The sequence below is a fragment of the Melanostigma gelatinosum genome (assembly GCF_949748355.1).
Source record: "Melanostigma gelatinosum genome assembly, chromosome: 1".
NCBI classification, from domain to species: domain Eukaryota; kingdom Metazoa; phylum Chordata; class Actinopteri; order Perciformes; family Zoarcidae; genus Melanostigma; species Melanostigma gelatinosum.
Window position 1 is genome coordinate 27,692,292 of NC_136634.1, and position 122,453 is coordinate 27,814,744.

Consider the following 122,453-nt stretch of genomic DNA (forward strand, 5'->3'; position numbering starts at 1 on the left):
CTGCCCTAATCTGATGGGTTTAAGCAAGCGTTACTTTCAGGGTTACTGTTATCTGTTCCTGTCGTACGAAAGGATGACGGAGTGCTCCTCTCGGCGTTTTAAACCTTCATACAGTGACCTCACAACTCCGCAATATAGCTTTACAAGTATAACGCATATTATTTAACAGTGTATGAATATATGTTATTTACAAATCTCCCTATATACCCCTGCTAGGTGTGAAATGCTATGTTTTAATTACACATGCAATGGATGTAACTAAATGTTTTATAAGGCCTCTAGTGTGCACCAAGCCCCCACCTTTTTAATTGTCTTCTCTCTGTCCTTGCAGTGGACACAAAGCAAGGCCGCATCTGTGTTTTTATCAGGAGTAGTCAAACCCTTCCTAATATTCCCAGCGCCAGTCTTGACTAAATGAATAGAAGTTTTGTAGCAGCTTTAAACCTTGTACATTCCTAATTTTTAGCGACTGTCTGGCTGTATGAATAGAAGCTGTGTATCAGCTTTAAAACTTTTTTTTTCTGGTTGCATGAGTGACTGCTGTGTTTCCGCATTGCACTTTGCTACCGATCCCTAGGGAACACAATTTTCCAATAAATTTAACTACGCCAGTAAAACTGACACTTATATTAACCCTCAGCTGTCTCTCAGCATATTCTAGTGATTTATGTGTGTGTGTGAATGCAACACCCGTGTATAATGTGTGTTTTTCCTGCTCTAGACACCAAACTTTGAAACAACGCACGAACATGTTGCCACACATCTCAAAACCTCAGCATATGATGTGATAAGCACACGGACATCTGAAACAACTCGACTGTAGCTTTCAGCTCTCTCTCTCTCATATGTACGCTTCAAACATTCACTTTCATTCAAACAAAATTGCAACACACTGCCATTTTTAAATGCGCACAGATCACAAATACGGTAAAGGAATATCTTTACAAATACAGTCAAACAAATAAACAAAAATTAAAACGTACAGCTCAGCGGCTCAGCTGTCAGCTCGCTCATGTATGCGCCAAATAGTTCCACTCATTCAAACAAACTTGAATCAATACTCTGCCGTCACAACACGGTCTCAGAAGGAAGTGAAGAGTTTTACAAACGCTGTTAAATGATGAACAAAAGTGAAAACGTACAGCTCAGCAAATAGTCACACGCATTCATACTAAATAATCAAAGTCACACGCTGCCGTCTCTTTAAGCATAAATCAGTCACAAGCTCTTTTTACACACTCATCACATTCCATCAGCAAGTTTCTTTTTTCTCAAACTAAACAAACAGACACCTCTTGGCCCCCTGCACAAATGACAACTGCTTCTCAGCAAACAAACACAGTCAAAATGATAAACACCAATTAAAACCAAATCTGAAATGCGCACAATTCACAAATACGGTCTAGAATGTAATTAATATCTTTACAAATGCAGTGAAACAATGAACACACATTAGAACATACACGGCTGTCTCTTTTTCCGCGTGGAAGTCCGCGGTGCTACCAACCACACCACCAACGCAATACATCAAACAACACAATTTAATACACTTTTAAGTAACCTAGGACTCTGCGGGTCCTTTTCGCTTTAGGTTACTTTATTACACAACGTCCGTTATCAACGACACATCAATTAACGTAAATTTTGTGCTCTCGCCCAGAAACTCCGTCGAGGATACTCTAAGCAGAGATATCATGGTTTTCCACTAAACGCCGCACACAAATCTAGATCCGGAGATTTGATGATCTCAATAAGGTAATTTTCTCTTGGTCCGCTATCAATGATACATCGGCTAACTTAAAACTTGTGCTCCCATGCAGAAACTTTCTAAGAGTTACTCTAAGCAGAGTTAACTTGGTTTTTACACCACACGTAACACACTCGATGCCTTGATACGAATATTTCACGGTCAATTCTCTCAATACAATTTACCAATTTATCAATGACATCAATGACATATACATATATCCCCGTCATGTTATGCAATTTCTTCGTAGCCCAAAACATCCCATAAGTACGTTAGAAATTACGCCTTTTGTAACATGAATTTGAGTGTTCAGCGTGAAGCGCGTGTCTGCGAGCAGATGCGTTACACGGCTCACAACACCTCACATCTACGCTATCACAAGTGCGTAATTTCTCGCCTTTATTTGACGTTTTCTGATGGGCTCATTCATACATATTCACAGACCCCCCAAATGCTGGGCTGAACAACCCTGCTGCTGTGTTTTTAATCTTTACAATACTTTTATGACTACGCAATACTTACAGTTCGGACAGTCGGATTTAATTTAGTTCATGTCTATAATACAATATGCAGAATTCAGTTAAATAGGCGTCTGCTCACCTTGAGATGTGCCGGCACAATCAGACTGTCTCCCGAACTGCAAGCTCGCTCCGATGGCACTTATCGGTTCCCAGCCTCAGGGGGAGAGATGCGCCGTTATCTGGAATCAAAAGGAGAGGTCTGTTAACATTCCAACCTGAAGCTCTGTATCATATAAATCACGTCGGGGTCACCAAATTGTTGTGAAAAAATGTTGTAGCTGTCTTTCACACTTAGAGCAGGTTTAAGAATGAAACAGAAGCTCTCAGAGGCGTATAGTTAAATCAAAGCAATAGATTTATTTATCAACAGAGTTACTCAGCCCAGCTATCAAAAACAAGCTTGGGTGCTAATGGATGAACTTCGCAGAGATTCACCATGAGACACGCTTCAACATATCAGCGTGAAACTTAATATAGGGGGTCCACCCCTTGCTACACATTGGCCAAAGTCAAAGATGCAGGCGTGGCACGTTTTTACGTTATGACACCTGGTTGGAGGCCGTGAATGTCCATTCACCTTGGCCCCTCCCAATAGGCGTTGGTTTCCATCAGTGTGAGTGAGGAGTTCCATGCGAGAGGTCCTAAGAAGGAGTGTGTGAAGAAGCCGGGCTCAGCTGGGGCGTTGGCCCTCGCTTGAATCTCACTGTCTATTGTGTCTTCCTTATCTTCTCTAAAGATGGCTGCCGGTTCCTTGTGACGCAGTTAAATAAGTAACCTTTCACCTGCTTCTCTCTGGCCTTAGTGTATGCTGTGAGCACTGTATAAGTGGTTAATAGAGCTGCATAAGCTAATGGTTATTTAAAACTACAAATATGCTAGTGATTAATTAAGCTGTATATAAGTCAATTGCTACTTAAAGCTGCATATAAGCTAGCTGTTAATTAAACTGTATATAAGCTAGTTGCTAAGCTGTATATAAGCTAATATAAGCTAATTTTATCAACAGAATCAAGGATTACAAACCAAAAGATAAAAGCAAGAAACGTTTGACGAAAAGAGAACTAGAACTAGAAACAATTAAATTGTTTAAGGTTGAAGGTCATCGCTACAGGAAAAATGTAAGAGACGGGTTCGTTGAACTGAAAGAAAGAAAAGCAAAAGCAGATCAAAAGGAACAGCTGCAGGACTTTTCGAAAACTGCAGGAATTTATCCATCAATTGCAGGAACTGTTAACATTAAAGGAGACTTCGAAGTTGAAAACAACAACAGATCTTTAATGACGCACCAAATTCCCCCACAGGGTGACCCGAGCAGTTCAACCAGCCCCAGACTCGATGCGACCCCAGCATCACAAATAGGAGATAAACCCCCAAAATACTGCAGCACTGGCCGAAAACAAAGAGAAGCGAAAGGATCAGAAATACTAGATTGCTATGCAGAACAAAATGAGACCGTAGGGAGAGACAGAGGAGAGTCTTACTGGCTGGGTATGGAACAACATGTAAGAGGAAGAGAGAGAGACTCGAGAGGCGATGTAATTCGGACCGTAATTCAAGAAATGGAGGAGGACGCGGAGCACTGTCGCAAACAGGCAAACGCCACGATTGGAGAACTAGAGAGAGAGATAGACAAAAGCCACAGGCTGATATGCGGGGAACAGGGGGAAGAAGAAGGAGTGGAAGGAGCGTTAAGAGGACAAGCAGAGTTAAACAAAAGGGGAGGGGTAACAAAGGACAGACCTTATGATCTGAGATACAGACCTGGCATACACCCACCAGACAGGTATGGGCAATGGCCAATTTTGATAAGAGGATCTCAGGGGCATTATACACCTTGGCAAACACTCGACCTTGCAGGACTGATTTCCAGGCTGCCTGACATTCATGAGGGGGCTGGTAAGTGGATCAAGGCTTTTGAGGAGGAAACAGTCGGTAAAATGTTAGCCTTGGGAGACATTAAGGCAGTGTGGGCACAAAGTCTTGGAGTATCCACGATGGAGAATATTTTGCGCAATAGCGGAAATACTTGGATGGCTAATCCGATGGCAGACGGAACTGAGCTCAATGCATACAGAGCTGAGTTATGGATGGCCCTGAGGGGGGAATACCCTACCAAAATAGATCCCAAATCATTAAAGGGGGAACCTCTGGCAGAGACTGAGAATGCAGCTGGATATATTAACAAACAGCTGAAGAGATGGAAGCAAGAGACAGAGGAGGAGGCTGAGAGCAGCCCTGTCCTAATGACTTTGTTCAGGAATGCAGTTATTGAAGCCCTGCCAACTCCGGTGCAGAGCAGACTGGAGGATGTGGTGGGACTGACTTCAATGCCTCACAGACAATTCCGTGACCACGTGGTACACGCGATTGAAAAATACAGAAAGGATGAGGAGAAAACTAAAGAACAAGAGAGGAATTTGCAGCGAAAGTTAACACAGCTGCAACTCACTGACTTGCAAAATAAAAGTAAAATAAAGACGCAAGCTCCAATGGTAAATGACACTACTAACCATCTAATGCCAACTGCACCTGAGGCACAACCATCACCTGTGCAGCCACCCGCTGTTGTCAATGTTTATTCACAACAGCCAAATCCACAACAACGAAATGGAGCAATGAGACCTCCGTTCACTTGCCCTCGCTGGGAAGGTCAAAGAGGACCACCTTCTTTCCAGAATGGACAACGACGTCCGCCACAGAGGGAGTGCTGGGGGTGTGGAGACACAGGCCATTTCCGAGCCAACTGTCCGAGACCACAGCCAGGCACAGAGTGGAGAGAGGGGGGTCGCGGGTCTCAGTCCATGCAACGTGGAGGTAGAGGTCCTGTCAATCCATGGGCAGGTCCGAAATATGGTTACTAGGGGTGCCCAGAGAATCCTAACGGGGAGGGTCAGCATCCAATTATCACCATAGGAGCTGATAAAGAACCCATGCTACAGGTTCAATTAGAAGGCAAGCCAACACCGATGATGGTTGACACTGGAGCTACTTATACATGTGTAAGTCCAGAATATGCCACACACCTCCCCTTGTCAGGAAAATTTGTTAAAACAGTAGGATTCTCGGGAATGACACAAATGATTCCAATAACAGCTCCAGTGAGATTAACAACTGAAGGTGGTGAAACTAAAATTCCAATTTTAGTATCTGATCAAACTCCAATCAACTTGTTAGGAAGGGATGCACTGTGTAAATTACAAATAAAAGTCTGGTGTTCACCTGATGGAGTATTTGTTGATAGATCCGGATTGGATTTTCAAATGTACACACAATCTGAATGTGCAAAAGTTTATTGGCTAGGTGATGTTATGGAACCTATAACAAAGATATTCAGCCAATGGGAAAAACTAATTCGAGCCCAAATCCCACAAGCAAAGCAACCATTATCTGACTATCATTGCACAATGTTCTATGATGCATCATGCAGTTCGGTATTTGAGAAGAAATGGGATGAGAAAACGAAAAATGTGACTGTTGAGTTGGTAACACAGGATATTGTAGTAGGCCAACAGGGAGCAGCACTGAGCGTGCAACCAAATTCATTCATTTCAGAGTGGTACGCTGTACCAGAGTCGGTTCCACATATCACCCTATTGGTGAATGAACCGTTTGAATCAAAAGACCTCGGTCCAATGATGCATGTTGCTACACAGATTGAGTGGCAAGAAACAGACAACCCACTCATTTTTTCATCACAAGATAAAAAGATGATCAAAATCCTTTGTGGAACATCAATGATGGCAAAACCGCAGGTAGTAACGATACCAACGCAAAAAATACTAAAAACAGCAACTAAAAGTGAAGAAAGCAGAAACACTTTTATGGAAGACATGTTGACGCACGTGCCAGATCAAGTGTGGTCAAAACATGACAGTGATGTAGGGTTGGTAAAGTCTGCCAATCCTGTAAAAATTGAATTAAAACCAAACGTGAAACTGCCGTATCGCCCACAATATCCTTTAAAGCCTGAAGCTGAAGAAGGTATAAGTAAGACAATTGAAGGTCTGATAAACGCAGGAGTGTTGGTTGAGACATACAGCAACTGCAACACTCCCATACTACCAGTGCCAAAAAACGACAAATCAAAATATCGACTTGTGCATGACTTGCGAGCAGTAAATGATGTAGTACAAGATTGGCCAGCAGAGGTGCCAAATCCACATACACTCCTCACGAATGTGCCACATAATGCTAAATGTTTTACAGTAATTGATTTGTGCTCAGCATTCTTCAGCATTCCATTGGCTGAAGACTCTCGACATCTGTTTGCCTTTACATACAGAGGACGAAAACTCAGTTACACACGTATTCCACAGGGCTTCAAGCATAGCCCTCACGTGTTTAATCAGATTTTGAGACAGGATCTTGAAAATATTGTTATTAATAGCACATTAATACAGTATGTTGATGATTTGTTGATCTGCTCATCTACAATCGATGATTGTCATCGAGACTCAATCAAAGTACTCCAGAGTTTAGCAGAAGGAGGACATAAAGCCTCTCAGACAAAACTACAGTACTGCCAACCGCAAGTAGAGTATCTGGGGAGAATGATCTCCCATGGAGCCATTGCAATGTCACCCTCCCAGCTAGAGGGAGTGAGTAAAGCGCCACGTCCTCGAACAGTGGGCCAGTTAATGACATTTCTAGGAATGACTGGATTTTGTTCCGAGTGGATTGAAAGCTATGCTGAAAAAACTGCTCCACTAAGGGAAATCATGAAGGAGGCAGGAACCCAGACGTTAAGAGCTCCGTTACAATGGACAGACAAGTCCTTGGTAGCATTTGAAACAATCAAACAAGAGATGCAGAGAGCTCCGGCTCTTGCAACACCTGATTATGACAAACCATTTCTGCTTTATGTATCTAATCGACAGGACATGTACGTTTCAGCAGTATTGATGCAGGAGACGTGTAGTGGTCGTCCAAAACAACCGATTGCATATTACAGTACAAAACTGGACAATGTAGCACAAGGGTGGCCTCCATGTTATCAAGGGCTGGCAGCAGTGCATTATGCATATGAGAAAGCAGCAACGGTAACGATGGGGTATCCTGTAGTCATACACACACATCACAAAATCACTGAGTTGATAAACCAAGGAAAGTTTGTGGTGACACAAGCAAGGTGTTTGCAGTACATGCCGCTCTTGACATATCCTGATGTGACAATAAAGAAATGTACAACTACAAATCCAGCAAATGTTATTCCATTTGAATTTGAAGGAGAGCCACATGAGTGTGTGGCAGAGACAATGAAGTATACCAAGTTGCGACCTGACCTAGAGTCTACTCCGTTAATAAACGCAGATGTGACGTACTTTGTGGATGGGTCCTGCTACAGGGACTACTTAGGTAATCATGCCGGATTTGCCGTGATTGAGCAAATAGGCAGTGATTTTGTGACAGTGAAAGCTGAAGGTTGTGATCAGCCATGTTCAGCACAGCTAGCCGAATTAAAAGCATTGACAGAGGCGTACAGACTCGCTAAAGGCAGAGTCGCAAACATTTACACTGACAGCCAGTATGCACTAGGCGTCACACAACTCTTTGGAGCATTGTGGAAACAGAGAGGTTTCAGAAAAACAGACGGAAGTCCAATACAGCATGAAAAACAGATAATGGACCTGATATCAGCAATGATGGGCCCGACAAGGCTTGCGATCATTAAATGTCAGGCACACCGGAAAGGGAATGATGACATTATAACAGGAAATAATGCTGCAGATGAGGCTGCAAAAGCAGCTTCCAAGTGTAAAGTAGCTATTCTATCACCAGTGGTGTCACTAGAGCCTGTAGTCACGCCCGAAGACATTATCCAGATACAACAAAAAGCAGACCAAAGTGAACATAACATGTGGATGCAAAGGGGGGCAACAATTGATGATAAGGGGTTGTGGAGAACACATCAAGGATTGTTGGTAGCACCTGTTGCATTGTTGACCATTCTCATTTCAGAATCGCACAGTGATGATCACTGTTCGAGGGGGGAAGTCCTGAAAAGATTGAGGAGACAAGGATATTGGTCACCATTTATGCAAGCAATGGTGGATGAAGTGTTGAACCAATGTGAAATCTGTGCCCAAAATAATGTGCGCAAAAGCATAAAAACACCTGTGGGACACATCCCTGTCCCAGAAGGGCCATTTAAACACTTAGTCATAGACTATGTGGACATGATAAAATCAGCATATGGAAAGAGATATATGCTAGTGGTAATTGACCGATTCAGTCGCTGGGTGGAAGCAACTCCATCAAAGAACCTAGGAGCTGACACAGTTATTAAATTTCTGACTAAGGAAGTCATACCACGATTTGGCATACCATCAGAAATAAGCTCAGATAATGGTTCAGCATTTGTGCAGAAAATAGCCAAGGGGATTTTACAACAGTTGAGAATCAAACAGAGATTGGGCGCCGTGTATCATCCACAAAGCCAAGGGTTAGTGGAACGGATTAACGGAACGCTAAAGGCAAAGTTGAATAAGATCTGTGCTAGTACTACGCTAAACTGGGTAGATGCATTGCCACTTGCGCTAATGAGCTATCGCATGCAAACTCACAGAAGCACGCACTTAACGCCGCATGAAATGCTAACAGGCAGACCTATGCCAGCACCTCAACTGAGGGGGCCCTACAAGGGGCCCCCACTTGAGCAACTGCAAATAGAGTTAAAGGACTATATGAAGCAACTAACTGCCATACATAGATCCATCTATTTACAGGAGAAAGGAAAGGAGCCGGGGGCTGACCAGAAACCAGAGAAACCAGTGGTTCCAGGGGACCACGTGTACATTAAAGTCTTCAGACGAAAGTGGCACGAGCCAAGACGAGAAGGTCCCTACAGAGTGGTGCGAGCGACGCCAACAGCTGTCCAAGTCGAGGGAAGTACAACGTGGTATCACCTGAGTCATTGCACGAAAGTCCAAGACAAAAATAAGGACGGTGTAAAGTCAGAAGAAAATGACAAACAAGGTGAGCCTGGAACAAATGTTGAAACTAATCAGCTTTCTGATATGGATGCTGTCGGGAAGCATGGGACAGGAGACGCTGACGATGGAGAAACCTGCGATGACGTCAAAGAGCATGCAGGACAGCGGCCAAATGATGACTCAGCCATCCTGGAAGAGAGCCAGATACCATGAATCAGTTGAGTACGATGCAACCACATATATTCCATCCCATGTTAGACCGAGACCTATGCCAGCATTGTCATTAAAGCTCAAACCAGCACATCAAGTGTTTAGACAGTTGCATGCTAAAATACGTAGAAAGAGACAACTTCACCCCATGTGGGAGTGGGAAGAGGTGATTGAAGACCAAAATGTAACTGCCAAATTGACAAATAAGGAAACAAAAGGTACAACTCCATCTGCTAAAATAACCAAAACCAGTCCAACAGTTATACCATTGATGAACCCTATCGACAATAATGATAACCATACAGTTACCCCCAAGCCAGTTAAGTCTGAGAGTGAGATAAAGGTAACAACCGTTATCACTACAACCTTAAGAGTTAATTTGAGCAGCGGTACAACCGCCGTTACAACTACTCCAAAACCATGGCCAATCAAAGTTCCAAGCACTCCTGTGCACGTGACAGTGCCAAGTGAGGTTAGCACAAAACCAAGCCATTCATTAGTAACAACAACTGGAAAACAAGTAGACACGATGAACACGACAGTAATTCCTAATGTAGTGGTAACGAACTCGACTATTGTTCCAACGGTAAAGAAAGCCGAAGGAGCTACAAAAATAGGTAAAAACATGAGTTATGATTATGATAATTATGACAGTCATGACCCAGAGGAGGGATGGAACAGAACGGTAGATGATGTAGAAGACTCAGGGAGAAAATTCAAGCCAATGCAGAGAAGTGTTAGAATAACAGAAGATGAAGACTGGGAGCATGCTAATCAGAATGGGTGGTATAGATGGGCATGGTACTCAGTAAAAGAGATGACCTCTATTGAATGCATAATGTGCTCAGAAGCTCCAACAACATTGCCTGTAGTAGTCGCAGAAAAGCATACTTTCAAAGAGTGCGCAAAGACACAACAGCATGAATGCAGAGAGGGAAGATTCATCCCAAGAGAAGGGTTGGCTTCAATCTTCAGACTTCCTATGTGTGGTGTTCAATGTAGACTCTTGTATGGATCCCAAAAGAAGCACAACTATTTAGATCTGTATCCTGAATATCAACTACGAAATGCATGTGCAGAATTTATGATTTCCACAACGCAGAACGAGCCTCCCACTAATTATAAAGTAGATCAATTACAAGAATATGAATGTTTTGCCAGTGGTGGATTTGCGTCAGACAAAAGAAGGGTTGACTTAGGTAATACTACCGTGTACTGTAAAGTAACTTGGGTGGTGTCCTGGTTCCCACAGGCTAATATGACTTCTTTGTTCATCAGGAGACCAGTATGGTATGAGAACCCAATACCACTTGACCAAAACTGTGATAACATAACTATGACCATTCCCACTCTTCATTTGTTGAGTGAACAGACAACAGGAATAGCCGACAGCTATTGGATGTGTGGTGAAAATGTTTTACTAAATATTCTGCCGCCCAGATGGGTAGGGCTGTGCGCGTTAGTTCGAATGAGATTACCGGTAGTGGTAATATATAACGGGGCAGGGGAAACAATTAAAATGATGGAAGTGCCCGACGAGAAGCGTAGGTATAAGAGACAATCCACGCTGGACCAAAGTATCCAGTTAGACGCTATAGGACAGCCTAAAGGGATTCCAAAGGAATTTAAAGCACAAGATGAGATTAAGGCAGGATTTGAATCTATATTACCCTGGATTACTATCTGTTGGAGCTATTTATGTGATATTGTATTTTGTTATTTCATTTATAAGTAGTATTGTTTAATTATTGTAGATGTTTCATATGTTAAGATTATTTTTCTCTTTAATAGTAATTTGTTTGTTTCTATTATTTTTTGGGTAATTACTGTGGGCACCTGTTGCTATTTAAACGAGTAGCAAGGTAGGACCAGCATGCACCGGGGTGGGCGTATAGTTTTTACCAGCTACACAGGACAGGAGAGACAGCACGACAGGAGTTTGTTAATTAGTTTGTTTCTTGTTTTATTTGCTTTATTTAATAAATACACCAAAATTGAATCCTGCTTGGACATTTGACTCTCTTCTGGCTGCGTAAAGATACCGACCACGGTGCATCAGTGGCGTTTGATTATTATTTGTTTAAGTTTGATTTAGCCGACAAATGGCCACTACATAAAGTAAAAACTACGCCCTTGGACTAAAGTAAAAGCTTAGCTCTTGGACTCAAAGGACCGATCCCACCACAGCCACAACTGGTTGGATCGTTTTTGGATTTTGTATGGATGATCAAAGAGGATTGTTTCATTCATCACTCTTGGATTCAATATCAGCGGGACAACTGCTTTGGACCGGATCAACACAGCGCTGAAACATCTCAGAAGAAACGGGTACGTGATACGACTGCCGTATAGGAAGACGGTGAAACGAGTGGAGTTTAAAAGTCTGTATTCACAGTGATGTACGTGCTTCTGGATGTTTAAGCCTGACTGCGTTGAAGCGCTACAAATGGACAGTGCGCAACACCCGCGCACCACTATCGGCGGCTTTCATTCATTAAAAAGCCCGACTGCAGTGTGTGTGTGTGGTGAATTGGAGGAGCGGCCTGTAAGCGCCTTTGCTGTTTTTTGCTGCACTTTACCTGCATTCACGTCCGACGGATTTGATTGATGTGTGACAAGCAGTTTGGAAGAAGTGTTCAAAATGTCTCACGTTCAGGCGACGGATGTTGAAAGGCCGTCAGCAAGAAGAGACATTAAAATGACTTCTAAAGGCTTGGAGTTCTACACGGAAATGTACCAGCAAAAGAGGACCACAAAATGCAAACAAGCCAAAAAGTGTTTGAGAAACATAAGTGATTTAATGACTTCCAATAAAAATGTAAATTCAGTGAATGCTGAGCTTTTTACATTCATCAAGTGTTACCAAGATGCAAATGACATGCATACATCTTTTGTGAGCTTACCTTTACCTCAAGATGAAGTTACAAGGCAAAATCTGTACTTCAAAGAAAAAATGACAATGTTCTATGACTTCACTGAAAAGGTAAAAGGCTGGCTGTCTGAAATGGGTCACCCATATGTGCAGCCATATAAAGATTCTCTCGACCACCAAGGTGTTGCAGATGAAATAAACCCTGAAGATAGTGCTTCTAATGTGTTAAGTGTAAAGATGAACTCTGTAAAGACACATTCCCAGCTATCACGGATTTCATCAACATCATCTGCACGCATCAGAGCTGAGGCTGACAAGGCAGCTCTGATGGAGCGCGTTGCTGCTCTAAAAAGGAAACATCTAATAGAAGCTCAGGAGGAAAAGTTGAAGAAAGAAAAGGAACAATTGGAACTTGAAACGGAATTGGCAGCTACAAGTGCAAAGCTTCATGTCTTGGAAATAAATTCATCCCAGCGTGGCTCAAAATGTTCAGACGGAATGAACTCTTATGTTGAAAGGAACAAGTTCAAAGAAGCAAGACTATTAAATCCCCATGCCTACACCTTTGTTCCTGTTGAAAAGGATGTTATTTCTGTGTCTGATCCCATAATGCAACCACAGGTTGTTAGGCCTAAACAAAGGTCAAACACACAAATTGATGAGATGCTCGTAAAGACTGATTCTCCAGGTCAAACGACACAAACTGTGAATGAAAGTCAAGCAGGACTTGTGCAACCTCAACCCCATCAGAATGACATTGTAAATGTGATGCAAAGACAAAATGACATCGCTGCTCTGCTGGTCCAGCAAAATCTGTGCTCTGTCCTGCCTGTAAGAAACATTCCTGTGTTTGATGGAGACCCTCTTCAGTACAGGTCTTTTATCAGGGCTTTTGAAAATGGAGTGGAGGAGAAGACAACTAATTGGAGTGACTGTTTGCACTTTCTCGAACAATACACCAGGGGGCAGCCAAGAGACTTGGTGTGCAGTTGTCAACATCTACCTTCAGATCAGGGATACCACAGAGCCAAAAGTCTTCTCGCAGAGCACTTTGGAAACGAATACAAAATTGCATCTACGTATATGGAAAAGCTTCTCAGCTGGACGCCTGTTAAAAGTGAAGATCTTAAAGCATTGCAATCATTTTCCCTGTTTCTTCGAGGATGCTCAAATCTAACAGAGCAAATGATGCATATGAAGGAACTGGACCTACCATCTAATATGAGGAGCATCATCTTGAAACTTCCTTATAAGTTAAGGGAACGGTGGAGAAATGTTGCTTGTGATCTGCAAGAGCGACGTGGCCGGAGAGCACTGTTTGAGGATCTTGTTGCTTTCATTGAAAAACAAGTCAGAATTGCCTCAGATCCACTTTTTGGCAACATTCAGGACTCACAACCTACCAACTTGAAGGTCTCCAACGTTAGTTACTTGAAGCAAAGGAAAAAAGGAAGCAGCTTTGCCACCAACGTTACTGCAGTGAAAGAAGGAGTCATCACTCAGTACACAGGAAACAAGACGTCTTCCTCTCTTCACAACTGTCTGTTTTGTAAACAAAGTCGTCACTCATTGGATAAATGCTCACAGTTTAAAGTTAAAGGACATCGTGATAAAATTAACTTTATCAAAGAACAGGGTATTTGTTTTGGTTGCCTGAAAGTAGGCCACACAAGCAAAGACTGCAGGAGTCGCTTGGATTGCAATGTGTGTCACCAAAGGCACCCAGGAGTCCTTCACATAGAGTGGCAAGACAAAAGAACAACCTTTCAACAAGCCCAACAGTCTGTGAGCCCTCCAAGTGTCTCAACCACCATGTCTCAAACCTGCGGCCATATCGGGGCTGGTTATGAAGATAATTCCATCTTTTCTATTGTCGCAGTCAAAGTCAAGAGCCAGAGAGGTAACAAAACGGTGCAGACATAGCCTTCTTGGATCCAGGGAGTTCCGGCACATTCTGTACAGAGGACTTGGCAAGAAAACTGAACTTGAAGGGTAAAAGGACTAGTATTCTGCTGAGAACAATGAATCAAAAGAAGATGATTTAGCCGACAAATGGCCACTACAGCCATAACAGACACAAAAATTCAATGCATCACATTATGTGGTTCAGATACAGCTGCCTGTGATTATACACTTGGCCAGTAGGTGGTATCGTGTGCACATGAAGCTTCGAGAAATGAACCCTTTCTCGAACCAATTGGCTGAAGTGGTTCGATGCCTCATGAGGCTTCATCTCGCCATCACTACTTCAGATGTCCCACCTGACAGTTTCCCCGATTTCAGCCAGTTTAGCATATTTAAATGAATGTTGCTGAATGCATGAAGTTCGCTGTTAGCTGACGCTAGCTGCACAAGCTAGGCTGGCTAGTGTGTACGACTGGCGGCAGGCGGCAAGACTGCCGGAAGGAGCTCAAGTGCATTTATTAAATTGTACGTTTTTAATTTTAAATCTTACAAAGGGGATTTTTATAATTCATGTTTTTATTTTGTGAAAAATCCCACTTTTTAAATTAAAATTACATTTATTTTTTATATTTAACATTATTACACCATCAGACACCATTACACTTTTCCTCTCGCGCACCCCCTAGAGCAGTGATTCTTAACCATAGGGCCGCGGCCCATGATAGGGCCGCGAGCGCCACCTAGAGGGCCGCGAAAAACTTTCAGTTTTGCACCTGTGGGCCGCGAGGGCCGCGGGACTGCATAGGTTATCAATTGAAGACACCAGAGATATTACTGTTATCCATGAGACGCTCAGTTACGATACAGCTTCCCACCACCTGGTGGCGGTAATGCGTCAGTCAGTTGTTTAACAAGCTGCAATAAGCAGAAGAAGACACTCAGCTAGCCGCTAGCCTGTAGCGAAAGTTATGGATAAGTTATTAAAAAGAAAAAATGAAGACGACAGTGGTGCCATACCCCCCAAAAGTCTAAATGTGTGCGCAAGTACAACCCTGACTTTCTTAAGTACGGCTTTGTGAACGGAGGCAACGAGGCAGAGCCGAGGGCTCAGTGTGTGGAGTGTGAGCTAATGCTATCAAACGAAGCACTGGAGCCTTCAGAAATAAAGCGACACGTAGCGACGAAACATCCAACGCTCGTGGGAAAGTCTGTTGGGCTTCTTGTTGTGTATGCAGGTTTACATACACATGATAATAAATGTCTGTGATCATCACATTCTATCATCTCATTTATTTAACAAGGGTTTTGCCTGTTCAACACCGGCATCCTCGATCCCCTCCCCTTCCGTTCCTACGGCTTGTTTGCGCAAATACGTCACAAAACATGTCCGTGTTTGGTGTCCCAGCATGCCCAAAATCCTCATCATTGCAAAGAAATCATAGATTTTCTTTCATTTCTTATGGTTTCTCCACAAAAGGAGCCCACACACACTGTCCAAAGTCGCCATAACCGCTGCAAGTCGTATCTTGCAGCATTTCGACGGAAAAAGACACATTACAGACCCGACAACGTGCTAGCGGATGTTACCATGGAGCTACTTCCTTCAGAAAACGCTAGTACTTATAGTACAAACCTTATCCTCCTCTTCCATAAGCCGTCAAACAACGTTTGCGTAACTGAGCTATTCTCATTCTCGTTCGTGCGCTCGGTTGCAGCCATTAAGCACAGCAAGTCCGCTACTCACACACCATGTCTTCGACCATATATACATCGTTTTTGCAATTTGTAAAGGCTAATAATAAAAGGAAAATAATATAATATCAAAATATAAAGGGAGAAACACCTTTAGTGTGTCAGAATATCATGTGGTTACCATGTGTCCATTTGGGTCTCCAAATGTCCTTTTAGAGCTCCGCCTGGATCTCTTCATGGAAGAAACACTGTAGAATGGTCATACTTTGTCCAATCTTCTTCAAATTTGAGGCAGTTGTTCACTGATAGTGTAGTTACAGCCCTATACTGTCCTTCAGCTGTACAGATACAGCCACCGGCAGTTATTTATACTGAAAGATACTTTTTTATTTTATGTGGACAAAATCTTAAATTTTTACTGACTCCAAAGGCCCACTGCTCTGTTTCTGTATGACCTACAGGTTGTCTGACACTTTTGATGCATATAGTCAGAGTGGGCCCCGGGATACTTTGTACTTGAAAAGTTGGGCCCCGAGGTCAAAAAGGTTAAGAACCCCTGACCTAGTGTACAGGACAAGGGCTTTGTGTACGGCTCACTAATTGGTATGGCTCCTGAGCCAATGGTCCCACAATACCTTCCACTCTTTTTGGGAGGGACAGGTAAAGCAGACATACGGAAACCTGAATGTGTGGCTGTTGAGTCAACTAACAATGTAACATTTGACCTTTTAATAGTTAACATAATCGGTGGTAACTTTCTAAACCCTTAATTTCTCATTCGAATACACATGGTATGTGGGGGTTAGCGGTGTTTGTCTAGTTTCTGATGTGTGTTATTAATGTACAAGGTTGTCTTAGTCAGAATCTAAAGTTTACTCACCCTCTGTGTTGTAGTGTGTGTGCGTCCAATGGTCCATCACTGGGGTCCGCCCCGCCGCCTGCTCCTCCCCTCCATCTGATTGTTCAGCCTCCCCACCAGTCTTTGTTCCATGGAGATCGGTGGCAGTCTCTTCTCTGTGTCCGGATTGGCCACATTGATGACACAAAGTTTTCAGCTGGTGTGTGTCTCAAAGTCTCTGCCCCTCTGTGTTCCTCTTCTGCCCCTGTTGTCTCTGTCCTTTCCTCCTCGCCGGTCATGGCCTGATTCCATTGTCAGCTGGGCATCCTCGGGTTTCACTGACAAACTCAGTCTTTGCTTGTTGTCTGTTGTTGTACTGCTCCTCAGTGTGTTGCAATATGGTTGCAGTATTCCATGTCACACAACTCTCTTAGGTGTGATATATCTCAGGCTCACGGATGACGTAAAAGCCTCTTTACAAAGTCCAGTCAGGGCTGTCACTGCATGGTTATACTCCATTGTCGTATACAACACACTGCAGGTCGATTACGGCTGGTGCGAATGCCGCAGATATTTTATAATAACGCACAAAGGAGGTCAAAGTTCTCTTGCATTCTGTGAATTTGCTCTTCGAACTCTCCACGAGTCATGGCTTCTTCTTCACGTCTTCTTTCTCCTCTTTGTATCGCGTTCAGATAATCCAAATACATGTTATGTTGTCATCAATGTTCATTGACGGGCTGTAGTTGTAAGCGTTGACTTGGTGCCCATAGATTTTGATGAGTCCTTCTTGTTCATCCTCGGAGTGCTGACTGGTGGGTTTTTGGCTGTAATGTTGTTTGTGCCTGGGGAGCATCCAGCAGCGGCGTTGCGGAGACTAGATCAGGATCCACTCGACCATGTGAACAAAAACAACAAAAACAACAAAACCAAAGTTCAGCAGTATATTTCCCTTTTCTATCAGTTGTATATGTTGTTGGGAACGTAGAGGAGCGTGTTTGGGTTATCAGCATCTAAGAAACGGAATTCTTGACATCAATGTAATTATTAATGTAAGTAACAATTATTAATGATTATTAATAACAACGGGGCACCACCCTGCGAACAGGGACCAATAACCAAACGATAAAACTAAGTCTCATAATTAGTGGCCACTCATAATGTCAATAGTCTACCAGTATGTTCCACCAGTATGTTGACTGCCCCACTTGGAACATTAAAACTCTGGACCTTCTGTATGCTAATGCTAAGGATGCATACAGTGCCATTGCCCTTCCCCCCCTTGGCAGGTCCGATCACAACCTGATCCTGTTGACACCCAGGTATGTTCCTCTGGTGCAGAGGCTGCCTGTGACCACTAGGGCTGTGAGGAGGTGGTCTCAGGAGGCTATCGATGCCCTGCAGGACTGCTCTGAGTCTACGGAATGGGATGTGCTTTGTGGACCACACAGGGAGGACCTCAACAGCATGACGGACTGTATCACTGAATACATTAAATTCTGCGAACAGACCGCCATTCCATCCCGGACTGTAAGCTGCTTTCCCAACAATAAACCTTGGATTACCAGTGACCTGAAAGTTCTTCTTAACAAGAAGAAGGCAGCTTTCAGGTCTGGGGACAGGGAGGAGCTCAGGACAGTCCAGCGTGACCTGAGGGTGAAGCTCAGGGAGTGCAAGGACACCTACAGGAGGAAGCTGTAGGCCAAACTCCAGCAGAACAACGTGAAGAGGTGTGGTCAGGGATGAAGCAGATAACCGGCTTCAAGGTGGGAGGCAGACAACCAGGGGGCTCCCTGGTGAGGGCCAATGAGCTAAACTGTCACTTCAATAGGTTTAGTTCACAGCCCTCATCTGTCTCCTCCACACACCTCCCCCTCTGTCCCCCCTGGTGAGCTGCATGGACTCAGAGCCCTCCACTTCAAAGGGCTCTGCCACCACCAACACTATGACCCCCCTCCCCCCCCTCTCTGTGACGACTGGCCAGGTGAGAAGACAGCTGGAGAGACTCCACCAAGGCAAGGCTGCTGGACCTGATGGCATCAGCCCCAGGGTCCTGAAGACCTGCGCCATCCAGCTGTCTAATGTCCTTCAACACCTCTTCAACCTGAGCCTGAAGCAGGAGGAAGTCCGGGTGCTGTGGAAGACGTCGTGCCTGGTTCCTGTACCGAAGAAGACGACACCATCTGGCCTCAATGACTACCGACCAGTTGCCCTCACATCCCATGTGATGAAGGTGCTGGAGAGGCTGGTCTTGGCCCGCCTCCGGCCGCAGGTGAAATCCTCACTGGACCCTCTGCAATTTGCATACCAGCCTCGTGTGGGGGTGGACGACGCCATCATCTACCTGCTGCAACGAGCTCAGTCGGACCTGGATGGATCCGGTGGCTCTGTGAGAATCACTTTCTTTGATTTCTCCAGTGCATTTAACACCATCCAACCAGTGCTGCTGAGTGAGAAGCTGCGGGTGGTGGGGGTGAACGCGTCCACCGAGACTTAACAAACTAGTTCAGAAGGCCGGCTCCATCATTGGCTGCAAACAAGACAATCTGGAAGAGGTGGTGGAGAGGAGGACACTGAAGAAACTATTATCCATGTTGGATAACCAGGACCCCCCTCTCCATCACCTCCTGCAGGGACAGCGGAGCACTTTCTCCAACAGACTGATCCAGCTCCGCTGTCACAAGGACAGATTCAGAAAAACATTCCTGCCCACTGCCATTAGACTTTATAATAAATCACCTCGGGCCAGATCGTCGCCCTTCACATGACTACAACGCTACACGGCTGTTGCTTGTTGTTGGTGATCCTGGCTCTACTGTCCAGGTTGTTTAGTTTAGTTTACTAGTTGCTAATTTTATTTAATTAATACCACTATATTCATGGTATATACTGTGCATTTCTATTTTCTATTCTATTCTAGCTTATTTATTTATTTTTATTAATCTATTCCTTCAAGTCAATATCTGCTCTGTTATTTTATTGTACTGTAGATATTGTGCATTCCATACGTTATATTTTACTCTGTAAATTGCTGCTGCTACAAACGAATTTCCCCCTGGGGATAAATAAAGTTTACATCTATCTATCTATCTAGTCGGCTGCGACTACACATTCAGAGTGACATTGAAGGTTTAAGTTCGTACACAAGCTACTGCATCCAGCTTTATTACACACATATGCACAAGTAATCACAGACGACTGCTCTTTAAAATATAACAGAGTTTAAGTAATATTGCAACCAACAAACACCATCATACACTTTTATATGTCTAATACCTAAAGTCAAATGAATAAAATGGGGAAGGATATATATGTGTGTGTGTGTGTGTGTGTGTGAGAATCTAAGTGTGTGTGAAGCGAGGGGGTGTAACCTATTCCATCAGTGATGAAAAGGGAGGGGCCTTAAGAACTACAGCCAAGAACTACAAACCAAGATGGCGGAGGTCGAGTGACCTAGACAAAATGGCGGAGGGGTGGCCGTGTGTAATCACGTGTGGCGGCGCAGCACATGTGTCGGGACAATAGGGACAACAGTCGTTTCACTCTAAAATGGGCATATGTCTGTGAGGGAGAAGCTGAATGATACTCAGTGGGAACATAAGCGATATAAAATGGTGCAAGCTTCTTGCTGGCTGAGATGTTGCAGCCGAGGTGCAGCTTTGCGCCAGAAGACGTGTTTCTCACCCTGTTACGACCCAGTTCACTAGGGGAAAGGGGAAGCATCATAAAACCAGTCGGACAGTTGTTTTATTTACAAGAAACTCGGATTAAGGCTAAACACACCTGCAAAGGCAAAGAAAAGGGTCGTTGGATGCTGTTTAGAACAAATAACTCAATACAACCAAAAGACCGCTCTTAAAGGAAGAGCTACAGCAATGGTCCTCGTGTTGTTAGACACATTCACTCTGTGCTGCTGTTGTCAGAGGATGTGGAATACAACAGGAAAACACCAAAACCGGCTCTGATTTCCAATCAAACCTCTGCGGCGTCCGCCGTCTCCGGCACAAAGTCCCATTCTTTAGGAGTGCACTGCATCTTTGCAGCTCTCTGCGAGGCTCACAAACCATTTCTGTGGCTCTGCAGAAGCTCGGCGCAAGCTTCTCTGCAGATATTCAAATTTGGCAATTTGCCCGCCCTTTAAAGGGAAGATTTAAAGCAGCAGGAATGCTCGACATTAAGTAGGTTTGAAAACATTAAGTGCAGCTTTTTACAAAACAAAATGACATTACATTAAATTTAGCAGACGCTTTTACCCAAAGCAACTTACAATAAGTGTAGTCAACATCGGTATTCAAGAGAACTACGAGTCAAATCAGGTCAAAATCAAGTCAAAATCAACCACCTAGTCAGATATTCCACACCCAAGATGACAGAGGTTCCTATCTTGTGTTCCAGCAATGAGACCGGCCTTGTTTTGCGTAATATGGAGCAGCTAACTTACTTAAACTTCTTAGTTTCACTCGTAGTGGAGAGTATTGGTGTTTCATTATGGTATGAAGAGGCTTCTCCAACATCACAACAACCGAATTTCAGGTAAAATTGTAAATACTTTGAAATTGAGTGGAAAGTGGAGTGATACTGTTGATATTCTACTTAGTTATACCACTCATAACTAAATAAATACCATTACTGCCAACCAATGCAAACATTCTGTTTGGTAAGATTCCAGTAAAATTCAAAACACTGTGCAGAGCAGTAGCATGTCACATGATCATGTGCAGACGTGGGACTTCTAACAATACGTAGCATCAGTCAATCTAGAGTGCATGCAGAGCTACTCTCATGAAGACAGTCTGTCGCAAGGTGGAGTGTTCTCTTGCACCGCCGTGCGCTGATCCACTACTAGTGTGGGTTCACATAACTAATAATGGTCATGGACGTTTTGACATGTACCATACAGCCACAGTGTGTTTCCCACATAAGATGGAAGGTGAGATGTCACAGACTGGTGGAAGATAAGAGGTCAGTTTTCAGAGGAGTCGGTCTCTTCCGTGGAACCATCGCTTTCCACCTCCATCTTCCTCCTGTGGTGGATGTTCCTCCTGGGGGAGGCCCTCCTCTGCACCTCCTTCAGCCCCCCCACCGCACTGCCGCTGCTGTTGCTGCCGGGACTCACTGAGATCTGGGCGATTCTGGACAGCACCGGAAAAAAGAACGAGTTATTAAGAGAAGAAAGGAAGATAGGAGAACAACACAGCAAAGAGGACAGGAAGTAAAGGCAAGACACAGGAAATGAGGACAACAAAATGAGAAAACAGCGAAAGGAAAGAACGAGAAAAGCATGTCTGTTAAACAAATGTGAGAAAAGCTAAACGTGTTTGCGTATTATGATACTGTCATCCTGTGCAGTGTACAGTACACTGTCTGCGTTCTCACAGTTTGTCCAGTTCCTGGTCCATCTCTGGATCAATGAGGAACTCTGCCATTGTAAGAAATTTGAGTAAAAAACTGTAGTTAGTAGATATAATAAAAGTGTTTAATAATTCATAATTAATAATTCATAGTTAGTCATAATCATAAGGGTTTTGAGAATGCATAATTAAGATAAACATAAACATAAACATGCAGAAGCATGAAACTTCTGCCAAGTTGCAGAAGTATAACTTTCATTTTGAAGGATTATTATAGAAGGGTTTAAAACGTAACTGACAGTCATTGAATGTGATAATAAACTCAGAGCCAGACAAGTGAATACGCTCCTGGAAGTTAGCCAATAGGAATCGGGATAAACGGAGGAGGAGGTGTTTCGAACAGATGTGGGAGGTTTAATTTAAAAGACTTTTTTCCTCGCTCTTGTTCGGTGATGGCCCCCGGACGACAGACGTGTTTACACCGGAGGAGCCGGGTGAGGTTTTTGCAAATGGGGTTTTATTGTTTTAATATGTCATAGGAGTATATACTCCAATGTGTAACTGTAATCGTGCTTACATCAGTGGAATTAAATTCCTTATAATTGTAAACCAGTTTTGGTAGCGTTATTATTGCAGCGTGTGTGTCGACGGCACAAGCCGGCCACATGGCTCCGGCCTTCTCTTTGTTATGAGGTAAAAACTTCTACCTTAACACCATGCTGGGTAATGCTCCTGTAGGAAGAGGGACGAAAGACAACGTTCAGCTTATTGTTGGAATGCTGTTAAGCATTCCAACAATCTTCCGTCACGCCTCTTCTTCTCCTTCATATTTTAAGCTACAGAAACCGTTCAACTATTAAAATATTCAGCTCTTTCACCAGAGGGGTGCTATGACTTTTCATATTTCTAACCTTTAAACTTTTTGAATTATTAAGCTTTTTATTTTCAATGGGATCTCTATGGAGAATATTTTCAAATGGCTTCAGGCACACAGGTGTTCGCGATTGAGCCAATTAGTGATGTTGATAAACACACAGACTCACGCGCACATACACTCCTCTCCCTCTATCTCTGTGTCTCTCTCATACAGACATTCAGGTCTTAGGAATCTTTAGAGGTCCCCCCCCCCCACACACACACACACAGTCATTTCAGGTCTTGGAGACTTTTAGAGGACCCCCCCCACACACGCACCCCATTTCAAAATAAAAGCCGCACACACATGATTTGTTGCAGCTGTTACGTGTTGCAGCTCGGCCAATCAGATATGAGGATTCTGATAAGTTTCCTGATTCGAGTGACATTTACACACACCGCGACACAAGAGGGAGAGACGAGGAAAGACATGGCAGAGCAGGACAATAGTCATGTAAGCTGTAAAAGATAAAACATCGGCCAATCGCCAAATGAGAAAGTTTGCCAGAGCTCTCTCTCTCTCTCTCTCTCTCTCTCTCTCTCTCTCTCTCTCTCTCTCTCTCTCTCTCTCTCTCTCTCTCTCTCTCTCTCTCTCTCTCTCTCTCGATTTAAAACATACATTGAAACAAAAAAAACAGTCATTAAAACACAAAATAGCGTGGGACTCCCTGAGACATTACGCTGTACGCAATCAACCATACACTGATGCAATTCTGCAACTACTCGCACACAAACCACGTCTGGAAAAGATCTCTGCCGATCTGCGTTTTATAGTGTACTCTTTGCACGAACTCGGTCCCGAAGGAAATGGCGATATATTGTGCAGTTCTTTTATATAGCGTGGGACTCTAACCCGGCCTCTCTGAGGTCTTAATCGATGTCTCCCTGAGACATTACGCTGTACGCAATCAACCATACACTGCCGCAATTCTGCAATTACTCGCACACAAACCACGTCTGGAAAAGATCTCTGCCTTTCTGCGTTTTATAGTGTACGCTTTGCACGAACTCGGTCCCGAAGGAAATGGCGATATATAGCGTGGGACTCCAACCCCGCCTCGGGACTCTAACCCGGCCTCTCTGAGGTCTTAATTCAAAGTGCTTCACATAAAACCATTACAAGCGTCAAAACATAAGGCAAAAGAAAAGGAGATTTAACAGCAATTAAGAACAGTGTAAGAAATAAAATACAGTAGTAAAATGCAGAAATGCAGGAAATTGATTAATATATTAATTGAATGTGGTTCAATTAAAGGCAGCAGCAAACAGAAAAGTCTTCAATCTTGATTTAAATGAGCTGAGGGTCTCAGCAGACCTGCAGCTTTCTGGGACTTTGTTCCAGATATGTGGAGCAGAAAAACTGAATGCTGCTTCTCCATGTTTAGTTCTGACTGGGAACAGAAAGTAGACCGGTCCCAGACGACCTAAGGCAGGGGTGTCAAACTCATTTCCACTCTGGGCCACATCAGCATCACGGTCGCCCTCAAAGGGCCGGTTGTAACTGTAAGACTGTAAAACTAACTTCTCCCTAACATATTGTTAAATAACTGTCTCTGCATTTGATTATTGTTTATTCAAGTGTAGAAATATTGTACATGCAGTTATATAACTGAAAAATGATATTTAAACATTTCTGTTATTATAACATAAATCATTTTAATTGAGGGTTAAGAAACCCATATGACTCTATCAAAGATCAAACTATTAAAGAAAAGAACAAAGACACATATCAAACACAAGTTATGACATTAACTTTGTTCAAAGCTATTTGTGTCACCTCTCTGCATCACTAATGTTCCTCCCTGTCGTCGTCCTGTGCATGGCAGCTACATCCAAGAGCTGCTCACTGAGAGTCAGGTCTGATGAACATGGATAGATGATGTATCCGTGTTGTCTGTGCTTTCATCAACAGTTAATTCGAAACACAAGTACCTGCTCATCTCTTAGCTAGCTGTGTTGTTAGATTGCTGCTAGTTCATGAACTCGGTCTGCGATGGTGTTTCTTCACAAACTGACATTTATAAAAGTCTGTATCTGGTCGGAGCACTGCTCACATACCTTCAGCATGCACTGGGCTGTAGCTGTGTAAATATATTCTGCTGTGATTGCAGTCTGCCTTTTAATTCTTGGACAATTTGATGTTTTTCTTGGAGGCTAAATTTAGCTCCGTGTTTGGTGTCAAAATGCCGACGTGAATTGTATCCTTCATCACCGACACGCCTCATAACACAGAAGACAGACCCGTTTTTCTCCTTGAAGCACAAACATGTATTCGCTTTCCCATCTTTCATTTCATTTTCTTCCCTCTGCATCAATTTTTCTCTTCGTGGACATTTTGGGATTATTTGTCGATCTTTTTCAATCGTTGGAAAACCTCTTTTCGGGCTGTTGCCTCTCCTGTCCACCTGTTGTGATAGTTAATGTCGGTACACAGACAACATGCTATCTCATAATTTCAACTTTCTATCTCATAATTTCGAACATGGGGATACTTTTATTTTCAAGTCAAACTTTTAATTATTTTTCCCCCCAAAAAAAAAGAAAAAAAAAATTATATTAAATTTTTTCTTTGCTGGCGGATTCGTGGGCCACATAAAATAATGCCGCATTCGGCCCGCGGGCCTTGAGTTTGACACATGTGACCTAAGGGGTCGGGATGGTTCATAAGGTAGCAGCAGATCAGAGATGTATTTTGGCCCTAAACCATTCAGTGCTTTGTAAACCAACAGCAGGATTTTAAAGTCAATTCTTTGTTGGACAGGAAGCCAGTGCAAAGACATCAGTACTCGGGTGATGTGATCCACCCTCCTGGTCTTAGTGAGGACTCGAGCTGCAGCGTTCTGAATCAGCTGCAGCTTTCTGACAGACTTTTTACAGAGACCTGTAAACACACCGTTACAGTAGTCCAGTCTGCTGAAGACTGTAGTAGAAGCAGAAGCAGAAGCAGTAGTAGCAGCAGAGGTAGTAATAAAAGTAGTAGTAGTAGCAGCAGAGGTAGTAGTAGTATAAGTAGAAGAGGCAGAAGCAGTAGTAGCAGCAGAGGTAGAAGAGGCAGAATCAGTAGTAGCAGCAGAGGTAGTAGTAGAAGTAGAAGAGGCAGAAGCAGTAGTAGCAGCAGAGGTAGTAGTAGAAGTAGACGAGGCAGAGCAGTAGTAGCAGCAGAGGTAGTAGTAGAAATAGAAGAGGCAGAAGCAGTAGTAGCAGCAGAGGTAGTAGTAGAAGTAGAAGAGGCAGAAGCAGTAGTAGCAGCAGAGGTAGTAGTAGAAGTAGTAGCAGCAGAGGTAGTAGTAGAAGTAGAAGAGGCAGTAGTAGTAGCAGCAGTAGGAGTAGGGGTAGTAGTAGAAGTTGCAGTAGTAGCAGTATAGGTAGTAGCAGAAGCAGTAGTAGCAGCAGTAATACTACGACTGTGTAATGTTAAACCTACCAATAGTCTGGTTGATGGTCTCGTGTTTAGCCAGGCTCATTAGGAAGCTGTAGTGAGAGACTTTGTTGGTCTGTTCAAGTACTTCCCTCATACAGGACCTGGGAGGATGACTTCACACAGGAACACAAACACGACAGGGTCAGATCAGTCTCAATATTAATGAATGCACACAGAAAGATTCACAAATGTATTTTGTGATTAATGACTCGCCACAAAAATATTTTTCAATGCACATAGAAATAGTTATCATTATATGTAAGTAAGTAAGTCAGTAAAATGTATTTATAAAGTGCTTTTCACAGACATAAGTCACAAAGTGCTTAACAGGAGAAGAATTACAAACAAAAAGCACAATGTGACCATATAAGGGCCAATCATTACATTAAAATGCACAGAAACAGAAACACGGTTTAAAAGCAGGCCTAGGACAGGAGTTGTTACCCAAACGCCAGTCTAAACAGGTGTGTCTTGAGCTGATTTCTGGATGAGTTCACAGAAACAGCAAAGCGTAGAGGTGCAGGCAGAGCATTCCACAGCTTTGGTGCTACTAGCTAGTCAGCTGTAGTTTAAAAGTAGTATAATGTTCTGTGCTCCCCAAATGGCAGGAAAACTGATTCTTCCAGACCACGGCGAGACCTCCACCGCGGCAAGGCCTCCACCGCGGCGAGACCTCCACCGCGGCCGGCCAAACGCGGTGTCCCAACATAAGAACAGTCCACAGGGCGGAGTCCGTTTAAATGGATGCATTCCATATTCCGTTGCCAGGTCTCGGGCAGAAATAAAAAAAGCCAAATTATGACTTGTGAACAAGTCATTTCAAATGTGTAAATGTCAAAAAAATCCACACAAAACATCTAATTCACAAATATATATCTGATGCACGCACAAATAGTTGTTTTAAATCAATACAATATAAATCTACAAATATAAAGTGTATCTAATCTCATTTTAAACTTTAACTAAAAGTTGTCTTATTTTATTTGAATCATGCTTAAACTATTTTGATGAAAACAAATACCAGTCAACAAGCTGCAGTACAGGTCCTTTCATCATATGTTTAGAAGTGTTGCAGAAATGGTTCAACCTGAATGCTCAACAGCCAATGGGAAGCAAGGACACTGACCTCTCTGAACATCCATGTCTTTTCTTGTAAACACGATGTACCCTGTAACATCAGAGTGTATTCTACACGCTGTGTGGTCCCAGTGAGTGAGGGCTGGACGTGTGTGTATGCTTTACCTGCGTTTGAACCGGTCACAGAGGGCATCAACACACTGAGCCAGAGTGGACGGTTCCACGCCGTCCTGCGGCTGCTTCTCCTTGTCGGTCTCCTCTGCAGCCACAGAGGGGAGCGGCTCGATGGAGGTGGATGTGGGGACGATGACGGTGTTAGGACTCTTCCCTGCTAACAGATCCTGGTAGATCACCAGCACGCTGTCCAGGAACTCTACAGACACGCGGATTAAATACTGTTTTATTCAGTTTTTGTATGGAAATGGGATTAGACTGTTAACACTGCACACATCATAACTTCGATATCAGATATACATTTGATGACTCTATATGGCTCACTTCTGATAAGATGATTCCTCACACACTAACGGTAGATAATATGTAGCTTTTATTATTTTCATATCAGATATCTGAACTTAGAAATCCTTCCAGTGGGCAAGAGTTTTATCTTTGTCAGACAGTTTTACCCTCTAACTAAACAACAATCAATCCATAATGAAAATATGAAACATTTGTATAACATACCTCTTACTATAGAGAATAAAACACAAAGATTATATTGAGTAAGAGTCTAAACAAATGCAAATCATTAAAGGGACAGTTCACCAACAAATAAAAAGGACATATTTTTCCTCTTACCTGAAAAAAACAAAAAAACGATCTAGACTGATAAATAGCACTATTTATCAGTCTAGATGGTTTTTTGTTGACCTCTACCCTTCCCAAAGCTGAGCTCTAACTGATGTCGTTTCATTTTCATCCGTCTCAGTGACGATTTTAAACACATGCAGGCAATACAGGCTGGAAGTGAAGCTGACGAGCAGACATCACCGAGCAGACATCAACGTATATTGAACGGCACGAGACTACAAGCAGTCCACTAGGTGAACCTCAAGCTGTTGATATAATCAAAGAACCAACTTGTTGAATAAAGACTTTAAAGTAACAACTAGATCATCCACTTCACCACGCCCCCCCTTCCCCCCCACACACACAAACAATGACGGCGATGAGATACGTAGGTCGTAATCTTGGCGTCGTGCAACATCTCTGCAACAGTTAGGACCTCAGTGACCTACACGGCCATGGTTCTGGTGTGAGATGCCAAGTGTTGGAGGTATCGTCCATAGAGACGTCTCCCTTCTCTCCCACATAATGCGACTCGTTGGCACTCGGCTGGTGGTGTTCAAAGCGCCAAAAAAGTACATTTACAACCTCAACAGCGATGTCACTTTCTAGAAATCATAACTCGTTGACTCAAGATAATCCTCAGACCTTGTGAGCAGTTTCGTCGGAGCTATAGTGCGCTGTTGGAGAGAGACGGAGAGTCTGGTGGACATTGGAGAGCAGGGAGACGTCTCTATGGATGATATCTCCAACACTTGGCATCTCACCAAATCTGTCGAGATAAATAGCACTACAGGTAAGAGGCAACATATGTAGTTTTTCATTTTGGGGTGAACTGTCCCTTTAACACACCCACGTTAGTAAAGGTTACAGCCAAACTGAGTGAAGTGAATGTATAAGCCTGGACATACTGAACACAGCCATATGAAACAGTAGCTTGTATTGTACCTGGGTAGTAGAACTGCAGCTGGAGGGCATAGAGGAAATCAGAAAAAGACATCAGAGAGTCGATGGCATCGTCCATCAGAACAATTCTACAGGACAAGAAAAGAAAAGCAGATAACAGTTCATACCAGATACGTCCAGGGGAGAACTGGTCCTTAAGGGACCCGACTAGCCCAGTAACACGTCAGTATGCAACACACTGAAATGCATTTAACAGAGAAGAGAAGGCTCCTCACCCAATGACTGATTGCATTATATCTTCTTGTTAGGTCTGTTGTAACATAAAGCATTCGCATGTGCAGTATACACAATCTACACTCAACAAAAAGAGAAACATCATAAAAGACGGATGTGACTAAAAGATGCATTTCTGTAGCAGCAGTCATGTCAAATCCATAGCTCAGAGAGCCTAATACATGTTTTATGAAGATAAAACTGCATATGCTACAGTGGCCTATTATTGGGACCAGCCCAAGTCACATCTGTGTAAAAATCAGCAACACAAAATCTGAGAGAAATAATCATTTTGCGGGTCTAGAAAAGGTCTTAGATCTTTCAGTTAAACTGACACTGCATTTATATTTTTGTTCAGTGTAACTACAAAATAACGACTACACTGTACTTTAATACAAATGTAGTGGCCATCCTCTTTACTCTACCGCATGTGCCTCATACTGATTGTTAGAGTAAACTGAAAAAGGCACATTTTCCCAGCATGCAACATTAGTGTTGTGGTAACCAAACAAACAAAGGTGTGACCTCTTGGGATCGGGGAACAACAGTACAAAGACATAAAACAATGTGCACGTGCTGTCTGAGGTGCGTCTGTGTACTGACCTGGCTGCACTCTGCACCATCGCCAAAGGGAAGTCTGGACACAACAAGTGCAGCAGCGACCTGTACTCCAGCACGGACAGAGAGTCTGGAATACAACTCAATGCAGTTACAGAAGAGACACAGTGATGCATTCATTCCAACGTTAAAGAGTCAAACCAACCAAGTCAGGTCTAGTGGGTTTTACACGTCAATGAATTATTCATATTTTAATACTTCCGCATGTAATAACATAAACGTAGCCTTATATAGAGAAAGGGGCAATTATTGAGTGACTATAACGATCAAACTACACCTCCAACAGAAGAAGTGTGTGGCTCTCACTCACCTCCGCTCTTGCCGATCTGTCTGTAGCATCTCCAGAAGACTCTGATGAAGGAGGCTCTGTTATGGGGAGTGGCCCTGATGTAGTTATACTCTCTGAAGAGGACGTGGTTACTGTTCTTTACACTGCTGAAACTACACACATGCACACACAGCAATTAAAACAAACAAGAAGAAGTCCACCTCAACATTCATGTAATCAGTTAGATCAAAAAGAAACACAAGAAGCACTAAATTGTGTTTCTTCCACCGACTCTCTAAGCGAGGGTGACAGTGTTGTAAAACAAAATGTGATCTAGTTCAGTAGACTTCTCACCGTTTAGATTACATACCACGCATAAACGCAAAACAGCGTGAAAGACGAGTATGCATCACATTTACAGTGTTTTAATGTACAAATGTATATTATTAATTAAACACATTATCATATTAGAACACTGGCTTAGTATACATTTCCTACAAAAGAAACCAGCAACTACAATGGCAATTGAATGATTGTGACTATACTGTACACCTAATAACAGATAAAAGGTACCGGGGAAGTTTGAAAATTGTAGTTCCAGTTTCCTTATATTCTGTAATTTTCCAATATTATCTTTGAGGAGATTCGCCCTCCCAAAGCCTACATCAGTCCAAACTATTGCCCAGGTCAGAGGAACTATTAGACTAACTGTGTGAGGAGTGTGACATACTATTCAGCAAAGTAGCGGATCACCCCAAACTGGAGAGACAGCGAGATCCTTCTTGTGGCACTGGCACCTCTGCGTCACTCAGCGTCAGTCTGTGGCACGCAGCGTCACACAGCGTCCCTCTCTGTCTCTCAGCGTCCCTCTCTGTCACTCAGCGTCCCTCTCTGTCACTCAGCGTCCCTCTCTGTCAGTTCAGCGGAAAGATTCAGCTGTGGCACGCGAGCATAGTTCGGCAATTGTCAAGAAGCTGCGGAGCTGAGGGGGCGGAGCCACATTTCCTGAGACATTTCCTGAGAACACCCGTTGTTGTTACGACAGATCAGCTTCCATAAATCATTTTTATGATTTTAGTTGAGTCACAGGAGCCCCCTGTTCTCTGTATGCATCCTTAGAGTAAGTACGTTGTACTTTTTTGTTTCTCATTCATTTTATTTCAGTATGATTTAGCTGGTTTTGCAACAAAATGGAACATAATACACTTTCTAAATTATTACTTTTATAGTCACTTACAACAATCTGCTACAATAATGAAAATAAATCATCCGTTTTAGAATCATTTAAAAGTATATATTAAAATTAAGACATAAAATGTCCAATCCAAAAATACATGTTTGAAAATATCTTCACTCTTCCTCTGCTTATATGTATATGTATGTCAGTAGGACATATGTTAACTGTTAACAGTTTACAGCATACTTAAATAAATATAAATAAATACAAAACACACGCACACTTTGTAAACACACTGCAGCAATTCTTTTGCAGGAATATGAGCATATTTTCCCCCTCTGGCGAAATACAACACGTCTCATGCCTTATTTTATTTTACCAGTTGGTGGCGGTAATGCGCCAATTCGTTTGCCAACCGCCAGTACACCAAAAGGGAGGAGAAGAAGAAGCTTTCCCGTGCCTGTGTTGTTGTGCTCATGAGCGACAGCGCTACGTACCCCGTTGTAATAATACTATGAGTGAGGAGCGGAGGACCCAGTCCTGCTGCCAGGACGGAGTCATCAGGGTAGTGTAAAAAAAGTATTTCAATCTGCGCAGGAAGACAGAGGGTTACGCAGAGTGACAGAGCGTGAAGCAGTGTGACGGAGCTTGAAGCAAGGTGACGGAGCGGGACGCAGGGTGACGGGTGACGGAGCGGGACGCAGGGTGACGGAGCGGGACGCAGGGTGACGGGTGACGGAGCGGGACGCAGGGTGACGGAGCGGAACGCAGGGTGACGGGTGACGGAGCGGGACGCAGGGTGACAGATATTTGATGTTGATGGTTAATTTGCAACCAAGTTGTATACATCATGTATTTACTTGTTATTTGTATGTAATAGAAAAGTGAGCATGTGTACTTCATGAAGCAATAAATAATGACAATTGAAAAATATAGAGAGATGTTTGGTTCATTCTTTTCAAACACTAAGCCTAATTTACCTGAGTCATTGATTTAATTGTCACACTTAAATCCTGAATTGACTGGTGAAACAGAAGAAGTTAAAGGCCAAGATGAGAAGATATAATGTTGGTCAAATACTGTGGTCCAAATTCAATTTATTCAGTTGTATTGGCATTGAGATATAGAAAGTTTGACTCTAGAATATTCAAACAATTCCGAATCTCACAAGACAAGAGCAAAAACAAGATGAATGTGTTCTCCTTTCTTCGTTGCTGTCATGTTAACTGTCTTGTGACCGCTAAGATTGATCTCTGGAGCTGTAGGTGGAGGCAGACTGTCAGAAGTCTTACTATTTTGAAAATGTATCACTGATTGTGTTACTATGGTAACTGAAGCAAGGTCCACTGGAGGCTGTTTAATAATAGAGTGCAGTGATGAGATTAACGTGTTATACATTCATAATATCAGCAATTTCCTGCCACGTTTTTAATATTTTGTGATCCTATATTGAACGTAATTTTCTTTTCTTTCTCGGAACTGAATCACGCCGCTCGTAGATGAAAAGCAATACGTGTTTGGGATCGTGTTATAAAACGTGTTAAAGGGAACGATCTACGTGGATAACCTGTGGATACGTATAGTAGGTCGAAGTAATCAGCATACTTTTAGGAGAAAGGAAGTTGATTGACTGACTTGTACGAAGGAAATGGATCAATAAAACACGTATTGCTTTTCATCTACGAGCGGCGTCGGTGTGAGATATGTGCAAAAGACAAGAAACACGCGTCAACTAAAGGTTTACTTACAGCTAAAGATTTGGACGCTACATGTGTTAAATGCCATTTCCTACTTGTGTTAAATAAACGTAGTTGAACTGTTATGGAAGTCATCACAATATATAGCACAACATATAAAAAGCAGATAAACATTGGCGCATTACCGCCACCAACTGGTAAAATAAAATAAGGCATGAGACGTGTTGTATTTCGCCAGAGGGGGAAAATATGCTCATATTCCTGCAAAAGAATTGCTGCAGTGTGTTTACAAAGTGTGCGTGTGTTTTGTATTTATTTATATTTATTTAAGTATGCTGTAAACTGTTAACAGTTAACATATGTCCTACTGACATACATATACATATAAGCAGAGGAAGAGTGAAGATATTTTCAAACATGTATTTTTGGATTGGACATTTTATGTCTTAATTTTAATATATACTTTTAAATGATTCTAAAACGGATGATTTATTTTCATTATTGTAGCCGATTGTTGTAAGTGACTATAAAAGTAATAATTTAGAAAGTGTATTATGTTCCATTTTGTTGCAAAACCAGCTAAATCATACTGAAATAAAATGAATGAGAAACAAAAAAGTACAACGTACTTACTCTAAGGATGCATACAGAGAACAGGGGGCTCCTGTGACTCAACTAAAATCATAAAAATGATTTATGGAAGCTGATCTGTCGTAACAACAACGGGTGTTCTCAGGAAATGTCTCAGGAAATGTGGCTCCGCCCCCTCAGCTCCGCAGCTTCTTGACAATTGCCGAACTATGCTCGCGTGCCACAGCTGAATCTTTCCGCTGAGTGACAGAGACGGACGCTGAGTGACGCTGCGTGCCACAGACTGACGCGTGCCACAAGAAGGATCTCGGCCCTGCTGCCAAACTGGGTGTACTCCTCTTTGTGTTCCAGCAGCTGGGTCACTGCATCACTCAGGTAGAACAGCACGTTACTGTCCGCTGAGAGGAAACAGACACAGAGCGACCATTAGACAGATCTAAAGTACACCAGCTAAAGAGCTCAGCTGTTAGCACTGCAAAGCTAACACACATCCTACCGAGGTACTCGTCATCTGGGACGGTGGAATTAAAGCGGTTCATTCTGCTCATGCTTTCAGGAGAGGACGTTGAAATGAACATGAATAGACTTGAGGTAAATGTACACAGTTAAAAGCAATGCGACCTCTGTAGCATCCATCATAGCACCATCTTAGCACCGACCATCCGTCGCGTGGATGTGACCCTAATATGGTGGGCTGGGGCTTCCATGGAAACAGCAGGATGTTGTCAGTTACATTCAGGAAATGCCCCCAAGCAACATAGCACACAAAGGTTCCATTGCTATTTTCGACATACTGTAATAATAATAATCGTCATCATTATTATTTATACTAGCAGTATTTTTAATATTATTACTCGCTATATTATCCATCGCCGTTTTACAGTTTTAATTGCACCTTTGCTGTACAAGGAAGTCCCAACATCCGATTACTGCTTTTCATATTATATTGATTATTTTTACATTATTATTCTTAGTTATATCTTTATACTTGTCAGAGTTCTCTTTTGTGTCATCATACTTGCCAATAAACCGTTTCTGATTATTTGTCTTCTTAAATTTGTGTTTCTATGGTTAGTACTCGATAACATGCCTTTTATACCGCCTATGTTGTATCCAATATTCCCATACTCAATATTTAGTCTAGTAGGGTTGTTTCTGGACTTCAGAGAGGATTAAATGAACGGTAATTGCATTACCAAGTGATTCCTCTCAAAGTGATTTAGGTTTGTTTGCAAGATTTTGTGTCTTTCTTAAGTATTGCAGTACTTGTCTTTGAAGCAAACCCATACTTGATTCTGTTTTTCAGGGAATGCCTGAGCAGCTCAACATGGAGTTCAATCCCCACTAACAGTAGGACACTGTTTGTCTCTGCATTCTGTCCTCACTGTCCCTTTTAGTGCTGTTCTCCTGCATGCTTACCACTCTACTTTAGTGACAGTGCTACAGTCCGTTGCTTTAAACAAAAAAACATCACAGAAACAACTTAAAACCATCATAACACATACAGTAAGAGACATTCGACATTGACAACACGGATGATTAGAGTGCTAAATGCCCAAGTGCTAAATGGCTTCTATATGTATTGCCTATTGCTCACAAATTATGTCAATGCAAAGGCAATGCATGAAATTAATGATGGCGAGATTTTCGTAGTTACAGGAAGGGCTTAATTTCAGAGCTACCAATCTAATTTTTACCAAGGATAAGGACGCGTGATGGGCCAATCAGCAAAGAGATGTTATACCTTGGGGGCGGGCCGTAATTCAAATGCAACCAATCAATGGCGTTGTCCAGTGACGAATAACACATCCGCTAATGACTAAACTGTATAAAACGTGAATCCAGCTTCATGTGGGGTGTACAAGGGTTTCCTATTCTGTGTTGTATTCTTCATGCAGTGAGACTGTATACAACATCTGGAATAAGGATTAATAAGGTGTGTTAGTGTTAGTCCGTCAGGGTGGTGTCCCTGTGTGGCGAAACGTGGACTAACTGTTTTATCAGCGCACAACAACGCCACCCTAGGAGTTGCACCTAGAGATTCACTTTCCCCTGATCTGTATCAGGGTACCAAAGACACTCAGGTTCATTATACAAATGAGCAGGAGACGTGGTTCCAATACAAAATTAACTTTATTCTGCTACACAATGCACTGTTTACAGTTTATACACGAAATCTAAGAGCGCCGTTATACATTTAAAAAGAGGAGGACTGCGGCTTACCAGTGGCGAGGTGGACCAGCGCAGGTGAGGATCCCAAAAGAGGAGGCACCCCGATCACCCGTGTACACAACACTCACACACACAACCACACGTGAGGGTCTCAACCCGGGGCACACCAAACGACACAGCACACAAAGGGAGACACCACCACCTGGAAGCACCAACCCCACCACCTTGGCTTAGCAGCTCCTACTCGGACAAAGAACACAATTATAAAAAGGCTCTGGTTCTTAAGAAAGGAAACGAAACAAAATAAGCAAAAAGGAAAACAACAATAGTTCGGGTTGGCTGATCAGCCACGGGGGGTGATCAGTAACCCAATCTATACACACTAAAAGCTAAAGTGGGCCTTCACATCCGTTGGTCAGAATACAAGAAGTGAATGGCTCAGGCTAAAAAGAGGTGGTTCATTAAAACAAGGGTGCTGCTAACAACAGCACAAGACAGGGGCGCAGTGCTGATAACAGCAGCGTCAGACTCTGTAGGCGACACAGCGCCGGTCAAAGTACACCAATCCCGTAGGCCAACGCAGTTAGTTGAATCAAGGCCATAGACAAAACACCGGTACACAAAACAGCAGCGTCCTTAATTTACGCAGGGTTAGCTGTAGCCGCAGCTCTGGCGGCGTTCCGCTTGAACCCAACCAAAAGTCCCCTGTAATACGGGATAGCAAAAAATGAATAAAAGGATAATTAACACAAAGTATATAAACTAACAGAATAAAATCACCTTACCGATCAGGCAATGTGCGTCGGCTCCAGAAGGGGGGGGAGGAGGGCATGTAGCGTAGCTACCGGCAGCTATACAAGCAAAGCACTGTCACTAGTGATGTTACGAGATGTGCCGACGCTTCGAAGCGTGTGTCGAGTAATGGAGGGGGCGTTTCCTTGAAGCGCGTATCGAGGCTTGCTTCATGTAGGGGAGGAGCCAAAAATGATGACGTCCGAAGCCTCGCTGCCCGGCTGTACCACGTGACTGCTTCGGGAAGTGGTTCAGAGTTTGCCGGGAGGTTCGACAGCAATATAAACCACTCAGGCTCCATTCAAAATGTGGGTTGTTGGTGGAGAGTTGCGGTCAGTTGAGAGTTTGGATAGTTTGGAGAGAGAGAGATAGTTTGGATAGCGTTTATATAGTTTGGAGAGTTTAGAGAGAGAGAGATAGTTTGGAGAGTTAGGAGAGTGAGGAGAGAAGGATAGGTGATGGAGCCAGCTAGGAAGAGGAGGATTTCCCCTGTGTGGGAACACTTTGATTTGATAACTCCTAATAAGGTAAGCTAAAGCTAACTCTATTTCAGACACATTAGGTTTGCTTATCAAGAACTGTATTTTTCACAGTTTCTTCTTTTATTCAAAGGTGAGGTGTTTATTGTGCTCCAAGGAGCTGGGGTACAATAACAACACCTCATCCATGCTAAGGCATTACCTTATGCATGAGAATAAGGAGGAAACTGGAGCTTCAGCCAGCCATTGTAAGTCATTACAATATTACAAATGCACCATCACAATTTTTCCCTGTTCACTTTTGTGTATTGTGCAAATTAAGCCAGGTAACAGACACTGTATTTATTCTCTTTTAACCAGCCACCAGAAAACAAGAGCTGGATGAAGCCCTCGTCTCCATGATAGTGAAGGACACACAGCCCTTCAGTATTGTGGATGATGTTGGATTCAGGGCATTTGTGTCCAAACTGGATCCTAATTATGTTATCCCTACAAGGCAGGTATGTATGGGTGCATGCATGAAAATGAGAAACTGTTATTTCTGAATAAAAATGAATAAAATGTCCCGTGTCCTGTACATCACTGTCCAAGTTCCACAAGCATATTCAGTCCCCTCTTCCTAGTTCCACAAGCACTTTCACTGTCCTCTGCCTGCTTAAGCCCATGCCATTTTCCTAAAGTGACATAATAACATCATTACACAACCTGCCATATCATATGATACTCCCATTTTGGGAAAATTCACACACAGAATACATTCAAAAAAAATATAAAAATATTTTATTATGCACATATGTGATCATTTATGTACAGAAATTATTTGGTCATACATTTTTGTAATTCAGTCATTCCCAACAGCCATAACAGACACAACAATTCAATGCATCACATTATGTGGTTCAGATACAGCTGCCTGTGATTATACACTTGGCCAGTAGGTGGTATCGTGTGCACATGAAGCATCGAGTAATGAACCCTTTCTCGAACCAATTGGCTGAAGTGTTGCGAGGCCTCATGAGGCTTCATCTCGCCATCACTAACTGTCACTAACAGAACACGAGTATATTTAAATCAGGACCCAATCGAGACTCACCGACAGCTCCGCAGGTGAATCACCTGTGCAGGACGAGGGGAGCCCCAGAGATAGTCTGCACAGCGGCGGATGTCCAGCAAACCGGAAGCGGGACACGCGTTTGACGTCAGGAGGGAGCAGAGGGGATCCCTGGCGCATTTATGCGATGCCCGCCCACTGCGATTGGCCCGGTAATTAAAGGGACACCGATGCTCCCTTCTGCTACACCTGTCTTCGCCCCTCTTCTGTCTCTCCGCCCGTGAAGGCGTTTCAAAAAACGACAACAAGTTGGACACAGGCAGCAGTGACTGCACCGGAAATTGGTGGTCATTTGCATTTAATATAAGAGTGTAAAATGTCTCAGTTGCACAGAAAGACATGATCAAATTAAACTATTTTCTGCTATTTTGATTTACGTCAGGCGTTTACTACTGCACAATATAGGTCAATTAATTAGGTACTCTGTATTGAGCAAGAAACGTTGTCTGTCAGTTTTATTTAGAACTGAAGTGATTTGTCTTCTGGGTGTGTTCTGCAGAGCTTGACTAGAGATATACCGACTCAACACATTTAAACCTGGGAGAACAAACAACCTGCAGCCACTGGGTCAAATTCTGAGAAAACACGTATTTTATTCTGCGCAGGTGCATCAGCTTAAATAGACAGTCACATGACACACTCACACCTGAAATGCATTGGCAATAATTGGGAGCACAATCAGTTGCTTCAATTAACAGGGCGGCACTGGCAAAGCTTATATAAAGCTCGGCTGGGCTTCTCTCCAGTGATACCATTATCACCGTCATCTAATTGGACAGCCAGCATCTCATTGTCCTCGAGAGACATAAACAGGTATGTCAGTGATGTGCGAATGTTTGCTTATTTTGGTTAAAACGTGGCTTTTGCTCTAAGCTAGAATGCTAGGCTGTTGTGTTCAGCATCTGTCGTTGTGAACTGCGTTGTTAGGCCTGGCTGTGTTGGCGCTTGTGGAAGGTTACCGCTAGCTCATAGCCTTGTTTCTAAACAAGTGCTAATGTAGCAACTGTCACAGTCGTTGCTAACTTCGCTAGTTAATGGCGCTCATATGACTTGCTCGTAGTATACGACAGCTAGCTAGATAATATGGGCACCACTCCTAGTCTGAGCAAGCTGAGAATATCGGGAACAGCCAGTTAATTGGTTGGCTAAATTAGATGATAGCCCAGTTTGCAAACGGCTGCTAGTCTAATTAATTATGACTGGCTGTATTTGATGGTCTAGTTTTGAAATGCCCGTCCTACTCAACCCCTGTGTTCATTCTAGTATGCACATTAAACTAGCAATGTTTTAATAGGGCTAGGTGCTGTTTCCATCCAGAGGTTTGCTATAATGTTTGTATCACACATTATTAGCCATTGTTGTGAACTTCTACGGATACCGGCTCAATATGCCCATACATTATGAACACAATGAATTGCTGAGCTTGCATTGCGTATGTGTAGGACTGGCTCCAAGCTGACAGTATTTACCGAGATGTTGATGATGTCTTTGGACTGTTTACCAGAATGGTTTGGATCAATATGAAATATGAACCCATAGCCCTCCCTGACTGTGCATTAGACCATTTCATTCTAATGCTTTCAAGTGGAAGTGAGTGCATATCAGGAGGTGGCATTGCAACTGAAGGCATTTCTGTGAGTCTGTTTTGTTGCCATGTGGATGATCTGTATTAAGCTACACCCCCTTGCAATTTGGAAATTGCAGTAATTGTAGGGCCAGTCGACTCTCACCACTATGGTCTAATTATTGGAGTGTAATAGCTTCTGTGCAGTCCTAATGTTGTTGAATATCCCAAGCAGAGGTGTGAGTGAGGCACCTTTTTCCTTTTTAAAGCTAATTTATCTGTTGAAAGTGGTGTTTTCGTTTTCAAGCGGTGGTCCGCTGTCACCAACATTGTGATACATTTTAGGGCTCACTTATTCCCCCAGCAGCAAGTCACAGATTAAGTACAACAAATGTAATTTTATTTCAATAATTCTGTTGTTTTCCAGTTGAGTACCTTTGGGGAAGCCCACCCCAGAGCGGCCGTCATGGGGGACGATAGCGAGTGGATGAAGCTTCCCACTGATCAGAAATGTGAACACAAGGTGAATGATTCACTGACTAATATTTGTCCTCAATGCAGTTAACTTCAATCTCATTCACTCATTTTATAGATGAATATCGTCAAATAATGACACAAGATGTTTTTCATATCTCACCCATATACTTTCCCCGTCAGTGATGAATACGAGCCATGCTTCTCTTTCTGCTTTTTAAGACAGAGGAATCTGTTCATGCACATCTGGGTTTGCCTTAAACTCCTGGCTGTTGTGTATGGCTGTTGTGTATACCCCTTTCTCTTTCCGGCCTTCACCTTCGCTCTGGCTTGCTCTTCTTCAGGTGTGGAAAGCTCGTCTGAGTGGTTATGAAGAAGCTCTGAAGTTGTTCCAGAAGATAACTGATGAGAAGAGTCCGGAGTGGGGGAAGTACCTGGGACTGATAAGGAAGTTTGTTACTGACTCGAATGCTGTGGCTCAGCTTAAAGGCCTGGAGGCTGCCTTGGCCTTCATTGAGAATGCCCATGTAGCTGGCAAGTAAGTGATGTTTGCCAAAGGAATCTCATCTGGGGTCTGCGTTGTTTAAGGGACTGGAGAGACAATCAAATACAGTACAGATGCATTAAAAGTAGTGGTGTAACGGACCACTGTTGATCAGTATGGGTCACCCCACGCGGTTCAGCACTCACGTGAACCGCCGATTAATCACAGTTTAGCGTTAATCACTGCAGTGTGAAATACAGTTTTACTGAGTCATTATCTGCCAATATTCAGTAAAATATGCGATCAGGACATCTGCATTTATTCTTCTCTAGTCGCTGAACTCTCATGATGTTACAATGTAAACGACTAATCTGTGTTTAAACTGACCGGAGGAGAGCGAAGGTTCTGTTCACTTACATTATGTGTTCAGGATGTTTTCACAACATGAATAGATATTAGAGATGAATTATGAGCTGTTTCCACTAGCTCTAAGTAGATTAGAATACATCATTAAACTACGAATGACGAGATCTGTTTTCGTCAATGAAAACACAATCTTGTGTGAAAAAACATTAGGTAAAGTAAAAGGATAGCCTTTTTAGAATAGTTGTTTAGTTTACAGATTTCAGAGTGATTAAAATAGTGTGGTTCCTTGTAACCCAGCTGCTGTCATCGATCAACAACATGGATCATCGATCAACAACATGGATCATCAACGATCGGCAATTAGTATCGGCAACGAAATAAAACACGATCAGGGATCTCTAAAAGTTAAATTTCGCTCCTTTTTCTTTTGTTCTGATTCCATCTTTAATCCCAACTGTGAGTGTTATGATCCATTGCACCACCAATTAACAGATTCTTTTTTTAAAGGCACCAAAACACTGCAGTTTGTAACAGACAGGAATTTACACCTCTGGGAAGTTCTCATGGCTTTAACTACTTTAACTTTTGGTGTGGCGACTGTGAGGTAAATGGTAGAAATGCGCTGTTCATTACAAATAATGATTCTATTCACAATTATGTTAGTTTGTCCAATAACCTTTGAGCCTCTGAACATGGACTGTGTAGAAGTGGCTGTAATTCCTAAACGGTTATTGTGATATTTTAGTTTTATCCATTGAATTAAAGCTGAAAGTCTTCACTTCAAACACATATTGACTGATTAGTTTCAAATCCATTAGAGTTGTGTGAAGAGGCAAAATTAGAGAAATTGTGTCTCAGTCCAAATACTTCGGACCCTGACTGTATATGTATGATGTGAGGCAACCTGTTGGTAAGAGTTTGTCCGGTGTGTTCTGATGCTGTTTTTATCAATGTGCTCTGTTTCAGGTCGTCGGGGGAGGTGGTGTTGGGCGTGGTGACCAAAGTGTTCAACCAGCCAAAGGCCCGCGCTAAGGAGCTCGGCACAGACATCTGTCTGATGTACATGGAGCTAGAGAAGGCAGAGGTGGTTCAGGACGAGCTGCTCAAAGGCCTGGACAACAAGAACCCCAAGGTAGTGGTGGCCTGCATCGAGACGCTCCGGAAGGCTCTCAGGTCAGTGTTGAACACGTCTCTTTATTTAACAGTCCTACGAGCAGTCTCTCATCTATAAAGCCACCATGGTACTTTATTCTCACTCTGTTATGTTATTCGTGCAACGTAATGCTCTGAATAGATGTTGTGGTAGCAGCAACTGGCCAAGCCAGTTAGCCGTAAATGCTATTCAGAGCTATGAGCAACGTAGACACGCTGCATGAGAAGATCAGCTTTTTCTCAAGTCTGCCAGTGGATCCTAACAGCGCGGAACAGTGTGAAAGAATCCACCATCACCAAGGGCTTCCGAAAGGCTGGGATACTATGAGATTAAGACGACAGCGCAATGAGGACAGGCAAGCTCAGGGATGGATTTGCCTCGGAGCAAAGTGACACTGAGGGTGCAGACGAAACACGGACTGCAAGCTCGAACGAAGCAATTCTGAGGCTGTTTAATTCCGACACTGAAGAAGAGGACTTCAATGGTTTTAGTGCACAGGAGGACGAAGGCGATGGCGATCCTGCGTGTTTTTGTGTGCGTGTTTTTGAGTGAGAAATAAATCATCTTGGTTCTGAGTTTGCATTTGGGTCCCGTTAGGACAGCGGCTCCCAAACTTTTTAGGCCGCGCACCCCCTTCTACATCCCGACCGGGTTCGCGCACCCCCCCCTTAATAATAATAAAAAAAAAAAAAGAAGCAGCAGAGCCTTTTAAGCCTTCATAGCCGCATAAGAATCGGACCAATGAGAGAACAGTTTGCAAGCGCGTGGCATTTGTTTACAAGATTTAGTCCGCTGTTAAATGTTGCAGTGTGAACACAAACCGAACAAAGGAGCAACTGCAACAAAGCAAATGAACTGAAGGTGTGAAAACGCCCTGAAACACTGCAACAAAGTTTCAATAACTTTCAGTGACACAAGGCGTCACTTTTAAAGAGCAATCAGGATGCGAGCACACACGCACAGGCTCAGAGGCAGATTATCACATTTCATTTACAATTAATGAGCGACTAATGTAGCCAGGATGTCTTCGGACAAAGCATCGATGCGGCGCGACACAGTGTTGTTGGACACCGGGATCATGTCCAACTTTTTTGCTTCTTTCTCCCCAATCATACATTCCACCATCTCTCTGGCAGCTGGCAAGCTCACGTCTTCGGCGATTGTGTGCGGTAGCCCCTTTCTCGCTATTCTGTAACCAGATATGAAGCCCGTAGTGCGTCATTTATAGACCCAACACATGAATGAGACTGCAGTTGTTTTTGGCTGTTTTGTAACTCCTCCAATTTCGATATTAAAATATGTAAGGGGCTTTTGACTTGCACTGGCATGCTTGGTGTTCAGGTGGCAACGTAAATAAGAGCTTCAGACTGTTAGCCAGAACCTCACTGCACACCACGCACTGTGGCTTTGGGCAATCTGCGTTGCCAATCCAAGTGAAGCCCAGACACAGATACTTTTCATCATATTTCCTCTTTTTTTCCCAGTCTGCGCCGTCTCATCTTGCTCTGACTCTGGCTCGATTTCTTTCCCCACTTTGGGAATCCCTGCGTTAGGACAATGTTTAGAAAAGTGCAGCATTCAGCGTGTTGTTGAAAGCATTTGTCACGGCGAAAAATACCGGAAATAGTCCAGACATATTAAAATAAAAGTCTGCAACATCATCATACCAGCCATTATAAACACAATTATACATGAACTAAGATCATATCCGGGTCCCCAGCACCAAGCTCCGCACCATGGGCGACCGGGCCTTTGGCTCGGCAGCTCCACGCCTCTGGAACAGTCTCCCTGACCACCTAAGGGCAACACAGACACTGGTCTCTTTTAAGACTGGCCTAAAAACCTTTCTATTCAGGAAAGCCTTTCTGACCTAAATCACTGTCAGTTATTTATTTAGTGTTTCTGTACATTCACTGGTTTTTATTATAGTTTGTTTTAACTATGTTTTAACTGTTTTTTTTACTATGTACTGGCTCTGTGGCATTCTGAGATAAAAAAAAAAAAATGAAAAGTGCATTCCAAATAAAATGCATTATTATTATTTTTCATTTCTTCTTTAATAACTGTGTGCTACTTCAGCTTTGGCAGCCATTCATAAATGTCCTGGTTCTCTTCGTTTGTTATGGCATTCCAAAATATGAGTGCAGAGGGTGTTATAGATAAGAATTTAAACAGTGTAGATTTGAGTGTGTTTATTCCGACTATCATTAATGAATGTCAGCGTGGGCCGTTTTTACTGCAAGCTGTTGAGACGAGAACCCAGACCGAGCGGTCCTTGTGTACGTTGCTGTGCATGGAAGTTCTCCTCCTCACTGGGACAGATGTGTGCTGGAGACCGTCTTCAGGATCCCGAAGATAAACTGGAAAACACAACCAAGACCAGCAGGGCAATATTTGAAGACTGAGTGAGAGCCACTAACAAGCTGCTTGTGTGTAGTGCATCCTGGTACATGTAGGCATGAGCAGGAGTCGGCTTTCTCTGTCAATATAGCTTCAGTGGACTACATTTACCATCAGCACTGAAAACAGTGCTTTAACGCTGGCAAACTTTACCTTTAAAAAATGGCTGAATGATGGACCAGACTATATTATTTGATGTAAAGTAATATGAAAGGAACATACTGACATACTTGTCAATGGTCCTGGTGTAACACAATTTCAATTTTTCAGACAAACTATTTTCCTTTAATTCCTTTTAATTGAAGACAATATTCCATGTGTGTAAAGTATGTTTACGAACCATTTGTCCCTTCTCGGTCTCATCTTCTTCCTCCAGTGAGTTTGGATCGAAGATAGTGACGTTGAAGCCTGTAGTGAAGGTTTTGTCCAAGCAGTTTGAGTCCAGAGAGAAGGCGGTGCGAGATGAAGTCAAGCTGCTTGCTGTAGAGATCTACAAATGGATCCGAGATGCTCTGAGACCACCACTGCAAAATATTAACTCTCTACAGGTGGGACACACATCAGTGCACACACCTGCCCACCTTTTATTATTCAGCTGTGAACATCAAGTTAAACTAAATGATGCTTGTTTTCTCTCTGTCCCTGCAGCTGAAGGAGCTGGAGGAGGAGTGGGTGAAGCTGCCTTCAGCTCCTCCCAAGCAGACCCGGTTCCTGCGCTCACAGCAGGACCTGAAGGCAAAGTTTGAACAGCAACAAGCCCAGGGAGGAGAACCGTCTGATGGTAGGTTTAAGAAGGTAGCTAACAGATTTCTGCATACAAATTTGTGCTTTGATGTTGATGGGTTCTAGAGTGACGGTCTGCTGCCATCTCTTTTTCTGTTCCTCTTTCAGGAGAGGATGAGGTGGAAACAGTGGCAGCAGTGGATGAACTGCTGGAAGCTGTGGAGATTCTGTCCAAGATACCCAAAGACTTCTATGACAAAATAGTACGTTTTTCTAACTACGTAGATTACTCAACAACCCTTCAAAGCATGAAGTCTGTGTTAACTGGCCAAGCCGTAGCCTTGGTGAATTCAGATTCTGCTACTGAAACACTCCTGTGTGTGTGCACGCGCACGCGCGCACACACACATACACGCACACACACACACACACACTGTTTTGTAATTAATCATTTCTTTCAGCATGTTTCAGTATGTGTCCTTCCTCTGTCTCTGACTGCAGGAAGCTAAAAAGTGGCAGGAGAGGAAAGAAGCTCTGGAGGCTGTAGAGGCTCTGACAAAGAACCTCAAACTAGAGAATGGAGACTATGGAGACCTTGTCAGAGCTCTGAAGAAGGTAAAGACGTTTTCAGGCTACATCCACACCATGTTTTCGCTTAATACCGGGCTAACGGACTATCTCCGTCCACACGGGCCTTTCAGCATGATTTGTGAAATGATCTCCGTCCACACTAGCACGACTGAAAACGAATATCAGTTTTATTTTATTTGCTCTTTGGCGTCATTCGTGTTAGATGAGCCGGAGAGGAGGCGAGGCTGATCTCCACGGAAACCGTTATCAACTAAGCCATTTATTTCTGCCATCAACCGTGGACGAAATGACCACTATTTCTGCTTAGTACTTGTTGTGGAAGTCCCAGATGTGGTGTAATCACTATCTAGCAAGCCGCATGTCTGCTGTGTACTACAGCTGTATGAACTCAAAATAAAGTCTGAATTCATGTTTCTTAGTTCTCTCCACAAGTAGTCAAAGTCAAAGTAGCTTTTATTGTCAATTTCTTGCATGTCAGGACATATAAGGAATCGAAATTACGTTTCCCACTCTCCCACGGTGGAACATAAAGTGCAAGCACGACACATAAAACATAAAACACTTCCTAGGCTAGGTAAGACAGATATCCTAGTTAAAACATATACTATACTACAATAAAACATTCAATACACATAGGGACGTTCAATACACATAAAAATGGGAAAAGTGGGCAATTAATATAATAATTAATAATGGAGGGGCAAGTGGGCAATTGATATAATAATGGGAAAAATGGGCAATTAATATAATAATGTGTGTATGTGTGTGTGTGAAAAGTGGGCAATTAATATAATATAAATATGGATACATATTTACAGTACTTCTGTACTGGGGGGGGGGGGGGTCAGCTTCAGCTTCCCGTCAGGCTGGAGGATATGATTGGGGGGAGTGAGGGGAGAGAGTTCAGTGTCCTGACAGCTTGGTGGGTGAAGCTGTTCTTTAGTCTGGTGGTGCGGCAGCGGAGGCTCCTGTACCTTCTTCCAGAGGGTAGGAGGCTGAACAGACTATGTGCAGGGTGACTGGTGTCTCTTGCGATTTGAGTGGCTTTCCGGGTGAGGCGGGTGGTGTATGTTTCCTGTAACGAGGAGAGTGGGGCACCGATGATCTTTCCGGCTGTTTAAAAGTAAACAACTTTTAAAATGCTTGTTTTCTCAATGGAGCTTGGATCGATTGATTCTAGGCTCTGCTAACATTGTAGCAGCTCCATCAACACTGAACATAACGTCATCTAGGCGTAAATACAGCAGTGTTGTTTTCATTGTTTGTACCATAAGGTTTATACACATGCATTTATACATGTAGTTTCGTCTGGTCTCTACTAATATGAGGTATCTTAGAGCTCTGGGTGAACTCCTTCGACTACAGTATTTTTGTTCCTCAGTTTTCTGATTCAGCGACATTAGTGATGACAGGAGGAGAATCTTAATGCTGACAGCGTCTCGCCAATTTCTCATCATTCTTGACACGATGTTGCGTCCATTCGCGTCTTTGTATTGACTTCATATATAACCTCGCGCAATAAATTTGCGTCTCTTTTGGTGTGAACACAGCATAACAAGACTTACTGGGTTTATATTTCAGGTTGTGGGGAAAGATGCCAATGTGATGCTGGTGTCATTGGCAGCTAAATGTCTTGCTGCACTGGCCTCTGGTCTCAGGAAGAAGTTTGGAACGTATGCAGGACAAGTAAGTAAAGCAATCTCTTTATGCTATGATGAGCTTTTTTCTTTTTTTTTCCTCTATGAATTGTTTTCTCAAAATGTCCACGGAAAAGTTTGTATAGGCACCTAAAAGAGTTTGTTTCATTCCAGTGAAACTAATGGGTTTAATTGGTACAAAGAACTCATGAGCATTGCTGTTTTCATTTGACAGAAAATGGCTACAGTGGTTATCAGACATTTATGAAATCAAGAGACGAGTTATTTCTTAACATTTTCAAACACACTGCCAGAAAGCAGAATGCTGGTGCTGCATTCATGTGGGTGGGAAAGAAATGGGTGTAGTCATTAGATAACTTTATATTGGATAATACCGATACCATTCAGGATATACAAACTACATGGGAATTTAAGATTGGCTGTTCATACTATTTTCCAGTTCCCAACACATTTAACTGGTCACGTGAACAAATGACCAGTGGTGGGCCGTGCATTTCATACCTGGGCCTTCACTGCTGTCCTGCAGCTGAATAACCTCATGATGCCACAGCTACGGTTATTATTCGTTTTGTGTAAAAATGAACCTAAACGTCTATAAATACTAACTGCAGAGTTCAGATGCATGAATACGCTGAGAGTGCGTCTCCGCTCTGTTCTGCCTGCAGCTGGGACAGCAGCGCGAGGCTGCTGTGAGTGTAACCGCCTGTGAGTGCTTTGGGGCGGCTCACGGCAGCACCCGCTGCTCGTTCACGACTGGGCAGAACGTACGTGCTTTCATGTCAAAACAGTCAAGTCAAAACACCAGAAAAGTCTCCATTAACACCAGAACAAGTCGCCAGATTTGTCACTAGTAGCGTTTGACAAAAAAAGTCACCAAGAGCGTTTGGAAAGTTGCCAGATGTTGCGAGAAAGTTGGCAACACTAGCACCGACTAAATATGTCCCCAGCACAACATTGGATGTAACAATGGTTCCGATCACATATAAAACCAAACAAAAATTCATCTTCATAAAAATTAGTTTTACAAATAATAATATATGAACGAGAAAATTCCGCAGGAAATGTTGACTGTGTGGCTGCTACTGCCCGACGACGTCGCAATATGAATATACGCGCCGATATTACAGGTAGTAACTAAGCATGTATTCTCAAGGTACACCACATGCTCTGTGTTTCACTGAGAGAGACATGTAGCGAATACAATGGTTGTATTGCCTTGTTTAATTACCATTGCAACAGGAAATTAATCAATGAATGACTGAGAATACATTTTAGAAACTATTCTTTCAGTCAATGTATCACGCATAACTACACCCAACCCACTTACAAGTAACCACAAATTCATACAACCGACCATTGGGCGACCGTGGCGCGTTACTTCGTTGTATGTTCGTACGATGACAAGAAACATCCTTATCCTTGTAGGCCAGCAGCTCTGACACGTCAAAGAATACACCCATCATGTCAAACTAAAGATCTGATTGGTTGAACACGATGACAATCAACAATATCGGCCCCATTCACTTAAAGTGCACATGGATGCACTTGTGAGTCTGCAGGCCTCTGGCTCTGTTCTACCTAGAGACACAGAGGTGAGATCTGATTGGATAAAAGCTCTACTTAAAACAAGCTGCACTGGAAGCAGAGCAACTGAGGAAGACAGTAGCTGTGCAATGAGAACATAAGATAAAGAGAAATTATAATACATGTAGTATATTTATGAAATTATAAAATAGCTAGAACTTTGTGATTGTGTCTAGGCCAGCAGAGAAGGCCTTGCTGGCCCTGATGGCCCACCACTGCAAATGACAGTTCTATTCCATGTACCCAAATCCTTGGTAAGTGCTGAATTAGATTGGTTGTGTTTTTAGGTGCTTCCAACTATTCTGGAGAAGTTCAAGGAAAAGAAGCCTCAGGTGGTCCTGGCCCTGCAGGAGGCTATTGATGCCATCTTCCTCACTGTAAGTTCAGTCCTTAAGTTGACTTCATCATTTGTGAGCAGCTCTTCTTGAATCATCCAATGAAATGTTAATGAGCGTAATGGAGGAGTTGGTTACTGTGACAAACCCAGCTCAGGAAAGTCAGTGTGCGATAGCGCTCCTCAGTGTCTGTGTGGCTCTATGTTACACAAGCCTGAACATGTACAGTTGAAAATCTCTACTCCTTTTGTCATTTCACTTCAAATATGTCCGTGTGTTTTCTGCTCTGTTTTCAGTTTGGTTGGTTGTTCTTATCATTTACATAAATACACAAAGTGTTATGAAGGGCGTCAAACTCCGGATGCTCACGCATCTTGGTAAATGTGGAAAACAGTCGCTCAATTTTCCAGCCATTGAAAACACATGGAAATGAGAGAAAAAGTCAAGTGTTCTGGAAAATGATTTCAACATACTCCTATTTCCCTTTAGCTCAGAACAACTTTCTATCAGAGCTCCCCAATGTTGACATGGTTCAGTTGTAGGGGTGTAATGGTTCACAAAACTCACGGTTGGGTTCGGTACATTAGAAAACTATAAATGCCAGAGAAATGTACTTTATTTTGAAATATATTTGTTCATTACAACTAACATCATAAAGTTATTCTTTGACTTTGAACAATGATGGAACTATACCTGAGTGACCCATCTTCTGGGGTGTCTTCTTAGCAACACATAAGCATAAAAAACAAAAACTGCTCCTTAATGTTATGTAGTGTTGTTACTTATAGCTTCTCCATCATCTTAGTATGAACAATGGAACTAAACCTGAGTGAATGTGGCTCTTCATCAATAAAGGTTTAAAAAAAAATATATATATATTTGTATTCAAACTTATTGAGCCTCGTACCGAACGGTTCAATACGAATATGCGTATTGTTACACCCCTATTCAGTTGCCATGCATGCATAAATCTGCAGCTGTGTTTGCATTGTTCTATGATATATATTTTACATAATTTCTAAGCACGACTTCCACAGAGAATGATCTCTCGACAGGATTTGGATCAGTGGAACTGCTTTAGTGCTTTTACTGTGACCTTGATTTGATTTTGGAGCATCAAATGAAGACTCAGGCTGCTTTTTAATTTTTTATTTATTTATTTTTATTTTATTTTTTTCTTTGGCAGCCTGGAGAGACCTAAAATCCTAAGATATTTTCCTCAGAGGACAATATTTAATGAAAGAAATTATGAATTGATAATAATACTGCTGCTTTAACTGGTTAAAATGTCACCGGCAGTAGGTGACATCAGCCATCACTACTTGATTGAAGAACAGCCTAACACAATGGTGTTTTTACTTTGGTAACCTTTTTCGTTAGGCATACTTGTATCCTTTTAATCATGTTAACCGTGCAGTAAATGGAAACATTCCTGCTTTTATGTAAACCTCGTGTGTTTCTTATTGAGCACTCTACTGACTCTCCAGACAAGCTTCTAGAAGACGCCCTAATCTAAATTGGATGGATTGTAATTTTATATAATGTCATATTTAAGGTGACATCTTTTTTTTCCAGACCACTCTTCAGAACCTGTCGGAGGAGATTCTGAGTGTGATGGACAATAAGAACCCCTCCATTAAGCAGCAGGCCGCTCTGTTTCTGGCCCGCTCCTTCAGACACTGCACACAGGCCACGCTGCCCAAGAGTGTCCTCAAACCACTCTGTGCTGCTCTCACCAAGGTACTCGTCTGCTGGCTGGACATGTCTCAACAGTCCACTACCCTTTCCTCTTGGTAATGCTGTACATGATGTCATTTCAACTGCCATCTTTAAAAGGCATACCTGTGCTTTTCTCTCTGACCGTCTCAGCAAGTGAATGACTCTGCTCTAGAGGTGCGTGATGCCGCCTTCGAAGCTTTGGGGACGGCCATGAAAGTGGTGGGAGAGAAAGCTGTAAACCCATTCCTGGCTGATTTGGATAAACTCAAACTGGACAAGGTAAGGACCACTAGAAGACGGTTAAATAAATTCAAACAAGGATAAAGCTCCCATTTTAATTGTAGTGAACTGCTTACCACTGTCCTGCTGACCACTGTTTTTTTTTTATTCCACATGTGAACAGATAAAGGAGTCTGCTGATAAAGTGGAGCTCCCTGGAGCAAAGAAGGGTGCAGGAGGAGGAAAAGGGGGGGGAAAGAAGGCAGCAGCTAAAGCTCCTCCCCCCGCTGAAGCTCCACCTAAATCCTCTGCCCCACCCAAGAAGACCCAAACTGGTGCTGCCAGCAAGGTATGCTCAGGGTGATGCACATATAGAAAACTAAAATCACTCCAGAAACAACTTTGTCCCCTGGTTCTACCCAATGTTGCTGTGTTATGGACATCATGACCCGATAACTTGGTCGAATTAAGGGTCTACTGTTGTACTAGAAGCGTTTTGGCTCTTTTCTGCAGTCGTCAGCAGGTCCATCGAAGAAGGCCAAACCAACCTCTGTAGTTGGTGGAAAAACCAAGAAGAACCCCGAGAGTAAAGAGTTCACCGAGAGCGAACTCTCGGTAAGTCTGCGTGCATGCGCTTTCCTTTCCTTTGCTGCTGACGCTTTTGTCACAGCCCTGGTCTCTGCAGTTACTTAAAAGTCTTCAAACTTTTTAAATGCAGTTCTTGATCCTCAAGTTTAAAAAAAAAAAAATGTCTACAGAGTGTCTGGAAGTGTAGAGGGGTCCGTAGTTAGGAGCCGTTGTTAATGTTATTTACAGCTGTGTGCCTCTGCTGTTTTTGACAAGTCAATGTCTGCATTGAACAGAGTCTATTATGTTGAGCACCAGGGTGGCTGGGGGTCAGAGGTTGAGCTTGTCCTTCAGTTGGCGGTTTGATCCCCGGCTCCTCCAGTCAGAGTCAATTTTCTTTCTTTTTTACTCCCGCTCCTGTAGGCTGTGCCTCCAGTGTGTAGATGTTAGTCTGATCGGCAGGTGGCACCTGTCATCAGTGTGTGAATGGGTGAATGATGACATGTAGTGTCGAAGTGCTTTGAGTGGTCGTGGAACTAGAAAGGAGACTGTAAATTACCATTTAGCGCCAACTTTAGGCTTTATCAGTACATTGTTGTTGGACGTTCTAATGACTTGTGTGTGTGTGATGTCAGACTGAGGTGTGTGAAGAGCGGGCTGCGGTTGTACTTCCTGCCTCCTGGCTACAGCAGCTGGACTCTGCCAACTGGAAGGAGAGACTGGCCAGTATGGAGGAGTTCCAGAGGGTGAAGTGTTTTGTTCCTTGATGACTGTGTTAATTCATGACTAATTATTTCATACATTTTTTTTTTTTTATCTGTTTGGATGAAAATGATTTTGCCCGTCACATCACGTGATGCTGCCCAACAAATCAAATGTGTGTATTCCCGTAAGCATCGTGACCCAAGTTAGATAAACACACACAGGAGAGACAGAATAGTCTGAGAAGTATATACATTTCTCATTGTGTTCTCCAAAAAGAGAAAAGTGGACAGTTAGACCAGAGCCTTTAACCAAGAATGGACATTCTTATGTTTATTCTTCCCACGGACAGTTCATAACCAGTGTGTCTCATGTGTTCAGTTCATAACCAGTGTGTCTCATGTGTTCAGTTCATAACCAGTGTGTCTCATGTGTTCAGTTCATAACCAGTGTGTCTCATGTGTTCAGTTCATAACCAGTGTGTCGCATGTGTTCAGTTCATAACCAGTGTGTCTCATGTGTTCAGAGACCATGAGGATTATTTAAAGCAGCAATGTTAAGCGCCACTATGAGACAAAGTCGTTTGCTCAAACTCTTTTGAGCAAACGTACCCACTCGCATCCAAAATGAAGTCGGATAATAAACAATCTAAGATCAAAATCCTAACGCATGAATTCACTGCAACAAAGATGTGAACAGAGAATAGAGCTGAAAGAAGTAGTTTAATAACAGATATTCAGTTCTGGACCTGTTGTATTCTCTAACTGGGCCTCGCTGAATTTCAATTGAATACCCCTGCCCTACAGGGTACTAAAGTGAATATTGAAGTAAAGTTTTTAATGTCATCAAAGTATCAATTGTTGAAGAAACTCATTGATTGAACGCATAACTATGAACATGTTCTGTGTGAAATGCTAAAACTTCTACATTTCATATTGAAGACTGTTGGAGCCGTGGAAAAGGCTGACGTGTTATCCAATAATATGCAGTAATAATAATCGATGGATTGATGTATGCTTCTAGGCTGTTGAGACCATGGATGGGGCGGAGATGCCCTGCCAGGCCTTAGTCAGGATGCTGGCCAAGAAACCAGGCTGGAAGGAGACCAACTTCCAGGTACGTGTCTCTGGTCCAGCAGCAGACTGTTTCCTGAAGCCATGTGGTCTGGGCTGGGGTTGACTGTCACTCTTAATTGTGAGGAAGCATGTTTTTAGAGAAAAGAGATCCTCTCCCCTGAATCATCATATTCTGATTAAGACGGTACAGCTGATCAGCCGGCAGATATCCTTAACATGTCTGGATGGGCAACCAGATCAGGGGTCCCTCTCAATACACTCTAGACATGTAGCTCCGACTGTAGCCCTCTTCGTGGCGAATAACTTTGGTTCTGTCAACTCCGCCGTGTGGAATAGATTTATAATGAAGATGTCCTTGTAAGAGTTCGGTACCTTTCTCCATTTTTCTGTCCCCGCCGGTTCTTTTCTGTTCCCGGTTCATGTGAGGGCTGCAGCAGTCTTAGGCCCGCCCCAAATGCTCTCATTGGTTGAGACGCGCGATGGCGCCCATCCCAAGCCAATCCTGAGCAACATCCCGCCCCTCCTGTGACCCTCTGTCTGTGTTTTCAGAGCCAGTGAGCAACAGACTTTCAAAATAATACATTTTTAAAAATGCGTTAACGTGAGATAAAATAATTGTCGGCGATAATAACGTTAACTTGCCCAGCACTACTAAGAACACAATAATAACATGGTGCAAAACTGGTATCGATAAAACGGAAACCAACGGAGCTTATTTTTTGTCTTGCAGATTTCATCCTGATTTGATCTGCCGCCATTAAAAATGTTTCATTTAAGTGGGGATAAAATAATGAAGGGATCTATTCCGTGGACACCGTGGTTCTGTGAAGCCTCACCATTCCATTACGGTTCTCAGTTCTCGATGCTTCTCAATGTGTCGCATCCTCAATCCTCTTTACTACTGCACATGGCTGCCTTTTCAAGAGGCAATAGCAGTGAGATACATCTAAACTCTCTTTGTTGAGAAAGTGAAATCAGACCGTGCTAACTGTTTGTACTATTAGTAGAGGTGTAACTCACAGTTGGGTTCGGTACGATACAGTGGAGCCACGGTTCGGTACGTTTCGGTACAGTAGAAAACTATGAATTCCAGAGAAATGTACTTGATTTTAAAATATATGTATTCATTACAACTAACATCATGAAGTTATTCTTTGACTTTGAACAATGATGGAACTATACCTGAGTGACCCATCTTCTGTGGTGTCTTCTTAGCAACACATAAGCATAAAAAACAAAAACTGCTCCTTAATGTTATGTAGTATTGTTACTTACATCTTGCTTACATCTTGTATTGTTACTTACATCTTGCAAAAGAGATTTTTAATCTCAATGGCACTACCTGGTTCAATAAAGGTTTAAAAAAAAAAAAAAAAAGTATTCGTCATGCGTACTGAAACAGTTCAATACGAATACGCGTATCGTTACACCCCTAACTATTAGTATTCGCTTCGTCATGCGCCTTCTTTCTAGTTAAGAGGTTGTACGTCAGGGACCGCTCTACTGTGTTAAGAATGTAACGAGTAAACAAAAAAAGCCGTTCACGTCCGCTTAGTGATGCATCTTAGAATAGACATTTCCACACCTAATGAGTCGGTTATTATCTTGTCGGCTTCCTTTAGAACCGCCTGTTTGTAGGTCGACTGCAGAGATGGATGCTGGAATGATCACTTGGGGATTGGATGTACCCATTCTGATGCTGTCTGCCCTGTGTAGGTGATGCAGATGAAGCTGCACATCGTGGCTCTCATCGCGCAGAGAGGACAGTTTTCAAAGATGTCAGCCTCCGTGGCTTTGGATGGCTTGGTGGACAAGGTCGGAGATGTCAAATGTGGAGGAAACGCCAAAGCGGGGTTGACTGCTATTGGAGAGGCTTGCTCTCTGCCCTGGACTGCAGATCAGGTTTGTTTCTCGTTACGAGGGATGGTATACTCTGGACAGAAGAAAAGTTAATTTTTCCCAAATAAAAGTTAAAAATACATTCTGTTTAAGAGCCATCGACTGTATTTACAGAGCTTGTGTTGTATTTGTCAGGTTGTGTCTATGGCGTTTGCACAGAAGAACCCCAAAAACCAGGCAGAGACTCTCAACTGGCTGGCTAATGCCATGAAGGAGTTTGGCTTTGCTGGGTAATTTACAGTCCTTATTTTAGAGCTCATTATTATATCAAATTGATGGAATATGTATATTAATTCAGTGATTTTCTTCAAAAATGATTCCAATGTTTGAAAGTGTTTTGGCTTAAGACCTCCTGAACCCCCCCCTCTCTCCAGTATCAATGTGAAGGGTTTCATCAACAATGTGAAGACCGCTCTGGGAGCAACTAACCCTGCTATTCGGACAGCAGCCATCGCCCTGCTGGGAGTCACGTTCCTCTACATGGGAGTTCGTCTCCGCATGTTCTTTGAAGACGAGAAGCCTGCTCTCCTCACGCAGATAGATGCTGAGTTTGAGAAGGTATGGACGACGGATGGGCATCAAGCAAAACTACTATCCCCCGCTTCACAGCATACATTTATACCTCTCCCTCTCACCACCTGGTCATCCCGTGCAGGGAAAAGAGAACCTGGCAAAAAAAACTAAAATCTCTATTTCTATGTGTCCCACACAGATGCAGGGCCAGTCCCCACCAGCACCAATCCGATTCACCAAGAAGTCAGCAGCAGATGAAGAGGGTGATGAAGGAGAGGAGCAGGAAGAAGATGGAGCAGAAGCAGCACAGGACATTATGGACCTACTGCCCAGAACAGACATCGGGTAACCAAACACTGACAGCCCCAGTCTACCAAAACAAGATTGAACTTCATGCAGCCCTACTTTTTCAAAATATGAACACAATAATAATTTGTAAACGTGCTTCTTGTTTTTATTTTCTACATCTATTCTGAGAATTCTCAAGCTTTTAGGAATTGTCCATAAATGAGAAGAGGGTATCCTTAAGCCTGAAGTTAATATCAAACATGCCACGTTTTGCCTTATGTGACTCGTTCAGAGAGGAGGAGCTTACCTCCATGTAGATACAACATCCATCTTGGCCAAAAGATACGCTAGTGTTGCTTGTACCGGTGTATGTGTGTGGAAGTCCCAGATGTTTTATTCATGTATACAGTATCTATTCATGCCGTTTCATGTCTGTCCACGTCGATAAGCAAACCACTTTAAAATGCTTGTTATCTGATTGGAGTTTGGCTCATTCAGTGGCTATGTTAATATTGTAGCTGCTCCATCAACACTCAAAATAACGTCACGAATAAGTCAGTATTTATTTAGATTATCTATTTATTATTCGTACAATCTCCTTTATCGTCTGGTCTCTGTACAAACATGAGGCACTATTGTAGACGGCCGTCAGCGACGTCAGGAGAATCTTTATGCTGATATGCTTTCGTGACACACATTTAGCCTATTTGAACATTTGTTGTTGCCACATTTACTTTATATAATCTCGCCACATGAAATAATAAACATCACAGATTTTCCTCAGAGGGCTTAACGATCTGTAAACGTATAACATCCCTGAATAGATCCAGTTGTTTGAAGGAGATGTTTTCACAGCAACATAAATAAGTAATAGATGAATTATGAGCTGTTTACACTGCCTCCTAAAGATTATAATGCATCAATAAAACTACTAATGCCAAGATTTGTTTTATCAATGAAAATACAATCTTTTATTTCCTAATCATTTGAATAGTTTCCCTTTTTATGGAAGAACACTATAGATGACTATAACAAAGTAGAAGGATAACATGTAGAATGTTTGCCACTGACTTCAGAGCGCTTGAAATTATTTTTGGGATGGTGGTACAAAAGTCTGGATCCTTGTAGACCAGCTGCTATAATCAAACAACAAAGGGAACTGTATCTGCCAATATTGATCAATAATCAATAATTTGTATCGGCGGCAAAAAAACCAGGATCAGGGATCCAAGGGTTTTATTGAATCCAATAAATCCCACTTCAGGATGTTCTCTTACTAATGATTCAATTAAATTGTTCCTGCTCCAAACTATCGTTATATCGGCCTTTAATATGCACCGGTCGACCTCCTAGAAGATCATCTACATGATATAATATGACTTCACTGTTGCTACACTTAAACATAACATATTTACTCACAAGATTTTAACAATGATTAGTAACGTGGTACTGAAGAAACCACGATGCGTATTTAAGCTAAAAGTTTGCTATGCCTTTTATCCATACCACTGAGTATGCAGTGTGTGTGTGTGTACAGTATATATGTCCCATTGTGTTTGTTTGGCTCAAGTGAGGAGACACTCCGTTGATTGCGATGGCATAGACTGAAGTATTGTGCCTATTTTCTCTCTTCCCTCCCGTCTCACAGTGACAAGATTACGTCTGATCTGCTGTCTAAAATCAGTGACAAGAACTGGAAGATCAGGAAGGAGGGTCTGGATGAGACTGCAGCCATCATCTCAGAGGCCAAGTTGATCACAGCCAACATCGGAGACCTGCCTCTGGCCCTGAAAGCCCGACTCAGCGATTCCAACAAGATCCTGGTTAGTAAGGGAGCAGACGTCCCTGCAGCAGCACAGCTCTGTTCAGAATGAAACCACATGAAATTAAAGTCCTCACGTCAACACACTGCCCCTGATTTCATGAGATTTTTGGTAATTTCATCGTTGCAGATAGTTACAAGGTTAATGAATTGTCCTTGTACGGCAGGGTTTCCTAACTTTCAGTGGTGGTTCAGAGAGATTAGTCTGTACATAGTTTTTTTGGAATGATGCATATTTGACAGTAATGGGAAGTAAAAATGAGACTTGTTTGTGGTCTCCAGGTCCAGCAGACTCTTGCTATCCTGCAGCAGATGTCTGCACCCATGGGGCCGGGACTCAAGCAGCATGTGAAATCACTGGGATTCCCCGTTATCACCGTACTGGGAGACAGCAAGGTAAAGCATCTCTGTTTCCATGCTCAACGGTGGCAATGTAGTGCTGGCATTGAAAGGGAGCGCACAGCATTACAGACACATTTCTTTAGTTGTCATACAGTTCATGAAGTTCCAGGAAAGTTCAAGGTTTTCACTGAAACGATAAGATCCATCAGAACGGAACATAGTGGAGATAGAAATGGGAGAAAAACAAAGTGGAGGGCATTACATACAACAGTTTAATATTAAATTACAGCAGTTTACAATTTAACACGAAAGATGAGAAATGCACAGTGTAAAATACTGATATGAAATGTCTACTTTCGAAAAATGAATCTGAAGAAGCGCGTCGCTCTGGGGCCTGTTGTGGTGATGGACATGTCCTCTGTTTCTCTGCAGTCTAACGTAAGGGCGGCTGCAATGACCACCCTGCAGGCCTGGGTGGAGCAGACTGGGATGAAGGAGTGGCTGGAGGGAGAAGATTTGTCAGAGGAGCTAAAAAGGGAGAATCCCTTCCTACGACAGGAGGTACACAGTGAAACACACTCTTAACTGACTCGTTTGTGAAATTTCAGGCACATTTTCCAGAGAACTGCACACAACGCAGATGAGAGACTCACGATTTGCCACGGCCCTCTCCTTATCACCCAGGTGCTCGGCTGGCTAGCAGAGAAGCTGACGACCCTGAGGACGGTACCGGGGGACTTGATGTCGTGTGTCCCTCAGCTCTACGCCTGCCTGGAGGACAGAAACGGAGATGTGAGGAAGAAGGCTCAGGATGCCCTACCTACCTTCATGATGCACCTGGGCTACGAGAAAATGGACAAGGCTGCTGGGAAACTCAAAGTACTTCACAGATGTATTGTGCTGTGGCTGGCATTTATCTAAATGCATTTTCACAACCATCTTGTCTGCAATAAGGAATGTGTCTCCTCATCTGCCTGCAGACGGCCTCCAAAGATCAGGTGGTAGGCATGTTGGAGAAGGCCAGAGCTGTGATGCCAGCTAAACCTGCTGCCCCTGCCAAAGCTGGAGGGGGGAGAGGCTCTGCAGAGCCCAGCAGAGCTGCTTCAGGTTTGTGTCACATGACAGTCAACCCTTATTACAACCACGGTCTCTCATTAAGACAGATGCTCAATGTCAAACCAAGTCTCTGCTACTTTTACACATAATGTGAGGTATGGTTGGGTTTGACAGCTTGGATCTGGTTCCCATTCGGCAGAATAGCTGTATTCACTAAACGTCCACGCAGACAAGGGGAGGAATGTGTAACCGATGTAGGAAGTACAGCAGTGTGAATTCTCCCTGCTAATATACGTTTTATATTTTCTTTTTGAAAGCATCGTATGAATTCAGCCCATTTACAAAATGGGTAGAAAAAATGCAAACACAGGAAGTGTCTGACATCAAATGTTTTAATAGTCTGCGCAATATTAGTTTGATCACATGTTTACAAAGTTGTCCCTCCTCTGCAGCCTCCAGGCAGCCAGCCAGTGAGGACTCTGTGGACAGTAAACCTGAAGTCAAGAAGGTCCGAGGAGGAGCGGCCGGGAAGAAGGTACGTCTTTCTGGATGCTCTTCTGTTTGAGACGTTTCAGTGTGCACAGAGGACCAGATGTGTTCTACTTGGTAGGACCTAATACATGTTTGAATGGCTGTTTAGCTCAAGTATCATTTGTTTCATTATTGATATAAATGTCCTCATTTATATTAATAATGAAGGAAGAGAGACTTGTTCGGTTCAAGTCCAGTCTGACCCTTCCAATTGTTTGGTTTGACATTAAGAGTTGATCTGTACCTTCAGTAAATACTCCCCCATTGATGTCTCTCCTGTTAGTGGTTGTGCATATCAGGCATGAGCATTTGACACAATTTCATTTTTGTTGATGCGCACCGTTTCATTTTATGACCGTGAGGTGTAAATATGATGTGGTTTTTCTACTCACCCAGCCTCCCTCCCCTCCAGAAGAACCTGTCCCCCCCCCTTCCAAGGACAAGGGCAGTAATGCTAGTAAAAAGCCCCCCTGCAAAGGGAAGGCTGCTGCTAGCGGTCAACAGGTAGTCCTTGTGATGAAATGTGTTTACACTTCATCTACCTGTTGCTACTTATTAAAGCTGCGTAGCAGATGTGGGGCCAGTTTTTCCGTGGACAGATGTGAACCCCTGTCCGGCTCTCTGCCTTGACCCGGTCGGCTCGGCTCAGTCTAACCCTGTTTCTCTAATCGCTAAAACCGCCAGTGAACACACCACTGTATAACCGGAAGCACATGTACACACAGTTGTTGGGTGGAATGAGATCAACTCATGTCTGTAGTAACCTTTAACATGTAGAAACCTGCTAACATGAGATGAATCAGCCCATGCAGTGCATCAGACAGACAGACAGACAGTGAATGCATGCTAACAGAAGCACAAACTGAGAGGGGTCACGTTTCAGGTCACCCCACTGCATGAGTGTGTTTATCAATGTGTTGGAATAGTATCACATCTGTGTTTCTGCGCTGTGTTAACCTGCACTGAGATCTGTTCAGCATAACACCCTTTGTCTCCTGTTACTTCTGTCTGCCACCTACACACCCCTCCGTCATCCACAGCAGAAGCTGGTTACACACACTGCTGCCAAACATTCCACAGGCGGAGCACATTGGTTCACTTGCTGTCCCTCACTGTGATGCTGCCTCTCCTCTCAGGGTGCAGCTGGCAAGAAGCCTGCAGCCAAAAGCCAGAAGGATGATGAAGATAGGTCCGGGCCAATCTTCGTCCTCATCCCCAGCGCTAAGGAGCAAAGGATCAAGGAAGAGAAACAACTAAAGGTATCTGAGAAACATGTCCTGATCCCAGTGGGAGATCAGCTCTATTCTGTGTCTGAGAGTGAAAGTGTGGAAGCTGAGTAAGGCTTTGTGCAGTGTAGTCAAATATTACCAAACTTACGCCTAACAAGGCACTGTTGTACACGCTGATGAAAACAGTACTGTATACACTGAGCTGCCGGTGTATTAGGTCTATTGACTACACCCAGGTGAATAGGGTCACACTATTTAACTGATGGATACCAGCATGCAGCCTCCCCAGTGAAATACTTACAAACATGCAAATGAAGCATTGTCTTATTAAATGTATTTATTTGCATACAATTCCAGAACATAAATCTGAACATTGGATGAAGCATGGTTCAAAATAGTTTCATTTTGTTGACATATTGAGCTCGATGGTTTATGCAGATGGTATTTTGGATATCTTTCTACAAATCAGAAAAAACTGTCAACATCCATGAAAAGAAATCCATTTTCACCATCTTCTTATGAATAACATGTTTTATTGACAACCTTCATCTGTACCTCTTAAAAATGTGTGAGTGCTTCTGTCCAGTGTTAGCTGACATGTAAGATGCTCTAGTAGTTGAGTGAGAGGTGCATGGACTGTAACTGGGTGGGGCTACCATGACTAATGCGTTGTCTATAATTGTTGGTGAGATGTATTGAAGAGGAAATATCAGTAATAATGTTTTAGAGTGTTTAGAAAAAAACAATAAATCTCATTTAAAAAAGGCACCACAAGCATATTACAATACAAACGTCAATTTGACTGTAGGTACCCGTCCTTTTGGGAAGTCCAACAGGCGGCCTAAACTGGCGACTTGTCGAAATAACTCCGTAAATATTGCTGACAAAATGTTTCCTTTGTAGGTTTTGAAATGGAACTTCACCACTCCCCGAGATGAATATTTGGAGCAGCTGAAAACGCAGATGTCCACCTGCTTTGCCAAGTGGCTACAAGACGAGCTTTTTCACATCGACTTCCAGAGACAAGTCAAGGCTATAGCAGTCATGATTGAGGTAGTGGTTGGTCTTAATCTACACATGACGGCATTAGGAGTCGGCTAGTTTTGGTAATAAAGTCTGTATGTGTGTTTGTGACTGGCAGAGGTTGGAAAGTGAGAGCGACGCCACCATCAGCTGTCTGGACCTGATTCTCAAGTGGTTCACTCTGCGGTTCTTTGACACCAACACCACAGTCCTGATGAAGGTGCTGGAGTATCTGAAGCTGGTGTTTGCCATGCTGAGCAGAGAGAACTACCACCTGACGGAGTACGAGGCCAACTCCTTCATCCCCTACCTCATACTCAAGGTGAGCACACGGCCCCCTCAGGTTGGTAGAAGCCACTGTCGAGCCTTTTCTGCTCACCGTTTCGTCTCTTCTTCAGGTCGGAGAGTCAAAGGATGTGGTTCGCAAAGATGTTCGGGCCATACTGGCCATGCTGTGTAAGGTTCACCCAGCATCCAAGGTCTTCCCTTTCCTCATGGATGGAACGAAGTCCAAGAACTCCAAACAGAGAGCTGGTAAGTCGCTACAGACCTGTACTGTTCCATTATATGCCTCTTTTGGCAAACTGTGGGGGATGATGTCTTTGAAGAGATGTATTCTAACAACATTGTTTCTGTGGGTTGCTCCCTGTCCTCAGAATGTCTGGAGGAGTTGGGTTGTTTGATAGAGGGCTATGGGATGAATGTATGCCAGCCAACACCAGCGAAGTCTCTGAAGGAGATAGCCGTGCACATAGGCGACAGAGACACATCTGTTCGCAACGCTGCCCTAAACACTGTGGTGGCTGTCTACAATGTCTGTGGGGACCAAGTCTACAAACTAATAGGAAATGTAAGATGGAGGACACCATTATCAAAAGAATCAACCCCAAAATAGCCGATTGTACATGACTCGTTTCCCCTATCCTTTCCAGTTATCAGAGAAAGACATGAGCATGCTGAAGGAGAGGATCAAGCGTTCAGCCAAGAAGACGACGGCAGCTCCCGCCAAGCCGAGTGCGCCGGAGAGGTCTCAGAGAGAGCACCCTACCAACCCCAACGCCACCCTCCTCCGCAAGCCTGCACAAGAAGACCCCAACAAACTCAAGTAGGGTTCAGGGCCCCCTCTGGCTCAGCGCTGTTTGTTTTAAAGTCAGCCGAATAAAAACCAGTAAGGAAGCCAATAATACCAGCTCCCCACTAAATGTATAATATTGAAGGAGGAAAAACTAAAAGCATATACAGTATCTATGGCCATAGAGAGAAAAAAGAAATATAGATAGATAGATAGATAGATAGAGAGCGAGCCATGATTTACGATCCCTTGCTTTGTCGGTAAAAAGCATTTAACTAGAACATGGGGAGCTTGTGGATTATGTGGTCAGCTGTATGCTGACTTGGAGGATGCTTTTGACCTTATAGTTGGTTGTGTGGACGGGCCTGGAAAGCGTCATGGTTACTGTTGGATGGATAACAGGTTCAGCCACTTTTAAAGTCAACAAATCTTTCTCCAAACAACAAAAACATAGCGATGCCTGGTGTTAAAGTGCCTAAATATGAAATGTATTCACCACTTTGTTTATTATACAACATTCAGTCACAGTGGGCATAATATACAATATAGAAAGACTTGGTTGGATTCAGCTGTTTAAAGTTTGCTGCTCTCTGAACTGGGAGTTTGGACAGTATTGCACAAATAAATCCTTTAATATATTTTAGGACTTTATTTTAGGACTTTAATGCTTAACAGTTACCTTCTTGCCGAAATAAAACTAGACGTAAAATCAATACTGATATTTCCATAATTGGTTTAAGTTTTGACTTTCATAATACAAGACTCTTAAGCGATCGAGCAGCCTCACTGATGACCAAACATTACAACCGGGGATGAATGGGGTGGATCCAACATCAACTGGTAGAAAGGCTGCAAAACCATCGCGAAATCTGGTGCCCCTTCTTTTCTCCGCTCCCTACACACACACACACACGCGCACACACACACACTTCTGTTTTACAGAAATGATTTATCCAGTGATGTTGGTCAGCAAACAAAACTTTCATTCCATTATTTTACAGGTAGAAGACCGTGGCATGCTTCTAAATTAATGCAGTTAAAATTATGGGTGGGAATCACCAGAGGTCCCGCGATACGATATTATCACGATATCGCAATATTCTGAGTATTGCGATAACATAGGCCTATATTGCGATTTATTACTTTTTTCAACTTCAAATGATGTCCCCAAAGGAAAACTGTCAACATGTTTTATCTGATAAGATAAAGATTTCAGTCTGTTCATCTCACTTCAATCATTTTTATTGCAGCAGAATATGATTGTCAAGCAGACAGACTGACCAACAATGTCATAAATGTTGCATGAACCTGACAAACTGAACTGTTTGTATCACTACATAGTCCAACTGAACTTAATGCAAACGTGTGGACTCAGTATATGAACTATAACTTATATAAGTAGGATATTAGAGTTATATAACTCAGTATATGAACTATAACTTCTATAAGTACGATATTAGAGTTATATAACTCAGTATATGAACTATAACTTATATAAGTAGGATATTAGAGTTATATAACTTGTGATGCGTGGACGTGGAGGGCAGAGAGTTATGCGCTGCACTCTCCCCATGAGCCGGCTACTGTTGGCAGGTTTAACCCCGTTGTGAGGCCAGATGTCTCTTTGTTTTGACCAACTTCCTACCAATCGCGCTGACCCGGGACCTTTGCTGACCTCACCAGAAAACAACTCGGCACCATCTAGTGCAGTGATTCTTAACCATAGGGCCGAGCGCCACCTAGAGGGCCGCGGAAAACTTTCAGTTTTGCACCTGTGGGCCGCGAGGGCCGCAGGACCGCATAGGTTATCAATTGAAGACACCAGAGATATTAATGTTATCCATGAGACGCTCAGTTACAATATAGCTTCCCACCACCTGGTGGCGGTAATGCATCAGTCAGTTGTTTAACAAGCTGCAATAAGCAGAAGAAGACACTCAGCTAGCCGCTAGCCTGTAGCGAAAGTTATGGATAAGTTATTAAAAATAAAAAATGAAGACAACAGTGGTGCCATACCCCCCAAAAGTCTAAATGTGTGCGCAAGTACAACCCTGACTTTCTTAAGTACGGCTTTGTGAACGGAGGCAACGAGGCAGAGCCGAGGGCTCAGTGTGTGGAATGTGAGCTAATGCTATCAAACGAAGCACTGGAGCCTTCAGAAATAAAGCGACACGTAGCGACGAAACATCCAATGCTCGTGGGAAAGCCTGTTGGGCTTCTTGTTGTGTATGCAGGTTTACATACACATGATAATAAATGTCTTTGTGATCATCACATTCTATCATCATTTATTTAACAAGGGTTTCGCCTGTTCAACACCGGCATCCTCGATCCCCTTCCGTTCCTACGGCTTGTTTGCGCAAATACGTCACAAAACATGTGCGTGTTTGGTATCCCAGCATGCCCACAATCCTCATCTTTGCAAAGAAATCATAGATTTTCTTTAATTTCTTATGGTTTCTCCACAAAAGGAGCCCACACACACACTGTCCAAAGTCGCCATAACCGCTGCAAGTCGTTTCTTGCAGCATTTCGACGGAAAAAGACACATTACAGACCCGACAACGTGCTAGCGGATGTTACCATGGAGCTACTGGCTTCAGAAAACGCTAGTACTTATAGTACAAACCTTATCCTCCTCTTCCATAAGCCATCAACCAACGTTTGCGTAACTGAGCTATTCTCATTCTCGTTCGTGCGCTCGGTCGCAGCCATTAAGCACAGCAAGTCCGCTACTCACACACCATGTCTTCGACCATATATACATAGTTTTTGCAATTTGCAAAGGCTAAAAATAAAAGGGAAATAATATAATATCAAAATATAAAGGGAGAAACACCTTTAGTGTGTCAGAATATCATGTGGGTACCATGTGTCCATTTGGGTCTCCAAATGTCCTTTTAGAGCTCCGCCTGGATCTCTTCATGAAGAAACTCTGTAGAATGGTCATACTTTGTCCAATTCTTCAAATTTGAGGCAGTTGTTCACTGATAGTGTAGTTACAGCCCTATACTGCCCTTTACCTGTACAGATACAGCCACCGGCAGTTATTTATACTGAAAGATACTTTTTTATTTTATGCGGACAAAAATCTTAAATTTTTACTGACTCCAAAGGCCCACTGCTCTGTTTCTGTATGACATACAGGTTGTCTGACACTTTTGATGCATATAGTCAGAGTGGGCCCCGGGACACTTTGTACTTGAAAAGTTGGGCCCCGAGGTCAAAAAGGTTAAGAACCCCTGATCTAGTGGACTGAAAAAGCAATTTATTTGATCTTTCTAGTAATTTTTAGTTTTTGTTTTAATAGTTTATATAATAAAATATCGATTCTTGGCATCCGTGTATTGATACACTATCGCCACGCAAAATATCGCGATACTATCGATTTATTTAATTTTTTTTCCCCACCCCTAGTTAATATGTCTTATCGTTGGACATGAATTGTCTTGAACGCACTAAAATCCAACTCTTCCAGTGGTTTTTCATAAGCATGTTATCCATTCTATCGATGCACTTCCCATCCTTCTACATGCGGAGGACTGTGGTTGGATTCGTACTCTTCAATCTTTTGAATGTTTGTGTTCTGCTCGCAACTAATCTGTCCTTCTCGTTGCAAGTCATTGCATGTTGGGCCGCTCTCACAGATACTTATTTTAAAGGGAAATTGGCACCTAATAATCCGATCCACGGTCCGTGAAAGCAGCTGGCTGTCTTCTGCCCGTCTGTCTCTTAACCCTTCATCTTTCTTCCTGTGTGATTTCCTTCTTTTCTGCTCTGCCTTCCTCCTCTTCTGGAGCAGAATAATGTATCGCACGTATAGGATGTGAGTACCTCTTCCTCCTCGCCCTCCTCTACATGTTGTCGTTGGAAGAACTCCCCTCTGAATGTGATCTAATACTCATCGTTCAAACAACTAATAAACTGAAATGTTTACTGTGACGTTGTGTTTAGTCATGCTTCTGCACATGGTAGGTAAAGCACCAGACTGATAGTCAAGGTGTCTAGCTGTCGCTTCCTCTTCTCCATCATCCCTTTGGCTTACTCATGTATGTTGTTTATACTGTGCCAGCTACAAATATAGGGACATAAATCTGCTTTTTGACAGTTGCAAAAAGACCTCCCCCATTGATGGCCTCACCTTGTTTGTTTTTTTTAACCTTTTTTATAATTATCTAAATTTTGGGTGTTTCTATGTGAAATCTGAATTTACTAAACACACTGGTAATGAGACTGTTATGTGGTTGTCATAGTGTTATGCTCAAAATGTGACATATTGTGCACAATTTTGAAGTGAGGTCCTTGGTAGAGATGTGCCGGTGCACTGGTCTCACTATTGTATAAACTGTAGTGAACCATTTTAATGGTATCAGCACCTCCTACTACTTCTATTGCTGTCATTATCAGGATTCTCCTGCCTTTTTACCAGTAGTTTCACTTTGATTAGCCTCAACACTAACCTTTTACCAGTCAAACGGAGACACTGTCACTGTAGGACCAGAGGGCCGGGATCATCGTCTGTCTAGCTCTAGCAACTTTGACCATGACTTGCTATACTAACATTGGCTATTTAACCTACTGAAGCGTGGCTACTTTATCGGTTTCAACAATCAGTGAGAGCAGGCATGTAATTCAACTGCGTTTAAATTGCACTCATTCACGTTCATCCCCACGGTCAGCCTCAACCCTGGCTGTGGTATTTGTTGGGAGCCCCAGGGTTACGAGTCGTGGTTCGGGTCCTATGGTCTATTCTCTACGTGCCGTAGGAGAATCTGGCTGGTTATACCGCTAACTTGTGTTTTGCATAAACACTTTGCCAAAAGGCTCCCGGTGACGATTGGCTATGAAACTGAAAAGCATCTCTTAGAACTCGAAATTGAAAATAGTAAATTTTGGTTGTTTTTTCCTCATCCTGGGGGATGAGTTTTCATTCACATCCTCTCCCGATGGAAGTACGCCGTCCTCGTCTTATACACCACTCTATATGTAGTTACTTTGCAGCTGACCAAGAAACCTGCTGGTGGGTCTTTCAGCTCCACTATTTAATTTCCAAGTGCGATTGACTGAACCAGCAATCTGCTTTGTGTGCTAAATGTGTCCGAGCAGAATTTGCACTTGTCAACTTTGGTTCCGCATTACGGACCGTGACTCCATTACCGATCCCGGCTCCAGCAGGTCAATTCCCGGCTCCGCTAGTCGCATGCTGGTGTGTCCTTGGGCAAGATACTTAACCCCAAGAGTGCTCCTGTAGCTGTGCCTACGGTATGTGAATGTTAGTTATTCCTGATGGCAGGGGCTACCATTCTACCATCCAGTGGGTGAATGGTGACATAGTGTTAAAGCGCTAGGCGTGGTCGGAAAGACTAGAAAAGAGTAATTTACCGGGACCGGTCATCACGCGACCTATTACGGCCCTATGTAGAAGCAATGCAGAGTGGTGGGTAATGCTCCAGCCCAAAATGACCGTGCGGTGGTCCATCTCCTGTTTCTTCATTCTATCAACATGCAGCAGGAGTCTTTGGTTCTTTCACAACTGTTAACACCCAAAGGAAATGAAAGCATTCATAAATGGGTTCATGGAAGCTATGTGTATTGTATCGGGCCCATCAAAGAAGGCCAAACCAACCTCTGTAGTTGGTGGAAAAACCAAGAAGAACCCCGATGCTTGTCCTACCACAAGTAAATTATAATGTTCATTCTATTTATTTTATAATTTTTTTTATAGTGTCAAATCATAGACACAATTCATATAGCGCTGCTCTAGACCAGGGATTCCCAAAGTGGGGTGCGCGCACCCCTGGGGGTGCGCGAGCTGCCTCTAGGGCACATGTGTCAAACTCAAGGCCCGCGGGCCGAATCCGGCCCGCCATGTCATTTTATGTGGCCCGCGAATCCGCCAGCAAAAAAAAAAGATAAAAAATGTTTGTTTTTTTTTAATAATTAAAAGTTAGACTTGAAAATAAAAGGATCCCCATGGTCGAAATTATGAGATAGAAAGTTGAAATGATGTGATAGCATTAAAACTATCACAACAGGTGGACAGGAGAGGCAACAGCCCGAAAAGCGGTTTTCCAACGATTGAAAAAGATCCACAAATAATCCCAAAATGTCCACGAAGAGAAAAATTGATGCAGAGGGAAGAAAATGTAATGAAAGATGTGAAAGCGAATGCATGTTTGTGCTTCAAGGAGAAAACGGGTCTGTCTTCTGTGTTATGAGGCGTGTCGGTGATGAAGGATACAATTCATTTTGACACGGAGCTAAATTTAGCCTCCAAGAAAAACATCAAATTGTCCAAGAACTAAAAGGCAGAGTGCAATCACAGCAGAATATATTTACACAGCTACAGCCCAGTGCATGCTGAAGGTATGTGAGCAGAGCTCCGACCAGATACAGACTTTTACAAACGTCAGTTTGTGAAGAAACACCATCGCAGACCGAGTTCATGAACTAGCAGCAATCTAACAACACAGCTCGCTAAGAGACGAGCAGGTACTCGTGTTTCTAATGAACTGTTGATGAAAGCACAGACAACACGGATACATCATCTATCATGTTCATCAGACCTGACTCTCAGTGAGCAGCTCTTGGATGAAGCTGCATGCACAGGACGACGACAGGGAGGAACATTAGTGATGCAGAGAGGTGACACAAACAGCTTTGAACAAAGTTAATGTCATAACTTGTGTTTGATATTTGTCTTTGTTATTTTCTTTAATAGTTTGATCTTTGATAGAGTAATGTGGGTTTATTAACCCTCAATTAAAATGATTTATGTTATAATAACAGAAATGTGTTTAAATATCATTTTTCATTCATATAACTGCTTGTACAATATTTGCACACTTGAACAAACAACAATCAAATACAGAGAGAGTTATTTAACAATATGTTCGGGAGAAGTTAGTTATACAGTCTTACAGTTACAACCGGCCCTTTGAGGGCGAGCGTGATGCTGATGTGGCCCAGAGTGGAAATGAGCTTGACACCCCTGCTCTAGGGGGTGCGCGAGAGGAAAAGTGTAATGGCGGTGCAGTCCTGTCTCCTAAAAATTACGTTCCCCCAAAACTAAAATGCATTCTCAATTACGTTTTACCACGAACGTATTTTCTCCCTGATTACGTTTGTGTTTGACGTACAAATACGCTTCTCATCAACATATCGTTGCTGTACTCTAGTCTTTATTATTTTTCTGTGATCTGCCTCGCCTCTACCCCGCCACCCACGAGTTATTGACCCGCGGCCTGTTCCGAGGGCTGAAGACCTGACGATCGGGTGCCTCACGGCAAACGCCACGCGCGAGCAAACTGTTCTCTCATTCGTCCGATTTTTATGCGGCTCTGTTGCTTTTTTTTTTAAGGTGTGTGTGTGTGGGGGGGGTTGGGGGTGCGTGAACCCGGTCGGGATGTAGAAGGGGGTGCGTGGCCTAAAAAGTTTGGGAACCGCTGCTCTAGACTGTGCTCTATAATTAAGAGGCTCAACTGTCCATGAGCAAGCACTAGACGACTGTGGCAAGAAACAAACCTTTTAATGAGTAGAAACCTGTCCCTTCTCGACTGGTTGGGTTGAAAGCGAGAGACGGCAACAACAATAATGGCACAACAGTTCTAATAATACAATAATATTAGAAAGAGGACTAACAATAATAGGGTTTCTTCTCTTAGTGTTTGTTAGTACACATGCTGCAGTGTTCTGGATCAACCGGAGTCTGAATTTGAACATGATAGAGCAGCCTGATAATAAGGGATTGCAATAATCTAGTCCAGAAGTAAGAAATGCATGAACTCACTTTGAGATGGGATGTGACTGATCTTTGCAATGTTACGTTGGTAACATTGTGGCAGTAAATGGCAGTTGGTAGATTAGATTAAATAGGTTCTTTAATAATCCTGCAAGGGGAAACGTTTTTGCTACAGCAGCAGTTATAGGCACAGGAGTAAAAAATATTAAATATAAAAATGCACAATCTATACAATAAAATAGAATATTAACTAACTGAACAATAGTGCCAAGATGTAACAAAACCAACCAAACAGTGTAGCGGTGTTGTAGTTGTGTGATTGATCTGGCCAGAGGTGATTTGTTGTACAGTCTTCTAGCAGAGGGCAGGAATGTTCTCCTGTATCTGTCCTGTGACAGCGGCGCTGGATCAGTCTGTCCCTGCAGCAGGTGGTGCAGAGGGTGGTCTGGGTTATCCAATATGGATAATAGTTTCTTCAGTGTCTCCCTCTCCACCACCTAGTAGCAACAATGTTATTCATTAATGTGGCCAACAGTCATCGAATGGAAAATACTTGATACAGATGCACAATGTTTGTTTTAGATCAGTACTGATCAGCTCCAGTCCTGACAGTCCAACTGCAATTTGGAGAAGTTGAAGCTAATCACTTGAACTCTGTAATATGAGGTCCTTTAAACTAGAGTTCAGAGCAGGGATGCACTGGAGGGAAAACCCTCAAGGTTTGACTGTTGTCTGACTGTTAAAGTTGTTTTTAACTCACTAGAATTAGATATTGATGGTTTTTGAAGCCAAAAGGGGAAATTATGCTTTTTAAAAATGGAATTGATTCTCAATAAAAGCGTTGTGCCGTTTGAGGATCACAAACATTTTATCCTCGTTTTTATTGATCTTCGTGCACTGAATACTCATTAGACTGACTGCTATCGGATACACACCCAGTGTCATAGATGCTCAAACTAATACGTGAAAGCTTGTCAGTCAGGACTGAAGCTAAAAGGCACTGATCGATAATACACTGGACTAAATATACTCTCTTGTCCTATCGTCCATCCAGCCAAGCCCGTCAGAACGCCCAGCACAGCGAGTCTTCCCACCCCTCCATCCCCAAGGAGTTTCAGTTAGACCTGGACATGATGGACCTGAGCCGAGTGTGTGAGCTGCCGGAGCTCGTCCAACACAAGCTGGACGAGCTGCTGGAGCCCATCATGATCCCTGAACCCAAGTAAACGCACTCTGACACACAACCAGACTGACAAACACTGATGCAAATACGGAGTTCAGATAGAAAGCCATGGGGGGGGGAAATCATTTTTGGTGATTTAATACAGTGTGTTTTTGTGTTCAAAGGATGCGTTCAGTCTCTCCACACTTTGATGACCTCCACAACAGCACGGCCTCCACCATCAACTTTGTCATCGCTCAGGTGGCTAGCGGTGACATCAGCAACAGCCTACAAGCACTGGAACAGGTATGAAAACATGAAGACTGCATCTGTGGCATCACTGATGATGGGATGTTTTGAAGCTTGGATTTCTGTCTACTGCCGTTATTGCAATTACTAGAGCTAGAAAACAATATTGGTCAAAGGGTGAGCCTTGGTGGAGCATGCTGGAACCACCACAACACCTACCAATCAGTCCTTGAATGCCTATAACAGATGCATCAGTATGCTGTAGATGTTGGCCAAATAAGTCACAAGAAAGGTCAGCAGAGAAAAGAAGTGGTTTGAGAGACGCAGCGTCTCAAAGTTTGTCCAGCACAGACCGGTTATTTTCCAAATGTAAAATCCAACCCTCCACATAACTGAGACACAATTCTATAATAACCAAATTGAAGTGATCCCTAACAAAAAGTCTTGCGCATGCCCAGGCCAATTACTCGCCGGGCCAGTCCAAATTGTTTTAAATGGTAAGGTTTGAGTGGATATGCATGTGTTTGGGAAGTAGTGAGCCTATGATTGTACTGCATGTGTGTGCTCTGGTTTGTTTTATGTGTGACACTCGAGCTACTCACCTGAAGTGTTATAGAAGAGCTGTAAGAATGTCCTCCAGCCTTATATCTGCCAAAAGAGTAAATCACAGTGTGGGAGCATTTTGGATATAAAAATGTATCAAGGAGTCAGTGATCTGCAGATTAATGTTGTTAGAGTTTAACCATCATAGTGTGAAAACAGTTTTACTGCTGGTCATTCTATTCAATAACAATATGCAGTCTGGAGAGCAATATTAAAGCTTTCTCATGGCTGCTCTGATAATGAAACACTAAACGAATCTGTGATTAAATCAACAGGTCATGTGTGAAATATGTTTTTATTAGTGCTGGGCAAGTTACCGCGATGTTAACGCTAGGGCTGGGCGGTATACCGGATCAACAATTTGTGACACTAATAATTGTACATTTATAAAACTTCCCCACCGAACTGCATGCTGGGTAAAGCTTGCTAACAACAGTCTGCTAACAGCTGAGAGGCTGTGTCGCTTCAGTAACGTTACATTAAAGAACAGAACGGAGCGATGCAGGATGAACAAAGACTGAACAACAAATGGTATTTAGGTCAGACACGTATGAAACGCTGATTACCGTGATATGTGGTATTTGTTATAAATGTACGTTGGTACATAGAGGGTGATAAGAACCTGTACTGGAGGGGCTTAGGACCCAGGGGAGTGTAGGTGAAGGAAACAGGAAGAGACTCCACACAAACAACACAGTTGTTTCCTCTGGTGGAGATGTGGACATGCTGGTGGAATTTAGGTCAAACAGATCTGACATCTGAATTAAAATCACCAGCTAAAATAAAAAATACCATCCGGTTGATGAATTTGCATCTGTTGGCAAAATCGCCAACGCGCGAGTTGAAATTTTTCAACTTCAGCGACATAATCGCGTGACGCTGTGGCGCGATAGCCTATCAGCGTTGAGTTGCTCCCCCTGTCATCACTGGCTTTCTGCCGTTGTTGAATCAGGAAATAAATCCTGTAGCCGTCTGTGTTCACCCAGAGTTCTACGATACCTCATATCAATAGAGACCGGACCAAACTGTGTATACATGTGTGTGTGTGTGTGTGTGTGTAAACCATACGGTACAAACAATGAATAGACGCTGCCGTATTTACGTCTACGTGACGTTATTGAGTGCTGGTGGAGCTGCTACGATGTTAGCATAGCCTAGCACCGATCCATCAGAGCTCCATTGAGAAGACCAGTAACCTACAAATCGGCGGCATCATTACGTCGTTATTTCGGAGTCCCTTTTTGTCGGAGAAGACAAGTACAAATCGGCATCATTACGTCGTTATTTCGGAGTCCCTTTTTGTCTGTTTATTGCCGTTAAATCACAGCCAAATCAGTTTATGTTGTGTTCGTACAGCTGTAGTAAACAGCGACCGGTGGCTTGCTAGACACAGTGAATACAGCTCGATACAATCCACGGAGCTCCTCTGAACAATATTATGAACCAGACATGACGGCGTTTGGCATTCCGATGTTTGAGGGACTTCCACAACACGTACAAAGCAGCAATTGTTCTTATTCCTTTAATGGTTGACAGCGGAAAGAAATGACGGCCAGGTGAACGGCTTCCAGGCTTCAGGCCGATAAACCACGCCCCCTCTCCGGCACGGAGCGATTTTGCGGCGTTTGGTGTGAACACGACCGGCGGTGCGTTGGATGCGATTTTGCAGTGCGTCAAAAAATCAATAGTCATCATAGTGATACCTCTCGTATGTTCACCACTACAAGTAGCGACCCCCCCCACTACATATTGTCACATGATGCATTTGTTGTACTAGAAATATCCAACACAGATGCTTTGAGGTGTGATTTGTCCCCGTAGATCGACGAGGTGTTGCGGCAGGAGGACAAGGCAGAAGTCATATCGGGACACATCAATCAGTTCCTCATTGCTACCTTCATGCAGCTGAGGCTCATCTACAGCACGCACATGGCTGATGAGCGGATGGACAAGAAGGACATCATGAAACTGTACAGCTGCATCATCGGAAACATGCTCTCTGTGAGTCACATATACTAACGTGATGCATCAATAACTACATTGGTGAGGTTGATATGACTCCTTCTCTTTCTATTAGTTGTTCTCGATGGAGTCCCTGGCCCGAGAGGCATCTATGGGAGTGTTGAAGGACCTGATGCACGGTGTGATAACGCTGATGCTGGACGGCAGAGTGGAGAACATAGAAGACGGACAGCAGGTCATCAGATCAGTCAACCTGCTGGTGACCAGAGTTATGGAAAAGTCTGACCAGACCAACATAAACAGGTTGGTATGAAGAAATGGTAACATTATTCCAAACCGCCCAGTAGTTCTTCAATGTGTTTATTCAACGCGTACGTAACAGACCTCTGAGTCTTCTGTGACTCAGTGAGGGAAGAGAGAATTCGCCCGAACCAGACTTTCAAATAATTGGTTTTAATCTCCTGTATTATTATAATAGAGCAGCGAAGTCCCGCCCCTTCCAGTGGACCACCATGTGATATCATTTCAAAAAAATATTGACGGTAGTCTATGGAGAGGGACAAATCATTTTTTGATCCCATTTTGAATTGTGTAACATGACGTTTGTTAATTCAAAAGATCATTTTGCTCGTCAAGAAAGATGCAGTTTGTCCAAAAAGGGTTAAAGTATAAGGCTGTGAAAATACGTGATTACAAAGACGCCCAGGAGTGGCGTAAGAGACGTCTCTCTGAAGCTACGATGCCTCACACCAACAGCTGGTCTCCTCCTGCTTTTGCTTCCTGGGAGATGAAAAGATGTGACGTTTGTGCGAGGAACATAGCTATGTTAGCTAGCTAGCTAGCACGTCTAGCTATGTTAGCTAGCTAGCTAGCACGTCTAGCTATGTTAGCTAGCTAGCTAGCACGTCTAGCTATGTTAGCTAGCTAGTCTAGCTAGTGGCCATGTTGGTGACGAGATGAAGTTCACTGATCGCATTCACACAAAACAGACTGTTTCTACAACAAACTGCCACTTTCTTGAATTGCAAAACTGTCTGACAAACACCATATGTGTAATTCATGGCACTGTTCAAATGGGGTCAAAAAATATTCTCTTGCTGTTGACTATCGTACATATTTTTACTAAAATATGGTCCCAGGGATGTGGCCTCTATACGCTAACAATCCGTGATTGTGTACAGTGCAGAAATAGTTTCCTCTTTAAAGCAAGAGATGTTCTTAAATCCAGTTCTGTGCTTTATTTTAGTGTTCAGTCTATCGATACCAATATGTTTGACATTATTGGAATAATAATAATAATAGGTAGAACATCGCTGTTAACCCTTCCCTTCCTGTCTGCAGTGCTCTGCTGGTTTTGCTTCAGGACAGTTTGGTCACGAATGCCTCTCCCATGTTCTGTGAGCTGGTCTTGAAGGTAAGGAGTGACTCCGCCTCCTCTTACTGACCCTGCTGTCCGGTACCTGACTCTGCGCGGTTTGTGTGTGTTCAGTGTCTGTGGAGGGTGATCCGCTTTCTCCCAGAGACCATCGACAACATCAACCTGGATCGGATCTTACTGGATGTCCACAACTTCATGAAGATCTTCCCCAAAGATAAACTCAAGCAGCTCAAGAATGACGTCCCACACAGAACCCTGAAGACTCTGTTACACACACTCTGCAGGCTCAAGGGGGCCAAGGTAGCACCACTAAACCTACCCCACCATGTTATTAGTTATTGTTCTGCTTTTAATGCTTTTATGTGAAGCACTTTGAATTGCCTTGTTGTGAAACATGCGATATAAATAAACCTGCTGTGATAACTGTATTTCATTTTGACTTATTGAGTTTTGAACTTCTGTATCGATGCATTGATCAACAGATCCTGGACCACCTATCGATGATAGAGAATCGTAATGAGTCAGGGTTGGAGGCCTATCTGAGGCGGGCGGTCAAACAGTCTGGAAACCTCTCGGGACTCAAGAGTGACCGTGGCAACGAGAAGACCGGTCTGCGTACGGTGAGTCGTGGTGGCGGATTGTCTCTTCAACCATTATTCAAAAGGGAGGGACCACCTATAAAAGGTCTGGTAATTCCGACACCGTTCACCTGATCTGGATGTAAATACCCTCAGATTGAAGCTGAAAGTCTGCACGCAAAGCACATCTTGATTGTGTCATTTCAAATCCACTGTGGTTGTGTACAGAGACAAAATTATGAAATGAATGAAATTTGTGTCAATGTCCAAATATTTATGGACCAGACTATGTCAAATGACTGAACATGCTGAGTTCTGTTTTTACTACGAGGATGCTGCTAAAGTAGCAGATAGTCGGTGAGAAAAAAATGTTGATGCATCACGAAGAATCGATCCGTTTTATAACCGCATTGCATTCCTCTGACTCGAACTGTGCGGAGCCGAGAGTATCTCCTCTAACCGTGAGCTACACACACTGGAGCCGCCGTCGTGTTGGTCAAGACTTTACACAAACGGTGTCGTAGTCTTTGGGGTGGCGGTGTTTCTGAAGTGATGTGACTCTGTCCTTTTGTTCAAGGAGGATCGGATGTCGAAGGCCAAGGTCAGCGACATTCTGTCGGAAATCTTCAAGAAGATCGGCTCCAAGGAGAACACCAAAGAGGTCCACTCCATTTTTCAAATCATTCGAAGTGTACTGGTTGTTGCAGTCTCAAACTTAAAGGAAATGTTTCTATTACCGTTGCCTTGTTAAACCTTCAGATGAGTATTTTGACGAAGGGCTTGGAGCACATTTAGTATATAGTTTGTGTCCGATCTTCTTCCAGGGTTTGACAGAGTTGTACGAGTACAAACAGAAGTACTCGGACGCAGACCTGGAGCCCTTCCTCAAAAACACGTCCCGGTTGTTCCAGAGCGACGTAAAGCGAGGCCTTCGTATGATCGAGTCCGAGAGGGAGGGCAAGGCTCGCATCCAGACCTCAGCAGGTAAACCTGTGAGCCGTCACCGGCTCTTTGGTCCCAGTGAAGCCAGTCCTGTATAGTAACGTGTGTGTGTGCATCTCCACAGTGATCCCTCAGCATGGTGTGGACTTCAGTCTGAGCAGTAACAATGAAGAGCTGAATCCAGCCGTTTACTATGAGAGACTCAAGATCCTCCGACAGAGACAAGGCCTGGAGAACAACTCCAAGGTTAGTGGACTGGAGCGCATCCCAGGATCTCATCTTCAGGAGGACACTCACTGACGTTATTCACTCCCTAGTCCCTGACCCTAGACCAGGGGTGCCCAATACGTCGATCGCGATCGACCGGTCGATCGCGGAGGTAGTGCGAGTAGATCGCATGCCATTCAAAAAAAGTTAGACGTCCTCATGGCATTTGCCACTTGATTTTCGAACACACGGGTCACCACGTATGCGCGGTCAACCGCGCGAGCTACTGCAAAACTCCGGCGAGCTAATTAGTCAGCCTTCCAATTTATTTCCACTAAAGAAGCTACATCTGCAGCGCCATGATTTGGGAAACGTCCAAAACCTTGCGTCAGAACTGGAGACGCAACGGAAGGCGTGTGCGTAACTTGACAGTGCGCGCTACACAGAGCAGATTGACAAGTGTCTGTCAGGGTTTGACAAACGCTTTCCAGACTTTGCTTTACTCGAGCCAGTTGCTACACTTATGTGCTGCACATTTCGGGAAGATATTGAGGTTGATTCACTCGCATCAAAAATTGCAACATTGTTTCACCTGAACTCGTCTGGAGTGGAGGATGAGATTTTGACACTGCAGCTGAAGTCCAGGGCTCATGGACAGTTTTCTCACAGAGGAAGAGTACCCAAACATGAGGAAATGTGATCCCTTTTTGACTGAATTATTCGGCTCTACTCATTTATGTGAGTCAGCCTTTTCATACATGAAGAACATTAAGTCCATACACCGTTCCACCATGACTGATGATCATTTGAAGTCTGCTTGAGGCGGATACCAGCAGCTACTGTCAGGACTATGCAACTCTGGCCAATCCCATTCAGTGCAAGTCATCAGAGTAAGGGAACGACCAAAAATATACAGAATATATGTATATATATATATATATATATAAATAGATATTCGGCATTTTTAATGTAGGTAGATCATTTTGACTTGGTCATTTTAAAAGTAGCTCGCAAGCCGAAAGTGTGGGCACCCCTGCCCTAGACCATCACAACTAAACCCCTGATCCTAACCTAGACCCTCACAACTCAACCCCTGATCCTAACCTAGACCCTCACAACTCAACCCCTGATCCTAACCTAGACCCTCACAACTCAACCCCTGATCCTAACCTAGACCCTCACAACTCAACCCCTGATCCTAACCTAGACCCTCACAACTCAACCCCTGATCCTAACCTAGACCCTCACAACTCAACCCCTGATCCTAACCTAGACCCTCACAACTCAACCCCTGATCCTAACCTAGGCCATCGCCACTCAACCTTTTTAGGCCACGCACCCCCTTCTACATCCCGAACGGGTTCACGCACCCCCCCCCCCCCCACCTTAAAAAAAAAGCAACAGCCTATTTATAGCCGCATACAAATCGGACTAATGAGGGAACAGTTTGCTCGCGCGTGGCGTTTGTTCACAAGATAAAAACACAAAAACTCTTCCTGCACCGTGCCTTCAAAAAGGTAACGGACGTACACCAGAAGATTGGCCAGATTGGCCACATCTGTAGGCTCGTCTACTTGCAGAGAGTAAAACTCACTCTTCTTCACGCGACCGACTAATGTAGCCAGGATGTCTTCGGCCAAAGCTTCGATGCGGCGACACAGTGTTGTTGGACGCCGGATCACGTCCAACTGTTTTGCTTCTCTCTCTCTCCAATCATACATTCCACCATCTCTTTAACATGTTTCCCCTCTCCACCACCGCCTCTCCTTCTCCCTATTACGCGGTCAGAATACTACCACAACACGCCGCCTGTCTCCGGCAGAAATGCGCTCATCCACGCACGGGAACAACACCGAGTTGTAATATATACCTCCATAACACCTGCCACTCTCGGCTCATACCTCCCCAGCAACGAGGCACATCACCCGGTCACAATACCTCCAGAATGTCCCCCGGGTGAAATCCGGGACTTGGTTTTATGGTTCCGAGTGGCGGGGCGCTCACCCGTTGGCGCTGGGACGCGAGGTCTCCAGCCGCCCCCGCCGCGAGGCACCCGATTGTCAGGTCTTCAGCCCTCGGAACAGGCCGCGGGTCAACAACTCGTGGGTGGCGGGTTAGAGGCGAGGCAGATCACAGAAAAATAATAAAGACTAGAGTATGGCAAAGATATGTTGATGAGAAACGTATTTGTACGTCAAACACAAACGTAATCGGGGAGAAAATACGTTTGTGGTCAAACGTAATTGAGAATGCATTTTAGTTTTGGGGAACGTCATTTTTAGGAGACAGGACTGCACCATGAGACCACCATTACATTCTTCCTCTCGCACACCCCCTAGAGAACCGTACGCACCACACTTTGGGAATCCCTGCTCTACACCATCACAACTAAATCCCTGATCCTAGACCATCACAACTAAATCCCTGATCCTAGACCATCACAACTAAATCCCTGATCCTAGACCATCACAACTAAATCCCTGATCCTAACCTAGACCATCACAACTAAATCCCTGATCCTAACCTAGACCATCACAACTAAATCCCTGATCCTAACCTAGACCATCGCAACTAAATCCCTGATCCTAACCTAGACCATCGCAACTAAATCCCTGACCCTAGACCAGGCATGGGCAAACTACGGCCCGTTGGGCATTTTAATCCGGCCCGTCAAATATTGGTATAAATTGTCAATACTATAATAAAGACTAGGGCTGGGCAGTATACCCGGGTTTTTCCCGTGTGATATGAATTCTTCACACACATCATAGCCGAAACAACTGCTGTCTGCTTTCAACAGGCAGCTAAATGTATTCTTTGCTGCTATCGCACAGTGGTCAGCGCTAGTTGTCTTATATGTATTGAGGGAACTCTAGTCATGGTCATAACTTTATAACACAACAATGAACAACCCACAACTAACGCTCTGTAACAGAGAAACACACCACAGCACACAACAGTCTGACACATAAACAATTTGTAACACTAATAATTGTACATTTATAAAATTTCACCGCTGAACTGCATGCTGGGTACAGCTCGCTCGCTCGCGAGCCTGCTTGCTAGCACAACAGTCTGCTAACAGCTGGGAGAGGCTCCGTACTCCAGTAATGTTCCATTAAAGAACAGAACAGAGCGATTCAGGATGAACAAAGACAGACCGGAGATGCACCGATAGAGTTTGACACATAATAACGCTGATTACCGTAATATGCGTGGTATTTGTTATAAATGTACGTTGGTGCAAAGAGGTGATAACAAGCTGTTGTTAGATCCTGGGGTACTTCTGGCCCGATACGGGGCTACTTACTGACTCAGCTCTCTATTAAAAGATTGTCGAGCTGGTGTTCTTGCGAGGGAACTCGCCTGGCTCTTCTAACTGCCGTCACTCCCGACATCTACCCTGCTTCCTCCGGTCTGAGTGCACTCGGTCGAGGGGCCACCCTGACCCCGGGCGCTCCTACCAGTCGTGTCGGTTATGGCAGCTTCCCTCTTATGGATCCGTGCTCTTGGTAAATGCCAGGTTAGGTTTTAACGGCTAGGATCTCTTCTTTCTAAAACCGTAAGGGATTGTTAAGTGGATTCGGTCTCTAGGATAACCTTACAGAACTCAGTTGTTAGACATACAATGGCTTTAACTTTTTACTGCCACGAGGAACTTTTTACTACTTGAGCAAATGAATGCACTTGAGAAATTTACTTTAAATACAGATTAGATATTTATTGCAGGTTATATTTAGTTAGTTTGCAAGGGTTAAGCTACAGCTCTCATTAAACGTTACTACACTTGATTCTTCTTCAGATTATACTCATTAGTTTTAGATGCCGAGACGGCTCGGTTGGAGCTGGATGTTCAATGGTGCGATGAAAAGGTTCTTTTGGAGTTGTTAGGAGCGAAGGTCCGGCCGGACCCTCAGTCCTCCTGCTCTCGCAGCGAAGTCCGTTCAACAGTCCTCAAAACTCAGTACAAAGTCTTTCTAGGGCTGCTGCGTCTTCTCCGTTGTCCAGATGTTAAGAGTCGAGCAGTGGGGAGAGGAAAACCTCCGTCTTTAAATCTTATTGTCCACGAACAGCGGTCTTCTTTCCGTGAACAGAGACGAAGTCCTCAATACATCAGTTGCAATCGTCCGTATCTCCTCATCGGTGCTCTTGGACGGCACCCGTGTTGAAATCCCAGTTTGCTGTTTGCAAGTCACTTCTTTTATCCATCATTTGGGCTGTCAGCCCCCTCCTGTTCAATACATGATCTCATCCCCCCACCCTCTGGAAAGGGTGTTGGGTTCGAACATGTCCGGACATGTCCAGGCTTCATCCTGTATCATGCCTCTATGACTCATCTCTTGCGACAGTCTTTTCCTATTTTCTGCGAAGTCATCCTGACAAAACACTTTTATCGCCGCTCCGGTTACACAGGACATTTGTTAAACACTTATTACAATTGTTAAATCACTCTACTTAGTACACATTTGCTTATAAAATGATTATTGATCTCATCCTTCATCATTATTGTGCTTTGTGTCTTTTCTTCTCAACCATCATTATTTCCCCATCCCTTGAAGCAAACACCCTGCTTACTTCCTCTTTCGCCGTACTTTCTACACTCAGACTGCACTATACTCAGATACACTTATTATTATTATCAGGTTTACATTTGTTAAATCACTCTATGTATTAAACATTTGTTATGTAACGATCATACACTTTATCTTTCGATTACACTTTAACTATTGATTTCTGAGTATATGCTTTTTATATCCTGACCTTCCCCTGATCGTGTATGCATGTTTTCGAGGCAGCTCTGTTGGGCTCAACTCTTCTTGACACTGTACAGGGAGGGGCTTAGGACCCAGGGGAATGTAGGCGAAGGAAACTGGAAGAGACGGAAGACACGCCACACAAACAGCTGTTCACCGCTCGTCAGCATCCTGCAGACCAGTGATTCTCAACTGGTGGTTCGTCGCGGACCCGTTTTCAGTGGCCTTTGCTTTATGCAGCGGAGTTATTCACGCTCCTTTCCAGCATTTACGGCACTTTGTTCAGCTGTGCAGGAAAAACACCGACCAATGCGTTGTAAATCACGTCACGTGATGCAGTTTAACCAATAAAATAAGGGTATTCTGATACGTTCCCTGACTCCAGTGAGATGTACCCACACCGTGGCACAGGGGGGAGAGACGAGGAAAGACTTTACAGAGCAGAGCTCTGATCATGTTACATGTGACAGTTAAATATCTGTATGATCCCTTCAAAGAATCAAACTGCTAAAAAGACCACAGTCATTGACCTTTACACTAAAAACTCTGTGTCAAAAATGACTGCTTAATAATGAAGTGCATGATAAAATAGGCATTTATGCAATAAAAAAATACGGTGTAAGAGCCCAGCTAACTGATGAACACCTCAGATCTGTTCTGAGAATTGCCACAACCAAACTGACACCAAACGTTGACGCACTGGTTAAAAAGGGTGACCAACAGCACTGTTCCCACTGGAATTACATTTTACTTGTAATTTATATAAGTTCACACAAACACTCCATTCATCTGCTCCCGGCCCGTCTGTCACATTTTAGAACTCAATGTGGCCCCCGAGCCAGAAAGTTTGCCCCCCCCGATCTAGACCATCGCAACTAAATCCCTGACTGTTAACTTGCTGGTAAATCCATCAAATGTGCAGTTAATCAATAGATGCAGTGTACCAGTACTCTGGAATGTCATGATTAATCTCGATACATCACTGAGTAATATCTGAGTTGATGTGAGCTGGGTTGGTCTTCCTTTCCCTCCTGCTGCTCTACAAAGCAGTTCAACTTGTGCTTTGTACAAAACACCTGCTGAACATGTTGCTTCCGATGACATTTGGAATATTATTTGAATTGGTGTTCTGCTGCAGCACGTTACACTTTGTAGTTTACCATTGACTGTGTGCTCCTGATGGCAGCTGACCCAAGTCTTCCCCTTTCTACTGCAGCAGGGTGTCGGTGGCAGCGAGGACGAGCCTCAGCAGCGACCTCCCATGTCCTCCCTGCTGTCCTCCAAGCCGCCGGTGGCCTCGTCCACCGACATGCTCCACAGTAAGCTGTCTCAGCTGAAAGAGTCCAGAGAGCTGTACCAGCAGGAACACAACGCACAATCCCATTCCCCGACGCACGCCCGCTCAGCTTCACCGGCGGCCAATCTGGACGACCTGAAGAAACGTCTGGAGAGGATCAAGAGCAACCGGCAGTAAGGAGCACCTCATTCCATCTCAGAGCCTGTGGAGTTCAGCTGGTGGTAGAAAACCCGGTCTGTGTTTATCTTCATGTTCTGGTGGACGGAAACAGGAAGCAGTTAAACAAACCAGGTAGCAGCAGACAAAACACACCTGACTCCACCCACTGTGCCTGTAAGTGATCAGACATCAAACGCACCTTAATCTGATATGTATGACGTAGACGAGAACTTTCAGATCGAGACTCAAACTTCAGTCTAGCAGTAAGCTTTGATGTTATTAATTCTCAGTCTGTACAGATCCATCTTGCCGTCCCGTCCCAGCTTTCTTTCAGGCTGCCTCCCACCCTCTACTCATGTACACGTTTTATTCTGATAATTAAATGGTAATCTTCCGCTCTGTTTCAATATCCCTGCACAATATGTTTGTACATATTTAAAAGTTGTTTCACATGATGTACAGCGGCGCTGCTGCTGGTTCAGAAGGAGATGCTGGTGAAGAGCGCAAAGTGTCGCTGTGTAAATGCAGCGTGTGACCGCCCCCTTGTGGCTGAACACTGTCATAGTATCAGTTTGTAATTCTCCGCACTGGGAGCATCTGATGATTTGGATTACTTGCAGAAAGTTAACATTTTCTGTCTGTAACAGCAAAGGAGAATTGTCAGATTAGCATTGTTTGGTGGCTAATAGCTCCGTGCAAATACGGATGTCTGATTTCTATCAATTTTAGATATTTTTCCTGCCACAAAGTACTTTGAGCTGCATTTCCACAGCAACATGAAGCCGTGCGATTGTCTTGTGATGATGGTCTTGTCTGTTATCTGAAAGAAGGAAAAAAAACACTAACATTGTTTTTAATTTGATTGTGTGTGCTGGTCCTACGTTGTTGCTTTCCTTGTATAATCCATAGTGGAAAATGGAAATAAAGTTTGTTTTTTTTAACAATCCAGCTGTGATTTTGCGGTTTTTCTTTATTCAGCTGTGTGTTACTGAAGCGGTGCTCCTGTCCGTGGGCCGGACCCCTCACCCTCCTGCGGGCTGCGGAGGACGTGGAGTGGGGAATGCGTTGAGTGGTCGGAGGAGGAGTCTATTTACCACTACACGTCATTCACACACTGACAGACCTCCGGATTAATGTATCACTCACACAGCCCCCCCCCCTCCTCTTCTCCATGGCTGCCAATGTCAGATAATGTCTCCATACAGTCACGTGATCTCGCAGCTTGTTAAATGTTACGCACCTCCCGTCATGTCAAATTCCTTGTATGTTCAACATACAATGGCAATAAATGGTTGATTCCTGACTGTCACACTGTAGAAGGTCAGAGGTCATGTAGTGGCAGCTCCTCTATGATGACCTTAGGTCACCGCTCTTCACTGGCGACTCGCTGAGCTGCAGGTTGTGGGCTGTGCTGGTTCCGCTGTCGGTCTTCAACCTTAACCAGAGCTAAGCTAACGGCAAACAGCCTGTGCTGTCTAGTTTAATATCAGACGTGCTAGGAACAGAGTTCATGAAGCAGGACACGAAATGGCACTTGTCAAGATTTATTTGAGAAAATGTAAAGAATACAGATATGCATCAAAAGACCACTTTGTATATTTAAGAGTTTTGGACAGTTCAATCTACAAATATCTAAAATAACTCCGTATACTCTATTTACTGGACTACATATAAGTCATATAAACAGCGCTGTACAGACATGGCGGAGTAGCTGTAGCTATGTACAGAGAAGATTCAAGCACTTGTGGTTTTCACCTCCATTCACCAGTTTGTGGAGTCCTTCACAGCTGACGGGGTCTTCAGAGGAGGCTGCTGTTTGAGAGTCTAACCAGATGTTGTGGGCAGATGTCTGCCTCTTATGACACGGTGATTTCTTCACTGTCTGACTCTGAGAGCTCCGACTGTTTGCCGGACTCTGACGGAGAGGAAAGATGGTGGTGATGATGATGGTGGTGAAGACGGGACTCGTGGCAGTGGGTGCTGCCTACATCAGTGAGGTCTGGGTGGGGATTGGTTTTGGTGGGGAGGGTCTGCTGGCGACAGCCACCTGTCGACAGCAGCTCCCGCTCTTTGGAGTTCCTCCATTTCATCCTGCGATTCTGGAACCAGATTTTCACCTTCAAAGGACAAGAAAGCCAGTGTGTGAATGTCACTGACCTCATCGACGAATAACCTCGTTCACGTTTTTAAATACACAATATGAGAGCCATGGGGCGCTGGCTCATTATGTAACGTGAACGTGTTCAATGCATTGGACAAGATGAAATGGTCCTTGAGGGGTACTGTACCTGGGAGTCTTTGAGTCCCAGTTTACTGGCGAGTTTCTTCCTGTCTGGTTTGCTGATGTATTTCTGCCTCTGGAAGGTTCTCTCCAGGGCCTTCCTCTGGAGGTCTGAGAACACAGCCCGCCTCAGCATGCCCCTCCTGGGCTTCCCTCTGGGGGCCAGGGGCCATGAAAACGTTCCCGGGACAGGAACCACAGAGGACGAGGCTGGAGGGACGAAAGAGATTCATAAGCCATCCCTGTATCATCTCATGGAAACACTGCATTATAGTTGTCATCGTGCATTCTGCATCTGGCTAATGATGAAAAATAAATGAAATAACAATGAATCAAATTCTGTAAGACCCTTGGGACCCCTGTAGCCAACTCTGAGGAGATTGAGTCTACAAAAACATATCCCGGAGCTGTGACAGGACCACTGAACAGCTGCTGGTGGCTTTAACTCCCAAATTCCCAGAAACAGCCGACGCGGACAAAGAAGAAACGATCGACGTCATTAGGTTTATAAAAGATGGAGAACTAGTTGAGCTCATTATCGAACAGCAAGCCATCAAAACGAGGTTACAAGGTTCCTTCATTGTCATCGCACAACAAAATGAAGTTTAAAGTCATTTTGCTACATAAGTAAATACACACAAAGAAGAAAGTATGTTGAGGATGAGGATAAAGTACGGAGGTAAAGAGCCTGAGGAGAGAAGCTCCTCTGAACAGATGCACAGGTAGGTGAGCCATTCATACCTCAATCATGACCTTCAACTATACTGTGGTACTAACATTACATATGATTTAGTTTGATGCTTACTGCAACAATAGATGGATTCATTGGTTGATTTCTAACATTGAGACACACAGATGGTTTACAGCAGCTTTGAGCAGCTACTGGATGAGGATGATGATGATGAGTGCATGAGTCATAATGTTGGGCTTTACATTTCCGTGCAGTTGTTTCTGTATCCACTGCTAAAGATGAAACAGTTTCATTCCACAATTCATTGTACAATTTGATGAATTAACAATTCTTTGCATTAATAACTTTAATTATAATTGTGTCCTCTGATGAAGAGTTTCTGAGCATCTTGAAGGTTGACTCGTACCATTCTGAGCAGTCACCAGTGTGTGAACGGGTGAATGATGAGGTGTCGTGTTAAAGCGCTCTGAAGTGAAGTCAGAGGACCAGAAGAGAACATCTACCAACTGAGCCTTCTGGTGTTTCTGCTTCTTTTTCATTGTTTGTGCCTTTAATGTGTCGAAAATGTTAGAAATCAATCAGCTTATCGATCTATCATACTTTCTTGATGTCCTTGTTTATTTAGTAAAACTGCAGTTTCTGAACGGATACGTTTGAATGTGATTCATGACGAGAAGCTTTGAAGCTGCTTTAGCAGGATTTCTGCTGAACTTCTACGTTCCTCAGGATCTCAGCAACGAGTCGTCCCTTCTGATTCCATCATCAGCACACATGCTGCCGATAATATACTTGTTCTGCCTGAAATCTGGCGTTAAAAAGCCCCAATTTGTCCAGCAGTGGAAACAGAGTGTATGCTAATGAGACGGGCTCTCCACAGCTCAGCCCACACTGCCTCTAATCAGGCATGAAGGAGGCGTGTATGGGCTGCAAATGCACAGAGAAAAGTGATTGTGTTGTAATGAACAGAGTGGGACAGGCCAGTATATTACAGGCCCATTAAAGAGAGGCCAGTATATTACAGGCCCATTAAAGACAGGCCAGTATATTACAGGCCCATTAAAGACAGGCCAGTATATTACAGGCCCATTAAAGACAGGCCAGTATATTACAGGCCCATTAAAGACAGGTCAGTATAATGACACAGCTTAGCGCTCTTCATGAGCTACTTATCAAAGCTCTTCCTTCTACATGTTCATATGTGTACAATCAAATCAATAAATCAAATCAATGTGTGTGTGAGTGTGTGTGAGAGCTAGTGTGTGTGTGTGTGTGTGTGTGTGTGTGGTTTTGGCTGTATTGGTCACGGTGAGGGATCTTTGTGGTTGCAGAGGGGCTTGGTGGGAAAACGACGGCGCATGAAGAGGCGCTGAGTTCCTGAGCTGGGAAGAAACCCGCCTCACATTAGAGCGTGACAAACCGCACTGATCTGTTGAGAGCGTGACAAACTGGACTAATTTGTAGATTGGGACAACTGGTGCTAATGTCAGCAGTCAGTGCGCCGCTTAACAGACCTTCAAATTGGCGGAGCTGATTCCAAGCTGTCCAGGGAATTCCCATGCTAAACGGCTGAGACCACATCAGCATCATCAGCATCATTATTAGCATCAGCTGGTAACATGTGCAGCTCATAATCACAAGCTGTCACATCATCAGTGAGATCTGATCAACAGCTGTAGTCACAGATAACGTATCCATGAAATAATTCATTCATATATTAATCAATATCAGTTTGAAATGTTCAGCGCCAAATGTTAGATATGGAGGCATCATATTTTACAGACAGCTGGAGGTCTGACACACATCTGTACTGTAACCCCACTTCATTCATTACATTCATTACATTACATCACAGTCATCACAGTCATCGCAGTCATAGCAGTCATCGCAGTCATCGCAGTCATAGCAGTCATCGCGGTCATCGCGGTCATCGCGGTCATCGCGGTCATCGCAGTCATCGCAGTCATAGCGGTCATCACGGTCATCGCAGTCATCGCAGTCATAGCAGTCGTCGCAGTCATAGCAGTCATCGCAGTCATAGCAGTCATAGCAGTCATCGCAGTCATAGCAGTCATCGCAGTCATCGCAGTCATAGCAGTCATCGCAGTCATAGCAGTCATCGCAGTCATCGCAGTCATAGCAGTCATCACAGTCATAGCAGTCATCACAGTCATCACAGTCATAGCAGTCATCGCAGTCATAGCAGTCATCACAGTCATCACAGTCATAGCAGTCATAGCAGTCATCGCAGTCATAGCAGTCATCACAGTCATCGCAGTCATAGCAGTCATCGCAGTCATAGCAGTCATCACAGTCATAGCAGTCATAGCAGTCATCGCAGTCATAGCAGTCATCGCAGTCATCACAGTCATAGCAGTCATAGCAGTCATCGCAGTCATAGCAGTCATCGCAGTCATCACAGTCATAGCAGTCATCGCAGTCATCGCAGTCATAGCAGTCATCGCAGTCATAGCAGTCATCGCAGTCATAGCAGTCATCGCAGTCATAGCAGTCATAGCAGTCATCGCAGTCATAGCAGTCATCGCAGTCATCGCAGTCATCGCAGTCATCGCAGTCATAGCAGTCATCGCAGTCATCGCAGTCATAGCAGTCATCGCAGTCATAGCAGTCATAGCAGTCATCGCAGTCATAGCAGTCATCGCAGTCATCGCAGTCATAGCAGTCATCGCAGTCATAGCAGTGATCGCAGTCATAGCAGTCATAGCAGTCATCGCAGTCATAGCAGTCATCACAGTTATAGCAGTCGTCACAGTCATAGCAGTCATAGCAGTCATCACAGTCATCACAGTCATAGCAGTCATAACAGTCATCGCAGTCATCGCAGTCATAGCAGTCATCGCAGTCATAGCAGTGATCGCAGTCATCGCAGTCATAGCAGTCATCGCAGTCATAGCAGTCATAGCAGTCATCGCAGTCATAGCAGTCATCGCAGTCATCGCAGTCATAGCAGTCATCGCAGTCATCGCAGTCATAGCAGTCATAGCAGTCATCGCAGTCATAGCAGTCATCGCAGTCATCGCAGTCATAGCAGTCATAGCAGTCATCGCAGTCATAGCAGTCATCGCAGTCATAGCAGTCATCGCAGCCATAGCAGTCATCACAGTCATCGCAGTCATAACAGTCATCGCAGTCATAGCAGTGATCGCAGTCATAGCAGTCATCACAGTCATCACAGTTATAGCAGTCGTCACAGTCATAGCAGTCATAGCAGTCATCACAGTCATAGCAGTCATCACAGTCATCACAGTCATAGCAGTCATAACAGTCATCACAGTCATCACAGTCATCAGTCATAGCAGTCATAGCAGACGCTTTGATCCAAAGCGACTTACAATTCAGATCCTATCACACCGTAGGCACAGCTACAGGAGCAACTTCATAGTGCACGTAGTGCACTATGACGCTGATCTTGTTTATTTATGCAATATATTGTAAATAGAAAAGTGAAAGTGAGGTCCATATCCTCAACCTGAAGTGAGACCTATGTAAAAGGGATCAATGTGTGAATATGTGATGTTTGGAGATGTTAAGCTTCAGTCTGATGTTTGTGGTTCTTGTAACTCTTTTAATTGCTGTATATTGTGTCGTTTGTGTCGTTTGTGTTCTTGTTAATGTTGCGTGTTCTCAGATCCCTCTTGTAAAAGAGATGTTCATCTTTAAAGAGATGAAAATGACTCTCAGTCCACCAACCTGTGAAATAGGAAGCTCTGATGAAAGGATGAAGGCCTCCATCAAAGAAAGGCAGAGGGAAGGACTTGGTCTGAAGACTCTGGACTGAGGAGCAAGCGGAACAAGAACACATCGACTGAGCTGATATTTCACAACGTCAGCAGGAAATATATCACAATGATAAATATAAGGAACATTTAAATATGCAATACTTTAATAACTGGGCCTAGAGACAAATAATTGATTGAAAAAACAGATAACATAACATTTTTTAATTGTTTCTGATTGATGCAGCTCGGCAGTGTTTTTATTGGCCATATGCTAATTTACTGAGCCTTCATGCGTGAAATGTATTATTATGATTATTATTGTTATTATTATCATTATTTTGTCAAGAGAGAGGAGCAGCAGTTTGCAGAGCCGGAGAGTTGATATTGCAAAGTCTATTGTGAGATACTACTATCACTACTAATTATAATAATCATAATTATAATAATAAATAACATCGCAATAATAATAGAAATACATATTTTGTCATATTCTACTGATCATTAGAATACTAACAGCAGCTTCTACCTTCATAAGAATCATAACTATCATCATAACTATCATCATCATCATCATCATCATCATCGTCGTTCAGTACACCGGCCTCACACTCACCGCTCCGTGTCGGCGGTGCCAGTATCGCACTAACACCGAACTTCAGGTAGCCGGAGTCCGGGCGGGCAGTGTGCGCAGAGCGCTCTGTGCTGGGTCCTAACGCCCGGGGTGGGCCGCACGCTCCCACGCTGAGCGGGAGAATGTCCCCGGGAGTTGTGGAAGAGAAGGTCCTATGTATGTAGCTGACCGGCTGGCTCAACCGGAGGAGGTCTTCCACCAGGAAGCCTGAGTGGAATGAGCGGTTCAGGGGCGAGGAGAGAGCCGCAGCGGGACGCAGTGAGCTCGGGTACAGAGGAGGCGGCAGAGCGCTGCAGGGGAACATCATGGTCGTCCAGTCTGGAACAGTTTACAACTTTTTCTTGTTTAGTTTGCAGAGAAGCCTCGAAGGAGAAAATAAAGAGGGACGCACAGACACGGTCACTCTGCGCGCTGTGCGCCTCTGCGCCCTCTTGGAGAGGTTTTATACAAGGCAGTCACTTCTACGCACACACACACACACACTCACACTCAGACACGTGCACATGTGCACGCGCACAAGTTCTGCCCTCAGCCTCCGCCTGAGTCTCTTTGAACAGTAGGCCAGGCTGACGGGATTGGTCAACGTCCTCTGATGCTTTAGTCAAACCCTCATGTTTGATCTGCTGTATTCATTGTAATTCATGTGTGTAATAAATGTCATTCATGCACGCATGATACTGATGAGATGCACACATCAAGGTGTTTTACGTCTGACCCATTGGATTATTTGTGACAGCTGTAATATAATATGTGTTCTTATTGAAGAACCTCTGAAGAACTCGACCCTGTTGACTAATCACTCACATGAATGCAGCCGACAGAGGAATACACAGAACTAGTGTCTTTACACAGGCTGTGTTCAGACAAGGACACCCCACCACTAGCACAGTTCAACTAAATATATTAATAATATGAATAATAATAACAACAATAGGGACAGATTGTAAAGCCCTCTGAGGCAAATTTGTAATTTGTGATTTTGGGCTGTACAAAAATAAATTGAATTGAATTGAATAATCATAATAACAACAACCCCAGTCTCTTGTGCATCATCACAGGCCTGTGAGAATAATGATTATGATAATTAACAATGCTCATATTTATTCAAGTCACTTAACGTAAATTAAATCATTTCAGGATCTGGACGTTTTCTGTGGGATTTCCCCCAAAAAAGAACAGCACTTATTTTTCTACTTAAATCCAGGTTGTTTCATCATCATCATCATTGTCATCATCATCATCGATTAGTCATCCAGTCAAGTTGAAAACAGGTGTCCTTGGTGTCCTTGGTGTCCTGCACTTAAAAGGACTGAAAGGGAGCGAGACTTAAAGTCAGCTTTGTTCTGCCTCCTTTGATCATGTGATCGTCTGAATGTCCCCGTTGACTTGAATGAGTGTAAAATGAGGCACAGAGCACCCACTGCCCCTGAATGCCCCCTGGCATGCTGCTTTAGGCTGAACGGAGGAAATCGTCGTTCAGATCTCGGCAGTAGGCAAAATGTTTGTGACCTTTGGCATTGATGTCTTCTTATAGATTGAGTTTGTGATTGTGAGAGAAGGCGGTGGTGGTGTTTGGACTTCACAAAGATCGAGGTGAGAGAGGAACAAAGACTTTCAGAGAAGATCTGGTCTCTCTTGACTCTCTTGATAAGACCTGTGACTGATGGCATTTGAGCGTGTGCTGCTCTCCTCTCCGTTCATCCTCCGTGAGCTCTGAAGCCACCATCGTTCCTCCTTCTCTTCCACCGGCTCACCAGCATGACGTCCTGGTGAGCATGACGCTCAGGAAGGACTGAATGAATTAACTGATTACAAGGCGTGGCGTCTTGTCCTGCAGCACTCTGCTCCACATCCATTGACAGCTGACGCTGACTCCTCAAATGTTTTCGGACCAACTTTTCGGGTCACAAGTCCATTCTGCATCTTTGCTGCTGAGGAGGTTAGAACCAGAGGAGCTGCTGCTGGACGGTCGTGTGTGGTCTGACATACGCCGAACATAAGATACCGAACCAACTGAGGCACCTGTGCCTTTACCTCCTAGTGGCCACATGCTCCAGCAGCTTTAACCAGGAGGCTTCACCCCACTCAACATAGCAGCCTTCTCATTCTTCAGACATCTCAGGCCCAAATCTATACCCACTTAGATCAGATCATTTTGAAGTCATCAAGATGAAATGATCCACTCTTCAATAAAAACAACCACTCATTAAATATGCAGAAGATTTCTGAGTGGCCATCCTGCCGTGAAATATCGCACCTTAACCAGAACCAGAGAGAGAGAGAGAGAGAGGGAGAGAGAGGGAGGGAGGGAGAGAGAGAAATAGTTGCGTTCAAAGCATTTTATTCCTTCAGAAAATCCCTCTATTGTACTGAAGTGGAGCAGATGGTTCCCTGGGAGGGAACATGGGCATCAGCAGAACTAATGTCTGCTGCTGGTCCGACAGACAGGCCGGCCTGCTGCTCGATTCTTAACCAGCACAACAGCTGTCGGTGACTTAAACACAGTTAAGACTCATTTCTAAGCTATTAGCCTCTTGAAGTCTGACAACAGGAAGCCTCCCACCTTACTGGCCCGATTGGTTACACATGCAAAGAGGGAAAACAACTACGGCTGTGTCTGTGGTGAAGTAACTAGTTAAGCTCTAAGCCTCCAAGTTTCAACAAAAATGCAGCAAACAAAGCAAAGAGACAATGCTGACTGGAACGTGTTGTCAGAATGATGGGATGAATGTTTCACAAGAAGCTTGTTAAGTCGTTTCCCTCTGTTTGTCTTAAAGGCACAGAGCTCAGCTTGCATGCGACGTGAAACTACATACATCGATATGCTTTACTCATCAGAGGCAGAAGAGTTTCTGGGCGACGATGTTCATCACGGAGTGTGGCAGGTGTCATGTACAGAACATCACATCATGTGCGCTGGTGAACGGTGGTTCGGTGGTTCGGTCTACAATGAACCCGGCTTCTTCCTGAAGCTTCTCTGACTGAAGGACACGATGCTCGCTCAGCTGAACCAGCTGCTGTCCATCGTACCAGAGTCACGTGACCAGATGGAGACGTGAACAAACATATTACCCAGCAGGCATCATTATCTGTATATGACAAAAATACCAAAGAACAGAAGAGACGATTCATTGAGTTTAATATCTTTTTTTGTTTATTAATACTTTTTACAGTTCATGTAGAATAAGCGTATACTTTTAAAATATGATGAATGTTATGGACTTCAACTTTTATAGATATTTTCTCGTCTTCCGACCACTCAAAGCACTTTTTGTGGGTAAATACAGAAAATAGTCGTCAACTTTTAGAACACAATCTCGTGTGCAGAGACAGATGATGTGGCCGTCCTTCAATCAGAGGGTCGGCGGTTCGATTCCCGGCTCCGCTAGTCGCATGTCGATGTGTCATTGAGAAACACACTTAACCCCAAACATGCTCCCTTCCTGTGCCTACGTGTGAATGTGATAGAATCTGAATTGTAAGTCGCTTTGGATAAAAAGTCTGCTAAATGACTGTAATGTAATGATGTAATAATGTAATGTAATAATATAATAATGTAATAATGTAATGTAATAATGTAATGTAATAATGTAATAATGTAATGTAATAATGTAATGTAATAATGTAATGTAATAATGTAATGTAATAATGTAATGTAATAATGTAATGTAATGATGTAATAATGTACTAATACAATGTAATGTAATGATGTAATAATGTAATGTAATAATATCATAATGTAATGTAATGATGTAATAATGTAATGTAATAATGTAATAATGTAATAATGTAATGTCACGTAATAATGTAACAATGTAATGTAATGTAATAATGCAATGTAATGTAATGTAATAATGTAATAATGTAACAATGTAATGTAATAATGTAATGTAATGTAATAATGTAATGTAATGATGTAATAATTTAATGTAATAATGTAATAATATTATGTAATGTAATGATGTAATAATGTAATGTAATGATGTAATAATACAATGTAATGTAATGATGTAATAATGTAATGTAATAATGTAATAATGTAATGTAATAATGTAATGTAATGTAATGTAATAATGTAATGTAATAATGTAATGTAATGATGTAACAATGTAATGTAATAATGTAATAATGTAATGTAATGTAATAATGCAATGTAATGTAATGTAATAATGTAATGTAATGTAATGTAATGATGTAATAATGTAATAATGTAATGTAATATAATGATGTAATAATGTAATAATGTAATGTAATAATGTAATGTAATGTAATAATGTAATGTAACGATTATTTACCTTGATACGTGAATTCTACTAATGTACTTGATCGAATAAGATTCATCGGTAATAACGTAATGCGTGAATTTCAGACTAGGTTTTTGTGAAGTTTTTCCGATGTATAAGGAAACTCAACTTTGCAGTGACAATTGCATTGTACTTAGATAACGTCGACGGCCACAAGAAGGTAACATGGGTGGAAAAAGTTCAAAATCAGCGGAACCGGAAGGTCCGATTGTTGAATTAATGCGACAAAAACACGGAGAGTCATGTTTGGAATGTCTTCCATACTGGTCAGAAGAGTTTGGGTTTCCAGAAAATGGCTCATTAAGTGCCGCTAAACTTAAAATGTTATGAGGGGATTTAGAAGGTAAACTGAAAGAAATGAATAGTGGCAAAACGGTTCCACATTCAATTAATATATTCATAATTTTCCTGCATTTTACTACTGTATTTTATTTCTTACACTGTTTAAAAAAAAGAAAAAATGTTTTCATGCAAAGAATGTTCTTAATTGTTTTTAAATCTCATTTTCTTTTGCCTCATGTTTTGATGTTTTTAATGGTTTTATGTGAAGCACTTTGAATTACCTTGTTGTTGAAATGTGCTATACAAATAAACTTGCCTTGCCTTACTGGAATGTAATAATGTAATGTAATAATGTAATAATGTAATGTAATAATGTAATAATGTAATAATGTAATGTAATAATGTAATAATGTAATAATGTAATGTAATGTAATAATGTAATAATGTAATAATGTAATAATGTAATGTAACGTAATGTAATGTAATAATGTAATAATGTGGTACTGTAATGTAATAATGTAATGTAATAATGTAATAATGTAATAATGTAATAATGTAATGTAATAATGTAATAATGTAATGTAATAATGTAATAATGTAATGTAATAATGTAATAATGTAATAATGTAATGTAATGTAATAATGTAATAATGTAATAATGTAATAATGTAATGTAACGTAATGTAATGTAATAATGTAATAATGTGGTACTGTAATGTAATAATGTAATGTAATAATGTAATAATGTAATAATGTAATAATGTAATGTAATAATGTAATAATGCAATGTAATAATGTAATAATGTAATAATGTGGTACTGTAATGTAATAATGTAATAATGTAATGTAATAATGTAATAATGTAATAATGTAATAATGGAATGTAATAATGTAATAATGTAATGTAATGTAATAATGTAATAATGTAATAATGTAATAATGGAATGTAATAATGGAATGTAATAATGGAATGTAATAATGAAATGTAATAATGTAATAATGTAATAATGTAATGTAATAATGTAATAATGTAATGTAATAATGTAATAATGTAAATCTGCGGTTCTTCACGTGCATGAACATCCTCCGTTTCCTGACAATGCAACATGTGACATACTTTCTCACATGTATGTGACGGAGACGTCCCTGTGAGCGTTCCGTGTTTGCTGGATATAACTGTATTTTATTTCTTACACTGTTTAAAAAAAAAAAATGTTTTAATGCAATGAATGTTCTTAATTGTTTTTAAATCTCATTTTCTTTTGCCTTATGTTTTGATGTTTTTAATGGTTTTATGTGAAGCACTTTGAATTACCTTGTTGAAATGTGCTATACAAATAAACTTGCCTTGCCTTACTGTAATGCAATAATGTCATGTAATATTGTAATAATGTAATGTAATGTAATAATGTAATAATGTAATGTAACGTAATGTAATGTAATAATGTAATAATGTAATAATGTGGTACTGTAATGTAATAATGTAATAATGTAATGTAATAATGTAATAATGTAATGTAATGTAATAATGTAATAATGTAATGTAATAATGAAATGTAATAATGTAACAATGTAATAATGTAATGTAATAATGTAATGTAATAATGTAATAATGTGGTACTTTAATATAATAATGTAATGTAATAATGTAATAATGTAATGTAATAATGCAATGTAATAATGTAATAATGTAATAATGTAATGTAATAATGCAATGTAATAATGTAATAATGTAATGTAATAATGTAATGTAATAATGTAATGTAATAATGTAATAATGTGGTACTGTAATGTAATAATGTAATAATGTAATGTAATAATGTAATAATGTAATGTAATAATGTAATAATGCAATGTAATAATGTAATAATGTAATGCAATAATGTAATAATGTAATAATGTAATGTAATAATGTAATGTAATGTAATGTAATAATGTAATAATGTAATGTAATAATGTAATAATGTAAATGGGCGGTTCTTCACGTGCATGAACATCCTCCGTTTCCTGACAATGCAACATGTGACATACTTTCTCACATGTATGTGACGGAGACGTCCCTGTGAGCGTTCCGTGTTTGCTGGATATAACGTGGTGCACTCGTACCAGCCACCAAACACAAACACCAAGAAGGAGGTCGCTCTCTGTCCTGTGCAGCCACACTGCCGTCTCCATCTACTCAAACATCTCACCAGAATGATCTGAAATCACAATATCGCCTCTGACAACTTCAACTTGCTGTTGTGTTGCATAGTTTTGTTCCACATATATTAATTGATATGCTAATTGATAGCAACCAAAGTTGCGCAGTGTTGCTAAAAACTTCCATGAAGCAACTGTAGACTAGAAAGGTGTAGCGAGGACAAAAAGTTCATTGTGTTAACAACATTAAGCACTGTAGGCACATCAGTACCAGGGTTTACAGTGACAGAGGGATGCATAACCATGCAGGTTGGTGCCTCGCTTCAGAAATAGAAAAGTCACAAGTTCAGAATGCGAGAGAGCGAGAATATTAGAGTGACATGAGCTCGTAAAAAGGTGAAATGTCATCGTGGAAATATTGTATACTGTTTCAATACAACTGCCAATAGTATCGTCTCTCTCCACTCTCTCTCACTCCTCCTGGAGCCCACTCTCTCACTCTCTCACTCTCTCACTCTCTCTGTCCCTCTGCGTGTCCCTGGGCCAGGCAGTGTGGAACAGAGTGGATTAGTGGGGCCTTCAGTGTCGAAGTGCGACGACAAGCATTAAAGCCATATTAACTTTCCATTAAACATCACCTCGCTCTGTGGAGGGAGAGAAAGACACAAGGCCTGGGATAAAGCCCCTCAGAGAGAGAAAGAGAGAGAGAGAGAGAGTGTGTGTGTGTGCGTGCGTGTGCGTGTGTGTCACCCTCAATGCACCTGTTCCCTCAATGTACTGTTTTGCAGTGGAAAAGACAATGCAGAACAATACTGAATGACACACTGAGAGTTGTTCCATTCAGACTCACTGTAGTTCTGTTATGGTTGTCAGTGACATCATCAAACTGTGAATATCAGCTTTCAAAGCATTGGGTCTCCCCAGAAGCTGCATGAGAATATTTATTATATTTTATCATATGTCTATGATATGTGTATAAATATCACGGATTTTAAACAGATGATTATAATAACATAATGATATAATAAGAAAAGAATGTAGCCGAATGGAATACATGTTTGTTGGTCCACGAGGTGAACTGACTGGAAGTGAATTCTACGTTTAGCTGCTCATTGTTATCTGAACAAAGAATGAGATGAGGACGTGTCACACTGCAGAGAAGCATCACCGTCTCTGCAGCTCCCGTCCGGGTCTTAGTTTCTTTCAAACCATCGTTTTGGTTTTACTTTGAACTTTAAATAATCCAGAGTGACTGTGATGTAAACAACAAACTGTGCATAGTCATATCCCAGCTAATACTCAATGAGTGATATCGCAAAAATGACTGTAGAAACCAAACCTGAACACAAAGTGTAAAAGCTGAGAGTGAAGCAGATGCAGGAAGTGACGTGTGTCTATGACCTCATTACAGTGACACTGAGAGGTCTAGTGTGTTGGGATGCTGTGTTCAGGTTCCATCGGCGTTTACTGTGTCCAAGGCTGATGACGGCTAGGAAGCGGTCCTGAGCTATGGGACACAAGCGCAGTGCAATTTGAGTTGCCATGTTTGAGGGTTCCAGCAGACGTTGCGAGAAATAAAGGGATGTTGTCCGCCGGTGCTTCATGGCTGAGTCGGATGTTGTCGACCTGACAGAACTTCTACGCTTGTGCATCAACAAGAGAGCCTTTCATCCTGCTGAGCCCAAATGATACAACACATGACCGCTCCTCTTTTGACTCTCCTTGACCGTATCCTTATGAAATGTGATGGAAGCGACTGCGACAGCAACAAAATCAGCAGCGTGGATTTTTAAACGTTTGTTAGACACCATGTTTCTATTTATGCAGACAGCAACCTCCAGGTCTGACAAGTGAAGCCATGTTTAAGAGTCTTAAAGCTGCATTCTCTCTCGTGTCCACCAGGGGGCGACTCCTCTGGTTGTATAGAAGTCTATGAGAAGATGACTCTACTTCTCTCTTGATTTATTACCTCAGTAAACATTGTAAACATGAGTTTATGGTCTCAATCTCTAGTTTCAAGTCTTCTTCAATACAGCATGATCATTTCGTACATTATGGTCCATTTAGAGTCAAACAGACCATAAAGCAGGGGATGCTTTAGGGCGGGGCGACTGTGATTGACAGGTCTCTCACCAGAGACGCTGTCCGGTCTGGAAGTTGCCCGTGTTTTTGTCTCACAACTTTACCCTTTCACAGTGTGTTGTCACTTCATGGAGGTTACAAGTGTTCAGTGTTTACTTGTACTGAGCTCCACCCTATCGAGTCACTTCTGGCGACAAAAAAAACGAGATGGTGACGACCAAAAACCAAGATGGTGACGGAAAAAATGCTGAACTAAAGGCTTTAAAACCACAGTTCACAAACCAATGGGTGACGTCACTGTGACTACGTCCACTCCTTATATCCAGTCTGTGGTTTATTCCTGTCGCTCGCTTTGAAAGCATCATATGAATGAGGAGCAGCTGATTGGTGAAGTTGAAATGAGGAGCTGTACGATACCTCTTCATTTCACTCCAATTCAATTAAATTTTGTTTGTATACCCCAATATCACAAATCACAAATTAGCCTCAGAGGGCTTTACAATCTGTACAACATCCTCTGTCCTTAGACCCTCACATTGGAAAAAGGAGGAGGGAGGGAGATCGCCAGAGAGTATCCTGCTTTTGGTCATTTCAGTAAATATCACAATCGAAAAATTGAAAGTTCAAATGTCTAAGATTGCAGTTACTCACCGATTTTTCAAGTTACATCTCCAGTCTGATCAGCTGATGGTTCACCTGTGTGGACAGGGAGCGATTCAAATACCACAACAAGTTTATTTATTGTTTCTTATGCTGTAATAATACATACGAAGGTCGATATTATTCATCTTGACAATCAATCATTAGTTCTATGTTATCATAAAAACACAGCATTGAGCATGAGGTCATCCTCTGACTTCTCTTTGAGCACCATGAGGTTGACATTCGTGGGGAGAGAAAGGTCTTGCAAACTGTTGCCTGGACTGCACTGACCCCTCATTCTAAATATGAACTCTCTTTGGTGACCCTGTGACCTTTCATCTGTTGCCACCATTAGGCCAGAATTACATGTTGTCTAATACTTTGATCTGAGACCAAATTTGACATTATTATTTTTCAATATTGCAATCTAGCTAACGCTTTGGTGAGATGGTGAACATGGTTTACAAATTATAAAATATCTGCTGAACCTCAGCATGTCAGCAATGTCACTATGGGTGTAAGAGCCATATGAGACTTGATAAGATGTCTTAAGTGATTTGTGTAACAAACATGTGGAAATGCTCCTTTAGTTGCATTACTGACTACGTCACAGCCAACAGCCCTCAGTTGAGGTTATTCAGTCTGCGGAGCAACATAGTTTTTTGACCGTTGTGCTAACGCTGTGACAAGTTGAGCAAAGAATGTATCTTGTGTTGATAAAATTAGCTTATATACAGCTTTAATCAGCAATTAGCTCATATACAGCTTAATCAGCAGCTAGTTTATATGCAGCTTTAAGTAGCAACTAGCTTATATACAGTTTAATTAACAGCTAGCTTATATACAGCTTAATCAGCAGCTAGCTTATATATACAGTTTAATTAATCACTAGTATATTTGTAGTTTTAATAACCATTATCTTATGCAGCTCTATTAACCACTTATACAGTGCTCACAGCATACACAGGGCCTGAGAGAAGCAGGAGGAAGGTTACTGAGGTTAACTGCGTCACAAGGAACAGGCAGCCATCTTTAAATAGATAAGACACTCAGATTCAAGCGAGGGACTACGCCCAGCTGAGCCCGGCTTTCTCCACACACTCTTTCTCTAGGACCTCTCGCATTCAACACCGCACTCACACTGACGGAAACCAACGCCTATTGGGAGGGGCCAAAGGTGAATGGACATTCACGGCTTCCAACCAAGCGTAATACACGTAATAAACGTGCTACGTTTGCATCTTTGACTTTGGCCAATGTGTATCAAGGGGCGGACCCCCTATATTAAGTTTCACGCTGATGTGTTGAAGTGTGTCTCATGGTGAATCTCTGCGAAGTTCATCCATTAGCACCCAAGCTTGTTTGATGGCTGGGCTGAATAACTCATAACTCTGTTGATAAATAAATCTATTGCTTTGATTTAACTATACGCCTCTGAGAGCTTCTGTTTCATTCTTAAACCTGCTCTAAGTGTGAAAGACAGCTACAACATTTTTTTTCACAACACTTGTAACTTTATTTTTTTAAGTAAACCTTCTTTAAATGAAGCTACTGCCTACGAAGATTCATTACGCGTCAAGCTTATTGCCAAACCCAGACTGTAACAGTAGTGGTAATGTGGACTATCGGACGGAGAGAAGATTGCCGCTACAATGGGCATGCTAGCATGCTGACATTAGCATTTAGCTGAAAGCTGCTCCACAGTGCTGCTAGCATGCTAACATTAGCATTTAGCTGAAAGCTGCTCCACAGTGCTGCTAGCATGCTGACATTAGCATTTAGCTGAAAGCTGCTCCACAGTGCTGCTAGCATGGCTGCAGGCACTTCGTTTTGTTTCTATTCATCACTTCTGTTCATTGCATACAACCACAGCATTGTTTGCTGCAGTTTTGCAGACACTGACACTGGCTGGAAGTGTGCGTTTCAATTGTATTAGCAAACTCATTGAGCGTTCTAAGCAAAGGTTTATACACAGTACAATCTGTATTACAGCAGCAATATTTCGTTTTTTTAACTTCATTCCCAGCATGTGGGAACCAGCATGTCAAAACTCAATCTCCGGAGGCTTAAATCTCACTACAAAATACTGACTTGTCAGTGACCAGCCCCATGAATTTTCATCAAGCAGAGTGTGAGAACGTCCTCAGCATACTGAATTCATACAATACAAGTAAAACTTGCCCGAAGCGATAAGCCCATGTTGCTGACAAATATGAGAAATTGCTCGCCTCGGTGTCCCCATCGCAGCCTCTGGACACTTGTGACATAGAGCACGCTCACTGAATGCTCATTAGTTATAGATTGGTCATGGGAGCTCAGAGCAACATATCGCTGTGCTAACAATCTATCCCATTATAAGAGCTTCCATTCTTCTCTTCACAGCCCATTCTGCTCTAATCTTATTGGAGTCTCATAACGTTCTGTGGCCCTTCAGCGGGAGCTCAAAGCACCTGGCAGGTTGTTTAGAGGGGAGCTTGTAAATGCCTGTGGTTAAAGTGAGTTCTGGGGCCCAAACACAAGCCGAGCACTGCCGGAGAAGAGAGGGGGGGGGACCGATGTGGTTGTCAAGTCCACTTTACATTTTGGTTTTGTCACTCGTTGGGGAAAAAAGAAAGTGACGCAGTGCTCACAGCAACGTGTTGCTTCAGTTTACTTCTGCTTTTTTCTTGGAATCGTCGTCTCAGAGCCAGAGGAAAGCAGAAAGCGCGGTATCGTCTGTGCACCAGGAGTATTACTGCACAGATATATTCAAACCAAAGGACCTGATATGCTCTCACAGCGCTACCACTAAATATACTGTATGTTGTTTTACAGAAAACTACATTCAGCTGTACAGCAGCTGTAATTCCTATTTGTATAATAAATGTTTGAAATGACAATGTGAGAACAATGCGACACTGTGAAAGGGGTCACCTGTGACGGACTTGCAACAAAGAGCAGCCGGGGACATTCTGATGAGCACTAAACTAACACGTTTGTTGATCAATAATTCACTAATTCAAAATTAAATAAAACAACAACAACAACAACACATTCTGTTCATTTGTAACGTTTGTGTTAGGATACGATGTAAAACAATGAAACTCATTGTGTGTGTACAGATTGTAAAGCCCTCTGAGGCAAATTTAGGATTTTGTGATTTTGGGCTATACAACTAAATTTAATTGAATTAAATAGAACTCTGAGGTGGAGCAGTGGGGTGTGTAGTGATAGAATAGTCAAAAATAATGACTGTGATTTCTGTGTTCCATTGCACCACGATTCCTCAATTTAACACAAATTGTTCTATATCGTGCAAAACAAGCTCATCAACAGCAATGGTCCCCTATGGGCTCACAGCTGATTTCATTGGGTCGTCCTTGTGTTTCGACTCAGTAGAAACTTCAGTCACACACAGAAACATCACCCAGAGTTTCTTTCCACTCAGACTTCCTGTCTTTGTGTTGTGTATATCGTATCAATAGCTATTCATTTCCAGTGCTAGCTTGGGGTCTTTGGATAGTTCAGAGGGGGTTTTGTTTCAGCCCGGGGGTATTTAGAGAGCCTGGAGAAGCACCTTCTCCAAAGGCCTGTATTAAAGCAGGCTGTGGCTTGAGCGTAGGGTTGAGGGCAGAGTCTCAGAGCTAGCTGAGGTGAAGAGACCGAGGTTAGCGCTAGGCTTAGAGATGAATACGGCCAGTCTCATTTCTGAGGCGGGCTGAATACAAGGACGCCAGCACAGCGCTGCATGGCTAGCAGGTATTGAGGCGGGTAACGCCACATAATTGGATTGAACGCCGGCCACGGTATTTATGTCACTTCTCGTCTTGTCAATCCCATAACAGGCATGGCAGCGGCGTGGGGATCTCCCATGGTGACGGGACTTTGCCTTATTCAGACAGAATGGGAAGAAAGAAGCCAAGCCTCATTTAATTCACGTTTAATTCTCACTCAAACCGTTTTAAGGGCTGATGTTATTTGCATAACTGGGAAAAAAGGGACTCTGCCTTTTCAGTGTCCCTGTGTTAGTGTGTGTGGGGGGGGGGGGGGGGGGGGGGGGGGGGAGAACAGTGTTGCAATTGAAAGTGTATTGTAGGCTTATATATGCATATGCTGAGGGACAAGCGTTCTCACACGGATCAGCAGACAGAGAGATCCTGTTGCAGCACACTCATGCATACTGCTGTTTATATACAGACTCAGATCATTGATGTGATGGCATTTCTACACAGCGTGACACAGTTACATCTCCCCGTTGTTCCATCTCCACACTGAACAAATACCAAAACTATTTTGCCACAAAAACACACCTTATAAGTAATATGATATTTAATGGAAATAATCACATTCACATTCACAAATTTAGCAACAAATTTGCAAGTTCAAAAAACAAGTTATAAGTTCCGCATTAACTTAATTAAAATGTGGTTCTTCATCGATACACAGAAAACAACATCAAAATGAAATATAAGAATAAATGGGAAGTATCATAGATACCGCAAAACAATTGTGCAGACATCAAATTTGAGAGAAATATATCGGCTGACTTATGTGTTACAACAGGCCTAAAACATTGGAACTATTAAGATAAATTTAATAAAATACACAACCTCAAAACCTCTCTGCTTGCATCAAAAGGTCACAGTACAAGTCATTTCTGTCACAGTCACATAGTTCTCCCTGTATGGAGCATGAGGCTGATAAAACCTTAGAATCTACCGTAGAAGCCTGGAAGACATTATACAACATCTGAAGTCATCCTCCTGCTGCTTGGATATTCTACCAACACACTTTTTCAAAAATATTTCAAACTGCATGACCACTGATCTTTTACACATAGTAAACACATCCATTCTCTCAGGTGTCTTCCCACAAGCCCTAAAAACTGCAGTTATTAAACCGCTCCTAAAGAAGGCTAGTTTAGACTCTGCAACAATGAAAAATTATAGGCCTATATCAAACCTCCCATTTTTAAGTAAAATAATTGCCAAACAACTTTTTGGCTGTAAATAACGGCTTTGATGTTTTCCAGTCAGGCTTTCAACAGAACCACAGTACTGAAACTGCTCTTGTTAAGGTTTTCAATGACACAAACAATGGCAGAAGTTCAGTCTTAGTATTACTGGATCTCAGTGCTGCCATCCTGGTATGGGGGAGACTCTGGGTTTTAAGGATAATGAAATGAAATAGCCTACTGAATATCAAATTCAGTTTCTGAACTTACACTTGTATATTATTATTGAATATTTATTAAATAACTATTTTTGAAGGATTTTTGAATGGATGCTAATTTTAAATATATATTTTTTAAATCTCACGTACCCCCTGGAGTGCCTTCACGTACCCCCAGGGGTACATGTACCCCCATTTGAGAACCACTGCTCTAGAGTCTAGAGCAGTGTTAAGTGAAGCCAATGTGGAAGTGTCTTAAAAGTTGCATTCTCTCTAATGTCCACCAGGGGGCGACTCCTCTGGTTGTATAGAAGTCTATGAGAAGATGACTCTACTTCTCTCTTGATTTATTACCTCAGTAAACATTGTAAACATGAGTTCATGGTCTCAATCTCTAGATCCAAGTCTTCTTCAATACAGCATGATGTTCACAGTCTGACTGTGTAGTGCTATGTGTATTGCCTCTCAGTCAATGAGCTTGTAGATGGCTTCAATTTTAAAGTCAAAAATATTATTGATGCCATTGCACCCACTAAAGTGAAGGTTGTCTCGGGTAAGCAAAGATCTCCTTACAGAAATGCTATGCTGGTCAAAATAGAGAAACGAGAGTGTTGGAAAGCTGAGCGCAGGTGGCGAAAAACGAATCTCCAGGTTCACTGTGACATCTATAAAGAGAGACTTCGCAATTATAATTTGGAATTTAGAAATGCAAGGCAGTCATTCTTCTCTGACATGTCTAAAATGACATGTGGTGTTCCCCAAGGTTCAATACTGGGGCCTCTTCTGTTCAACATCTACATGCTTCCACTAGCTCAGATTATGGAAAACAACAAAGTGTGTTATCATAATTATGCAGACGACATACAAATCTACATAACTATGTCACCAGGGGACTATAATCCCATACAAGGGCTGGGTAACTGCATTGAACAAATCAACAACTGGATGTGCCAGAATTTTCTTCAATTAAACAAAGATAAAACAGAAGTAATTGTTTTTGGTACCAATGACGAACAATTGAAAATCACCGCTCAGCTTCAATCACTGATGTTAAAACCCACAAACCAAGCCAGAAATCTAGGTGTAGTTATGGATTCAGACCTCAACCTGAACAGCCATATAAAGACAATTACAAAATCAGCCTACTATCACCTGAAGAATATATCAAGGATTAGAGGATTTATGTCTCAACAGGATTTGGAAAAACTTGTCCATGCATTTATCTTCAGCAGACTGGACTACTGTAACGGTGTGTTTACAGGTCTCTGTAAAAAGTCTGTCAGAAAGCTGCAGCTGATTCAGAACGCTGCAGCTCGAGTCCTCACGAAGACCAGGAGGGTGGATCATATCACCCCAGTTCTGATGTCTTTGCACTGGCTTCCTGCCAAACAAATAATTGACTTTAAAATCCTGCTGTTGGTTTACAAAGCACTGAATAGTTTAGGGCCAAAATACATCTCTGATCTGCTGCTACCTTATGAACCATCCCAACCCCTTAGGTCGTCTGGGACTGGTCTACTTTCTGTTCCCAGAGTCAGAACTAAACATGGAGAAGCAGCGTTCAGTTGTTCTGCTCCACATATCTGGAACAAAGTCCCAGAAAGCTGCAGGTCTGCTGAGACCCTCAGCTCATTTAAATCAAGATTGAAGACCTTTCTGTTTGCTGCTGCCTTTAATTGAACCACGTTCAATTAATATATTAATCAATTTCCTGCATTTCTGCATTTTACTACTGCATTTTATTTCTTACACTGTTTTTTAATTGTTTTTGAAATCTCCTTTTCTTTTGCCTTGTGTTTTGATGCTTTTAACGGTTTTATGTGAAGCACTTTGAATTACCTTGTTGTTGAAATGTGCTATACAAATAAACTTGCCTTGCCTTGCCTTGCCTTGCTGTGCCTCTTATCCGTCATTGTTGAATCCAACTGCATTTCTGCATTTTACTACTGTATTTTATTTCTGACACTTATGTGTTGCTAAGAAGACACCCCAGAAGATGGGTCACTCAGGTATAGTTCCATCATTGTTCAAAGTCAAAGAATAACTTCATGATGTTAGTTGTAATGAATAAATATATTTTAAAATCAAGTACATTTCTCTGGAATTTATAGTTTTCTACTGTACCGAAACGTACCGAACCGTGGCTCCACTGTATCGTACCGAACCCAACCGTGAATTTTGGGAACCGTTACACCCCTAATATATATATATATATATATATATATATATATATATATATATATATATATATATATATATATATATATATATATATATATATATATATATATATATATATATATCAAACTGAACTTCAAACTGAACTGGATGGATTATAAATAATACATAGAAATACATAAATAAATGTTCTTATTTCAAGTACAATAAGGGCTGGATTAAAGAATAACTGACATAACAGAAAGCTTTTGAAAAATGTGCATCTTAAAATAAATTCATTTTAGAAACATTAATTTCACTGAATTGTCCTGCAGCTTTAAATTCAGTTCATTCAGGTGTGAAGTGATGTCAATAAAAAAGTCACAATATAATATTTTTGTCTTCTAAATAGATAAATCAGTGAGCATGGACGTTATCTGTGGTTATTAAACCACTTGTTTCAGCTCCATTCTCTCTGGTAACATTGTTGGGCAGTGAATTCATGCGTTAGGATTCTGATCATATTGGGCTCTTAGGTTTATTTTCTGTGTCTTCATTTAGATGTGAGTGGGTACGTTTGTTCAAAAGAGTTGTGCTTTGTCTCGTAGTGCGCTTCATTTGACGCTTTTTTCAATAGTTACGGTTTCTGAACATATGAGACATGCTGGATTTAACTGCCTGCGGGAAGAATTAACAGAGAAGAGTCTGTTCATTCATGCTTGTAAATTATATTCTCTCTGAACACGTTTCTCTTTTTGGAGAACGTCATGTGAGATAACTTCTCCGATTAGCGCAATTGTCCTGCTCTTGTTTCTACTTCCTCGTCTCTCCCCCGTGTGTCACGGTGTGTAAACCTCGCTCAGTCAGGAAACTTGTCAGAATACTCACATTTGATTGGCTGAGCTTTACACGCATTGGTCGGTGTCTCCTGCACCGCTGAACAAGTACCGTAACGGCTGTATAAGATGCGCCGCTTAAAAGTGGAAACTCGCTGCCTAATATGTATGATTCCGAAATATCGATTTTAGGTCCTGGGTCCGGATGCAACTGCGTCTGTGTCCGGATCCGGACCGTGGCCTGCCAGTTAGAGACCCCTGGTCTACAGTGTCAAATGCAGAACTGAGGTCCAGAAGAACTAACAGAGCAGTCACCTGCATCGGAGGATATGACTATATAATTCAAAATCCTCAGGAGAGCGGTTTCAGTAGAGTGTTGTTTTCAAAACCCAGACTGGAACTTGTCGTACATGTTGTGCCTCTCCAGTGCAGCAGTAAGTAGTTTGTTCACCACTTTCTCTAAGATTTAGGATGGGAAAGGCAGTTCTGATATGGGCCTGTAGTTCATAGGTAATGCAGGATCTAAGTTGGGTTTCTTTAATATAGGCTGGATAGTGGCATGCTTAAAGTAGGACGGGACCTGTAGACAATGAGGAATTAACAATAGACGTTACAGTAGGGCCAATAATTAGCAGAACTTTCTGGAATAGAGAGGATGGTATAACATCCAGAGGACAAGATGAAGGCTTTGTTTTCATGATTAAATCCATCAGGTGTTGAAGGCTGATAGGCTGGAAAGAGTCCAGAACTGTTATGTGGTGGTGTAGTAGATGGACCCAAACGCACCCTCACACAGCAGATTAATCCTTCAAGATCTTTATTATAAATATAACTGCAGACTTAAACAGAAAACAATAAACAAACGAACTACGGCACCGTGTCCAGTGGCCAAAGCCTGTCCGTTCTCCATGAGTCGGGAGGGAAACTCAACCGAGGAGGGATGGTGCAGCCTCTGTAGTCGGGAGGGAAACTCAACCGAGGAAGGATGATGCAGCCTACGGAGTCGGGAGGGAAACTCAACCGAGGAAGGATGATGCAGCCTCCGGAGTCGGGAGGGAAACTCAACCTTACTCACGGCTGGAAACGGTCCGGGATGGAAACAAAGGACGCCGACCGGTGAACTTCATGGTACTACTCGGGTCGGCCTCTGCGCACAGGTGAATTCCCGGGGATCGACTCTGCGCGGCAGGAGTGCTGCAGACAGCCAGAAAGGTTAGAAATAACTAGTGATGTTACGAGATGTGCCGACGTGTGTCGAGTAATGGAGGGGGCGTTTCCTTGAAGCGCGTATCGAGGCTTGCTTCATTTAGGGGAGGAGCCATAAATGATGACGTCCGAAGCCTCGCTGCCCGGCTGTACCACGTGACTGCTTCGGGAAGTGGTTCAGATTTTGCCGAGAGGTTTGACAGCAATATAAACCACTCAGGCTCCATTCAAAATGTGGGTTGTTGGTGGAGAGTTGTGAGTTTGGATAGTTTGGATGGCGTTTATATAGTTTGGAGAGTTTAGAGAGAGATAGTTTGGAGAGTTAGGAGAGTGAGGAGAGAAGGATAGGTGATAAGATGGAGCCAGCTCGGAAGAGGAGGATTTCCCCTGTGTGGGAACACTTTGATTTGATAACTCCTAATAAGGTAAGCTAAATCTAACTCTATTTCAGACACATTAGGTTTGCTTATCAAGAACTGTATTTTTCACAGTTTCTTATTTTATTCAAAGGTGAGGTGTTTATTGTGCTCCAAGGAGTTGGGGTACAATAACACCTCATCCATGCTAAGGCATCACCGTGCCTTGCATGAGAATAAGGAGGAAACTGGAGCTTCACCCAGCCATTGTAAATCATTACAATATTACAAATGCACCATCACAATTTTTCCCTGTTCACTTTTGTTTATTGTGCAAATAAAGACAGGTAACAGACACTGTATTTATTCTCTTTTAACCAGCCACCAGAAAACAAGAGCTGGATGAAGCCCTCGTCTCCATGATAGTGAAGGACACACAGCCCTTCAGTATTGTGGATGATGTTGGATTCAGGGCATTTGTGTCCAAACTGGATCCCGATTTAAAGTAATAGGATTTTTCAGCCAAACAAAAGCCACCGAAGCAATAAAACGACTGACCTCCGAGTGTGCCACCATTATACGGTCAAAACAAAGCAGAGAGGAAATCCCCCAGGCTTCCACCTCTCATGATGTCACAGGAGGTAATCTATTATTTTACATTTTGAGATTGATTATTCCGATGAGAACACTTAGTAACGTGATCTGTGGTTTCCTCTTAGGTAGCAAACTGTGGCATCGTTTAGACAACAGCGTCATGGAGGCACGGAAGACTCAAAATGTAACAGCAGATGCCACTGTGGAGGTCTAGCGCTACCTTTCCGAGCCAAATATAAGCAGGCTGGAAAAGCCTCTGGAGTACTGGGAGAGGCAAAAATTCCTGTATGCAAATTGATATAGACTTGCTCTTGCGTTTTTGTGCACGCCAGCATCTTCTGTACCCTGTGAAAGGGTGTTTTCAAAGGCCGGAGAGGTTGTGTCAAAAAAAAGGAATCGTTTAAAACCAAACACTGTTGAGAAACTGTTATTTCTGAATAAAAATGAATAAAATGTCCCGTGTCCTGTACATCACTGTCCAAGTTACACAAGCATATTCAGTCCCCTCTTCCTAGTTCCACAAGCACTTTCACTGTCCTCTGCCTGCTTAAGCCCATGCCATTTTCCTAAAGTGACATAATAACATCATTACACAACCTGCCATATCATGATACTACCATTTTGGGAAAATGTACACACACAGAACACATTAAAAAAATATTTTATTATGCACATGTCATAATTTATGTACAGAAATGATTTGGTCATACATTTTTGTAATTCCGTCATTCCCAACAGCCATAACAGACACAAAAATTCAATGCATCACATTATGTGGTTCAGATACAGCTGCCTGTGATTATACACTTGGCCAGTAGGTGGTATCGTGTGCACATGAAGCTTCGAGTAATGAACCCTTTCTCGAACCAATTGGCTGAAGTGTTGCGATGCCTCATGAGGCTTCATCTCGCCATCACTAGAAATAACTATTCATGAAAAACTGTTCAAACTCACGTGGACTAGAACAGACTGGTAACCGGACGGACTGACAACGCGCGGAGGACAGCTGGGGTATTTAAGTCCGTCGGAGATGATCACTGGAATTCCCCACAGCTGAGCCTGGGGAGAGGGGCGTGGTTGGAGATGGAACTCGGGGGTGGAAACTATAGGCTGACACAAAAACAAAACATAAGCACATGGCCTTCAAACAACAACACTGACAGGGGGAAAAACAGAGGAGCACACACTAGGTCAGACCGAGATCCTAACAAGAACAGCAGGAGATTGAGAGGAGCTACATGTAGATGAACAGATCCCAGGCTGAATGCCAGACCTAATAGCTGTTATCTTATCATTAAAATAGGTAAGGAACTTGTTGCAATCGTCAACAGAACAGCATGGTAATGTAGAGACAGATGGTGAGACAATTCTCTTAATTGTGTCAAACAGAATCTTGGGATTTCTCTTTGAGGAAGAGATTAAGTTGGCAAAATAAGCAGTTCTAGCTTCCTTTACTCCAGTATTAAAGGAAACTCTGAGGTCTTCGAGATATGAGCGATGCACTTCTAGCCCAGTGGCTTTCCAGAGCCGCTCTGTCCTGTGACTCAGGCTGCAGACAGCGTCTGTCATCCACGGAGAAGTGTTGTAGGCAGCCCTGGTCCTTTCCTTAAGAGGTGCCACTTCATCCAGCTATGTGGTGCAATGTTCATTAAACAACTGTACTAAAAATTTGACATCATTGTGATTTGTGTTGCTATCACAGCAAAAGTGCATAGAGAACTGATCAGCTGTACTCTGAGTAATGATGCGGGAGTGGAATGTTCGTTTCAGACACACGGGGTCAGCATTTACAGAAAGATCAAAGAAAATACATTTATGATCCATTCATGATCACTGTTATCATCGATAATTTCTGAAAACATTTGAGGTAAGAAATAAGCAATGCAGTAATAGAATCTTGAGTCATATTTGATCACGCTGCATAGTATCACAGTTAAACCGGAGTTCTAGAAGGATCCCCATTAGCTGATGCCATTGTCACCAGTTTATCTTCCTGAGGTCCGAAATTCATATTCATCATATACATACTTTATAGAACATCAACATCACATTTGTGTTACGCTATATTCAACTCATGTTCACCTGTAACTTTGTTGTATTAAGAAGTTTAAGTAAGTATTAAAAAAAAAAAAATATATATATATATATATATATATATGTAGAAATAGCATGTAAATAGGTTTGAATTTAATCATCAATACACAATTTTAAAACATAGAAAACATCATCAACCATGCTTCAATGGTTCTCTTCAAACCTGCACCGTCTTCTACACATCCCCCACCCTCTACACTCTATCTTTGATTTTAACTTCAACTTTCTCCCTTGATCCCACCGTCTGCCTAAGCAGAGAGAGAGAGAGGGAGAGAGAGAGAGAGAGAGAGAGAGAGAGAGAGAGAGAGAGAGAGAGAGAGAGAGGGGATAGGGGGATAAAGTGACTGGTCAGCTTCCTGCTGCTTCTCTCTTCTTGTTCTTTGTTGGCTTTCGGCCCTTTAGCCTGGCTCTGTAACCTTTGCAGGCACACACACAACTACACACATGCACATGTGATATGCGCTCTCTACAAGTGCATATGCTTGTGAGTGGTTTGATCTGGCGTCCTGGTGGAGTCCATTGTGTTGAGGCAGAAAACAGATAATCCAGTCAGATGCAACCCAGTCAGGGATCTGCTGCTCATAGAATGTGACCGGCAGGAGCTCTGCTATTGTGATATAAATAAATAATGATCTAACAATCACATCTCCAGATGGTTGGTTTCTGTTGAGGGTAAGATAGATGTCATTCCTATTTATGAAGTCGAGAAGAAAGAAAAGCTTTAATGTGAAGTAAGTGGAGTGAAGATGAATGTTAGGCCTATAAAAGGTCATAGTTATCATTTCATAGCATTTTTTTTACCAAGAAATCTCCTTTCATTTCAGATCACTTCACTTCCTGCCTTTGTGTGTTTTCCCACCACTGTGATTGTCTGCCCCGCCCCTGATTCCACCTGTGTCTAATCTCCTACACTTCCCCAGTGTATTCATTCCTTGTGTTACCCTGTTTCTGGGCCAGTTTGCCTTTCTTCTCTATGTCAAGCGTCCCACAGATTTCCTAGTCTTCATGTTCCCGGTTTTTGTGATCTCTGCCTGTTTTTCCTCCACCACGTTTGCCTGATCCCTGCCTGATTTGTTTTGTGTTCTGACTGCCTTCCTGCGTACCGAACCTCTCCGGATAAGTAAAGAAAAGTTTTAACCTGTCTGAACTGGCCACTTATGGACTCAGCCGACCAATATTGTTGTTTGAGGAGGAGATTTACAAACTGAATTATTCCCTCCTCTGTTTGTTTGAGGAGTGGAAGAGAGCTCCAAGTAAGGAGATCAAAGAGGTTGCACTTAGGGAGGCGTCATCTCTGCCTTGGCTGGGGAACTCTTTACCTGGCTGGGTGAAGGACTTCCTTAACACTACAGATTCTCTGTGTTCCTCCCTGTTAGCTATCCTCCGGTCTGCTTCTCAGCCTGCCGAACCGCACTTGCTACCGGCGAGCTATCTGCCTGTACGTCTCCACACAGCTAGTTACTGGTCTGTTTCTCAGCCTGCCCCTGCTCCGCCTGTCCTGTCAACAGTCCGGCCGACTCCAGCGCCACGTCAAAAAGGGATAGTTGTTGGATGTTTTGAAGTGGTGTTGTATGAGGTACCTATCCATAGTCAGTGTAAGTGGTTGGTGGGCGTAGCAAGCAGCAAAATGTATTTTAGACACAATCTATGTTTCTGAGGGGAACTAACGTTGTTTTCTGTGCACTAACCAAAGCCACCAAAATCCATTGAAAAAAACAAAAAACAAACAGTAATTTGGGGGTTGATAGTTGGTGTTATAAAGGCTTCATTACCCTGTCGGAAATGCGTTTCCTCGATGTAAAGCTGTGAAAATATTCTACATATAGCATACATTTATTGAGTTTTTTAGGTGAGCCTTTCTTCTAGGTGTGTAAAAGGTCCCTGTCCACTGAGTGCATGCTGCCCCCCTCCACTCAAAAATGTGTTTTGCTCATTGCTTTTTTACTGGGATGTTTGAGCTTCACAGTGCAGAATGATGTATGTGCAGTTTAACACTCGAAGGCTGTCTTTGTCTTCTCATGCTGCAGGGGGAACGTTTCTCTGTGCTCACCTTAGATCTGAGTTTAAGGCATGTTCATACTAGCATGGCAAATCCTGGTCTAAAATGTATCTAAACAAGTGTGATGTTCACTAACCAAAACCAAGCCACGAGTAAGGAACAAAAGTACTTTTATTTGGAGTGCCATGAGAATGCGAGAAGATTGGTTAAGGGTTGAGTTCGTTGTGATGGTAGGAAGAGGGTCGTATTCGGTGGGATGATAGGGGTCGAGGGGAGGGATGGAAGGGGGCCGACGACATGGGGATGAAAGAGGCCTTCGTGTTGTGGCTTGAGTATTGGGTATCCCCCGGGGGCAAGACTCAGAGAGGCGGCATTTCCTGATTGTGCTTCATGATTCCCCAAAAACGTTGCTGAACTAAGTGAGCTTGGGCTCTCGGATGTCACTGAGGTGGCTGTAAATGTAGTTATAATAGGCGAGCGAGGACTTGAGAACCATCCATCCATCCATTATCCAAACCGCTTATCCTGTTCAGGGTCGCGGTGCGCTGGAGCCGATCACAGCTGACGAAGGCAGGGTTCACCCTGGACAAGTCACCAGTTCATCGCAGGGCACATATAGAGACAGACGAACATTCACGCTCACATTCACACCTACGGGCAATTTCGAATCTCCAAATAACCTAAGCTGCATGTCTTTGGACTGTGTGAGGAAGCCGGAGAACCCGGAGCAACGCTGCAACGGGGAGAACGTGCAAACTCCACACAAATCTCATATATTCAAGAAGCCTAGCAGTAGTAGCAACGTCTCTGTGTAGTCAACAACTGTCAAATCAAATAAAGAAATTACACATCAATTATATTTGAACAATTATTATTCTCAGTTTTCAAATGTAACTGGATGGATTATAAATAATACATAGAAATACATAAATAAATGTTCTTCTCATTTCAAGTACAATAAGGGCTGGATTAAAGAATAACTGACATAACAGAAAGCTTTTGAAAAATGTGCATCTTAAAATAAAGTAATTCATGTTTGAAAAATGAATTTCACCGAGTTGTCCTGCAGCTTTAAATTCAGTTCATTCTGATGTGAAGTGATGTCAATAAAAAAAGCCACGATATTATATTTTTCTCATCTTGTAACAAGATAAATCAGTGAGCATGGACTTTATCTGTGGTTATTAAACCACTTATTTCAGTTCTATTCTCTCTGTTAACATCATTGGTCAGTTAATTCATGTGTTAGGATTCTGATCATATTGGGCTCTGAGCTTTATTATCTGTATCTTGATTCAGATGTGAGAGGGTACGTTTTCTCAAAAGAGTTCTTCTTTGTCTCGTAGTGACGCTTCATATTACGGCTTTTATAAATCAGCACGGCCTCTGAACACATGAGACACACTGGTTTTAAACTGTCAGTGGGAAGAATGAACATATCCTGTTCCTTTTTGGTTAAAGGCTCTGGTCTCTCTGGTCTCTCTGGTCTCTCTGGTCTCTCTGGTCTCTCTGTCCACTTTCCACTGTCATGTGAAATAACTTCTCTGACTCACGTAATTATTCCGAAGATCTAGGGGGGCTCACCCATATCCCTGGCAGAGGCCGCTAAGGTAGTTAAAAACTGGTGGCAACTGGTGGCAACTGGTGGCAACTGGTGGCAACTGGTGGCAACTGGTGGCAACTGGTGGCAAGGCGCCGGGGGTGGATGAGATCCGCCCTGAGATGCTGAAAGCGCTGGACATGGTTGGGCTGTCTTGGCTGACACGCCTCTTCAATGTTGCATGGGGGTCGGGATCAGTGCCCATGGACTGGCAGACCGGGGTGGTGGTTCCCATCTTCAAAAAGGGGGACCGGAGAGTGTGCTCGAATTACCGGGGTATCACACTACTCAGCCTCCCGGAGAAGGCATATGCCAGGGTGCTCATAAGGAGGCTCCGACCGTTTGTCGAACCTCAGATTCAAGAGCAGCAATGTGGATTCTGTCCCGGTCGAGGAACAGTGGACCAGCTCTTTACCCTCGCAAGACTACTGGAGGGGTTCTGGGAGTTTGCCCAACTACTCTACATGTTTGCAGATGGTGTGGTCCTGTTAGCCTCCTCGGATCGTGACCTTCATTCACTGGGGCGGTTTGCAGCCGAGTGTGAAGCGGCGGGGATGAGAGTTTTCCAGGCACGTCCAACTGGGAGGATGCCCCGGGGAAGATCCAGAACACGCTGGAGGGATTACATCTGCCAGCTGGCCTGGGAATGCCTTGGGATCCCCCAGAATGAGTTGGAACATGTTGCCGGGGAGAGGGAAGTCTGGGTCAGCCTGCTTGGCCTGCTGCCACCGCGACCCGATTCCGGATAAGCGGAAGACACGTAATTATTCTCCTGCTCTTCCTTCTCTTTCCTCGTCTCTCCCCCGTGTGTCACGGTGTGTGTACATCTCACTCGAATCAGGAAACTTGTCAGAATACCCAGACTTGATTGGCTGAGCTGCATCATGTGATGTGATTTACAACGCATTGGTCGGTGTGCTTCTTGCACCGCTGAACAAGTGCCGTAAATGCTGGAAAAGCTGCGCCGGTTAAAATAGAAGCGCTCCGTAAAAATGTAATAATTCTCAATTATCTATCGGTTTTAGGTCTTGGGTCCGGATACAAAGGCGTGCGGGTCCGGATCCGGACCGCGGCCCGCCTATTAGTGACTCCTGGTCTAACAGATCGCAGTCAGAGGGGTGAGAAGCAGCTTGTAGTCTATAGTGGTAAGCGATCTGAACTATTGGATATATTGAAAACAGTGTTTAAGTGTGTCAGTCAAAACAAATGGTCATGAAAACTAGGACAAGTGGGAAAGAAAGGGGTTAGACACACGTATAGAAGTCTGCACAGGTAATTGAGTTGATGCTGCACAGGTGGTGGGATTAAGAAGTCACAGGTAATTGCATTAGTGGTTAGAGTTTAACTTCATTTAAACTCTGAGACATCCATCCCACCTACACTGAGGTTTGACTTAACAGTTAAACGTTTGAATCAAACAGTAATTGCATATTCATAGATTTTGGATTTTTCAATGAGGGAGAAGGGGTAACAGTACATTTTCTTTTTTTTACTTTTGTTTGGTAGAAAAACTATGTTGGACACAAATTATTATTCAAAGTATTTTCAAACATGTCTGGAAGGGATCTTTAGAAATTGTATTAAAAACGGATGGAATTGCAGCAAGGAGAATATTGTAAATTGGCTCTCCCATCCATACCAGTCAGTAACCCGATGAAGGTCTGTGTACCAAAACGTTGTCACTAAATATCTCTGAATGCAGGAGTTGATGCGGGAGTTTTTTTGTTCTATATTGACATCCCATCCATAAAAAATGATGTCTTAAAAGTTATAGTTATAGTAATATTCATAACTTTCTATTTATTGTTACCAACAAACTATGATATTAAGATTTTAAGTATGTCTTTGGGACCACCAAACACCATACATACATCATTCGTTAGTAAAACACCATGTAAGGTAACAGGCCGAGAGTCAGTTGGTCAGGGAGTCATCCAGTTGGTAAATAATGGACTTAATGCTTTGAAAGATGTTTGTAAAAGTTATTACAATGGAGAAACCCTATCACTAACACTATCACGAGGTGCAGTTAATGCTTTAGAATCATTTTACTTCAGTTATTTTCGAGCAGCAAGAGTGCCTCCGTGGACAAAGGGCCTTTGTGGTCTTGTCTTGTAAAGTGCATTTTCTCAGTGAAGATATTAAATGGCTGAAATTACTCATTTAAATCTTCATTCTGAGAAAAACAAACACTTTTCATGTTCCAAACTGACTGACAGTCTCATAGAAAATCACCTTTGATAGTACAAGCAGAGGGTCATGTCATCATTGAAGAACAATTCAAAAGGCTGAATTCAAAATTTCTCATAAAGAAAAGGATAAAACATTTCCTGTTTGGAAACTGTGTCAAGCCATTCTTTCCCATACAGCACGCACGCACACACCCACACACACACACACACACACACACACACACACACACACACACACACACACACACACACACACACACACACACACACACACACACACACACACACACACACACACCAGATTATGGTCATGGTGCCCAGTGTGAGTGCTATTCACTTTACTTCCTATTTCAGCTTTGTTTGATAATTTCACATGGACTGAAGTCAGCAGCCCACGCAACACACACAGACACAAACACACACACACGCATAGACACAAACACACACACACACACGCACAGACACAAACACACACACACACACACAAACACACACACACACAGACGCACACACACATTAGAATAAAGGAACAGCCAGGAGGATATCCCCATTTCTTCCATATCAAGGCCCCTTTGAAAGCTTTGACTCTGAGCTGAATGAGAGGTTTCACTGAAGCCATTCACCTCAATGATCTGCTCTGATCTACTCAAACTCAACCATATCTGTCATACATGGCTAGGTCTGAGACACAGGAGAGATGGGTGGTGGTGGTTCCGGGGGGAGTGACATCGTAGGAAGAAAAAGTCTAGAAATAACGAAAGAAAGAAAAAGATGTGTCAACTCATGCAGATCAATATGGTGTCAGATACACTCAGCATCATTCGTTCTGCCTTTTTCACAACCAGACAGTAATGGTATCAATTTACCATGGGCATTACCAGCATGAACAAACACACACACACACACACACACACACACACACACACACACACACACACACACACACACACACACACACACACACACACACACACACACACACACACACACACACACACACACACACACAGTGAGTAGTCCCTTAGTTAAAGGGTGATTTAATGGGGGTCTGTCTTGAGAAAGGAGAGGAAAGCTGTGTGTAGATCCCTGCCTCTCAGGTCCAGGTGCTTCTATGCTCTACTGCTTGTCAAAGTGAAGTGCAACATGTCAGTTAATATCTGTCTTAATATTATTTGTTAGGCTACATGCAAAAAGTGAACCTCGTTTTTTGTGATGACAGCCTCTCACTGGGATTGTGGGCTGTCCTGTGTCTGTCTGTTGCAATAGTCTGGTGCAGGGCTGCTGCAGACTGTGACTGACTGCTTACTTCAACACTCGGATCAAATCCAGATGACAGTTTGAAATGTATTCAACACATTCTGCCGGCTGGAATGAGGCAAAAGTCTCTTTGATGTTGTTAATTCACGGGGAAACTGCATGTTGTGTGTCGCCACCGTCAGTGAAGAAGAGCACCGTCGGTGAAGAAGAGCACCGTCGGTGAAGAAGTGCACCATCGGTGAAGAAGAGCACCATCGGTGAAGAAGAGCACCTTCGGTGAAGAAGAGCACCGTCGGTGAAGAAGTGCACCGTCGGTGAAGAAGAGCACCGTCGGTGAAGAAGAGCACCGTCGGTGAAGAAGAGCACCATCAGTGAAGAAGAGCAGGGAGACACCTGCAGTCTTGTGTCTTGGAAAGTATAACTGCTGCCTGATTTGATGGATGTCTCAGTCAGCAGTGCAGGAGTTAACATTTTTACAAAAACAAACCCAAATCATTCTATGGAACATAAACAGGCTCTCTGTTTGTCGGTACAATCGGTTTGAGTGGACGTAGTTGCGATCCTCACCGTTAGTGACACACAGTCGCCACAAGGCCGGCCCCCTCACTTAAATCCACATCTGTGCTGATGCTGAATATTAAAACAACACCAAAGTAAAATAGATAGATGCCAATGTTTATTAAACCTTACAACTCACTTTAATATATAAAACCTACAAAAAAAGTTCACAAAAACAATCTCCATTAAAGTTAAAATGCATGCATGCAGACTCCAGACCTGGAAATAACATATCAAGCATGAAAACCACTCCCGCAGTAGTTCCTTAACGTTTGCTGACGCGTTCTCCTAAAGTCCTATAATCCTGACATGATCTGACAAACTCATAGTGACATCATACTGTATGTGTGATCTGCTCGATCTCAAGAACATAAAGAATGTTCATGTTACAGAAGAACATACAAACAGAATAAATCAATGATTAAGTCCCTCCCCCTACAAGGGTCATAATAAGAGGAGAAGAGAGGAACGTTTGGTGAAATAGACACGAGATGTACTCACATTAAGACATATAAATTCAACTACTCATTTCTGCACAAATGCCATAAACCCACAACAGACTGCCACATTTCCCAAGTAGCTCCTGAAACCAGAACAGCATTTATCAAAGAGATCGCTTTACTTTGAGATTGGACTTCATTGTTTTTGATGCCAAATACGAGGACATTCCTTTAAAGAGAGGCGGAAGATCTGCACCTTTCTTTAATAAAGCAAAACATGTATTACCAGCAATCACGGCCAGTCTGACAGAATGCAGCTTGTTTCTCTTGACAAGAGGGACATCAGACGAGTCGCCTCGTAAGACTCTAGCTTTGGTCTATTGAACCCCAATCAATAAACAAGGGCAAAGTTCAAACGCTTGTGTGTTTTGAAGGCCGTCCATCACAT

General features: G+C 42.8%; 3 protein-coding genes across 3 annotated transcripts; 1 reads left to right on the top strand and 2 right to left on the bottom strand.

The window, feature by feature from the left end:
• Nucleotides 1-20,408: 20,408 nt before the first annotated feature.
• Nucleotides 20,409-34,466, bottom strand: LOC306779313 (centriolar satellite-associated tubulin polyglutamylase complex regulator 1-like). The gene is made up of 10 exons (XM_079271175.1): nucleotides 34,294-34,466; nucleotides 34,122-34,195; nucleotides 31,063-31,091; nucleotides 30,375-30,505; nucleotides 30,050-30,134; nucleotides 29,216-29,301; nucleotides 27,647-27,854; nucleotides 26,404-26,517; nucleotides 22,094-22,165; nucleotides 20,409-21,849 (listed from the first exon to the last, which is right to left on the bottom strand). Exons 1-10 carry the CDS (start codon nucleotides 34,373-34,375, stop codon nucleotides 21,681-21,683), a joined length of 1,050 nt encoding a protein of 349 aa, XP_079127301.1. The 5' UTR covers nucleotides 34,376-34,466; the 3' UTR covers nucleotides 20,409-21,680.
• Nucleotides 34,467-40,345: 5,879 nt separating this feature from the next.
• On the top strand, nucleotides 40,346-85,721 carry LOC306780216 (cytoskeleton-associated protein 5-A-like). The gene is made up of 43 exons (XM_079272495.1): nucleotides 40,346-40,438; nucleotides 40,734-40,927; nucleotides 42,206-42,412; nucleotides 45,169-45,340; nucleotides 45,441-45,573; nucleotides 45,684-45,778; nucleotides 46,017-46,130; nucleotides 47,688-47,792; nucleotides 49,636-49,725; nucleotides 51,259-51,423; nucleotides 51,553-51,681; nucleotides 51,806-51,970; nucleotides 52,135-52,236; nucleotides 52,824-52,934; nucleotides 53,914-54,006; nucleotides 55,683-55,868; nucleotides 56,001-56,095; nucleotides 56,240-56,423; nucleotides 56,578-56,723; nucleotides 58,315-58,489; nucleotides 58,771-58,884; nucleotides 59,263-59,391; nucleotides 59,515-59,709; nucleotides 59,811-59,937; nucleotides 60,339-60,421; nucleotides 60,814-60,921; nucleotides 61,554-61,676; nucleotides 62,550-62,699; nucleotides 62,788-62,991; nucleotides 63,068-63,203; nucleotides 63,326-63,519; nucleotides 63,602-63,774; nucleotides 72,537-72,704; nucleotides 72,830-72,950; nucleotides 75,318-75,497; nucleotides 75,574-75,761; nucleotides 76,800-76,872; nucleotides 76,948-77,136; nucleotides 77,319-77,456; nucleotides 77,992-78,075; nucleotides 78,239-78,398; nucleotides 78,481-78,602; nucleotides 84,534-85,721. The coding sequence occupies exons 1-43, from the start codon at nucleotides 40,382-40,384 to the stop codon at nucleotides 84,789-84,791; spliced, it is 6,135 nt and encodes a 2,044-aa protein (XP_079128621.1). The 5' UTR covers nucleotides 40,346-40,381; the 3' UTR covers nucleotides 84,792-85,721.
• A 669-nt stretch (nucleotides 85,722-86,390) lies between these two features.
• Nucleotides 86,391-92,504, bottom strand: LOC306777094 (homeobox protein DBX1-B-like). The gene is made up of 4 exons (XM_079268065.1): nucleotides 92,096-92,504; nucleotides 91,454-91,537; nucleotides 87,062-87,264; nucleotides 86,391-86,890 (listed from the first exon to the last, which is right to left on the bottom strand). The coding sequence occupies exons 1-4, from the start codon at nucleotides 92,418-92,420 to the stop codon at nucleotides 86,630-86,632; spliced, it is 873 nt and encodes a 290-aa protein (XP_079124191.1). The 5' UTR covers nucleotides 92,421-92,504; the 3' UTR covers nucleotides 86,391-86,629.
• Between the last annotated feature and the right edge of the window lie 29,949 nt (nucleotides 92,505-122,453).

What these genes read in the sequence shown, in the direction of transcription:
- LOC306777094 (XM_079268065.1), bottom strand. Translation starts at nt 92,420, where the DNA reads ATGATGTTCCCCTGCAGCGCTCTGCCGCCTCCTCTGTACCCGAGCTCA. An exon ending in GGCACCGCCGACACGGAGCG is followed by an intron (nt 91,538 to 92,095) that starts GTGAGTGTGAGG and finishes CTTGCTCCTCAG; the next exon opens with TCCAGAGTCTTCAGACCAAG. An exon ending in TGGGACTCAAAGACTCCCAG is followed by an intron (nt 86,891 to 87,061) that starts GTACAGTACCCC and finishes TGTCCTTTGAAG; the next exon opens with GTGAAAATCTGGTTCCAGAA.
- LOC306779313 (XM_079271175.1), bottom strand. Translation starts at nt 34,375, where the DNA reads ATGTTCATTTCAACGTCCTCTCCTGAAAGCATGAGCAGAATGAACCGC. An exon ending in CCCAGATGACGAGTACCTCG is followed by an intron (nt 34,196 to 34,293) that starts GTAGGATGTGTG and finishes GTTTCCTCTCAG; the next exon opens with CGGACAGTAACGTGCTGTTC. An exon ending in ACAGATCGGCAAGAGCGGAG is followed by an intron (nt 30,135 to 30,374) that starts GTGAGTGAGAGC and finishes GTTGTATTCCAG; the next exon opens with ACTCTCTGTCCGTGCTGGAG.
- LOC306780216 (XM_079272495.1), top strand. Translation starts at nt 40,382, where the DNA reads ATGGGGGACGATAGCGAGTGGATGAAGCTTCCCACTGATCAGAAATGT. An exon ending in AATGCCCATGTAGCTGGCAA is followed by an intron (nt 40,928 to 42,205) that starts GTAAGTGATGTT and finishes GCTCTGTTTCAG; the next exon opens with GTCGTCGGGGGAGGTGGTGT. An exon ending in ATCATGATCCCTGAACCCAA is followed by an intron (nt 72,705 to 72,829) that starts GTAAACGCACTC and finishes TTGTGTTCAAAG; the next exon opens with GATGCGTTCAGTCTCTCCAC.